We start from the raw sequence: 144,179 nt of genomic DNA on the forward strand, positions 1-144,179 counted from the left end.
ACCTTCTTCTTTGTTGTTCTCTTTTTGACTTGGGGACAATCACTCTTGTAGTGTCCCGGCTTTTTGCACTCATAGCAAATAACTTGGTCCTTCTTGGGTTCAAGTTTATTTTTAGTGTCATTCTTAAACTTGTTTCTTTTAATGAATTTTTTAAATTTTCTTGTTAGAAGTACCAAGTCATCGTCACAGTCCTCATCACTTGAGTTTTCTTTCAAGCGGTCTTCCAAAGTTCTAAGTGCCATATCCTTCCTGTTCTTTGGAAGGATGTCTTCTTGCTCTTCATGAGCTTTGCAAGTCATCTCGTAGGTCATTAATGACCCAATTAGTTCTTCAAGAGGGAAGTTGTTTAGATCTTTCGCCTCTTGAATAGCAGTGACTTTAGGATCCCAACTCTTAGGAAGGGATCTTAGAATCTTATTTACGAGCTCAAAATCCGAAATACTTTTTCCAAGTCCTTTTAGACCATTGACGGCATCCGTGAAACGGGTAAACATGTCGCCAATAGTCTCACTCGGTTTCATCCGGAAAAGTTCGAAAGAGTGTAACAAAAGATTGATTTTTGACTCTTTCACTCTACTTGTGCCTTCATGAGTCACTTCGAGTGTGTGCCAAATATCAAATGCAGTTTCACAAATCGAAACACGATTAAACTCGTTTTTATCAAGTGCACAAAATAAGGCATTCATAGCCTTTGCATTAAGAGCGAAAGCCTTCTTCTCCAAATCATTCCAATTGATCATTGGAAGAGAAGACTTCGAAAAACCATTCTCGACAAGATTCCAAAGTTTAAAATCCATAGAAAAAAGAAAGATCCTCATTCGGGTCTTCCAATAGGTGTAGTCCGTCCCATTGAACATGGGTGGACGTGTAATAGAATGGCCCTCTTGGTTTCTGACGTAAGCCATCTCTCTTGGGTTTTAATCCATTTGAGAGTTAACCGAGCTCTGATACTAATTCTTAGGATCTAGAGCACTAAGAGGGGGGGGTGAATTAGTGCAGCGGAAATTTTTCAACGATTAAAACGAAAGCTGCGTTCGTTCGATAAAAACGATTTCAATGTGAAAGCTGATTCTAAGATTACTTTAACTTGAGATTAAGCGAGAAGACGTTAAAGTAGATCTATGAAGGCAGTTTGCAGTTTATGATGGAAAACAGAATACAAGCGCAAACTGAAAAGCGACGTTCGTACGATAAAAGCCGATTTCCGTCTAAACGCGGATTTGGAAAGTTCTGAACTTAGAAACTTGTTCGTAAGATAGCAGAAGGCAGTAAACAGTTATGATTGAAATAAAAACGTAAACGTAAACTGAAATATGATGATCGTATAGAAAAACGATTTACGTCTAAACGCATATTCGGAAAGTTCTGAACTTAGAAACTTATTCGTAAAATCACAGAAGGCAGTAAGCTATTGAGAAGTTTGCAGTGAAGGTAAAATGCTCAAAGGAAATGCAAACCGAGATTTAGAGTGGTTCGGTCAATCTTGACCTACTCCACTTTTGGCTTCCTCCACCGACGAGGTCACCGACGTCAACTAGAGGCCTTCCTTCAATAGGCGAAGGCCAACCACCTTTTTACAGATTCACTCCTTTTGACGGGCTTAGGAGACAACCCTTACAGAAGTTTTCTCTCCTCTCTTTACAACTCAAACTTTGAAGAACATAAGGAGGAGAACTTTTGGTCTTTACAATAGTTTTGAGCTCTAAGAATCACAGAAAGATATCAAGATTTCGAGTGTAAGTTGCTACCTTTCAAATTTCGAGTGAATGGGTGGGGTATTTATAGGCCCCAACCCAGTTCAAATTTGGAGCTCAAAACTGTCAATTCCCGGAATTCCGGGATCAGGCGGTTGCACCTCCTGACTGGGGCGGTTGCACCGCCTGGCAGAGCTCGAAGACTGAGCCTTTGGGCAGTGCCACCTCTATCAGGGGCGGTTGCACCTCTCTGCCAGAGCTCGAAGACCGAGCTCAGGCGGTTGCACCTCCTAACTGGGGCGGTTGCACCGCCTGGCAGAGCTCGAAACTTGAGCTCAAGCGATGCCACCTCTTGTCAAGAGAGGTTGCACCGCCCAGTCTCGCTTGGAGATTGAGCCCAGGCGGTTGCACCTCCTGGCTGGGGTGGTTGCACCGTCCAGTCTCCCTGGGAGACTTAGCCCAAGCGGTTGCACCTCCTGGCTTGGGCAGTTGCACCTCCCATAGCAACTAGGGTCCGAATGGGTTGATCCATTCGGCCCAATTTGGGTTTTTCAGGGGCCCAATTGCCCGAAGATTAAGCTAATGGGATCACCTCCCATTTTCAACTTAATCATTAGTGCTAACTATGATAAATCCTAAGACAATTTCTGCAGCTTGCTCCGGTGCGTCAATCGCATCTTCCGGCGAGTTTCCGACGAACTTCCGTCGATCATCCGATGAACCATCGGTGATTCTCCTGCGGACTTCCGGCAAACTCCTGGACTTGCGACGATCCACTTGGCAAGTTCTGACGAGCTTCTTTGGCAAGCTTCTGGACTTCTCAGATTTGTTCCCGCAGAACCTCCGACGACTGTCCGAACTTCCGTTGAGCTCTCGAACTCCCAACGTGATCATTGTCATGACTCCGGCGCAACTCCTGCTGCATGTCTTACTTTCATCATAGTTAATCCTGCACACTTATCTCAACACATAGATTAGACAACAAATGACAATTGACTTCATCATCAAAATCTGAGATTCAACAAAAAGACCCCTCCATAACACCTCTCAATGGTGAGAAAGAGTGTCGTCCATATCTAAAAACTATAACAGAAAAATTACAATAACAACGCATAAAACTATTCTATGTGATATGTCAACACACACAGTTCAAAAATCAATCATTGCACAAGAACCTAGCCCTAATACCACTATTGGAAAACCTTGGGTAAAGCATCACATACAAAGTGGAAGAACAAAAATAAAATCCAGATTCTCAAAAAAGAATATCTTATCATTTTACAACATAAGAAATCGTAAAACTGGAAAACTATGCATATCATGTGAGATGTGTTACATAGGGAGATTTTATATCCTTGAAAAATCTCAAATCTCTAGGACAAGACGAAGGAGGTCAACTATCCTCCTCTCTAGTAGTGATCGACATGGCAGATGGGGCGACGACGCTCCTCAAATTGCAGCACGATCTTCCTCTCAATGCGCACCATAAGACTGCACCGTGATCAAGAAGGGGGCCGACCCTTCTTTTTATCCACAAGCCCCAAACAGGGGCTGTCAACTAAGGGTGAGAGGAGAGGGAGGAGAATAAGAGGGACAACCAAGAGGAGACTGGCCTATAACATCTTTTGGTCCCTCCTATTTATAGAGGTTCCTACCACTTAGCCCTAATGAATCTTGTCTTATTTGATATTAAATCTCTATCCAATTACCTAATTCCCTTATATTAGTGGATCTCTATTCAATAATCTCTCATTGACTCTTATTAGATCTCATCTACAGGATCCAACAATACAATGACTTATTAGATATCTAATAAGACAAGGGGTCGATAGATATCTCATTTATAAACATCTACTCATCGCAACACCTACCATATATGTGTGACCTTCTAGGCCCAATACTGAGCTGGCTGTGAGTTATACCTATTAAAACTCCTTTTAACTTAGTAAATTATTATCTCTATAATAATTCACTCAACTCATCGACTATAGACGTACTAAGCCACTACGATATAGTCCCTAGACGATATAGGAGGATCCAATCTATTAGACATGTCTACCCTCAATTACTGTGTATCTATAGCCCCTTATCTATCTAATATCCCAGTGACCATACACTAAGCATGGTGTTATTAAGTGCTGGTCATAGGTGCCCAACAAGCCAATCACGTGAGTGATTGCACGTGTGACTTGTTACAGAATCTTTTTGCTTATTATATTTTGGCATATATCACTTTATAACTATTACATATATATATATATATATATATATATATTACGATGTCCTTAGATTTGTGCAATGGGAATCGGATCGTGATGTGATCACGAAAATGAGATCGATTCACTTTTAAACACATATCCTAAATAATTCCAGTTATAGGTTACTCGAGAGGGACATCGTGATAACCGGACAAACTGGTGTATTGTGTTGAATCTCGTATTTTGATGATGAAACCACTTGATATATGTTTATGTTTTAATCTATATTTTGAGTGATGCATGATGCTTCGATCAAGATGAGACAATTAAAGCAGGAAAAATCATGTTGTGCCGGAGGAACATGTAAGAAGATTGGACGTCGGGTCGGTGGATCGGTCGACGTATCGACGTATCGACAGAAGGCTTCGGGCCATAGACTTGGGCATCGGGCCAAGAAGAGCAAGTATTGTGCCAAGGATATTGGAGTTGCAAAGTCAATTGGCCGATTGGGCAATAGGCCATAGGAGAGGACGATACGCCAAACAATCGGATGAAGCATCGAGGGACCAATGACATGCCGGACAACTTGGTTAATTGCTTGGGATTAATTGTCTCGATCAAAGTTATGTTTTACATGTGCAGGATTAACTATGATGGGAGTAAGACATACAGTAGGAGTTACGCCGAAGTCAAGACTATGATCACGTTGGGAGTTTGAGAGTTCGACGGAAGTCTGGACGGTCATCGGAGGTTCTACCGGAACAAATCCAAGAAGTCCAGGAGCTTGCCAAAAGAAGCTCGTTGGAACTCGCCAAGTGGATCGTCGCAAGTCTAGGAGTTTGCCGGAAGTCCGCAGGAGCATCACCGAGGGTTCATCGGATGATTGACGGAAGTTCGCCGGAAGCTCGCCGAAAGAAGCGATTGACACACCGGAGCAAGTTGTAGTAAATGTCTTAAGAAATATCGTAGTTAGCATGTAGATTAAGTTAGGAATGGGAGGTGATCCCGTTAACTTAATCTGTTGGCAATTGGGCCCTTGACAGACCCAAATTGGGCTGAATGGATCAACCCATTCGGACTAGAATTCCTACTAGGCGGTGGCACCGCTAGGGTCGACGGTGGCACCGCCCAGGAGATGGTCTCCCAGGAAAGCTGGGCGGTGCAACTGCCCCAGTCAGGCGGTGGCACCACCTGGGCTTAGTCTCCGAGCGAGACTGGGCGATGTAACCGCCCCTGACAGGCGGTGGAACCGCTTGAGCTCGGTCTCCGAGCTCTGCCAAGCGATGCAACCGCCCTAGTCAGGCGGTGGCACCACCAGGGCTTAGTCTTCGAGTGAGATTAGGCGGTGCAACCGCCCTTGTCAGGTGGTGGCACCGCCTAGAGGCTCAGTCTCCGAGCTGCTAGGCGGTTGTACCGCCCCAGTCAGGAGGTGGTACCGCCAGGACCCCGGAAATCTAGGAGATGACATTTTTGAGCTCCAAATTCAAACTAGTTTGGAGCCTATAAATACCCCTCCCATCCTTGGGTAAAACACACCAGCACAAATAGATTAAAAGAGAGAAAATGCTGCTGCAATCTCTAGAATTTCCCTCCTCTAGCTTAAGTGTTAGAATTCTGTTTAAGAGAGGAGAGTGAGTGCTTGTAAGGGTTGTCTCCTAAACCAAGTAAAAAGAGAAGAGGGGTGTAAGAAGGAGGTTGATCTTTGCCTAGTAAAGGAAGATCGTTAGTGGATGCCGATGGCCTCGACGGAAGAGGAATCAGAGGAGTGGATGTAGGCCACGATTAACCGAACCACTATAAACTCTCGTCTTCTCTGGTTTGCATTTATTCTTGCTGCTTACCTTTGTTAGGACTCTAGCTAGGAGAGTCCTAATTGAGAGGGACATTCATGTAAAACCTACCTAAGCTGACCCCTATTAAAGAGGCCGACTAGGGTTAGAAGGTTGTTTCTTAGAGAAGAATAAGGAGTTGTAAAGGAATAGGAGTCTTGAGTATGAGTCCTATTAGGAGTTGGTTAGAAGTAGGAGTCTTGAGTAGGAGTCCTATTAGGAGTTAGGGTTTAGAAGCCCTATAAATAGTCATGTATTCCTCCTCTTTTCACAAGCAATAGATGAATCTTTTCTGCAGCCTTTGAGTAGCAACTTGGAGGGAGGAACCCCTATAGAGTTCCAAGGAGGCCGATCCCCTAAAGAGATCAACCCAAAGTTTAGAATCTGCAAGGGTTCTAACAACCTTACTGCAAACCTCCATATGTGCTTTACTTCCTCAATACTTTTGCTGCACTCATTTACGAACTCGCTTTCAAGTTAAGTTTTCGAAAACGGTTTTACATCGGAAACGATTTCATCATATGAACGTAGTTTTAAACGTCAAAAGTTTTCCGCTGCACCAATTCACACACCACCCCCCTCCCCCCCCCCCCCCCCCCCCCCGCCCCGTAACATCCCTCATTTCTGAATTTTCGTATAAGTTTCTAGTTGTAATGTAAGTATCTATTTTAAATTTGATAAAAGAGCCAAAGTATGAATCTGAGAACTTATTCATAAGATTTGGAGGATTTGTTCAAAAAAAAAAAATATGAGGACCTATATGTAAACCCTAAGGACCTAATCAAAAATATAATAATACAAGGACTAAACTACAAAATGCACAAAATTACAAATCCCACCATTATAGCCTCTCTGCCTTCGTTCTTAAGGAACCAAAGAAGGTAGCTGTGTGGATGAACAGAGAAAGAAAGAAAGAAGAATGAGGAAAAAAAAGGGGAAGAAGAAGAAAAAAAAAATTGGGGCTTTAAGGTTTCTTGCTCAAATCTTCTCATTTAGGGTCATAATTCTCAGTAGTAAGTGTTCTAACCCTATCCTATAGAAGTATTAGTCTCTGTTCTTATATTGATTCTGAAAGATTTCTGCTTAGAACCTGATATTTCTCTCTTTGGACATAAAACCAAGGATCTGGAATTTTTTTGGTAAACTGACCCCTATACACTCTTTCAGCTATAATTTTTAGCACCAAATGTGGATTCTGGTAGAACCTAGCTCATTTGAAATTACACTCTTATATCTTTCTTTTGAAACTAATTTTGTAGATTTTGGACACCGAATACTTAACCAAACGTCTGTTTCAAATGAGCCTATAGATGCTGCAGAACAGGGATCAAAATTTCTGACCTTTCGATACTAAAATACCTATAAGTCCCTGTTGGAAATTCTGATTTGTACCAAACTGACTTCATTCGAAACTAGACTTGTATACCTTTCTTTTGACATATAGACTGAAAATTTTGGAATTCAAATGCCTATCCTGTTATCTGTTGAATCCAACCCTATGAATTCTGCAAAACAGTGATTTTGTTTTTGACCTTGTGTTACCAAATCAAAGGTAACTCCTTGTTGGAAACCATGATTCATACGAAGTTTATTTCATCAGAAAATAGATTGATATATCTTTCAACAATAGCCTTCTTGAGGGTATTGGAGCATAATTGATAATCTGAAGTATTTATCTAATGTGCCTCTCGAATTCTGTCAGAAATCGAGCTTTAATCGATTTTACATCTTCTGTTTTCATTCGTTTGGAAATGAATTTTATTCAGTTCCCTTCACTCAATTGTGGCTTATATTAATGCTTGAATTCTTGTTTGCTCTTGTCTATAAATTATTTACATTCCTGAACATATTGTGTAACGTTTATACTATATCACATTGACTTATATAGGCACATGTATATCCCATTGTTCCGCATTTGCTTTCGATATGTGTCTATTCTAGTTTCATTCCTTTGGATATCGAATTCATCTAACCATCTTATTTGAATTGAGTTGTATGTGATTGCTTGGATTCTGTGTGTGCCCTTGCTTTCATTTCCTTTCAAGTATGAATACAATGGTGAAAGATTATTGCTTACTTCGTATTGACTCGTAAAGGCACATGTACGTTTTGTTGTTCCGCGTGTGCTTCCGATATGTGCTATTCATTATTCATACTATCCTTTTGTACTCTGGTATTTGTGGGATATTGTGAACCTTTACCAGAAATGGTGAAGGGAGTTATGCATAGAGCCTGAGATGCTCTGCCGACCCTTATGACTTCACTCAAACGTGGGTGGATGGAGCTCCCAGACGTGGGAGACTTATGTTTGGTGGTCATTCAGAAATGGATGTACCATATTATGTTATGGTCCCACTTCACCTTCTGTATGTTTGATATGGTATCCAGAGCTTTGGTTATGTGTTTCTATACATGCTTTGGATATGAATGATATGAATGCAACATCAAATTCGACATTTGAGCTTTTATTTCGTATTCATCTTTGAAATGCTCCGAAATGGTCCATACGCCATTGATATATTCCGAAATATTTCATTTATCATTGATATGCTCCGAAACATTTCGTACGCCTTTGATATGCTCCAAAATGTTTCATTTGTTATTGTTATACTTCGAAATGTTCCATAGGTTGTTGATATGCTCCGGAACATTTCATATGCTATTGATATGCTCCAATTTCTCTATGCTCCATCTGTATGAACCAATTATGTTCGATTGAAATGATATTTGTGATTCTACACCTAATGAGATTATGTCTATGGATTCTTATATTCTGCCTTGCATTATGAAACCTTATTTGTTTCAAAATTTTCCTCTTTTACCATGGATATGTTAGTCACTTGCTGAGCTTTATATGCTCACCTCGTTGTTGTATAATTTTTTTAGGATAGCTTGTCGCTTGCTTAAATGTTAAGATTGGGCTAAGGCAGTAGAAAGCTAAAAGATTTTGGGCAGATCTTTATTAGTATATATGTTTTTGTTGTATAAGCACACTCTGCACCTAATGAAATATTGACGATAAATCTAAACTTGTGGGTTTTGTATAAGTTTAAAGGACCTCTCATGTTTAGGATTATGTAATGTTAAGTTTAATTCGTGTAATGACATGAACTTATGGTAAATATTGGTTTTGTGACTGTATAGACTCACACACTTGTGAATTTATGTTGTGGTTATTATTTTGGTGAGTTGGGTTCAAATTTTATAAATCATCGAGCGATGTGTTGTATGTTTATGAACTGCATAGGGTTTATAAATTTATAGATTATAGAGGTGAAATTCTGATCTGAATATTTTCTTAGTGACCTCAAATGTGTGATTGGATCCTGGATGGATTTGTGTTGAAAAATTTTTAATATTATCGATATTTTGAGGGGCGTGACAGAGGTGGTATCAAAGCATGATTTGAGGATCACTAAAATATTTGATATGTTGACGTGCAAAATATATTAAGGTCTAATAAACTATTGTGAATGGTGGAAATTTTCTTTGATGCATTTTAGGAATCTAGGATGATGAGGACATATGGTCCTCCTATTTCATTTGTTTCTGATTAATTAAGGGGAATGAAAGGATTGATCGGGGATATTGAATCAGAGTGGCGCAACAGAAGCATGATGAACCTAATTTCATTAGTGGTAGAAAAATGGATGATGCAAACAGAGAAGATATTTGGTGTACAAAATTGTTCTGATGATCAAAAGATTTCTTTTGCCACCTTATATTGGAAGTAGAGGCTGATCATTAATGGGAACAATGAAAAGAATTTTTGAAGATCAGTGGCAAGAATGATTAGGACAAGTTTACCAATAAAAATATGATTGGAAATGAATCAGAAAGTAATAACAAGAAGGTCAAGACATTTGGATTTAAAATGGGAAGTCACCACAAAAGACTCAATCACGTGTGAATTGCAAGTTAAATTATGAAATAAGTTTGTGTTTTCGGGTGATTAGAGTCTATTTTGCTTGTGGAAAGTTGGATCATAAAATAAAAGACTGCCCCTTGAACAAGAAAAAAGAGTCACTGCCTCATAAATCAAAAGCCTATGTCAGAGTGTATGCTATCACTGAATATGACTCTAAAACTTCTGAATTAGTGATCGAAGGTATTATGCATGTTTATGAAAGAATGCAAATACTTGTTTGACCATGGGTCCTATCTACGATTTGATTCGTAATATATTGCCTATCACTTGGGTATTCAATCTAGACCACTGTATTTTGTGATATATGTAAATACAATCATTGGAGATTCTTTGATAACGGACTTGAATCTGGTCCTCTTGTATGATTTTATTGGAGAACTTGAACTCCTTGCTGATTTGATTCTCCTAGAGATACAGGGGTTTGATATTATACTTGGCATGGATTGGTTATCTTCTCATCACGCTAGTATTGATTGTTATAAAAAAAAATAATTACTTACTGCATACCAGATTAGCCTATATTTTACTTTGAGGGCATTAGGCATGATTTGCCTCCTTGCTTGATATCAGCACTTCAAGCTTATCGTCTTATGTAGAAGGGTTGTTTTTGTTAGAAGGTGTGTGTAAAGGAGCATTCAAATCAGGAAACCCATCTAGATGAAATTTCAGTGGTCAAAGAGTTCCTTGACGTATTCCCAGATGACTTGCCTGGTTTACCTCTAGATAGAGAGGATGAATTTGTTATTGATCTGGTCCCTAGTACAACCTCAATATCTAAGCCTCCCTACAGAATGGCACCACTCGAGCTAGAGGAATTAAAGAAGCAACTACAAGAATTATTAGATAAGGGCTTCATACGACCCAGTGTTTCACCGTGGGGTGCTCCGGTATTATTAGTGAAGAAGAAGGATGGAACGTTAAGGCTTTGTATTGATTATAAATAGTTGAATCAGGTGACCATCAAAAACAAGTATCTCATACCTAGAATTGATGATTTGTTTGATCAACTACAGGGTGCATAAGTATTCTCTAAGATTGATCTGAGGTCAGGTTACTATCAGTTGAAGATCAAGGAGGAGGATATTCCAAAAACAGCTTTTAGAACTCGATATGGTCACTATGAATTCTTGGTGATGCCTTTTGGTTTAACTAATGCCCCTGCAGCTTTTATGGAACTAATGAATAGGATATTTCAACCGCTCTTGGATGATTGTGTAATTGTATTCATTGATGACATATTGGTGTATTCAAGGAGTAATCAGGAGCATGAGTAACACTTGAGAAATGTATTGTCCATACTAAGTGAAAAGAAGTTGTATGCAAAGTTCAGCAAATGTGAATTTTGGTTGAATGAAGTTGCTTTCTTAGGCCATGTGATTTCAGGGAAGGGTATATCTGTTGATCCAAAGAAAGTGGAAGCTGTAGTTGAATGGGATGTACCAACAAATATAACAGAAGTTAGAAGTTTCTTGGGCATGGCAGGTTATTACAGGAGATTTGTGGAGAAAATAGCAAGACTCGATGATATTGATGGCCTCCATTCAAGTGTAATATGATCTTATTAAATAAATTAAGGAAAGACAATTACGAGATCCACGTTTAATCTACTTGAGGAATGAAGCAGAAAAGGAATTGAAACCAAAATTTCAAGTTTCAAATGATGGCCTATTGAGATTTGGGGAGAGAGTATGTGTACCAAATGAACCAGATATCAAGAATCAAATCCTAAAGGAAAGTCATACTTCAAAGTACACCATGCATCCTAGGAGCACTAAGATGTATAGAGATCTCCAAAGTCATTATTGGTGGGACGGCATGAAGAAGGAAATTACAATGTATGTTTCAAAATGTTTGACTTGTCAGCAAATCAAAGTAGAATACCAAAGACCTGGAGGGTTGTTGCAACCTTTAGATATCCCTGAATGGAAATGGGAATGTATTACCATGGATTTTATTTCAGGATTACCCAGAACCTCTAGAAAGCATGATGCTATTTGGGTTATCATTGATAGGTTAACAAAATCTGCACATTTCCTACCGATTAATCTGACTTATTCGCTTGATAGACTTGCAGATTTATATGTCAATGAAATAGTAAGACTTCATGGTATTCCAAAAGAGATCATCTCTGATAAAGACTCCAGATTTCTCTCTAGATTCTGGAGCAGATTACAGGAATCTATGGGCACTAAAGTTAAGTTTAGTACTGCATATCATCCTTAGATTGATGGTCAATCAGAAAGAATAATTCAAACACTTGAGGATTTGCTTAGAGCCTATGTTATGGATTGGAAAGGTGAATGGGATAAAGATATTTCACTTATTGAGTTCACTTATAATAATAGTTATCATTCAAGTATTCAGATGGCTCATTATGAAGCTTTATATGGGCGAAAGTGCATAACACCTATATGTTGGGAGAAAGTTGGTGACAGAAAGTTGTTAGCACCAGACAAAGTACAAGAAACTACCGAGAAAATTCAAGTTATAAGGAAAAGGTTAAAAATTACTCAGAGTCGTCAAAAGAGTTATGCTGACAATAGAAGACGAGATATTGAGTTTGAAATTGGAGATTTTGTATTCTTAAAGGTCTCCCCTTCCAAAGGCATTATAAGGTTTAGGAAGAAAGGAAAGTTAAGCCCAAGATTTATTAGACCTTTTGAGGTTCTTGAGAGGGTTGGTTCTGTCGCTTACAAGATTGCCTTGCCACCATCATTGTGCCATATCCATAATATATTTCATGTTTCGATGATTAGGAAGTATATACCTGATCCTTCTCATATCATTGAGTATGAGCAGATGGAGATCGATAAAGATTTATCTTATGTGGAAGAGCCCACTAAAATTGTTGATAAGGAAAAGATCCTAAGGAATCAGGTTATCCCTCTGGTGTAAGTAATTTGGAGACATCATTTTGGAGAGGTAACAACCTGGGAGCTAGAGGAGGAAATGAAAAAGGTTTATCCCCATCTTTTCATCGATAGAGGTATGATAAATTTAGAGGACTAAATTTTTCTTTTAAGGGGTGGAGAGTGTAACATCCCTCATTTCTGAATTTTCGTATAAGTTTCTAGTTGTAATGTAAGTATCTATTTTAAATTTGATAAAAGAGCCAAAGTATGAATTTGAGAACTTATTCATAAGATTTGGAGGATTTGTTCAAAAAAAAAAAAATCTGAGGACCTATATGTAAACCCTAAGGACCTAATCGTAAATACAATAATACAAGGACTAAACTATAAAATGCATAAAATTACAAATCCCACCGTTTAAGCCTCTCTGACTTTGTTCTTAAGGAACCAGAGAAGGCAGCTGCGTGGATGAACAGAGAAAGAAAGAAAGAAGAATGAGGAAAAAAAGGGGGAAGAAGAAGAAGAAAAAATTTGGGGCTTTAAGGTTTCTTGCTCAAATCTTCACATTTAGGGTCATAATTCTCAGTAGTAAGTGTTCTAACCCTATCCTATAGAAGTATTAGTCTCTGTTCTTATATTGATTCTGAAAGATTTCTGCTTAGAACCTGATATTTCTCTCTTTGGACATAAAACCAAGGATCTGGAATTTTTTTGGTAAACTAACCCCTATACACTCTTTCAGCTATAATTTTTAGCACCAAATGTGGATTCAGGTAGAGCCTAGCTCATTTGAAATTACACTCTTAACCCTAAACCCTAAACCCTAAACCCTAAACCCTAAAACCCAAAACCCCTAAACCCTAAACCCTAAACCCTAAATATCTTTCTTTTGACACTAATTTTGTAGATTTTGGACACCGAATACTTACCCAAACGTCTGTTTCAAATGAGCCTATAGATGCTGCAGAACAGGGATCAAAATTTCTGACCTTTCGATACTAAAATACCTATAAGTCCCTGTTGGAAATTCTGATATATACCAAACTGACTTCATTCGAAACTAAACTTGTATACCTTTCTTTTGACACATAGATTGAAAATTTTGGAATTCAAATGCCTATCCTATTATCTGTTGAATCTGACCCTATGAATTCTGCAAAAAAGAAATTTTGTTTTTGACCTTGTGTTACCAAATCAATGGTAACTCCTTGTTGGAAACCATGATTCATACGAAGTTTGTTTCATCAGAAAATAGATTGATATATCTTTCAACAATAGCCTTCATGAGGGTATTGGAGCATAATTGATAATCTGAAGTATTTATCCAATGTGCCTCTCGAATTCTGTCAGAAATCGAGCTTTGGTCGATTTCGCATCTTCTATTTTCATTCGTTTGGAAATGGATTTTATTCAGTTCCCTTCACTCAATTGTGGCTTATATTAATGCTTGAATTATTATTTGCAAGAGTCTATAAATTATTTCCATTCCTGAACATATTTTGTAACGTTTATGCTATATCACATTGACTTATATAGGCACATGTATATCCCATTGTTCCGCATTTGCTTTCGTTATGTGCCTATTCTAGTTTCATTCCTTTGGATATCGAATTCATCTAATCTTCTTATTTGAATTGAGTTGTATGTGATTGCTTGGATTCCGTATGTGCCCTTGCTTTCATTTCCTTTCAAGTCTGAATACAATGGTGAAAGATTATTGCTTACTTCGTTTTGACTCATAAAGGCACATGTACGTTTTGTTGTTCCGCGTGTGCTTCTGATATGTGCTATTCATTTTTCATATTATCCTTTTGTACTCTGGTGTTTGTGGGATATTCTGAACCTTTACCAGAAATGGTGAAGGGAGTTATGCATAGAGCCTGAGATGCTCTGCCGGCCCTTATGACTTCACTCAGACGTGGGTGGATGGAGCTCCCAAACGTGGGAGACCTCCCAGACGTGAGAGACATATGTTTGGTGGTCATTCAGAAATGGATGTACCATATTATGTTATGGTCCCACTTCACCTTCTGTATGTTTGATATGGTATCCAGAGCTTTGGTTATGTGTTTCTATACATGCTTTGGATATGAATGATATAAATGCAACGTCAAATTCAACATTTGAGCTTCTGTTTCGTATTCATCTTTGAAATGCTCCGAAATGGTCCATACGCCATTGATATGTTCCGAAATGTTTCATTTATCATTGATATGCTCCGAAACATTTCGTACGCCTTTGATATGCTCCAAAATGTTTCATTTGTTATTATTATATTTCGAAATGTTCCATAGGTTGTTAATATGCTCCGGAACATTTCATATGCTATTTATATGCTCCAATTACTCTATGCTCCATCTGTATGAACCAATTATGTTTGATTGAAATGATATTTGTGATTCTACACCTAATGAGATTATGTCTATGGATTCTTATATTCTGCCTTGCATTATGAAACCTTATTTATTTAAAAATTTTCCTCTTTTACCATGGATATGTTAGTCAGTTGCTGAGCTTTATATGCTCACCTCGTTGTTGTATAAATTTTTCAGGATAGCTTGCCGCTCGCTTAAATGTTAAGATTGGGCTGAGGTAGTGGAAAGCTAAAATATTTTGGGCAGATCTTTATTAGTATATATGTTTTTGTTGTATAAGCACACTCTGCACCTAATGAAAGCAAGCGAGGATGAGATCGCTCGCTACGTGAAGTACATTGATGACTCCACTCTTGCTCAGTGCTATATGTTGGGCTCTATGGTTCCTGAGTTACAAAGACAATATGAAAAGATGGATGCCAGATTCATTCTCCTACATGTCCGCAAATTGTTTGAGGAACAGGGAAGGACTCAGCGATATGAGATATCCAAAAGCCTCTTCCGCGCTAGGATGATTGAGGGGACACCGGTTCAGAACCATGTCCTAAAGATTATTGAGTGGATAGAGAAACTCATAGGTCTAGGAATTGTCCTAGAGGATAACTTATGTATGGACATTGTGCTTCAGTCCCTACCAGATTCCTTTTCACAGTTCATAATGAATTTTAATATGAACAAGCTTAAGGTGACTCTCCCAAAGCTCCTCAATATGTTGAGGGAGGTAGAGAGTACTATTAAGAAAGAGAAGTCAGTCCTCTACACTAGTGAGACCAGGAAGAAAAGGAAAGCAGAAAGGTCCCTTAAGAAGAGAAAGGGCAAGGGCAGACCAAGTAAAGCAAAGGTTGCTAAGAAAGACCTAGCAAAGGACAAAGGCCAGTGCTTCTACTGTGGTAAAGATGGGCACTGGAAGAGGAACAGCAAAGAGTACCTTGTAGAAAGGGCGAAACAAAAGCTTGATGAAGCTTCAAGTACATATCATGAATGTAAATGTGTCCAAGAGGAAACGAGATGAGATGAATAGTGCATACCTGTGGCATTGTAGGCTAGGTCACATCCATGAAAGAAGGATTCAAAAGTTGCTAAATGATAGATATCTAGATTCATTCGACTATGTGTCATATACAACTTGCGAGCCTTGCCTTCGTGGAAAACTGACCAACTCTCCATTTAGTGGAACTGGAGAGAGAACCACTGAGCTGTTGGAACTCATACATAGTGATGTATGTGGACCCATGTCAACTCATGTCATTGGTGGTTACTCCTACTTCATTACCTTTACTGATGATTTCTCAAGGCATGGATATGTGTACTTAATGAAGTACAAGTCCAAGGCGTTTGAAAAATTTAGAGAGTATAAGAATGAGGTGGAGAACCAAACTGAAAAGAATATTAAAACTCTTCGATCAGATCGAGGAGGTAAGTACTTAAATACAGAGTTTACTTAGTTCCTCAAGGACCATGGGATATTATCCCAATGGACACCTCCTTATACACCTCAGCTCAATGGTGTCTCTGAAAGGAGAAATCGTATGCTATTAGACATGGTACGGTCCATGATGAGTTTCACTGACCTACCCATCTCATTCTGGGGATATGCCCTAGAAACCGCAGCTTACCTTCTGAACAGAGTTTCAATTAAGTCAGTAGTATCTATACTATATGAGATATAGAAAGGGAAGAAGCCTGATCTTAAGGTTGGTAAGATTTGGGGCTGCCCTGCCCACGTTAAAAGATACAACCCCGCTAAGTTAGAATCAAGAACAGAGCGATGCAAATTTGTGAGATACCTCAAGAAAACTTGTGGGTATTATTTCTATCATCTCGAGGACCAAAAGGTCTTTGTAGCTAAGAGAACAGTGCTCCTTGAGAATGAACACATTCTTGGCGAAGATAGTGGGAGAATGATAGAGTTGAGCAAGGTTGGAGAATCAAGCTCAAGCACCACTCTACAGCCCGAGTCTGTTTAGGTACCTACTACATAAGTTTCAACTTTATATAGGTCTGATAGAATATCACATCCTCCTAAGAGATATGTGGGACAAATTAGAGGAGAGGATATTGAGGATATTGATCATCAGACCTACGAGGAGGATATTATGAGTATAGACTCTAGGATGTGGCAAGAAGCCATGAATTCTGAGATGGATTCTATGTAATCCAACAAGGTTTGGAACCTAGTTGATGCACCTGGAGGTATTGTACCCATCGGTTGCAAGTGGATCTTTAAGAAAAAGTTTGAAGTATATCGAAAGGTAGAGACCTATAGCAAGGCTAGTGGCTAAGGGGTATCGTCAAAGGCAAGGTGTTGACTATGACGAAACCTTCTCACCTGTAGCAATGCTAAAATCCATCAGAATTCTATTGGCTATTGCAGCACACTATGATTATAAGATCTGCCAAATTGATGTGAAAATCGCATTCCTCAATGGGAACCTCGCTAAGGAGGTGTATATGATGCAACCTGAGGGATTTGTGTCCAATAACTGCCCAGATAAGGTATGTAGGTTGCTTAGATCCATTTATAGATTAAATCAAGCTTCCCGAAGTTGGAACATAAGATTTGATGAGGCAATCAGATCTTATGACTTCGTTAAGAACGAAGATGAGCCTTGTGTGTACAGGAAGGTAAGTGGGAGCGCTATCACATTTTTGGTGTTATATATGGATGACATCCTGATCATTGGGAATGACGTAGGAATGCTATCCATAGTAAAGTTTTGGTTATCTAGACACTTCTCCATGAAGGACTTAGGGGAAGCATCCTATATCTTGGGGATTAGAATCTATAGATATAGATCCAAGAGTATGCTTGGCTTGTCCCAGTCTAGGTACATAGAAACCATTATCAAAAGGTTTGGCATGAAAAATTCCAAGAGAGGTCTCATACCGATGAGACATGGGATATCGCTTTCTACGAGTATGTCCCCAAAGACTCCAGAAGAAAGGGCGAACATGGATATGATACTTTATGCCTCAGCAATAGGGTCTATCATGTATGTCATGCTATGTACTAGGCCTGATATAGCGCATGCTCTGAGTGTCACGAGCAGGTATCAGGCAGATCCAGGCTTGGAGCACTGGAAAGCAGTAAAGTGTATCCTTAAGTACTTGAGAAGGACTAAAGATCTTTGATTAGTATATGGAGGTAGTAGCCTTAAGGTTGAAGGCTACACAGACTCATGTTTTCAGTCTGATGTCGATGATAGCAAGTCGAATTCGGGGTACGTGTACACCTTGAATAGAGGAGCAGTGTGCTAGAAGAGTTCCAAGCAAGATACTACTGCTGACTCGACCATAGAGCCGGATTACATTGCTGCATCAGATGCAACAAAGGAGGGAGTCTGGGTGAAGAAGTTCATCACAGATTTGGGAGTCGTGCCGGGTAGCAAGGAGCCGATCTCCTTATATTGCGATAACAACGAGGCGATTGCTCAAGCGAAGGAACCTAGGTCTCATTAGAAATCTAAGCATGTTCTGAGGATGTTCCACCTTATCAGAGAGATCGTAACCCGAGGAGATGTAGTAGTGGAAAGAGTTCCATCCGAAGATAACATTGCAGATCCACTGACAAAGCTGTTGTCTCAGATTGTCTTTGAGCGTCACAAGGGTCTGATGGGGATCAGACACATAGGTGATTGGCTTTAGGTTAAGTGGGAGATTGCTAGTTATAGGTGCCTAGCAAGCCAATCACGTGAGTGATGGCACGTGTGACTTGATACAGAATCTTTTTGCTTATTATATTTTGGCATATATCACTTTATAACTATTGCATATATATATATATATATATATATATATATATATATATATATATATATATATATATATATATATATTGTGATGTCCTTGGATTTGTGCAATGGGAGTCGGATCGTGATAATATCACGAAAATGAGATCGATTCACCTTTAAACATATATCCTAAATAATTCCGGTCATAGGTTACATGAGAGGGATATCATGATAACCAGACAGACTGGTGTGTTGTATACCCGTCCATATAATGGATACAGTTGGTTTCAAAGCTGCTCGTGTAGGGAAACTAGGGATACCGTACAGGTGCTCATTGGAGAATGAGTTCACTAATTGATCCGCTTACGAAATACTTGATGGTTGATGATACCTTATTGTCAGACAGCTATTCCGTAGTCCTATTGTTATATCTGGTCCTTAGACTTGAGACACCAAGGATGTCCTGTATGAGTGTTCCACTCTTTAATACCAGACTTATAGGTTTGGCTGTCCTAGATCTAGTACAACTGGTCATTGGGAGTGGTAGTCGACCTTACGAGGGCTATTAAGTGTCAATAGAGTATCATCCACTCTCGGCGTTATGAGAGGAATATCCCATATGTTCTTGCTCAGACAAATCCCTAGCTAAGGTCATTCGGGTTGAGAGAGAGAGTTCTCCGGGAGAATCCGATTAGAGTGAGACTCGAGTAGAAACCGTATAGGTCTGATAGCACCATGCTCGATATACGGTCTCTGAGATATTAGATGGATGAGGGACTATAGGTACATGGTAACTGAGGACAGACAGATCCAATGGATTGGATTCCCCTATATCAGTTGGGGAATACAGCGTAGTGGCCTAGTACGTCCGTAGTCGATGAGTCAAGTGAATTATTACAGAGATAATAATTCACTGAGTTAGAAGGAGTTCTGACAAGTATAACTCACGACCAGCACGATATTGGGACTAGAGGGTCACACACATATGGCAGGTATTGCGATGAGGAGAGGTTCGGATATGAGATATCCGACGGAGCCCTTTTCTTATTGGATATCCAATAAGCCCCCGAATTATTGAATCCCATGGACGAGATCCAATAAGAGCCAATGAGAGATTATTGGATAGAGATCCACTAATCTAAAAGGCTTGGGTTATTGGATGCAGATCCAATACCCAGTAGGCGAGGATCCATTAGGGTTTGACAGGGGAACTCTATAAATAGGAAGGATTCAGAGCCTTATTGGCTAGAGCCTTTGCTTGCCTCTCATATTCTCCTTCCCCTCTCCACCTCAGAGCAGGCCTGGAGTTTTGAGGAGCGTTGTCGCAGCCCTACTGTGTGGATCACCACTAGAGAGGAGGACGCTTGACTTCCTTCACCCTCTCCTAAGGATCTGCAAGGAAATAGGGATATACGATCTCCCTAGGTAACACAATCTATTCTATACGTAGTTTTTCAGCTTCGTAGATTTTGTGCACTAATCTTCGCATGACGACGAACATCTCTTTGGGAATCGGGAATTTTATTTTCTTGTTCTTCTGCTGTGCATGTGATGTCGCCCCCAAAGATTTTTCCAACATTAAGCACATACAAAATTTACTCAAGACTCGTTTTAATCGGATTCTCTTAGAAAAATTCTTTCTCTTTCAATCCGAATGACCCTAGCTAGGGATTTGCTTGTGCGAGAACAGATAGGATATTCATCTCATGATACCGAGAGTGGATGATCCTCTATTGACACTCAATTGCCCTCATATGGTTGGCTACCACTCCCGAAAATCGGCTATGCTAGATCTGAAACTTTCAAACCTATAAGTATAGTATCAAAGAGTATAGTACTCATACAGAACATCTTTGGTTTCTCAAGTCTAAGGACTAAACACACAACTAGGACCATATAATCATTGTTTAACAATGAGGTATCATCAACTATCCAACATTCTATGTGTGGATCATTCAATGAACTCATTTTTCAATGAGCACCTGTACTATATCCTTAATGTCTCCCCACAACAACTGTGAGACCAACCGCTTCTATTATATGGACGGATACATAGTACATTAGTCTGTGCAGTTAACTCAATATCATTCTCAAGTAACCTACGACCGAAAATATTTAGGGTCTATGTTTATAGGCGAATTAGTCTCATTATCATAATCTCATCATGATCTAATTCTTATTGCATAGATCCAAGAATATCACAATATATGCAACAAGAAATATAAAGTAAAAAAATATTATTATAATAATAAGTAAAAAGATCATGTAGCGTGTCACGCGTGTTATCACTCACATGATTGACTTGTAGTGCACCTTTGACTATGACCTAAGGATATACTTTATTATTTTCTAATGTTCCAAACTTGGATCCACTTGATACCTACTCGTAACACTTAGAGCATGTACTATATCAGGCCTAGTATATAGCATAATATATATGATAAACCCTATTGCTAAAGTATAAGATATTCTATCCATGTTTGCCCTTTCTTCAAGAGTCTTTGGAGATATACTTCTAGAAAGTGATATTTCATGTCTCATCAGTATGAAACCACTCTTAGAATTTTCTATGCCAAACTTTTTGATAATGCTATCTATATATCTAGACTAGGACAAGCTAAGCATCCTCTTGGATCTATTTTTATAGATCCGAATTCATAAGCGGATCATTTAGTAAACTCATTCTCCAATCAACACCTGCATTATATCTCTAGTGTCCCCACACAAGAAATTATAAGGTTAGTTGTTTTCATCATTTGTAGGATATTAAGCACATTAGTCTATTTAGTTGTCTTGATGTCCCCTTCGAATAACCTATAACTGAGAATATTTAAGGTATATGTTTATAGGCAAATTGATATCATTATCATGATCCAATTCACATTGCATAAATTTAAGGACATTATAATATATTTATCATCAATATAAAGTAAATAAATATTATAATAATAATAACCAAAAAGATTGTGCAGCGCATCACACATGTCATCACTCACATGATTAGTTTATGGGGCACTCGTAACTAAAAATTTAGAGCCTTAAAAGAATAATGCCTTAAACGATTGTATCATTCTTAAAATGGAGCTTTGATGGTGGCCAAAGAAAAGATAGATTTAGATTATGCAATGATTGATCACTCATAAACTTCATCTCTATTTAGCCCCTCCATGAGATATACCCCTATGTTGAGATTCTTCACAATAAATGAAGAGAGTAAGAATTCAATTGAAACATTATTAAAAGAACATAATTTAGAGATAGATATTAGGTTCTTCATATTAGGAACACAAAGAACATTATAGAGTAAAATGGATTTTGAGAAAGATGGAAGGTTTATAGAACCAATGAGTTATTTGGAGACCTTTATCATCACCTATCATGATATTATCTGAACCATCATAATTTGAATAAAGAGATAGATTATTCAAGTCAAACATGACATGATGAGAAGCTCCAGAATCAACTAATTTGATGAAGGTTGAAAGGATTAAGCAACAAAGTGAGCACATGATAGTAGTAATAAGAATCAAGCAAGAGTGAAACATCCGTGGAATAGCAACTTACAAGCGATAACATTCTTACTAGCATGGCCTTCTATGTCATATATTTGATAGGTGATTTTGTTATTGAATTGTTGCTTGAATTTATTGACTCTTTTTTTATGGCATTGTTGCATGTTGCTTCTAGAATGATTGTTTGGATTATTATGGATCTTGCCTTTATTGTTAGAATTAGCCTTGTTAGCAAAATTGGTAGTGAAAGAAACAGTATCACAAGATTGTGACTCTCGCTTAAGATAAACTTTATAGTCATAAAGCCTATCATGAAGTTCTTCAAAAGATATAGAACTATCACGAGCATATATCGTAGCCGAGATCTCCTTATAATCTGAACCAAGACCATTTAATATATAAAAAATAATCTCTTCATCATTAAGATATGTATCAACTATAATAAGTGCATATGCTTGAGTTTTGATAGCCTACGTATAGTCAAAAATAGATTTTGTGCCCATAGAAAGCTTAAAGAAAGTTTCTAGAAGTTGCATGAGGTAATCACGAGATTGGTCCGCAAATATTATTGCAAGCGTAGACCACATCTCATGAGAGGATTTTGTAGAGGGTATGTAGGGAATGATTTCAAAAGAGAGAGAAGTAATTATAGCACTTTTAAGAAGAAGATCTTGACAGATCCAAACAAGTGTATTTATGATTAACAACTTCGAGATTATTTTCTCTAATCATTTATGAAGGACAAACGATGGCTCCATCTATATAACTTATGAGATCATAACCGATTAAACGATAATAAAATTGAGTATACCAAGAGATATACTTTGTGGGCATGAGTTTTTTAAAGGAACTTTAACTATAACGTTAATGGAGATAAGAGTATTTTGAAGAGTAAAGGAGTTAGAATAAAATCAGATAACTAGCTTGTTGAAGATGTTTTATTGGTCATATCAAAAAGTAAAGAAAAAAAAAAAAAGGAAGCAACTTATAAGAAAGATAAGCATGTTTGAGCATAAAACCAAATAGAAATTATAATGCTAGTTTGAACGATAATCGAAAAGAAGATACAAAACAATAATAGCAAGAGAGAGGATCAAAGGAAAAAAAAAAAAAAAAAGTTCATTGGAGCAAATATTCCTGTGATATCATGAAAGAAATGACTAGCTTGAATTTTTATTGATAATATATATGAGTTTATATATACAAAGAGAGATTACAAAATATGATAATTATATAATTTTCTCAATCAATAGTAAATATAAAATATTTATCTAAATTATTTCATAATATAGGAGATTATGTTGATAGAATTATGATAATATGTTTCATAATTTTTATAATTTAAAATTATTATAATATATTATCAAAATATTTAAAATATTAATAATTTATTTTCCTCAATAACATTCATGCTAATAATAGTTTTCGTGTTCTAAAGCTACCTGAGTCAGGTAGCAGACGAACTCCACCGATGGACATGCACTGTTCGAGCCTACTTCGCTTGTAAAAAGACCACGATACTGTTGCAGGTTTCAGACTTCTCCCAAGACGAGTGCAGAAAAGCGACATAAAAGCAATAGTAGATGGAAGGACGGGGCAAAAGGGTAGCGATGGCGCTGCCGCTGTGGAATCCCAACCATGTCCTCCATTTAAACTCACTCGAGATACCTAGAAGAAAATGACAGAAGGAAGCAGGTAGAGATAACAGTGGTAGAGGAAGCGTCTCCCTCGTCTCCTCTTCCTCCTCGTTCTATTAGAGTGACGAAGAAAAGGAGAACAAAGATGGCTCTTTTGCCTCTCTTTGACCCTCTGTGTTGCCAAGAAGAGAGCTTGGAGCTGGAAGAAGAACGGACAGGACCATTGTCGCCCGACCACCTCCTAGAGGACTGGGCGGCGGTGGCCGAGGAGGAGTGGGTGGAGGCGCTTTGCTCCTTGGCGACCAGAGAAGGGGAGACCCGGCTGCCTGACGGCCGCGGGGAACACACGTACCTGCTGTCGGCAAGGATGGAGGCGGTGGAGTGGGTGGCTCGCGCCTCGGAGCGCCACTTGTTCTCCGCCCTCACGGCGCTGCTTGCCGTCGACTACCTGGACCGGTGCTTCCTCACCTCTTCCGTAGCCGGCGGGCTCCGGCTTCAGCAGGACAAGCCGTGGATGGGGCGGCTGGCGGCTGTGGCCTGCCTGTCTCTGGCGGCGAAGGTGGAGGAGACCCGCGTTCCCCTGCTCCTTAACCTGCAGCTGTCGTTAGCCGCGGCGACGGCGACGGAGCCGGAGGACAACAAGTTCGTGTTCGAGGCCAAGACCATCCGGCTGATGGAGCGACTCGTGCTCTCTTCCCTTGGGTGGCGGATGAACCCCGTCACGCCGCTCTCGTTCATCCACCACCTCCTTCCTCGACTCTGTCCCTGTTCCAAAGACAAGAACGCGATCTCCACCACAACCGCCGCCGCCCGTGTCCGAGACCTGGTTAACGGGTGCGAAGCTATTCTCCTCTGCGTCATAGCCGGTGAGTGCTCGGTCAAACGTCTCCTACTCCTCAAACACTGTTCGTTTTCGTCAATCTCACATCATCATCGGATCTGTTCGTGGAAGATCGGAGATGGATCCGCTATCCTGCATCCGTTTGGGCCGCGGCGGCGCTGTCCGCCGCTTCGCTGGAGTCCCACGAGACCCACCACCTCATCTCTTTCCTCAACGTTCCAAAGGTTGGATTCTTCTCCCATGTCTGGTTCCCCATTAACTGCTCCGTTGTCATCATCTGCTCACCGATGGAAGTAATCCATCTGCAGGACAAAGTGGACGAATGCTATCAGCTCATCATGGAACGAGGAATCCATGGCGGTAAGCGAAAGCATTCCTCTGCCTCCTCGTACTACGCCTACAGTTCACCAGCAAGTCCAAGCGAGAGTTCGTCGAGCGGCGGCGATTGCTGGTCAAGGTGGCCAACCTCGGGCTCACCTTCGCCGGAGATTCGCCCTCTCAAAATGCCAAACTGCAGCAGCGGCAGCAAGACCTTCGGAGACAATGAACTCTGCTCCTGTTCCAATGTAAATAGATTATGATCCGGCACTCGTACTAACTAGTGCACTCCATCTCTGTTCTCCTTATAATCGGCACTGTTCTTTCCTCGTTGTTGTGAGGAACGATCCGAAGGATGTGCGCAAATCCTCTCTCCATGTTATGCTTGCCTCTGGCTTTTCTTCTTATTGCTTGTTCCGAGGCATTTAACCCCTCTCTCTCTCTCTCTCTCTCTCTCTCTCTCTCTTTCTCTCTCTCCTCCCATCGTAAGACTTGAAGAGGAAAAGACGGGTGAAACAAAAGCTTTTTTTGTTTTACTACAAGTCTTTCGCACATCACACAGCAGACAGTCGAAGAAAAAGAAGTAAAAGGGCCAACAACTGTCTTGTCCTTATCGAGTACTCTCTCAGCTCAGCTCAGCTCAGCTCTGCTCTGCTCGTCATCTTTTACTTTAAACAAGGATGTCATGGCTGAGTGTGTGGAGTGTGGTAGGACACACAAGATCGGATTGCTGCCGCAGCACTGGCCACTCCGAGTTCTATCTACCGGAGGCCTACGAGCCATCATGCCACAGGAGCTATCAATCATGAACATTTGTACCAAAATCTTTCTTGGAGTTAATGTCACACTTGGTAAGGAGAAACAACGAGGCCTGTGATTAAAGATTAAAGAGAAGAACAGAGGAGGGTGGCTAAAGCAATTTGCTTCACTTTCTGAGCTGGTTGACCAATGACCTTGACATTGCCTGCATAACCTTGTGGTGCGTGTGTGTGTGTGTGTGTCTTCCTTGATGTGGGGAGATGGATAGGACTCGTCCGATTTAACTCATCATTAGGTCTCTGTGATTTGCCTGCTACCCAACTGCTGGCGTTTCGGTTGGGCACAGCTCGAGGGCTGGGCGGATTAACCTTGCAAGATCACATCACGTGTACTAATCTAAGAGCTGAGTATTTAGTAAATAAAGATTGTAATTGAAGTATCAGTTATCCCACAAGTTTAATTTTAAATGAGTATTATACAAGATATTTTTAATTAAATATTTTTTTAAAAAAAAATATGAGTAGATACAAATATTTTTTTATTCTTTTATTAAATAATCTAAAAAAAATGAGCTATTAGAATATGACTCAATATATCCGTTGTTACGAGCATGATTCACTTGTCTTTTTTTTTTTCAAGTACTTTGTAAATTCATTGAACTTGTGATGTAGGAGCTCCTCAAGCTTGAGCATATGATCGATCATATTTTGAGAAAAATATTTTAACTTTTAATTAAAAAATAGGTGGATTTTTAAATCACAATGAAAATTCACCTAATAAATTAGATTACAATTCCATCAGCTCAATCTTCATGTTATCATCATATCAAAATGAAAAAAGAAAATTCCTCTTAATGATCCATGTATGCAAAATCTGTTCTCTAAACCCATCCGTTAAATTCTGATTATTTTTTTTCATGGGATAACAAGATAAATATTTGATTTTTCTTTTTTCTTTTTTTTTAGCTTTTCGTTTGCTTTTCTCCGCTTTGTCCTCACTCCATTACTAAAATGTTGACCTCTCAATTCCACTTGCCATGTCGGTCGATGTGCTTTCAAACATGAAAAGTAGATCAGATCAGCTCTAATCATTCATCTCGGACGACTTTACTTTGACTTTTGTCACTCAAATAAAGATTGATCCAAACCCATCTTCTCCCTACATCGAATGGAGGAGAGTACTGCTGTTCCCAGCTTTTCTTTTCTTTTATTACTTTCGTTTTTGCCGTGGTTTACTGATCACTGTTGGTTCGTCTTTTCTCTCTATTTTCACCTGCTCGTACGGTCCACGCTGCTTCGAGGACACTTTTTGGGTAGATTTCTTTTCTGATAACAAGTCATAATGCAACGCTCACTTTCGTATTTCCAGTACAACAAACGTACCTGAAACAGCGGGAGTGGTTCTTTAATATGCATTGTTCCAATGAGGACACGCTACCTGTCGGTCTTTGATGTGATGAACTTTGGTTTCCCGATGCATGCTTGTAAGGGCATGGCGTTTATAGGTTGCGGAGGGATTATTCTTAATGGATTGGTGAATTGCATGAAAAAGGCATGAGGTGGATAGCTTTGGGGAAGGGAAGAAGAAGAAGAAGAAGAAGAAGAAATGTTACAGATGTCAGGCCTGGTCATAAGAAACTAAAATTAGAAAAAGTTTTCATTCTTCGTCAGTCTGTTCCTCTCTCTCTCTCTCTCTCTCTCTCCAACAAGCAAGAGCGCCAGACTATAGCTTAGGTGAGTTCGAATAAAAGGCTGTTTGTTTACTTTTAATCTATCTATATGAAGTGGATAGCTCAATTCAATTCTTTAGAGAACAAGCAGCAATGGCTAACGCTCAATGATGGATAGAACAGCAAATCTACTGAAAGTACACCGCGCAACCGTTTCCTTTCTACTTTAGCCGTCCTTGGCATTCTTGATTCTACGGGAGGAAATAGGAATGATGCCCAATTCCCTCACTTACGTTAAGAGGGCAAGGAATTGAAGCGGTGAGGAAGGGACTGATTTATAAGCCAACCGACTATCCATCCAACAATGCTCGGAGGAAGTTGGATAGAATCTTATGCATTGTAATAGGAACCGACATGACATATCTATCCTGCATTCCCACCTTTCAGAAAGTTTGATTGTCTTATAATATTAGATTTGGACAGCTACTGAAATTTTTTTTTTTTTTTGTTTTTTAAAGCTATGCTTAAATCCCTTTGAAGAATCTCTCTCTCTCTCTCTCTCTCTCTCTCTCTCTCTCTCTCTCTCTCTCTCTCTCCGCCTCTTCTTTAATTGTGAACGGATAGGAAGCCTAATTAGCATGCACGACAGACGGAACCCTTTGACGTAAAAGTGGTTTTGCTTGCCTTCAACTCCGCATGGCATGAATTCACAAAAGAAAAAACCCCTTTTAAAGGTGAATCAGAAAGATTTTTAAGTAGGTATATTTTGCTTTTTTTTTCTCTGACATTTATAATATGTTTTTTCCATTAAAAAAATTGATTGAGAAACTTAAATTGAACCGTCATCTTAATTGTTATTCACACATGTGCTCAACTAAAGTATGACTTGGTTTTGTGACCCAATCATCATCATCATGGTGATCATTTTAGGTCAAGTCTGATGCTTCCGAATCCTGATCCATTTTCTAGAACAAAAACCCGAGTTACGATCTGGCTCATCGGTGTGCAACACTGTTGAATCCTGATCCATTTTCTAGAACAAAAACCCAAGTTATGATCTGGCTCTTCAGTACGCAAAACTGTTTCGTGGTGCAAATCGTAGACCGAGCTCATATCTCACACTTTTGATTTGTGGATTGTGCAAACAAGGGCTTGTCAACGAGGCACGGAAGGAGTAGGACGAAATGGAGAAGACATTCTAAAATATAAGATGGAGATGGGCATGAAACCCTTACCTATTCCTTCGACTCGTCTCGTAGGATTCGCGGCGTCGCACCTGATACCGTCAGATGCAACATACTGATCACTGTTTGTGCAATCAGGCAGTGCAAAACGATGGAGCAAATGGGACTTCACCTCGAGGGCCAATCTCTTGAGAGGAGGAAGCTTCAGCCAGTCTTGTCCAATAGAAACTACTCTCGAAAGAACTTTATGCAGGCAGCACATCTCCCGGGTGGTTTCTGCAAGCCACATCCAGATCTTTAACATCAGTGAGCATATGCTCATTTTAATGCATTTGAAACAAGCTAAAACGTGCAAATCATTACATTCTATCAGTACACTTTTGTGATTCATAGCAGCAAAAGTTCTGGGAATTGCTCTGCTGACAAATAAGATGGATCAGTTAAATTAGTATGTCCAAACAAAAAACAAAGAAAAACAATAAATGAAATGCAGTTGGTTGCAGAGTGACATACGCTGATAGGCAACTGCACATTTAACACCAGAGTAGATATGGCTCGATGGGGCAATGCAGAGACAAAATGATGCACATTTGAATGAATGTTCGACTATAAGTAAAGAAGAAATGGTTGCTGTATGAAGAGTTTCACATGTGTTTATGATCATAAATTGCTCATGACAGGTATTTCGAGCAAAGCTCACATGATCATGGTAGTGTGGAGGTTCTCAATGGAATTTTCATCACGGATTCACATTCTCTACATTGTGTTATACTCCAGATGTGCCACCATTTCTTATTCCATGCTCGGATGCGCCATAATCTTGTATTCATACACCACATGTCCTCTCGCGATTATTCTGTTTGGCCAAAACTACAAGAAGATCTTTCGCCATTGCTAATAGTAATTTAGAAAACTAAAGTTCAGATTGAAAATTGGAGCTGAATACAAACTAAAAGTAGGGGCCTGAACTATCCTGCATGTCCAAAATCAACTTCTCCGTGTCCAAGAGCTAAGGTCCCGAAAGAAATGGAAGCTCAGCCAAAGAAGTTGGTAGAGAGAACGGCAAGTTACGGACCACCACGTATGCAACAATTCCAGCAGTATAACCAGCAAAAGCAAATCCACTAACCTGTAAAAAAGATTTGAAGGAATAGTGAGGATGGTCTCAAACATACTGAATAATGTAGAAAAGTAAGTCTTGAATATTTTTCTAAATATCTTCAATGCTACAATATCAAAAGAGATTTCTGTTCTTACTCGTCAAGAGATCAAAGGATGAAATCGCAGCACAAAGATTTCGGTATGGAAATGTTAACACAAAAACACAATACAACATTCATCAACAAACATTGCTTTACGGGCATTGTGTATGATTACTTCTACTCCTGTATAACATTGAAAAAGCTGCAGCAGGCACTGAAAACAATAATTTGTGCTACATTATGAATGACACTGTATTACCTTGCGAAGATACCAAAAGAAATCCACTTTCTCCATTCCCATAAATGCAACCCCAGAAGCAGACCCTATGATAAGCATGGAGCCTCCAGTTCCAGCACAAAAAGCAACCAGCTGCCAGAACTCAGAGTCTTGCGGAAAAGAGGTAAGGTTATACATTCCCATTGTTGCTGCTACAAGTGGCACATTGTCTATGATTGCTGAGACTACACCGATTGCACTTGCAATCAATTCAACACTTGGGATATGCGCATCAAGGTAATTAGCCAACTCCCTTAGGACTCCAGCAGCCTCCAGGCTACAAAGCACAAACACCAAAAAGAAAATCAAGTGATGAAATAAGATTTATTATCATTGCTCTTGGGCCTTATTGCCCACTTGTCTTCTGCTAGAAGCTAAAGATCTGAGATGCTTCTTTCCAACATGCATAAAACTACCATGCATTTGCCAAAGTTTTGGGGATGCAGGAAGTAACTGAAGATGGTTATTTCCAACATGCATAAAAATACCATGCATTTGCCAAAGTTCTGGGGATGCAGGAAGTAACTGAACTGCCCAAGTTCACAGAACAAGAATACTACAAGCGGAAATACTTTGTTCATTTTACTAGTGGATGCAGATATCAAAATTAATGATGTTGATCTTTAACCTTTGTGAAAAATATTCAGTAGTAACACAACACCATAGAACAATTCGAACGACTCATACAAGTGAAATGTGTGTTGATTATTATGGAGGGAGATACAAGTAAGGTGGCTCAGGGCACATTTAGCTATGTTCTTTGAACAACTATACTGATTTAACAAGAGAAAAAAGTGTTTGGCAAATGGTTTTTCTCATTTCAGAAATCATCCGTTTGCTTTTCTGCTTTCGGATACCACTTATCCAAGTGGCAGTGTACTGCTGGCAGTGAGTAACCAACAAAGGAAACAACGTAGACTTATTCCTTACTTTCAGATTAAAAACTGGATTTTGAGAATATATTTTTTGTGAAACAACCAAATAAGGCCTTGATTTCTTGACATGTCATACATAACTCCTAATATTTCTTTTGTTAGGTAAGAATCCCTCTTCTTGCTAGGAGGGTTCTGCAAAGATTTTACATATCTAAACGAATGCTTCAAATAGATCACTTAAAAGGATTAATGCATCAACAAAATCATAATGTTTATATGCCAATATGATTGAGAAATCTTGATACTAGTGTGATGCAGAATGAGGGGTAAAGTAGAATGGATTTCGAAAAAAAAACCGACAGTACAATTGTATTTGCTGGAATAAGTTTTTTCGGATAGAAAAGGAACGAACTCGTGACAAAACTTTAATAAAATCGAAAAGAAAGCTTACCACCAAGTTTAAAATCACAAAGGGATACAGAAAGATTACCACCCCAAGGATAATAAACAAGGATACAGAACTAAAAACAAAAAACTCACAACTCAAGGACGCATCCAAGAGATACAGAGTTTAAGAAAGAACACCAAGAGAGCTTATATGCCAATATCATCAATTTTCTAAAGTTCTTTCTAAACCCTTAATAACCAAATAAATACTAGTGCATGAAACAACCCTTCATACATGGGAAATTTTGAAATTAAGTATTTCACAACCGGTAACCAACTTCTTTAATGCATTCCTTGGTCATGAAGAAAAGCACCTTAAAACAGTTGTAACTTCATCTAAGGAATGTGCTAACGAGCTGTCATATTTGAGTGGGCTGAGTTAAAAACTATGAGTCAACATTGTGGGCGCTAAAAACAATACCATAGCATCAGCAAGGTCCATATGAGCAGATTGTAAGAAATTAGGCACTCTCGTATCAATCTCCCCTGGTTGAAAAAGACTTATCCTCAAGTCCTTGTTTGTTTCGTCAACATGATTATGAAAATGACTTAAATCAGCCACATTAAATGTTGGGGACACTCCGTAATCTTCAGGTAGCTTGACCTCATAAGCATTTTTACCAATTCTCTTAAGTACCTTGAATGGACCATCTGCCTTTGGTTTCAATTTTCTAAATTTTTCCGGTGGAAACCACTCCTTAGATGAATCCAGACCAAATCACCTGCATTAAACTCCACATGTTTTCTGTGTTTGTTGGCAGCTTGCATGTATCTCTCATTTTGCTTCTCAATGGTTGCTTTAACACCCTCATGCAGCTTCTTTATCTACTTAGCTCTTTTATCAACATCTCCACTAAATTACTTAGTTGTAGAGTGAGGGATTAAGTCCAAAGGATCAACAGGATTAGCACCATAAACACCTCAAAAGGACTTTTACCAATGCTATGATCCATGGAACGATTGTAGGTAAACTCAATTTGTGGAAGAATGAAATCTCATTGCTTAATGTTCTTGCCAACATAGCTTCTAAGCAAGGTTCGCAATACCGTACCGTACCGGTATTTCGACCTGGGCTCGGTACCGGTACGGTACGGTATATCGAGCGATACACCTGGGTATACCGAGTACTGTAGTACTGCTACAGTGCTGCAGTACACTCGGACCGGTAACAGTCGATCCGCGTACCGACAACCTGTCGGACCGGTACATACCGCCCGTACCGGGCGATACGGCTCGGTACGGCAGAACCTGCTTCTAAGTTTCCTAAGCTTCTGTTCATTACCTCAGTTTGCTCATTGGTTTGTGGATGATGAGAGCTACTAAAATTCAAAGAAGTACCCAACTTCCTTCAAAGATCTCTCAAAAAATGATTAAGAAATTTTGAATCTCGATCAAACACCATAGCTCTTGGAATACCATGCAATCTAACAATCTCCTTAAAATATAAATTAGCAATATGAGATACATCATTCGATTTATTGCAGGGAACAAAGTGAGACATTTTTGAAAATCTGTCAACAACAACCATGATAGAATCCTTGTTCCTTTGAGTTCTTGGCAGTCCCAAAATGAAATAAAAACTCACATCCTCCCATGGAGCATTTGGCACTAGGAATGGAGTGTACCAACCAAAATTTTGATTTCTTGTTTTTGCCAAATGACACACTCGGCATTGCTTTACATGTCGCTCGACATCTTTGAACATCTTAGGCCAATATCAATAGAAATTTGATTGAACAAGAGCTAGAGTCTTATCCCTACCGAAATGTCCTCCCAAAATACCACCATGAGCTTCAGTTATAATTACTTGTCTCAAAGAACAAGATGAAACACACAAGGCATTAGCTCGAAAAAAAAAACTATCAAAGATAGAAAATTATTGAAAAGAACCTGATTTGCAATTCTACCATATTGAGCCAAAATCTACATCATTCTCATATAGATCTTTGAATGTCTCAAATCCAACTACTTTAACTTCCATTGCTGATAATAAATAATGCTTTCTATTCAATACATCAGCAACTACATTTTGAACACCAGATTTGTGCTAGATTGTAAAGTTATAAGATTGCAAGAACTCCACCCAAGCTGCATGCCTCTTGTTTAGCTTATGTTGTTGATTAATGAACTTTAATGCTTCATGATCATAATATAGGACAAATGGCTTGGCAAAAAGATACCGACTCAAATGAGATAAAGCTCGATAAATGACATAGATCTCCTTATCATAAGTAGAATATTTTTTTCTTGTATCATTTAGCTTCTCACTAAAAAAAGACAATGGGCTTTCTGTCTTGACTCAAAACTACACCAATTCTCACATTAGATACATCACATTCAACTTCAAACACATTATCAAAATTAGGTAGTACTAAGATAGGAGTTTCAATCACCTTTATTTTCAATAGTTCAAAGGCATCATTAGCCTCACTAGTCCACTTGAATTTGTCACCTTTCCAGCATTCAGTGATTGGAGCAACAATAGAGCTGAACCCCTTGATGAATCTTCTATAAAAGGAAGTTAAGCAATGAAAACTCCTCACCTCAAGCAATGAAGCAGATGCTGGCCAATTAAGAATAGCCTCTACCTTACTTTGATCCATAATTATTCCATCTTTGAAACAACATACCCCAAAAACACAAGACAAGGAGTAAAGAAACCACACTTCTTTAAATTAGCATAAAGCTTCTACTGCCTCAAAATAAGAAAAATCTCTTTAAGATGATTCATATGCTCCTCTTCACTCTTGTTGTTTACCAATATGTCATCAAAATAAACCACAACAAAAATTCCAATGCATGGTTTAAGTATGTGATTCATAAATTTCTTAAAAGTGCTAGGAGCATTAGATAGTCCAAATGGCATAACCAACCATTCATATAAGTCTTCTCTAGTTTTAAAGGTTGTTTTCCACTCATCTCCAGGCCTCATTCTTATTTGATGATAGCCACTTCTCAAATCAACTTTAGAGAAAATAGAAGCACCACACAATTGATCAAGTAAATCATCTAACCTTGGAATACGAAAACGATAGTCTATTGTGATTTTGTTGATGGTGTGACTGTCCACAGACATTCTCCAAGAACCATCCTTCTTAGGCACCAATAAGGCTGGAATCGCACAAGGACTCATACTCTCCTGAATTAATCTAATTTTCACCAATTCGTCCACTTGCCTTTGAAGTTCTTCATACTCCTTAGGACTCATTCTGTATGTTACCTTATTAGGTAGAATAGCCCCCGGAATAAGATCAATATGATGCTAGATGTCTCTCAAAGGTGGAAAGCCATGTAGAATCTCTTCCAATATAACATCTTGAAACTCCTCCAAGATTGGTTTCATGATTGTTGGTGTCTCCTTGTGTTGTTCATTCTCCTCTACTACCACTAGAGCCAAAACATGACCACCCTTGTCTAATGCACCCTTGCATTCACCATAGGCCATGAAAGCACTAACTTTCTTCTTTGGTGCATTGATTTCAAAAGGTTGTAATGGAGCTATAATAATCTTCTTTTCATTCACCTTAAAAGAATAAGTGTGTTTGTAGCCATCATGCAACACCCTTCTATCATAATGTCAAGGTCTTCCCAATAGCAAATGACAAGCGTCCATAGGAGCAACATCACACCATGCTTCATATTTATAATACTTTCCAATAGAAAACGAAACTAAATATCTTTTAGTTACCTTGATGTCATTTCCTTTTTGCAACCAACATAATTGGTACGGATGTGGATGAAGGATTGTGTCCAACTTTAGCTTCTGCACCATCTCCAAAGACACCACATTCTCAAAACTGCCACTATCGATGATCACCAAGCACACTTTGCCATAAGAAGTGCATTTAGTATGAAACACGTTCTTTCTCACCCAACTTTCATCCTCGGCCACGTAGGATACTTGTAAGCTACGTTGCAATACAATAGACAAACCATGATCAGCATAGTAACCTTTTCCTCATCATCATCGTATTTTCGTTCTTCGTCAGCTTCATCTTATCCTCCATCACTATGATTTTCAACCAAAGTAACAATCTTTCTATTTGGACAATCTGAAACAATATGCCCAAAACCATAATATTTGAAATATTTTCGACCACTTGGGATAGAAGAATTAGGTGTTTGTTTGTTGCCAGCATATCCCTCACCCTTGTCTTGCACCTTTGATACCTTGCTCTGGATAGTAGGCTTAGAATTTCCTCCTTTCGTATAGCCTTCTTTTGACCCATACTGAGAACTCTTTTCAAACTTCTATTGCTTTTCAACTTTTAAAGCCAACTTGCTCACATCATTTAAAGACCAAAATGGCTGCAGTTGAACCACCTTAGCAATCTCATATTTCAAACCTCCTAAGTATCTTGCAATGATTTACTCTTCCGGTTCTACAAACTCTCCTTTTAACATGAGATTATTGAATTCTGTAGTGTACTCCTCCACACTAAGATCTTTTTGCTTGAAATCATGGATTTTGATAAAGATCTCTTGCCTATAATTGTGAAGTAAATATTTTCTCTTCAGCTCCCTTTTCATTTTCTCTCATGTCATGATCTTACTCTTCCCTTCACATTCTCTTTGTTTCTTCATATTTTTACATCAAAAAGATGCATTCCGTCTAAGTTTAAGTGCCACAAGTTTTACCTTCTTTTGTTCTTGTGGTTCATGAAAATCGAAAATTCTTTCCACTGTATTAAGCCAATCAATAAAGTCATCAATATTAATTTTACCTTCAAACTCCGGAATATCCAATCTTGGGTTGTATTTATTCTGCCACTCATCGTGGACTACATGTCTTGCCCGAAATCTTCTCGACTCCCTTGGATGAGGAGGTGTATCATCATCAAAAGTAAATTCTTGGATACCATTTTCATACTGGTTTGTCTACTTCAAAGTTCTTCAATTATTTCATTTTTTTCTTATAGACTACGCAACAATTTTCGTAGCTGCAGCCCCAACAACTCAGCATCTTCTTCATGGTCGCTACCTTCATCAACTATATCTTTTCCATTCCGTCTTACCATGATTTCTAGCCTTTAGCTCTGATACCAAACTGATAACGGTGTGATGCAGAATGGGGGTAAAGTAGAATGGATTTCAAAAGAAAAACCGACAGTACAATTGTATTTGTTGGAATAAGTTTTTACGAATAGAAAAGGAACGAACTCGCGATAAAACTTTAATAAGATCGAAAAGAAAGCTCACCATCAAGTTTAAAATCACAAAGGGATACAGAAAGATCACCACCTCAAGGATAATAAACAAGGATACAGAACTTAAAACAAAAGACTCACCACTCAAGGACGCATCTAAGAGATACAGAGTTTAAGAGAGCACTCCAAGAGAGCTTCTACCAATATCATCAGTTTTCTAAAGTTCTTTCTAAGTCGTAAATAACCAAATAAGTACTAGTGCATGAAACAACCCTTCATACATAAGGAATTTTGAAATTAAGTGTTTTACAGCAAGTAACCAGCTTCTTTAATGCATTCCTTGGTCATGAAGAAAAGCACCTTGAAACAGTTGTAACTTCATCTAAGGAATGTGCTAATGAGTTGTCATATTTGAGTGGGCTGAGTTGAAAACTATGAGTCAACATTGTGGGCTGAAAACAATACCATAGCATCAGCAAGGTCCATATGAGCAGATTGTAACAAATTAGGCACTCCTGTGTCAAATCTCTCTCTAAAAGGTGAAGGATTTAACAATACTTAAGAGAGCAAAACAAAAGTGCATGCATTTAGGTTTGAATAATGTGGCAAAAACTATCATAGATAAAATGTTCATATTAGCACATTATTGATCATATATTGCAAAGATGACCACCCCAAGGATAATAAACAAGGATACAAAACTTAAAACAAAAGACTCACCACTCAAGGATGCATCCAAGAGATACAGAGTTTAAAAGAGCACTCTAAGAGAGCTTCTGTCAATATCATCAGTTTTCTAAAGTTCTTTCTAAGCCCTAAATAACCAAATAAGTACTAGTGCATGAAACAACCCTTCATACATAGGGAAGTTTGAAATTAAGTGTTTTACAACAAGTAACCAACTTTTTTAATGCATTCTTTGGTCATGAAGAAAAGCACCTTGAAATAGTTGTAACTTCATCTAAGGAATGTGCTAATGAGCTATCATATTTGAGTGGGCTGAGTTGAAAACTATGAGTCAACATTGTGGGCTGAAAACAATACCATAGCATCAGCAAGGTTCATATGAATAGATTGTAGCAAATTGGCACTCTTGTGTCAAATCTCTCTCTAAAAGGTGAAGGATTTCACAATGCTTAAGAGAGCAAAACAAAAGTGCATGCATTCAGGTTTGAATAATGTGACAAAAACTATCATGGATAAAATATTCATATTAGCACATTATTGATCATGTATTGCAAAGATGAGGTGGATGTTCTTGGTTGTACCTGCTCACTGACAGAAGAATCCCTAAAAAGAAAATAACTCCTTGTGTATCTATACGAGATAAGGCTTGTGGCACTTTCAATTTTTGCCTTCCAGAATCCCCAAAATGTATTGCATCTGTCAAAATCCATAGAACTCCTAGTCCAAGCAGCATACCCATGTAAGGCGGCAGGCCTGTTATGGCTTTGAATACAGGAACAAACAATAAAGCCCCTATACCAACAGCAAAAACTAGCTGCCCTCTAGGAGCCATCTGCTCTGATGCTAAAACATTGGACTGTTTCTCAGATGTCCCATTAACTTCACTACAATGAAAAACATGAAAAACTGATGACTGCTTATGCTAGTCATAATTAATAATTTATAATCTGCTAATTATTCATTAAATACCTTGTGAGGGACATCAAAGCCAGTGGGACAGCTAAGGAAAGAGCTGAAGGGATAAACAAGTCCTGCGATTGAAAAATGACACAGAATCTATCTTAGCTATCAGATATTTTGCACCTCTCATGGTATCTATCTAAAAGTAACATCCGGGTATAATTTCTAGCAACAAATGTTAGCAAACAACTAAGGGAGCAAAAAAGAACAACAAAATTGTGACCACTTAAAGAAACTGGCTGTTGCACTGAACATAAACCTTCAAAATGGGCTAGCAAGCAGCAAAATTGATCAAGTCAAGAGGCATATTGAACATAAAAAATGGGTCCAAAGACAATCTCTCCTGCAAATACCTCGATGATGATCAATTCTTGTCTGCATATTTTGACAAAATACAAACATATACAATTGTCTCTGAGAATATGTCCTAGTGTTTAAGATGCAATTTCTACAGTTACGAGATCAGGAATTCGAGTCCTGTAGTGTCTAAAATATACATGGTTATGTGATACTTGAATGGAAGGAGTAAATAGAAAAAAATTGCAAATAACAATTTGACAAAGCAGAACCTTTTTCAATTGAAATTCTCTCATACATAATGGGATGCTAAACCACTAACATTATGCAAATATTTTCATTAAATTTCAGATATTCCAAAGTCAAAGCTTTCCAACAACCATAATATAGATGTTACACAAACAAGCACAGTTTTCTAAACAACATTTATGAATTCACTCTTGTTGGCAACGAAAAGGAATCCCATTTCAAAATCAGTTTTTACATAGAAGAATTATGCTTTATGTAACACTATATCTAATGTATATACTTGCATTACATTAACAATATGTTAATCAAGTCAACATTTGAATAATGAGAATAGACACAGTAAAAGACTACTCACTTGAATATTGAAAAGTAAATTATCATAACTTTTGCTAATTCAAGTTAATAGCAGAAATCAAACAACATTGTCTCTGGCAATCTTGGATAGCCTCTCCTAACTTGCATGAGATTACATGCATGATTAAGAAAAAAGGTTCTTGTGAACTTTCCATAAAATGCCAGCAGATTACACCAAGAAAGAATGTTGCAACTTGCAAGTGCATCTCCATTACACAGTTAAACTGTCATTCATTCATATCAAGGTATGCAATTTCGAATAATATCATCCGGTACGAGCAGTATATACCGGTCCGTCTGATCGGTACACGGACTGCCCGTTACCGGATGGAACGATATATATATATATATATATATATATGCCAGCAGATTACAGCAAGAAAGAATGTTGCAACTTGCAAGTGCATCTCCATTACACAATTAAACTGTCATTCATTCAGATCAAGGTATGCAATTTCGAATAATACCACCCGGTACGGACAGTATGTATCGATCCGTCAGCTGACCGATATACGAACCGCCCGTTACCGGACGGAATGATATATATATATATATATATATATATATATATATAAACGAGACGACGTCGTCCCGCCTGGGAGAAGAGAGAGGCGACGTCGTGTCGCCGATTATATATATATATATATATATATATATATATATATATATATATATATATATATATATACTGAGCAGTAGACAGTATCGTACCGTACCGAGCTAACGTCGAAACTCTAGTACGGTACGAAATTACGAACCTTATTCAGATACTTAAGAAGTATTATCATCAAAAACAATTTTATCATAGATCTATGAGGCAGACTGAATTGGATAATAGATCAAGAGCTAAAGGACCACTCCGGAAGAAGATTGGAGATAATTGGAGATCTTGAGGTCTGCTCATTCCATCATATGCTTTTTTGTCATCCCATACATATTTAGGTAGCTAATAAACTCTATAACAGGATATTGACCAATAAATATCAGTTTTGAGAACTCTTTTTCATTTATTTAGGATAATTTCAGCCCATGAGAAAAGAAACAAGAAGCATACAACCTAAATTTACCTGCATTGTTTGTAAAGTGGAAATCTGACCATTAATCCACAACATAGTAGTTGTGACATCACCTATAGGCGTCCATGCACCACCAGCATTGGCTGCTATTACAACAACAGCACCTAAAAATCTGTCACATCATGTGCTAACCATAAAATATCAATGTTGAGAAGTTGGCCTAAAAATGTTGGAGCAAAATTCAGCAGATAAATATTGCTGACAATGACTAGCACCGTGATCATAATCAAATTAAAGTACAAAAATGCTACAATGAATTGAAATAATAACGGAAACAACAAAAAGGAAACTACTTTTAACATAGGAACAACTTAATATATCATGCCCATTACTTATTACAAATGACTTAACATAAGAAACTTAATTACAAATGGTAAGTTTAAATATGAAAGTTAAGAGCAATGACTAATAATCATTATGCTATTCTGAATTAAGACCTGACAAACCACACATTAAAAATCACAAAATTTTGAATAGGATATCATAATAAAATAACAAATATAGATATCCATAATATTTTTAATATTTTATTACATACATTGGGGTAGTTGCAGGTTGTAACTGGATATCAATTTCCAACATGGCCAGCTCATGCACAGGGGACAAAAAGAGAGCATGGCTATGACAAAGGTGCAAGCAATGACCATTGTACAGCCTGAAATGTATGAAACAGGCGGTACATAGCAGTTGGGGTGTGGCCCAATACATGACCACCCCCGTTTCGAGCAGTCTGGTCAAACTCATATAAAAAAAATAAAAGAAATCCTAAAATAGTGATTAGGGCTTGCGACATCGTCCCCGGTTAGGGCTTGCAACCCCGTTTCCCCCTGTTTCCCGTGACCAGCTGCCACTTGACGTCACTGCCATTTGTCTCTCCGGTACATTCCCTCCACTTCTCCTCTTCTTCCTTCTTCTTCCTCCTCCACCACTTCCTTCTTCTTCCTTCTTCCGCTTCCTCTTCTTCCTTCTTCTTCCTCTTCCTCTTCCTCTTCCTCCGTCAAAGTTAGATCATACACTTTGATTAGGAAAATAACATCATCTTAAGAACCTCCCTTACGGTAACTATTCCTGCAACAAATCAACATAAGACTTCTGCATGACTTCTTGTTGATCTGTGCTTCATCACTTGGTTCTTCCAGGTTATAAAATTTATAGATAGGCTAAGTGTTTACTTGTCCTTCAATCCCTATAAAGCAATTGTCTGTTTTCTTAATACATATGCAAGAAATACCAGAACAAAATAATCATTGAATCTATGTAAGATGTCTGATATGATTTGACTCTTCAGTGAGAATTTAGTGCCCGTACAAATCACAAAAATAAGATTAATGTAAAAAGTAGAAGGTACATAGATCATTATGTGGAAGAAAATGAAACAGCCAAACTGCAAATATATAATACTAGGTTTAGTGTGTCCATAGAGCTTGGCCATCTACATAAACAAGAATATTGTAGGATAATATTATTGAACTAGAGGTCATACAACTCGGTCAACTTTGGAGATACTAAATTAGAGAAAACTAATTGAATCATACTTCCTGTATTCTGATGGCGGAACTAGCTTCCTTAATAAGGAAACCATAACAATTGTTGATGTCAGGTTATCAAGAACTGAACTCAGGAAGAAAGTCACAAGACCAACCTGTAATTACAACCATAATATTATCAGTATCCAGATAAATTGAATGTGTCAAAAATATATTGCATTAATTATGTCTAATATACAAATTAATGACAAATAGTTTGATTATTCTATAGGTATCCAACATTTCCTACACAAATAACAAAAGAAAAAAATAATTTGATATATTTTTGCTAGTAAAATTTCTGTGACACAGAACAAAACAATTTGACCAACGCATGTTGAGATTTGATTCATAATTATCGAGGTAGTTATCATGATCTAGTAGTTATAGGGTGGTTTCAATAACTAACTCAATCATAATCTAGTAGTTATAGGGTAGTTTCAAATTTCAATAACTACCTCAATAATGGGTAACATGGGGAGTGACTAGGTCCTATAAATAGGACCATAGTTCATGAAGCAAGGGATATAGAGAGTGTGTGTACTTGAGAATATCTTGTAAGTGTTCTTGTCAATCCTCTTGTTTTTAAATACAATACCGCTTTTCTTGAATCGAAAGGATTCTTTTATTTGCATCGTAGTATTCTGTTTTTTCCTTGCTCCTCCATCCCCAACAACACAGTCAAGACCATAAAAAACCTTTCTAACTATTCAAACCAAGGACCATTGGTATGTTTCAGTTTGAGCGTGGACTAGTACGTGGATAGATCCCATTTCAAGCAATCCAGTTCAAATTACACACACACACACATATATATACATCGAACACAATCAAGACCATGAAACACCTTTCCAACTATTCAAACTTAGGACCGTTGGATGTGTCAGTCCACATGTGGACCGATAAGTGGATGGCTCCCATTTCAAGCAGTCTAGTCCAAATCATACATACATACGTACATGCATACATACATCAAACACACATGCCACCCCCAATTAAGGCTTGCGACCCATTCCCCCATTTCTCACAACATTGCCGCTACTGCTTCCATTGGACATTGCCTGCCAATTCGCTGTTATTTATCTCTTTGATACACGCTTTCCTCTTCTTCCTTCTCCTCCTCCATCGCTATGGCTTCTTCCTTTTTCTTCCTCCTCCTTCACTCTCATCCTCTGCTGCCTCCCTTTCTTCCTTTCTCTTCCTCCTCCTTCCTTCTCTGGTTCCTCCCCCGCCCCTTTCTCTCATGTCTTTTTCTTCCTCTTTGAAACACAGTACACCGGTATTGACTAGTATGTACTGGTCTTATCATATGACTAAAATGGGTTCCGTACCCAAAACTACAATCCTTGATTCAAACAATAAATTGAATACTTCCAAACACATTTTGGCCAAGTGCATAGTTGTCTTACTAAAGATGCCTTGAAAATTAATACACATTTACCCTCAGATAGTGCTTGTATTTGTTGCAACAGTGAAGTATCACTTTAATGCTTTTTTTCTCAATCAAAGAAGACTAGAGTGGAAGATTAAATAGTTAACTATATCATTATTTCTTCTCAGGAAATACTTCTACTAGGATGATAAGGATGGCAACAAGTATTGCAAGCTCAATCGCTTTTGTCAAATTCAACATAGTTGATGCAACACCAGATCTGATTTTGTTACTATTTACAGTTACAATATGCACCAAATGACATGAAGTTCATCTGGAATATATCCAAACTTCATATATTGCAACAATGACTGCTCTGGATACAAATTTAACCATCAACTTTGCATCTATTAGGTCACTCTGAGAATGAAATCTACACAATTGGATTCCATGACCAATGTAAACTTCTTACGATCAATTTTCACCAATATAAACTCGTGTGCCCATAATTAGTATGTGCATACAACTTCGGTTGTCATCATCCACTATGCAGGTTCCCTACAAGTCTCTGGTAGTAAAGATTTGATGACATTTTTTCTTTGATCAAATTATACCAAAAACTTGGACTTAGCAAAAAAACAAATGGACCTAGGAGTAACCCATGACCATTTTCAGCATGGTAGACATCATATTTACTACAAACAGCGGGTGACTCCAGTTGCGTATATCCTGATAGAAAACTACAAAGGGAATGTAACAGCAAACATGTTTAATGGCTATTCCAGATTGTAAGATAATAATATAATATGTGGCAATGACCAAAAAAATAACACTCACCACCCAAAGGAGAATGCGAGGTTTCCGAGTAGTAATATTGTCAGTAACTAGTTTAAAGCCTTGATGTGCATCAATAATCTCCACTATTGTCATTGCACCAAGTAGGAAGAACACAATTTCACTGACTTCAGCAGATGCATGGGTTAATTCTGAAACAGCTATTTCCGTAGATGGAGCCTATGAAAGAGAAATGTAACATGTAACTTCCAAGTGCAAATTAATCATGCCAACATATATATACTAATGCTCAATGACTTTAATAGGAGTTGGTATGATATCTACAAGCTCCTCAAGTAAGAAATCAAACCATTATGCACTATTCAACACTGAAACAAAAAATGAGAGACTTTCAAAGACTAATAACTTTGAGTACATGCACAAATCATTCATAATAAAATCCAGAGGAGCATGCCATGGACAGTGCAGTACAATTGTAATTCCAAACTAAGCGAGGAAGATTTATATGCATATCTATTTTGTTTTACTCATGAATCATCGAGTATACTGCTCAATTTGGCCTTTTATACAACATTATCAACTGACCACCTGATTGTAGAAGGTCAATATATTTTGGAATTACAGTGATTGTCTAACACGTTCAACCATTGTACTATCTAAAATTGCCAAGAAAAAAAGAAGATGCAGAGTCATAATGTTCCTACAGAAGCAACTTATAATCGCTCCTACTAGGAAAAATGCCTGAGACGCCCTTGGTGTTTTCTAGGTGGAACATGATCAAATCAAGGATAGCTTGATCATAGCCATCCCAGCATTACTAGTGCAATATAGATGACCTATCTGCTCATGCTACATCTCATTCTACCTTTAGATTACCAAGGGCATCTTTGTTAGGACTCTAGCTAGGAGAGTCTAAATTAAGAGGGACATTCATATAAAACCTACCTAAGCCGACCCCTATTAAAGAAGTGAAAAGGCCGGCTAGGGTTAGGAGATTGTTTCTTAGAGAAGAATTAGGAGTTGTAAAGGAATAGAAGTCTTGAGTAGGAGTCCTATTAGGAGTTGGTTAGAAGTAAGAGTCTTGAGTAGGAGTCCTATTAGGAGTTAGGGTTTAGAAGCCCTATAAATAGCCATATATTCCTTCTCTTTTCATAAGCAATAGATGAATCTTTACTGCAGCCTTTGAGCAGCAACTTGGAGGGAGGAACCCCTATAGAGTTCCAAGGAGACCGATCCCCTAAAGAGATCAACCCCAAGTTTAGAATCTGCAAGGGTTCTAACATCTGGTATCAGAGCAGCGCTCTTGGCATCTCGCTGCCCTTCCACAACCATCCATTAACCCTCCACAGCCGCCCAAAGCAATTCCCACAATTGCTTAAAAGATCATCGCCAAATTCCGCCGTCATCTCCACCACCGCGGATCATCCTTTGATCTCCCCGTGAATTGCAACATGTTTCGGTTTCCTACCTTACTGCTACTGCAATTTAGTTATCCTTATTCGAAAATATAAAAAAAAAAATTGTTCCAAAATTACCGCATAAACTTTTCGTCGTAAAGTTTTCATCTCTACGACGAAAGATACATTGCAAAATTCCAGCCGCATAGCACAGATTGTTTGATCTTGCAACTACGTTTTTTCTATCCAAATCTCTACGAAATTTTTATGACAGCTTTGACACTTCCTAACAGCAAATTTCCCTTTAGTTTGGTCAAAAAATTCTCAATATAAACTGTTGATCTTTTACGTCTAATCTGCTATACTTGAAAATCTGTACTATAAAATTTCAGTCGCATAGCACAGCTTGTTTGATCTAGATACTACGTTTTTTCTATCCAAATTTCTACGAAATTTTTATGATAGCTTTGACACTTCCTAACAGTGGATTTTTCTTTAGTTTTGTCAAAAAATTCTTAATATAAACTACTGATCTTTTATGTCCAATCTGCTATACTTGAAAATCTGTGATGTAGAAAATTTCAACCGCATATTGTTGCCTTAACTCATCTATTTGCAATCTTTTTTTAATGAAATTTCTTATACACTTCATAGATCATCTTGGCTTCCATCTAAGATTGATCAAAGGTCTGCCATACCGAATCGTACCGCCTGGTATGGGCGGTACGTACCGGTCCGACAGGCCAACGGTACGCGGACCGCCTACAACCGGTCCGACTGTAGCAGCGCACTGTAGCACTATAGCAGTGCACAGTTTACTGTTGCAGTGCACTATTATAGTAGTAGTACAGTGCACCAGTACACTATAGCAATGCACTATAGCAGTGCTACAATGCTCGATGCACCTGGGTGTACCGCTCGGTACACCGTACCGTACCGGTACCGAGCTCAAGTCGAAATACTGGTACGATACGGTATTGCAAACCTTGGATTGATCTATTGAGGAATTCATCTCTAAAAACGATTTTGTGTTGCTGCAAATTTTTATCGTAAAATGCTGAAATTTTTTTTATAAGAATTATGCTATCGCAACTTGCACCAATTTTCTTACTGTTACTGTCGAAATTTTCTTGATTAAATTGGACATCCTTGCTATCATATAAACTGAGATATTGCTGTCAATTCCCTCCTCAAATCTCTCGAGTTTTTGGTGAAAATTTCGTCGAGAAACTACTGTTTCTTTGACGACAATTCTGCTCTTACAAGACAGCACATATTGTTGGGAAATCATGGGGGGCGACATCATATGCGCAGCGGAAGAACAAGAAAACAAAAATCCCCGATTCCCAAAAAGATGTTCGTCGTCGTGCGAAGATTGGTGCGCAAAAATCCGCAAAACACAAAACTGCGTATAGAGATTGTGTTACCTAGGGAGATCGTATATCCCTGTTTCCTTGCAGATCCTTAGGAGAGGGTGAAGGAGGTCAAGCGTCCTCCTCTCTAGCGGTGATCCACACAGCAGGGTTGCGACGACCCTCCTCAAAACTCCAGGCCTACTCTGAGGTGGAGAGGGAGAGGAGAATAGGAAAGGCAAGCAAAGACTCTAGCCTATGAGGCTGTGAATCCCTCCTATTTATAGAGATCCCGTGTCAAACCCTAATGGGTCCTTCCCTAGTGGGTATTGGATCTGCATCCAATAAGACAAGGGCTCCGTCGGATATCTCATATCAGAACCTCTACTCATCGCAATGCCTACCATATGTGTGTGACCCTCTAGGCCCAATATCGAGCTGGCCGTGAGTCATACCTGTCAGAACTCCCTCTAACTCAGTGAATTATTATCTCTGTAATAATTCACTCGACTCATCGACTACGGACGTACTAGGCCACTACGCCGTAGTCCCCAGACGATACAGGGGAATCCAATCCATTGGACCTGTCTGTCCTCAGTTACCATGTACCTATAGTCCCTCATCCATCTAATATCCCAGAGACCGTATATCGAGCATGGTGCTGTCAGACCCATACGGTTTCTACTTGAGTCTCGCTCTAATCGGATTCTCCCGGAGAACTCTTTCTCTCTCAACCCGAATGACCCTAGCCAGGGATTTGTCTGAGCAAGAACACATGGGATATTCCTCTCATGACGCCGAGAGTGGATGATCCTCTGTCGACACTCAATAGCCCTCGTAAGGTCGACTACCACTCCCAATGACCAGCTGTACTAGATCTGGGACAGCCAAACCTATAAGTCTGGTATCAAAGAGTGGAGCACTCATACAGGACATCCTTGGTGTCTCAAGTCTAAGGACCAAATACACCACTAGGACTACGGAATCGCTGTCTGACAATAAGGCATCATCAACCATCCAGCATTCCGTAAGCGGATCAATCAGTGAACTCATTCTCCAATGAGCACCTGTACTGTATCCCTAGTGTCCCTACACGAGCAGCTATGAGACCAGCTGCATCCATCATATGGACGGGTATACAGCACACCAGTCTATCCGGTTATCACGATGTCCCTCTCGAGTAACCTATGACCGGGATTATTTAGGATATGTGTTTAAAGGTGAATCGATCTCATTATCCTGATCTCATCACGATCCGATTCCCATTGCACAAATCCAAGGACATCACAATATATATATGCATTTATGCAATAGTTATAAAGTGATATACGCCAAAATATAATAAGCAAAAAGATTCTGTATCAAGTCACACGTGCCATCACTCACGTGATTGGCTTGCTGGGCACCTATGACTAGCACATATTTGCAGCAACTTCCATTGATTTCTATCAAACCTTTGCTGCCATCTATCACAGATCTAAAACTTTCATCCATAGCCCTAAAACTCCATCAAACCATACCCACAAACTGCACCCAAAACAGCCATAAAACAAGCCTAAACCGTAGCCTACATTCACCGATCCACTAACCAAGGTTCGCCGTACCGTACCGTACCGACGTTTCGACCCGAGCTCGGTACGGTACGGTACCAGTGTACCGGATGGTACATCAGGGCGTACCGAGCGGTACACCTTGGTGTACCTAACAATTTTATACAGTATATTACTGTAGCACTGTAGCAGTGCTATAGTATAATACTGTAGCACTGTAGCGGTACCGGACGGTTCGCGTATCGACAACCTGGCGGACCAGTACGTACCGCCCGGTACGGGCGGTACGCTTCGGTATGACAGACCTTGCCACCAACCCTTTCGACCATCACTTCTCTCAACCTATACATGCCTTTAACCTGACAACAAAAGAGAGATCTTAACATCACATATTTGGAGGCATATACTATGGCATCTGAGAAGGCAATCAATACTAAATTCGAAGCCTTCGAGGCGCAAATGGAGGATAAGATTCGGACGCTCTTTACCGAACTCAGATTGGGCCGACCACTAAGCCCGAAGAAATCACATCAAGGAGAGAGCTTTGCCCAATCACACCAAACCTGAAGATATGACTTCCAAGGGAGGGGAGGCTCTATGATCGACCCCAACTATCCATGCATGAGGGTGGACTTCCTTATATGGGAAGAAGGAGACCCGATTGGTTGGATCTCGCGCGTGGAGCGATATTTTCGGTACCACAAAATCACAGATGAATCTATGGTGAAAATTACGGCTATACATCTTAAAGGGGGATGCCATATAATGGTTTGACTGGTTTGAACATACTCATGGAATCCTCTCATGGCGACAATTCAAAGAAGGACTATTGATCCACTTCGGACCAACCGATTACGAGAACATTGACGGACAACTAACAAAGATCCGACAAACCTCCAACTAACTCGTGATTGGTCTCAAAAACAGCTATTGGGGACCTTCATTGAGGGCTTGAAGCCGGAGATCCAGGGAGAAGTTAAAACGCGACAACCGTACACGCTTATGGCATTCATCTCTTTCGCACGACATCAAGAGGAGCAATTGAACCATGAAGCTCGGAGGACTAGGGTCACTTCTCGACCAGCAATACTGAAGCCCTCAGCACCCCCTACTATCGACCGAGTCCTTGCACAAAAGAGGTTAACAAGAGAAGAGCTTCGGGAGCGATATGCGAAGGGGTTATGTTGGCATTGCGACGAGCCATGAAGCCGTGAGCATCACTGTAGTAAAGGGAGACTTCTTATGATTGAACCAATAGAATTTGAAGATCCAAACCTACTTCCTTTGCTTGCTGAATTTTCAGATATATTTGACGAACCGCACAACCTACATCTTACCCATCGGCATGATCATTATATAACGATTCTTCTAGGCAAACCTCCAGCAAATATCGGCTATATCAGTATCTACATCTCCAGAAGGATGAAATAGAATGGATTGTAAAAGAGATGCTCGAAACAGGAGTTATTCGATCAAGTTGCAGCCTCTACTCTTAACTGGTGCTACTTGTACGTAAGAAGGACAGAACATGACGAATATGGGTTGATTACTGAGCACTCAATGGCATAACCATCAAGGATAAATATCCTATTCCAGTAGTAGATGAATTGCTAGATGAAAGGGAGCACAAATCTTCACAAAGCTGAACCTTCGATCCCGGTATCATCAAATACGAGTGTACGAAAACTGCCTTTCGAACACACAACGGGCACTATAAATTTTTGCTTTCTTCAACAAAAGGTGAAATATCATGGGCATATCATATCAGAGGAAGGTGTGACGGTGGACCTCTCCAAAATAGAAGTAATGCAGAACTGGCCAACCCCAAAGAACATAAAATTGCTACGTGGCTTTCTCGGTTTAATAGGCTACAACCGTAAGTTTATGAAAAACTATGGAAAGATCAGTGCACCACTCACTTCTCTACTGAAAAATGATACCTTCCAATGGTCGGACAAAGCCTCCGCTGCCTTCGACATACTTAAGGCAGCCATGACGACGACGCCGGTGCCAGCACTACCAGATTTCAACCGACCCTTCATTATTGAGGCCGACGCATCTGGAGTCGGAATTGGAGCCATTCTCATGCAAGATGGTCGACCACTCGTATACACTAGCAAGGCATTGTCTCCCTCTTATCAAAATATATCAACATATGATAAGGAGATGCTCGCCATTGTGCACGCAGCAACGAGGTGGAGACCTTACTTTATTGGTCGACGATTTCAAATTAAAATCGACCATAAAAGCCTCAAGTACTTTTTGGAGCAAAAGATATCATCCCCTGAGCAACAAAAATGGGTAACAAAACTTCTTGGATTTGATTATGAAAAAACTTACAAAAAGGGGAAAGAAAATGTTGTTGCAGATGCGCTTTCGCAGCTTCCCGAGCAAACTGAATTTTCGGTCGTTTCACTTCTGACCAGCGACTTCCTTGAGGATATTAAGATGGAATGGCAAGAAGATTCGGAGACCAGTAAGATCATAAAAAAATTAGAGGAAGCACCAAGCTCCGTGGCTCATTACAATTGAGACTCAAAAAAATTACACTATAAGGGACGCATTGTGCTTATGACAAATTATACTTGCATCTTCACGAGCAGATTTTAGACAAAGTTATTCCATATACAGGATACTAAATTGAAAAGGAGTATGACATATCACCCACAAACCGACGGCCAGACGGAAGTTGTAAATAGGTGTTTAGAGATAGCCGAAAGCCACCCACCAAATATGACTACCCAAGCAGAACTCCAGACCCAGCCAAGTGCCATTATTGATCGACGGATCGTGACTCGACGACGACGACCCACTACTGAAGTGCTAATACAGTGGGCAAACCTACCAATAGAATATGTCACTTGGGAGAACTATGACGACTTGAAGATCAAATTCCTAGAATTCATGAATCGTCAACCTCGAGGACAAGGTTGATTTGAAGAGGGCGGGTCTGTTAGGACTCTAGTTAGGAGAGTCCTAATTAAGAGGGGCATTCATGTAAAACCTACCTAAGCTGACCCCTATTAAAGAAGTGAAGAGGTCGGCTAGGGTTAGGAGATTATTTCTTAGAGAAGAATTAGGAGTTATAAAGGAATAGGAGTCTTGAGTAGGAGTCCTATTAGGAGTTGGTTAGAAGTAGGAGTCTTAAGTAGAAGTCCTATTAGGAGTTAGGGTTTAGAAGCCCTATAAATAGCCATATATTCCTTCTCTTTTCCTAAGCAATAGATGAATCTTTACTGCAGCCTTTGAGCAGCAAGTTGGAGGGAGAAACCCCTATAGAGTTCCAAGGAGGTCGATCCCCTAAAGAGATCAACCCCAAGTTTAGAATCTGCAAGAGTTCTAACAATCTTGTTGCTTTTCCTAGTAGGAGAAACTTAAACACTGCTCCACTAGAAGTAAAACATCTTTAACCAGAAGAAAAAAGTATGGATGTATCAAACAAAGATAAGAGTGAACACTTGATAGACAATACTCTAGCTATGCAGAGTTTACCTGAGAGCATGTCAAAATCCTTTAATGAACTGAAAGGGGATGAGTTGATGCATGTTACTTGTTGATGTATTACTAATGTGATAAGAACTGCAATGGGTGCCAAAGTGAAAGAGTAATATTCTCAGGCACAACAAAAACAACCATAGATTAACCATGACTTGATATAGAGCGAGTTAAATAAAATTGCATCATGAACCATTGATATCTTTTTATTTATTTAATGAACTTATAACATAGAAAACATACATGAGAATCAATGACAATTCAATGAATGTATAATTAAGAAGCATGCTACATATATAACTCATCACCTCAAGTCAGTCTATTTGCACAGGCATGGGCATGAGAATCTAATGTGAACAAGTATCCAAGCGTCCAGTTCAACCAAGAGACAATAAAGAGATCCAACATATAGGAGAACAATAACTTAAGGGAAAAACAAGGTAATACTTGCATTGTATTGTAGTGACAATGTGAGATATAGAAGCCTCAAAATTGAAAGAAGATTCACTTATTATAACCGTTATATCATTTTATGTATCAGAATAGTATAATTAAGAATTATAATAATTGTTGAAATCAAAGTTCTTAATTTCGTACCGTACTGACGTTTTGAGCTTTGCTCGATACGGTACAATACGAGCGTACTGAGCGATACGCTAGGGCATATCACTCGATGTGTGTGTATATATATATATATATATATATATATATAAGAAAATGGAGGCATACGCTGCCTCGGCTGCAGGGAAATCCAGGGGCGACATCACATGCGCAGCGGAAGAACAAAAAACAAAAACCCCAAATTTTCCAAAAAGGTATTCATCATCGTACGAAGATTGGTGTGCAAAAACCCGCGAAACTTAAAACCACGCATGAGATAGTTGTGTTACCTAAGGAGATCGTATATCCCTGAATCCCTATAGATCTGTAGGTGAGGATGAAGGAGATCAAGCATCCTCCTCTCTATCGGTGATCCACATAGTAGGGTTGCGACAACGCTCCTCAAATCGTTGCCAAAAACTCCACAACTACTATCTGAGGAGAAGGGGAGAGGAGAATAGGAGGTGGAAACCAAGAAGCCTCTAGCCTATGGGTGTTTGGTTCCCTCCTATTTTTAAAGGCCCCCTCAACTTAACCCTAATGGATCCTGCCCTATTGGGTATTGGATCTCCATCCAATTACCCAAGCCTCTTAGATTAGTGGATCTTTATCCAATAATCTCTCATTGACTCTTATTAGATCTCATTCATAGGATCCAATAATTCATGAACTTATTGGATATCTAATAAGATAAGGGCTCCGGCGGATATCTCATATTCGAAAATCTACTCGTCGCAATGCCTACCATATGTGTGTGACCCTCTGGGCCCAATATCGAGTTGGCTGTGAGTCTTACCTATCAGAACTCCTTCTAGCTCAGTGAATTATTATCTTCATAATAATTCACTCAACTCATCGACTATGGACGTAATAGGCCACTACGCCGTAGCCCTCAAACGATACAGGGGAATCCAATTCATTGGACCTGTCTGTCCTCAATTACCGTGTATCTATAGTCCCTCATCCATCTAATATCCCAGAGACCGTATACCGGGCATGGTGCTATCAGACCCATACGGTTTCTACTCGAGTCTCGCTCTAATCGAATTCTCCCGGAGAACTCTTTCTCTATCAATCCGAATGATGCTGGCTAGGGATTTATCTGAGCAAAAACACATGAGATATTCCTCTCAAGACACAAAGAGTGGATAATCCTCTATCGACAATCAATAGTCCTCGTAAGGTTGGCGAGCACTCCCGATGACCGGCTATGCTAGATCTGGAACTTTCAGACCTATAAGTCTGGTATCAAAGAATGGAATACTCATACAAGACATCTTTGGTGTCTCAAGTCTAAAGACCAGGTACACCACTGGGATAACAAAACCGTTGTCTAACAATGAGGTATCATTAACCATCCAGCATTCCGTGAGCAAATCAATCAGTGAACTCATTCTCCAATAAGCACCTGCACTGTAACCTTAGTGTATCCATACGAGCAGCTATGAGACCAGTTGCCTCCATCATATAGATGGGTATACAGCACACTAGTATGTCCGGTTATCTCGATGTCCCTTTCGAGTAACCTATGACCAAGATTATTTAGGGTTTGTGTTTAAAGGTGAATCGATCTCATTATCGTGATCTCATCACGATCTGATTCTCATAGCACAAATAAATGGACATCACAATATATATATATGCAAATATGTAATAAACAATATAAAGTGATAAAATACCAAAATGTAATAAGCAAAAAGAATGTGTATCATGTCACACGTGTCATCACTCACGTGATTGGCTTGCAGGGCACCTATGACTAACAATCTCCCACTTAACCTAAAGTCAATCACCTACGTGTCTGATCCTCATCAGACCCCTATGATGCTCAAAGGCAATCTAAGATAATGGATCTACGATGTTATCTTCGGATGGAACTCTTTTGTTAGAACCCTTGCAGATTCTAAACTTGGGGTCGATCTTTTGAGGGGATCGGCCTCCTTGGAACTCTATAGGGGTTCCTCCCTCCAAGTTGCTGCTCAAAGGCTGCAGAAAAGATTCATCTATTGCTTATGAAAAGAGGAGGAATACATGCCTATTTATAGGGCTTCTAAACCCTAACTCCTAATAGGACTCCTACTTCTAACCAACTCCTAATAGGACTCCTACTCAAGACTCCTATTCCTTTACAACTCTTAATTCTTCTCTAAGAAACAACCTCCTAACCCTAGCCGGCCTCTTCACCTCTTTAATAGGGGTCGGCTTATGTAGGTTTTACATTAATGTCCCTCTCAATTAGGACTCTCCTAGTTAGAGTCCTAACAGACCCGCCCTCTTCAAATTAGCCTTGTCCTTGAGGCTGACGATTCATGAATTCTGAGAATTTGATCTTCAAGTCGTCATAGTTCTCCCAAGTGACATCTTCTGTTGGTAGGTTCGCCCACTGTATTAGCACTTCAGTAGTGAGTCGTCGTCGTCGAGTCACGATCCGTCGATCAATAATGGCACTTAGCTGGGTCTGAAGTTCTCCTTGGGTAGTCATATTTGGTGGATGGCTTTGGGCTATCTCCAAGCACCTATTTACAACTTCTGTTTGGCCATCGGTTTGTGAGTGATATGTCATACTCCTTTTCAATTTAGTGACCTGCATATGGAATAACTTTGTCCAAAATCTGCTCATGAAGATGCAAGTAGAATTTGTTACAAGCACAATGCGTCTCTTATAGTGTAATTCTTTTGAGTCCCAATTGTAATGAGCCACGGAGCTTGGTGCTTCCTCCAATTTTTTTATGATCTTACTAGTCTCCGAATCTTCCTGTCATTCCATCTTAATATCTTCTAGGAAGTTACTGGTCGGAAGTGAAATAGCCGAAAATTCAGCTTGCTCGGGTAGCTACGAAAACGCATCTGCAACAACATTCTCTTTCCGCTTTTTGTAAGTTATTTCATAATCAAATCCAAGAAGTTTTGTTACCCATTTTTGCTGCTCAAGGGATGATATCTTTTGCTCCAAAAAGTACTTGAGGCTTTTATGGTCGGTTTTAATTTGAAATCGTTGACCGATCAAGTAGGGTCTCCACCTCGTTGCTGCGTGCACAATGGCGAGCATCTCCTTATCATATGTTGACATATTTTGATGGGAGGGAGACAATGCCTTGCTAGTGTATGCGAGTGGTCGACCATCTTGCATGAGAATGGCTCCAATTCCGACTCCAGATGCGTCGACCTCGATAATGAAGGGTCGGCTGAAATCTGGTAGTGCTAGCATCGGCGTCGTCGTCATGGCTGCCTTAAGTTTGTCGAAGGCAACAAAGGCTTTGTTCGACCATTGGAAGACATCTTTTTTTAGTAAGTAAGTGGTGCACTGATCTTTCCATAGTTTTTCACGAACTTGCGATAATAGTCTATTAAACCCAGAAATCCATATAGCAATTTTATGTTCCTCGGGGTCGGCCAGTTCTACATTGCTTCTATTTTAGAGGGGTCCACCATCACACCTTCCTCTGATATGATATGCCCAAAATATTCCATCTTTTGTTGAAGAAAGCAAAAGTTCATAGTGGTCGTTGTGTGTTCGAAATGTGGTTTTCTGTATGCCTTTTCACACACTTGTATTTGATGATACCCGGATCGAATGTCTAGCTTTGTGAAGATTTATGCTCCCTTTCATCTAGCAATTCATCTACTACTGGAATAGGGTATTTATCCTTGTGGTTATGCCATTGAGAGCTCGGTAATCAATGCATATTCGCCATGTTGCGTCCTTCTTGCATACAAGTAGCACCGGTGAATAGTAGAGGTTGCAACTTGGCCAAATAACTCCGGTTTCAAGCATCTCTTTTACAATCCTTTCTATTTCATCCTTCTGGAGATGTAGATACTGATATGGCCGAATATTTGCTGGAGGTTTGCCTGGAAGAATCGTTATATAATAATCATGCCGACGGGTAAAACGTAGGTTGTGCGGTTCGTCAAATATATCTGAAAATTCAGCAAGCAAAGGAAGTTGGTTTGGATCTTCAAATTCTATTGGCTCTCCCTTAGTTTGTTATTCAAGTTGTACCAAAAAGCCGCTGCATGCTTTATGCAAAACCTTCTCCATTTGTTGTGTGCAAATCGTCGTTACGTTGCCCCTACGTTTCCCGTGCAGTATCACCTGTTTCTCCTTACTGTAAAATTTCATAATTAGTTTCATAAAATTCCAAGAAACATCACCTAATGGCGTCAACCATTTAATTCTGAGCATGGCCTCATGATCATCAAGAGGGAGGAGGAAGGAATATGCAATTATCTCTTAGTTCTGCAACAACAATTTCACTCGCGGGCACCTACGATCATACTTCAAAATCCATCTGTCGACGACCTTAACGTCAAACCTGCTACAATTCTTGATAGGTAAGGCCATTTGAACAGCAACCTTACTGTTTAGGAAGTTATTAGTGTTGCCCGTGTCGATGAGAACAGTGATCGATTGTTGTTTGAGAAGGCCTCCAACTTTCAATGTTTATGGGTTTGAGTAGCCGGCTAGTGCATGTACCGTAACTTCGGTCGGTTGTGGCTCTTCTTCTGCATATTTTTCATGTTCAAGGCTCTCTTCTGGATGTTCAATGACCTCTTCTTCTACTGGTTCAATCATAAGAAGTCTCCCTTTACTACAGCGATGCTCACGGCTCTACGGCTCATTGCAATGCCAATATAACTGTTATGACTCTAGCTAGGAGAGTCCTAATTGAGAGGGACATTCATGTAAAACTGTTAGGACTTTAGCTAGGAGAGTCCTAATTGAGAGGGACATTCTGTTAAGACTCTAGCTAGGCGAGTCCTAATTGAGAGGAACATTCTGTTAGGACTCTAGTTAGGAGAGTCCTAATTGAGAGGGACATTCATGTAGGAGGTTTTTTCTTAGAAAAGAATTAGGAGTTGTAAGGGAATAGGAGTCTTGAGTAGGAGTCCTATTAGGAGTTGGTTAGAAGTATGAGTCTTAAGTAAGAGTCCTATTAGGAGTTAGGGTTTAGAAGCCCTATAAATAGTCATGTATTCCTCCTCTTTTCTCAAGCAATAGATGAATCTTTTCTGCAGCCTTTGAGCAGCAACTTGGAGGGAGGAACCCCTATAGAGTTCCAAGGAGGCCGATCTCCTAAAGAGACCAACCCCAAGTTTAGAATCTACAAGGGTTCTAACACCTGGTATCAGAGTAGCGTTCTTGGCGTCTCGCTGCCTTTCCAAAGCCATCCATCAACCCTCCACAACCATCCAAAGCAATTCCCACAATTGCTTAAGAGATCGTCACCGAATTCCGCCATCATCTCCACCACCGCGGATCATCCTTTGATCTCCCCGTGAATTGCAACAGGTTCTGGTTTCCTACCTTACTGCTGCTGCAATTTAGTTATCCTTATTCGAAAATCAAAAAAAAAAAAAAATTTGTTCCTATATTGCTGCATAAACTTTTCGTCACAAAGTTTTCATCTCTACGACGAAAAATACATTGCAGAATTCCAGCCGCATAGCACCATCTGTTTGATCTTGCTACTGTGCTTTTTCTATCCAAATTTCTACGAAATTTTTATGACATCTTTGACACTTCCTAACAGTGGATTTCCCTTTGGTTTCATCAAAAAATTCTCAATATAAACTACTGATCTTTTATGTCCAATCTGCTGCACTTGAATTGCAGAATTCAAGCCGCATAGCACCATCTGTTTGATCTTGCTACTGTGCTTTTTCTATCCAAATTTCTACGAAATTTTTATGACATCTTTGACACTTACTAACAGTGGATTTCCCTTTGGTTTCATCGAAAAATTCTCAATATAAACTACTGATCTTTTATGTCCAATCTGCTGCACTTGAAAATCTATGCTGCAGAAAATTTCAACTGCATATCGTTGCCTTAACCCATCTATTTGCAATCTTTTTTGAATGAAATTTCTTATACACTTCATAGATAATCTTGGCTTCCATCTAAGATTGATCTATTAAGAAATTCATCTCTAAAAATGATTTTATATTGCTGCAAATTTTCATCGTAACCCGCTGAAATTTTTCGACGACAATTCTGCAATTGCAACTTGCACCAATTTCCTTACTGTTATACTGCCGAAATTTTCTTGATTAAATTAGATATCCTTGCTGTCATATAAACTGTGATTTTTCTATCAATTCCCTCCTCAATTCTCTCAAGTTTTTGGTGGAAATTACGTCGAGAAACCGTTGTTTCTTCGACGACAATTCTACTCTTACAAGACAGCACATACTTGCTGCAACTTCCACGGATTTCTGTGAAACCTTTGCTACCATCTACCACAGATCCAAAACTTTCATCCATAGCCCTAAAACTCTACCAAACCACACTCTCAAACTGCACCCAAAATAGCCACAAAACAAGCCTAAATCGTAGCCTACATCCACCGATCCATCAACCCTTTCGACCATCACTTCTCTCAACCTATACATGCCTTTAACCTGACAACAAAAGAGAGATCTTAACATCATAGATTTGGAGGCATATACTATGGCATCTAAGGAGGCAATCGATGCTAAATTCGAAGCCTTGGAGGCGCGAATGGAGGATAAGATTCGGACGCTCTTTACCAAACTCAGATTGGGCCGACTACTAAGCCCGAAAAAATCATATCATGGAGAGAGCTTTGCCCAATCGCACCAGGCCCAAAGAGATGAGTTCCAAGGGAGGGGAGGCTCTATGATCGATCCCAACTATCCACGCATAAGGGTGGACTTCCCTAGATGGGAAGAAGGAGACCCGATTGGTTGGATCTTGCACGCGGAGCGATATTTTCGGTACCACAAAACCGCGGATGCATCTATGGTGAAAATTGCAGCTATACATCTTGAAGGGGATGCTATACAGTGGTTTGACTGGTTTGAACATACTTATGGAGTCCTTTCATGGCAACAATTCCAAGAAGGACTGCTGATCCGCTTCAGACCAACCGATTACGAGAATATTGACGGACAACTAGTAAAGATCCGACAAACCTCCACCATTCAGGAGTACCAAACCAGGTTTGAAAGGTTATCTAATCAAACTCTTGATTGGTCTCAAAAACAGCTATTGAGGACCTTTATTGAGGGCTTGAAGCCGGAGATCCGAGGAGAAGTTAAAGCGCGACAACCGTACACGCTTATGGCAGCAATCTCTTTCGCACGACATCAAGAGGAGCAATTGAACCATGAAGCTCGAAGGACTAGGGTCACTCCTCAACCAGTACTATTGAAGCCCTTAGCCCCCCCTACTGTTGACCAAGTCCCTGCACCAAAAAGGTTGACAAGAGAAGAGCTTCAGGAGCGATCTGCGAAGGGGTTATGTTGGCATTGCGACGAGCCGTGGAGCCATGAGCATCGCTGTAGTAAAGGGAGACTTTTTATCATTGAACCAGTAGAAGAAGAGGTCATTGAACATCTAGAAGAGAGCATTGAACATAAAGAAGAAGATGCAGAAGAAGAGCCACAACCGACCGAAGTTACGGTACATGCACTAGCCGGCTACTCAAACCCGCAAATGATGAAAGTTGGAGGCCTTCTCAAACAACAACTGATCACTGTTTTCATCGACATGGGCAGCACTAATAATATCCAAATGGCATTACCTATCGAGAATCGTTGCAGGTTTGATGTTAAGGTCACCGACAGACGGATTTTGAAGTGTGATCATAGGTGCCCGCAGGAGAAACTATTGCTGCAGGACAAAGAGATAATTGCAGATTTCTTCCTTCTCCCTCTTGATGATGATGAGGCCATGCTCAGAATTAAATGGTTGACAACATTAGGTGATTTTTCTTGGAATTTTATGAAACTAATTATGAAATTTTACAGTAAGGAGAAACAGGTGATACTGCACAGGAAACGTGGGGGCGACGTAACGATGATTTGCACACAACAAATGAAGAAGGTTTTGCATAAAGCATGCAGTGGCTTTTTGGTACAACTTGAGCAGCAAACTAAGGGAGAGCCAACAAAATTGGAAGATCCAAATCTACTTCCTTTGCTTGCTAAATTTTCAGATATATTTGACGAACTACGCAACCTACCTCTTACCCGTCGGTATGATCATTGTATAACGATTCTTCCAAGCCAATCACCAGCAAATGCTCCGCCATATCAGTATCCACATCTCCAGAAGGATGAAATAGAAAGGATTGTAAAAGAGATGCTCAAAACAGGAGTTATTCGGCCATGTTGTAGCCCCTACTCTTCACTGGTGCTCCTCATACGAAAGAAGGATGGAATATGGCGATTATGTGTTGATTACCGAACTCTCAATGGCATAACCATCAAGGATAAATACCCTATTCCAGTAGTAGATGAGTTGCAAGATGAAAGGGAGCACAAATCTTAACAAAGCTGGACCTTCGATCCGGGTATCATCAAATACGAGTATGCGAAGAAGACATATCGAAAACCACCTTTTGAATACACAATAACCACTATGAATTTTTGCTTTCTTCAAAAGAAGGTGGAATATCTTGGGCATATCATATCAGAGGAAGGTGTGGCAGTAGACCCCTTCAAAATTGGAGCACTGCAAAATTGGCTGGCCCCGAGGAACATAAAATTGCTACATGGCTTTCTGGGTTTAACAGGCTACTACTGCAAGTTCGTGAAAAACTATGGAGAGATCAGTGCACCACTTACTTCCTTTCTGAAAAAAGATGTCTTCCAATGGTCGGACAGAGCCTCTGTTGCCTTCGACAAACTTAAGGCAGCCATGACGACGACGCCGGTGCTAACACTACCAGATTTCAACCGACCCTTCATTATTGAGGCTGGCGCATCTGGAGTCAGAATTAGAGCAATTCTCATGCAAGATGGTCGACCACTCACATACACTAGCAAGGCATTATCTCCCTCCCATCAAAATAAGTCAACATATGATAAGGAGATGCTCGTCATTGTGCGCGCAGCAACGAGGTGGAGACCCTACTTGATTGGTCGACGATTTCAAATTAAAACCGACCATAAAAGCCTCAAGTACTTTTTGGAGCGAAAGATATCATCCCCTGAGCAGCAAAACTGGGTAACAAAACTTCTTGGATTTGATTATGAAATAACTTACAAAAAGGGGAAAGAGAATATTCTTGCAGATGCGCTTTCGCAGCTACCCAAGCAAGCTGAAGTTTTGGCCATTTCACTTCCGACCAGTGACTTCCTTGAGGATATTAAGATGGAATGGCAGGAAGATTCAGAGACTAGTAAGATTATAAAAAAATTGGAGGAAGCACCAAACTCCGTAGCTCATTACAATTGGGACTCAAAAGAATTACACTATAAGAGTACTAAATTGAAAAGGAGTATGGCATATCACTCACAAACCGACGGCCAGACAGAAGTTGTAAATAGGTGCTTGGACATAGCCCAAAGCCACCCACCAAATATGACTACCCAAGGAGGACTTCAGACTCAGCCAAGTGCCATTATTGATTGACGGATTATGACTCGACGACGACGATCCACTACTGAATTGCTAATACAGTGGGCAAACCTACTAACAGAAGATGTCACTTTGGAGAACTATGATGACTTGAAGATCAAATTCCCAAAATTCATGAATCGTCAGTCTCGAGGACAAGGCTGATTTGAAGAGGGCGGGTTTGTTAGGACTCTAGCTAGGAGAGTCCTAATTGAGAGGGACATTCATGTAAAACTGTTATGACTTTAGCTAGGAGAGTCCTAATTGAGAGGGACATTCTGTTAAGACTCTAGCTAGGAGAGTCCTAATTGAGAGGGACATTCATGTAGGAGGTTTTTTCTTAGAGAAGAATTAGGAGTTGTAAGGGAATAGGAGTCTTGAGTATGAGTCCTATTAGGAGTTGGTTAGAAGTAAGAGTCTTAAGTAGGAGTCCTATTAGGAGTTAGGGTTTAGAAGCCCTATAAATAGCCATGTATTCCTCCTCTTTTCTCAAGCAATAGATGAATCTTTTCTGCAGCCTTTGAGCAGCAACTTGGAGGGAGAAACCCCTATAGAGTTCCAAGGAGGCCGATCTCCTAAAGAGATCAACCCCAAGTTTAGAATCTACAAGGGTTCTAACAATAACCACTTCGCATATCGCTCCCGAAGCTCTTCTCTTGTCAACCTTTTTAGTGTAGGGACTCGGTCGATAGTAGGGGGGGCTGAATGCTTCAGTATTGCTGGTTGAGGAGTGACCCTAGTCCTCCGAGCTTCATGGTTCAATTGCTCCTCTTGATGTCGTGCGAAAGAGATGGCTGCCATAAGCGTGTACGGTTGTCGCACTTTAACTTCTCCTCGGATCTCCGGCTTCAAGCCCTCAATGAAGATGCCCCAATAGCTGTTTTTGAGACCAACATGAGTCTGATTAGATAATCTTTCAAACCTGGTTTGGTACTCCTGAATGGTAGAGGTTTGTCGGATCTTTGCTAGTTGTCCGTCAATGTTCTCGTAATGGGTTGGTCTGAAGTGGATCAACAGTCCTTCTTTGAATTGTCGCCATAAAAGGACTCCATAAGTGTGTTCAAACCAGTCAAACCACTGTATGGCATCCCCTTCAAGATGTATAGTTGCAATTTTCATCATAAATGCGTCCGCGGTTTTGTGGTATCGAAAATATCGCTCCGTGCGCGAGATCCAACCAATCGGGTCTCCTTCTTCCCATCTAGGGAAGTTTACCCTCATGCATGGATAGTTGGGGTCAGTCATAGAGCCTCCCCTCCCTTGGAAGTCATCTCTTCGGGCATGGTGTGATTGGGTAAAGCTCTCTCCTTCATATGATTTATTCGGGCTTAGTGGTCGGCCTAATCTGAGTTCGGTAAAGAGCATCCGAATCTTATCCTCCATTCGCGCCTCCAAGGCTTCGAATTTAGCATTGATTGCCTCCTTAGATGCCATAGTATATGCCTCCAAATCTATGATGTTAAAATCTCTCTTTTGTTGTTGGGTTAAAGGCATGTATAGGTTGAGAGAAGTGATAGTCGAAAGGGTTGTGGATGTAGGCTGCGGTTTAGGCTCGTTTTGTGGCTGTTTTGGGTGCAGTTTGAGGGTGTGGTTTGATGGAGTTTTAGAGCTGTGGATGAAAGTTTTGGATTGTGGTAGATGGCAGCAAAGGTTTGATAGAAATCAGTGGAAGTTGCAACAAGTATGTGCTGTCTTGTAAGAGTAGAATTGTCGTCGAAGAAACAACGGTTTCTCAATGAAATTTCCAGCAAAAACTTAAGAGAATTGAGGAAGGAATTAACAACAAAATCACAGTTTATATGACAACAAGGATGTCTAATTTAATCAAGAAAATTTCGGCAATATAACAGCAGGGAAATTGGTGCAAGTTGCGATAGCAGAATTCTTGTCGAAAAATTTCAGCGGTTTACGACGAAAATTTGCAGCAACATAAAATCGTTTTTAGAGATGAATTCCTCGATAGATCAATCTTATATGGAAGCCAAGATGATCTATGAAGTGTAAAAGAAATTTCATTCAAAAAAGATTACAAATAGATGGGTTAAGACAATAATATGCGACTGAAATTTTCTGCAGCACAGATTTTTAAGTATAGCAGATTGGACGTAAAAGATCAGTGGTTTATATTGAGAATTTTTTGACGAAACTAAAGGGAAATCTACTGTTATGAAGTGTCAAAGCTATCATAAAAATTTCGTAGAGATTTAGATAGAAAAAACGTTATATCAAGATCAAACAAACAGTGCTACGCGGCTGAAATTTTACAATGCAGATTTTCAAGTATAGCAAATTAGACGTAAAAGATCAATGGTTTATATTGAGAATTTTTTGATAAAACTAAAGGGAAATTTGCTATTAGGAAGTGTCAAAGATGTCATAAAAATTTCGTAGAAATTTGGATAGAAAAAACATAGTAGCAAGATCAAACAGACAGTGCTATGCGGCTAGAATTCTGCAATGTATCTTTCGTCGTAGAATGAAAACTTTGTGACGAAAAGTTTATGCAGCAATATAGGAACAATTTTTTTTTTTTTTTCAAATAAGGATAACTAAATTGCAGCAGCAATAAGGTAGGAAACCAGAACCTGTTGCAATTCATGAGGAGATCAAAGGATGATCTGCGGTGGTGGAGATGACGACGGAATTTGGCGACAATCTTTTAAGCAATTGTGGGAATTGTTTTGGGCGACTATGGAAGGCTAATGGATGGCTGTGGAAGGGCAGCGAGATGCCAAGAACGCCGCTCTGATACCAGGTGTTAAAACCCTTGCAGATTCTAAACTTGGGGTTGATCTCTTGAGGGGATCGGCCTCCTTGAAACTCTATAGGGGTTCCTCCCTCCAAGTTGCTGTTCAAAGGCTGCAGAAAAGATTCATCTATTGCTTATGAAAAGAGGAGGAATACATAGCTATTTATAGGGCTTCTAAACCCTAACTCCTAATAGGACTCCTTGTAACACCTCTGATTAGTCTCACATCGAAAGTGGGCAGGATTAAGAATGACTTATAAGGGTCTGATGAGTGTACTACTATCAACTTCAGCTTAAGCATTTTGGTCAGTGGTTTAGACCAAACGAAGTTGATAGACCAGTTAGCCCATCAGGCTCGGGTCATGATATTTGGTATCAGAGCCGACCTAGCATTTGGGCATGGTGAGTGGGCTCGAGTAGGAAAGGGCTACCCGTAGACGGAGTCAGAGGACTCGTCACGGCGTGGAGCCACCACTGGGCTACGCCTCACATGCACTATGCTAGGGTCTGATCTGGGTTATGTTGGGGCTTGACGAGGACGTCAAGCCTTTGAGTGGGGGTGATTGTAACACCTCTGATTAGTCTCACATCGAAAGTGGGCAGGATTAAGAATGACTTATAAGGGTCTGATGAGTGTACTACTATCAACTTTAGCTTAAGCATTTTGGTCAGTGGTTTAGACCAAACGAAGTTGATAGGCCAGTTAGCCCATCAAGCTCGGGTCATGATACTCCTACTCAAGACTCCTACTTCTAACCAACTCCTAATAGGACTCCTCCTCAAGACTCCTATTCCTTTACAACTCATAATTCTTCTCTAAGAAACAACCTCCTAACCCTAGCCGGCCTCTTCACCTCTTTAATAGGGGTCGGCTTAGGTAGGTTTTACATGAATGTCCCTCTCAATTAGGACTCTCCTAGCTAGAGTCCTAACATCTTTTCACTGCCACATCTCCTTGGGCCACGATCTCTCTGACAAGTTGGAACCTCCTCAGAACACTTCTAATGAGACCCGGGTTTCTTTGCTTGAGCAATTGCTTCGTTATTGTCGCAATATAAGGGAATTGGCTCCTCACTGCCCGACACGACTCCCAAATCTGCGATAAACTTTTTCATCTATACTACCTCTTTTGCTGCCTCTACTGCAGCAATTTACTCCGCCTCTGTGAACGAGTCAGCAATAGTATCTTGCTTGAAACTCTTCCAGCATACCGCTCCTCCATTCAGGGTGAACACATATCCCGAATTAGTCTTGCTATCATCGACATCGGACTGGAAACTCGAGTCTGTGTAGCCTTCAACCCTAAGCTACTACCTCCATATACCAGTAAAAGATCCTTAGTCCTTCAAGTACTTAAGGATACACTTTACTACTTTCCAGTGCTCCAAGCCTAGATTCGCCTAATACCTACTCTTGACACTCAGAGCATACGCTATATCAGGCCTGGTACATAGTATGGCATACATGATAGACCCTATCGTTGAGGCATAGGGTATCCTATCCATGTTCGTCATTTCTTTAGGAGTCTTTGAGGGCATACTCCTAGAATGCGATATCCCATGTCTCATCGGTATGAGTCCTCTCTTGGAATTTTCCATGCCAAACCTTTTGATAATGGTGTATATATACTTAGATTGGGACAAGCCAAGCATCCTCTTGGATCTATCTCTATAGATCTGAATCCCCAAGATATAGGATGCTTCCCCTAAGTCCTTAATGGAGAAGTGTCTAGATAACCAAGTCTTTATCGTGGATAGCATTCCTACATCATTCTCAATAATCAGGATGTCATCCACATAAAACACCAAGAAGGTGATAGCGCTCTCACTTACCTCCCTATACATACAAAGCTCATCATCGTTCTTAACGAAGTCATAAGATCTGATTGTCTCATCAAATCTTATGTTCCAACTTCGGGAAGCTTGCTGTAGTCCATAAATGGACCTAAGCAACCTATACACCTTATCTGGGCAGTCCTTGGACACGAATCCCTTAGGATGTATCATATACACCTCTTCCTCGAGGTTATCGTTGAGGAACGTTGTTTTCACATCCATCTATCAGATCTCATAATCATAGTGTGCTGCAATAGCCAACAGAATTCAAATGAATTTTAGCATGGTTACGGGTGAGAAGGTTTCGTCATAGTCAACACCTAACCTTTGACGATACCCCTTAGCCATTAGTCTTGTTTTATAGGTCCTCTACCTTTCCATCTACTCCGATCTTCTTCTTGAAGATCCACTTGCAATCAATGGGTACAATACCCTCGGGTGCTTCAACTATGTTTCAAACCTTGTTGGAGTATATGGAATCCATCTTAGAATTCATGGTTTCTTGCCACTTCTCGGAGTCTATACTCGTAACAACCTCCTCGTAGGTCTGAGGATCAATATCCTCAACATCCTCTCCTATAATATGTCACACATATCTCTCAGGAGGATGGGATACTCTGTCGAACCTACGTAAAGTCGGAACTTATGTGCTAGGTACCTGAACAAACTCGGGCTGTGGAGTGGTGCTTGAGCTAGGTTCTCCAACCTCGCTCAACTCTATCACGCTCCCACTGTCTCCGCCAAGAATGTGTTCCTTCTCAAGGAACACTACTCTCTTGGCTATAAGGACCTTTTGGTCCTCGACGTGATAGAAATAATACCCACAAGTTTCCTTAGGGTATCCCACGAACTTGCACCACTCCGTCTTGGATTCCAACTTATCGGGGTTGTGTCTTTTAACGTGGGCAGGGCAAGACAGCCCCAAATCTTAACAACCTTAAGATCAAGATCGGGCTTCTTCCTTTTCTATATCTCATATGGTGTAGATACTACCGACTTAGTTGGAACTCTGTTCAAAAGGTAAGCTGCGGTCTCTAGGGCATATCCCCAAAATGAGATGGGTAGGTTGGCGAAGCTCATCATGGACCACACCATGTCTAATAATGTATGATTCCTCCTTTCAGATATACTATTGAGCTGAGGTGTATAAGGAGGTATATATTGGGATAGAATTTCATGATCCTTGAGGAACTAGATGAACTCTACACTCAAGTACTCACCTCCTCGATCTAATTAAAGAGTCTTGATACTCTTTCCAGTCTGGCTTTCTACTTCATTTTTATACTCTCTGAATTTCTCAAATGCCTCGGACTTGTACTTCATCAAGTACACATGTCCATACCTTGAGAAATCGTCAATAAAAGTAATAAAGTAGGAATAACTACCTATGGCATGAGTTGACATATGGGTCCACATATATCACTATGTATGAATTCCAACAGCTCAATGGCTCTCTCTCCAATTCCACAAAAAGGAGAGTTAGTCAGTTTTCCACAAAGGCAAGACTCGCAAGTTACATATGACTCATGGTCGAATGGATCTAGATATTCATCCTTTAGTAACTTTTGAATCATTCCTTCATGGATATGACCTAGTCTACAATATCACAAGTATGTACTGTTCACCTCATCTCATTTCCTTTTGGACACATTTACATTCATAATATGTGGAGCAGTGTCTAGCATAAACAAATCATTATGCAATGTTCCTCTCATGATGATCTCATCATCTAATAATATTGAACAACCATTGTTCTAAAAAACTAATTTATATCTACTAATGTCAAACATGAAATGGAAATAATGTTTCTGATAATAGAAGGAACAAAATAGCATGTATCCAAGCTTGATAGTGCCTTCCTTATCTTTCTGGTCTCACTAGTATAGAGAACCAACTTCTCTTTCTTGTTAGTGCTCTCTGCCTCCCTCAACATATTGAGGAGCTCAAGGAGAGTCACCTCAAGCTTGTTCATATTAAAATTCATTATGAACTGTGAAAAAAAATCTGGTAGCGACTGAAGCACAAGATTCACACACAGGTTATCCTCTAGGACTATTCCATTCCTAGACCTGTGAATTTGTCTACCCACTCAATCATCTTTAGGACATGGTTCTGTACTGATGTCCCCTCAGTCATCCTAGTGTGGAAGAGGCTCTTAGATATCTTATATCACTGAGTCCTTCCTTATTCCTTAAGCAGTTTGCGGACTTGTATGAGAATAGATCTAACATCCATCTTTTCATGTTGTCTCTGTAACTCAGGAGTCATGGAGCTCAACATGTAACACTGAACAAGAGTGGAGTTATCTATGTACTTCACGTAGCGAGCGATCTCATCCTCGCTTGCTCATTCCTCGGGAGTAAGCATCATTGTATCAAGGACGTACGCGATTTTCTCCACCGTGAGAATAATTCTCAAGATGCGGAGTCAATCCGTATAATTTGGACCAATGAGGCGGTTGACATCAAGTATGCGACATAAGGGACTTAAAAGCGACATTTTCTGAAAATAAATATATAGCAGAAATAAATAACATGTAGATTTTGTAAAAAAATAAACAATCAAGATATGGACTTTTATCTTAATCTGCTCTTACTATTTTCTCGCGAAACACATAACTCCCTCTGGTATATGAATCGGAGACCCCCCGACGGATCTCTAGTGGGGATCAGGATCCAATCGGCGTTTTAAAGTAATCTCAAGGGACTCGACCAATCATGCTAAGCCCGTAAAGGTAGGCAACTCTTGCCGATTACAACTCCTTGTGATTCCTGTCCTGTTCGACCTTCGAACCACCATGATCTCGAAGGACTCGACCAACCATGATGTTCGGTTAAGTCAACATTATCGTTACAAGATGAGTATGATTCGATGATATAGCCTCGAGGGGCTCAACCAAGCATATCTTATCCTCAGGTCACCAATGACATCTCTATATTGTAGGCAAGATAGCGAATCGCGATATATATGAGCCTTGAGGGACTCGACCAACTCAACCTATATCGAGAATCGGTCCCTACCTATAATGATGGAAGGCCACGTGGGTCAATCAAATTGTCTCACGTTTACCGACTTAATATTAATATTATCGAGAAAGGATTTTGATTTGGTCTCCTAATATGACATGTCACACACATACATATTTAATATATATCTACTTCGTATGCAAATATATATACATATCTAGTAGGTGTATAAACAATCACACATCACATGAGCAATCACACCAGATGATCATAGACCCCAGCCTAATGTGATCAGGCCCGAGCCAGTGGACCTAATCACTCACATCAAAATCTATATGTAGCGGTGCATCTCCATGCCCTATGATCATCCATTCCGTCCTCGTCGGTTCCGTCGACATCTCGACGCATCTCCATGCGTCGCGATCGTCCGTCTCGGCCTCGTAGGTCTCGCTATCGCTTTCATTCTCCCGCTGCGCCTCCTCGTGTGATTATAACTTAATCATAGGCACGTAGGCCCAACAATAAACAAGAATAAAATTGGAGGCTCGCAAGCCCCAATAATAATAATAATCACATGTACACACACCACACAGTCTATGATCATCCGTTCACATCATACATCATATGTAAATATCATTATGTAGGACTACTAGATAATAATAATAGCTAATTAAACCTTTTAATTAACTAATATTTTTCTGAAATTAGGGACATGTAGAGAATTTTCTCAATTGTGAAGGGTATTTTGATAATTTGGATAAAATTTCTTAAATTTCGAGGGGTAAAATTATTGTTTTACCCCAAAATGCCCTAACTTCATCCTAGCTGCGTTGCGACCGCAACCACCCTGTTGGCTGCAGCCACTGTGGCCGAGCACGCCCTTGTTGGGGGGTGATGCCGCCGTTGCCCACGGGAGGCTCGCCCGCGAGCAGTGTGCCTGCGAGCGGTTCTGCAACACCCGTAGGCGGCGTTGCCGCACCTATGGGCGCCTCTGCCCATGAGTGCAGCGCCCGCAAGCAACACTATTGCCCTCGCGGGCACCTTTTCCCGTAGTCGCCGTCACTACGGGTGCCGCCCATCCTTGTGGGCAGGTTGCCTGCAGGCGCCGCCCGTGCAGCTGCCTGCCTGTGGTTTGTAGGCTCCCAGCCGTAGGTGGCCAAGCCTCGACCAAGGCTGCAAGCAACCATTGGTCAACCTATGAGGGCAGCAATTAGCTTTGACGTCAAAAGTCTTTCTAAAACACAACACACGTAGTTCAAAACCAATCTTTCGTAAGAAGAACATGACTCTAACACTACTGTAGGGAAATCTAGGGACGACATCACATGCGCAGCGGAAGAACAGAAAACAAAAACCCTAAATTTCCTAAAAAGGTGTTCATCATCGTGCGAAGATTGGTGCGCAAAAACCCGCGAAACTTAAAACCACGCATAAGATAATTATGTTACCTAGGAAGATCATATATCCCTGAATCCCTACAGATCTATAAAAGAGGATGAAGGAGATCAAGTATCATCCTCTCTAGCGGTGATCCACACAGCAGGGCTACAACGACGCTCCTCAAATCGTTGCCCAAAAACTTCATACCTGCTATCTAAGGAGGAGAAGGGGAGAGGAGAATAGGAGGGGACGACCAAGAAGCATCTAGCCTATGGGTGTTTGGTTCCCTCCTATTTATAGAGGCCCCCTGTCAACTTAACCCTAATGGATCCTGCCCTATTGGGTATTGGATCTTCATCCAACTACACAAGCCTCTTAGATTAGTGGATCTCTATCCAATAATCTCTCATTGGCTCTTATTAGATCACATCCATAGGATCTAATAATTCAGGGGCTTATTGTATATCCAATAAGATAGGAGCTCCGATAGGTATCTCATATCCGAACCTCTACTCGTCGCAATGCATATCATATGTGTGTGACCCTATAGGCCTAATATCGAGCTGGTCATGAGTCTTACCTGTCAGAACTCCTTATGGCTGAGTGAATTATTATTTTCATAATAATTCACTCGACTCATCGACTGCAGACGTACTAGGCCACTACGCCATAGCCCCAGATGATATAGGAGAATCCAATCCATTAGACATGTCTGTCCTTAGTTACCGTGTATTTATAGTCCTTCATCCATCTAATATCCCAAAGATCGTATACCGGGCATAGTACTATCAGACCCTTACGGTTTCTAGTCGAGTCCCGCTCTAATCGAATTCTCCCAGAGAACTCTCTCTCTCAATCCGAATGACCCTGGCCAGGGATTTATCTGAGCAAGAACAAATGGGATATTCCTCTCATAACACCGAGAGTATATAATCCTCTATCGACACTCAATAGTCCTCGTAAGGTTGGTTGCCACTCCCGATGACCTGCTGTGCTAGATCTAGAACATTCAGGCCATCCTTAGTGTCTCAACTCTAAAGACCAGGTACACCACTGGGACAACGAAATCGTTGTCTGACAATGAGGTATCATTAACCATTTAGCATTCCGTGAGCGGATCAATCGATGAACTCATTCTTCAATAAGCACCTACACTGTAGCCCTAGTGTCTCCACACGAGCAGCTATAAGATCGGTTGTCTCCATCATATGGACGGGCATACAGCACACCAATCTGTCCAATTATCTCAATGTCCCTCTCGAGTAACCTATGATCAGGATTATTTAGGGTTTGTGTTTAAAGCTGAATCGGTCTCATTATCATGATCTCATCACAATCCGATTCCTATTGCACAGATCCACGGACATCACAATATATATATGCATCAGTGATTTAAAAAGCGCTAGGCGCCAAGGTCCAAAAACGCCCGAGGCGCTAGGCGCTCGCCCGAGCGAAGCGAGACGCTAAAATATAAAAATATATAATATAATTAATAAATATAATTATTTAAAATTTTAAATAAAAATATGCTATTAAATTAAGAAAATCTAAGATACAAAATCACAATGTCACATTAACAAAAAGTTTCAAAATTCAAAACATTAAAATTTTACATCAAAGTCATTCATCATAATTAATATTATCGTCATTTTCACACAAATCATCTTCATTGAATTCGTCTTCTTCCTCTTGTTCTTCGATTCCTTCCTCTTCATTAAGATATGTTTCATTCTCTATGTCTTAAACAATAGCAGGAGCCGAGCTTGATGCTTTTGCACTCATTTTTCTCTTTGACATCTGTCTTGTATATGTTTGTAATTCTCCAACACCTGAAGCTCTTGCCATATCTCCCCACGTCAATCTATCATCTTCAAATACAAGCTCGTCTTCAGCATCTTGCAAGTTAGCACCCATTTCTCCTACTAACCACTCATTTGAATCATCAATATCTTGCAATGAGATTGAATCAAATTTATTTTTCAAATCATGACGAGTCTTCAAAGCTTGATTATACTTTATGTAAACAAGATCGTGCAATCGTTGATGTTCTAACCGATTTCTTCTCTTCGAGTGAATCTGTTATGTCATATAATTTAAAAATATATTAATACATATATCTAAATAAATAAATTAATTAAAATAACATATTTAGTAATACTTACATGCTCAAAGATACTCCAGTTTCGCTCACAACCCGAAGCACTACATGTCAAACTAAGTACTTTGACAACAAATTTCTGTAAATTCGGGGTGGAATTTCCAAATAGACTCCACCATTCAGTTGCAAAATTTATATTATTATTAGCAATAACATAGTAACATAATATATATGAAATTAATTATATCAAATTATTAATACCTAGAGAGGTAGTTATCCTGGATCGAACGGCAATTGGAATTCCAAAAAGACCTTCAGCATTTTTATATCAAATTAATCCACCCAAAACTTCTGCATCAAATCCAACAGATTTAATCTTATAAAAGAATTCAGGGTTCAAATAATATCCTGCTGCATGTAAGGGACGATGAAGTTGACAATTTCATCTTTCGTCAATGATTGTAAAAATTTTCTTATATTTTTCTTCATTTTCATTAAAAGATCTTTTAATCGTCTCCTTTGCTCTATCCATAGTCTGATAAATATATCTCATTGCAGGCTTATTTTCATTATCCACCAACCGAAGGACTCGAACAAGAAGGCCCATTACCTTTAATATATAAACTACATGATTCCAAAAGGATGGCATTAAGATGATATCAGCAGCCCTCTTGTCTTTTGCTTCTTTTGTCCATTTGCTTGTCACCCATTTCTCAGAGGTAAACATATTTCTCAGAGTATATTTTTGACGATGCACGCTCTGTAATGTCAAGAATGAAGTAGCAAATCGGGTAACACCATGTCTCACTAATTCTTTATTCCCTGTAAATTCTCTCATCATATTCAAAGCCCCAATGTGATTATAAAGAAATCCAACAACAAAAATTGTCCTTTCTAAGGTTTTCTTGATTTCTAAGATCTTTCCAATATCTTCCAACATTAAATCAACACAATGTGCTGCACATGGAGTCCAATACAAGTGTTGTCTTTTTGATTCAAGCAATTTACCTGAGACAAAGGATAACAAAAATGATAAGACTTAAGAGTTTAACACACTTAATTGAAGATAAAATTATTAACAAAATCAAAAGATGAATATTACCAGCTAAAACATAGTTGCTTCCATTGTCGGTTATGATTTGAACGATATTTTGTTCTCCAATTTCTTCCACGAAGTTATCAAGTAAATCATATATCTTGTCTCCAGATTTTACAAAAGATGAAGCATCTATTGACTTCACAAACATAGTCCCTAAAGAACAATTAACCATAAAATTAATTATACTCCTACGCCTCCTGTCAATCCAAACATTTGACATAATAGAGCAACCATGTATTGCCCATGATTCTTTATGACCCTTTAGTAAGTCATTTGTATAATTCAACTCTTTTTGCAGCAATGGAACTCGCATCTCATAATAACTTGGAGATTTTAATCCTGCACCATATCTTCCAATAGCTTCAATCATATCCTTAAAGCTGTCTAAACGAGTTGTACTAAGGGGAAGACCAGCCTGATAGAAGAAGCGAGCAATGTGCTGAATTGTTCTTCCTCTTATTTCTTTATCACAAGCATCACTTATATTTGTTTGTCTCAATTTTGAGCCTCCTGCTTGCCCTTGTTGTTTCTGGGATCCTTGAAGCATATATAGATCCATCGGTCCTTTTCTACCTTTCTTAGTACTCATAACTTCTTTTCCCTTTTTGTCGTATACTCTTTTTTCACTTGGGTTAATACTCGTAGAATAATCTTCTTCTTCATCTCTGATATGTTCAACATTGTCTTCTGGTAAATTCTCATAATATTCATTCTTTTGTGTCTTCTTTTCATTCATATAATTCAGCAACTCTTCTTTTACCTCAGGTGGACATTTTTTGCAAGCTACTGTATTCTTGAAATTTCCTACTAGATGTTGTTTTGCACGAAAAATACCACCTCTGGTAGTCTTATCGCAGAATATACAAGTCACTGCATTAGGATCTTTCGGATCCTTCAAATAATTATACTTCCATGCAGGATCTTTTTTTGATACCATTGGAGACTCTATTGAGTTGCTTTCTGCACTTGCCATTTATGTTGAAACCTAACAATAATTTCAAATAAATAAAAATTAATAACATTAAAATCAAAATAATATATTATTAATCTATTAACAGAAAATTAATCATTTCAAAATTCAAATAAACTTAATCTTAAGAGTATAATGAGCCTGATGGAGAAACGAGGAAGCAGCGGCGACGGCAGCGGCGGCAGCAGCGGCGAGCGGCGGCGGCAGCAGCAGCGGCGAGCAGCGACAGCGACGAGCAGCGACAGCGGCGAGCAGCGACAGCGGCGAGCAGCGACAGCGGCGAGCAGCGACAGCGGCAGCAGCGGTGAGCGGCGGCAGCAGCAGCGGGAAAGGGAAAGGGAGCGGGAGGCCTCGAGGGAGGCGCGAGCAGCGGGAAGGCTCGCGGGAGGGCTCGCAGGAGGCAAGAGGGCTCGCGGGAGGGCTCACAGGAGGCGCGAGCAGCGAGAGGGCTCACGGGAGGCGCGAGCAGCGGGAAGGCTCGCGGGAGGCGCGAGCAGCGACAGCGGCGAGCAGCGGCAGCGGGAGCAGCGGCAGCGAGCGACGAGATCGCGATCGGGATCGAGAGCGGCAGCGGCAGCAGGTTAGTGTTGGGTTAGGGTTAGGGTTAGGGTTAGGGTTGGGGTTATATCGGTTTAGTTGGTTCGATTGAACCAACTAACAACCGAACCAGACCTAAAATTCTGGTTCGATCGCCTTGGTTTACCCAGGCGCTCGCCCGAAGCGCCCAACGCATGGGCTCGGGCGAGCGCCCAGGCGGCGCCTATTTGAAGCGCGCCGCCTGGGACATTAGCGAGGCGCTCGGGCCTCGCCTCGCCTCGCCCGAGCGCCTTTTGCAATCACTGATATGCATATATGCAACAAGCAATATAAAGTGATAAAATGTCAAAATGTAATAAGCAAAAAGAATGTGTATTATGTCACACATGTCATAACTTACGTGATTGACTTGTAGGGCACCTATGACTAGCATCGGCGACGTCACTTCCTTTTCTTCTCCTCATATGTAGCGTTCGACGAAGACATCGAAGGCGGCAAACGTCTCCGAAGAACGCGGTAATGGCCGCAGGCGTCTCCGACCTTCGGCGAAGAACGCGACGAAGAAGAAGTCGAGCCGTCACCTCTCCGTTACCCCCTAGATCGAGATCTTCGAGGGAGGGCAATGTCGGATCGGGAAGCGTCGAGGTTCTCCCTATTCTCCCTCTTCTTCGAGTGTCTTCTCCCTCTTCTCTCTCGACGCTTCTTCTTCCCTCGCTGTAACCAAGCTGATATCGCCCGATAGCAGGCGACGATGGTCGACAACGACCATTACTGACCTGTGGGCTACTAGTATGTACCACCCGGTGTGGGCGGTATCATTCGAAATTAAAATCCTTGGTTGAAATCGTACACGTGGATGTGTATCCAACCTATTATGTAGATGTGGATACAAATCCATATAATAAAACAACAGGAAAAAAAATAAAAAGAATTGATTTGTTATTCAATAGTGATACATACACCAAAGTAGCCCATCTTATATGCTTGTTAGCCGAAACATACTAAAATGTTAATTTTGAATACATGTTGCATTAAATTTAGCTTCAGAAGTGCTTTATATGTGCTGCCACAAACCAGATAACTAATATTGCTTGATATCCTATATAGCAGTGATACATATTCCATCCTAAAAGACAAGATAAAAAATTCATAAAATCAAATTAGTTCTAAAAAAATATCACGGTCATGTTTAACACGAGCTGTGATATCCATAAGAGAACCATAATGTAATGATCTTAACTGATTCCAATTGATGGATAGGAACCAGGTTGTTTAGGTTGATCCAGATTGTATGGCTCCAACAAAAAGAAACATATGTGACTTTCAATTATTTTACAGTATGGCAAAAGCTTTCACTTCTGCTCAAGCTCCAGTATGACACTATTTTCAGAAAGATAGCTATCGAGTGTCTTGTAAACAGAACAAGCATATTACAAGGGCAATAAAATGCAAGCAAGCTCCTCATGAACACCATACAACATAAAAGCCCAAAAGTGTTATGCAACTTTTGGATATGCTAGGGAAGATCTGCCATCCAGTGTCTGGACTACAGTATATATCACTAACTTCACACTCTGATCAGCAAATGCGATTAAGGGTAACAAAAGGAAGATAGTGCTTGGAGTAGAATGCAACACAAATCATACATGCTAATCTGATTTCACAGGGTAACTAGAACATAATCATAACATGGAACATTAATGAGTCTCACCCCAATGCTTCGAATGACCCATAAGCAGACAGCCATTAGTAACCCAACTCCACTTTTGTTGAATGCTAGTGATTCCTCAAAAACAATGCCTGCATAACCAATTGCAAATACCAACACCAGAGCAAGATCCTGCATCATGTTTGATGAAGTGCATGATGAGCATTAAATACTCCCAAGTTCCAAGACAATAAATTTCAAGCTAAATCCCATCAAATTTCAAGAAAATGGTTCATATCTTGAGACAATTATGAAAATTCAAAACCACCAAAGTACAATGAATTTAATATGTATTGTAATTTGTGCTCGACTTTTAGTAAATTGTGACTCATTTAATTAGGTGGTTGAAGGATCCAATGCACAAGGGATCGATAAAAAGCAAAGGAAGGAAGATTGGTAGGGCATCCTAGTTTTTTTTTCTAAAACCTTATCAAACTTTTGTATTTCGAGCTATTAGCTCCTAGTATCTCTTGAAATAGAGAGAGTTCTCTTTGTCCTCCCATATCTCACTTCTTTTCTCACCCTCTCCTCTCTTCCTTTTTTGTGTCACATCATTTGGTATCAGAGCCTTGCTACGCTCTTGGAGTACTTTCTTATTATGGCAACTAGAAGGGGCAAAGGGCAACGCGGTGAAAGAATAATGCAGCCAGATAGAGATGAAAGGGATGAAAAAATTGAAGCACTAAGGAGACAAATTGAAGAGCTTACCATGAACCTCGAATGTCAAGAAACCCATGGCTCTAGAGGCTCAAGCTATGGCTATGCAAGTGATGGATTTAAAGACATAAATTCCCTTGCATCCAAAGAAATTGTAGGAGACTCATCCATGGAGAGGTATTTTCATGCAAATGGCAACATCAAGAGTGACTTGTTGGAGTTCCATGGTCGACTTCAACCTGAAGAGTTTCTTGATTGACTTAGTGTCGTTGAGAAACTCTTTGAGTACAAGGAGATAACCCGAAGACCGAAAAGTAAAATTAATTACTACAAGGCTTCGAAATTATGCTTCAATCTAGTGGGACAAGTCCAAGAGATGCATTTTCGGAAAGGGAAGATGAAGATTTCATCTTGGGAGAAGATGAAATCTCGACTCCATGAGAATTTTCTTCTATTTGATTATATTCAAACTCTCTTTTCACAATTTAATAATCTTCAACAGGATAACAAAACCATCATCGACTACACTAAAGAATTCTATAAGTTGATGGTCTAAAATAACACTCAAGTGACGAAAGAATAACTTATTGCAAGATATGTTGACGGCCTACGAGTTATGATTCAAGATGAAGTGAAGATGCAACGACTATGGAGGTTATATGATGCTTATCAATTAGTGTTAAAAGCTAAAGCAAAACTTGCTAGAAGTGGAGGAAAGAAGTATTCTAATGTTCCTTTACATTTCTCTTCTAAAGCTGACTCTGGTCATTAAAATGCTAGTGGATCACAAGCCAGCGGAATCATGAAAAATGAATCCAAACTAACTCCTACCAATCGTGTAGGACAATCTTATTGCACCAGTCACCTTCCTACTTGCTTTAAATGTAAACAAGTATGACACTATATAAACGATTACCCAAATAGATAAGCTGATGCACAAGTCAACTTTGCCGAAGAAAAAGATGCCAATGAACAACTTGAAGATATTGGAAAACCAATATATGGTGAATACCCCCGAGGAGGCTTTTGAAGAAGCGAATGCTTGGCAATCCATAAAGCGCTTGCTACTCTAAAAGATGATTCTTATGAAGAATGGTTACAAAATAAAATTTTTAAGACACTACAAGTCTCAAGGTAAAGTTTGTTCAATTGTTATTAATAATGGTAGTTTGTTCAATTGTGTCTCAAGATATGATAGACAAGCTCAAGCTCAAGACAGAACCATATCATAAATCATATCGGATTATATGATTCAAGAAAGGCAATGAGGTACGAGTTACTAATTGATGCCTAGTTTCTTTTTCGACGGGTAAAAATTATAAAGATGATGTGTGGTGTGATGTAGTACCAATGGATGTTAGCCATATACTCTTGGGGAGACCATAGCAATATGATAAGTGTGTTATTCATGATAGTAGAAAGAACACCTATACTTTTAAATTTAATGGAGTTAGAATTATATTTTTTCCATGCAAAGAAGAGTTTACAAAAGAAGGCGAAGAAAGTGGAGTTGTATTTATGTTAGTTGCTAAAGAATGCATGCAGCCTATAGAAATTCCTCGTGAAGTAGAAGCTATTTTGGAGGAAGTCAAAGACATATGCTCTAAAGAACTTCCTAATTGCCTACCTCCTCTTCGAGACATTCAACATCAAATTGATCTAATTCCAGAAGCAATCTTGCCAAACAAATCTCACTATTAGATGAGTCCAAAAGAACATGAAGAGTTGAAGAGACAAGTACTAGATCGACTGCACAAGGATTATATTAGGGAAAGTTTAAGCATGTGCACCATTCCAACTCTATTGAATCTAAAGAAGGATGAAACTTGGCAGATGTGCATTGACAATCAAGAGATTAATCGGATTACCATCAAGTATAGATTTCCTATTCCATGTGTGAAGGATATGTTTACTGGTGCTCAAATTTTCTCTAAAATTGATCTGCAAAGCAGTTATCACCAAATCCATATTAGACTATGAGACGAATGTAAAACCGCTTTCAAGACTCAAGAAGGTTTATATGATTGGCTAGTTATGCCATTTGGACTTTCAAATATTTAGAGCACCTTCATGTGGGTAATGAATCAAATTCTATGTCCTTATATTGGGAAGTTTGTTGTTGTTTACTTTGATGATATTCTTATTTATAGCAGCAACAAACTTGATCATATTGAACATTTAAGAACTATCCTATCGAACTTGAAGGTAGAAAAGTTATAAGTAAATCTTAAGAAGTGCTCCTTCATGACCTTTAGCCTAGCTTTTCTAGGCTTTCATTTTAACCCTGTAGGTATCCAAGTGGATTCTGAGAAGACTAAAGCTATCCAGACTTGGCCAACACCCACATCCCTAAGATGTTTAGAGTTTTCATGGGTTGGCATCTGTTTAACGTCGATTTATTTGGAATTTCAGCACTATTGTAGCTCCTCTAACTGATTGCATAAAGAAACGAGTGTTTCAATGCACACCTATGGCAAACGACAGTTTTGAACTGCTAAAAGTGAAATTATCTACTGCTCTTGTTCTTGTATTACCACATTTTTCTAAAATATTTGAAGTTGACTGTGATGCCTCTCATGTGGCTGTTGGTGGAGTACTTAGCCAAGAAGAACATCCACTTGCATTCTTTAGTGAAAAGTTTAATAATACAAGAAATAACTATTCAAGCACTACGACATTAGAGACCATTTAATCCAAAGAGAATTTATCTTAAATTCTAATCATGAAGCTCTTAAATATATAAATTCTCAAGCAAATCTTAATAGACGACATGCAAAATGAGTGACATTTTTACAATAGTATACTTTTTGTCTTGAAGCATAAGAATAGAATATGTAATAAGGTTGCATATGCACTCAGTCGACGATTGGCACTTCTTAATACTACGTGTGCCAACTAAAAGGATTTGATGCGATAAGAAATACTTACTCTAATGATGAAAATTTTGGAGAAACATGAGAGTTATGCACGAAGAGTCATCATAAAGATTATATTATCAAAGAGGGTTTTCTCTTTCGTGGAACTCAACTTTGTATTCCTAAATGTTCTCTACGAGAGCATATTATCAAAGAATTGCACTCCAGTGGATTAGAAGGTCATTTTGGAAGAGACAAAATAGTACTTCTCGTCAAAGCAAAATATTTTTGGCCTATAATCTACCGAGATGTTGCAAATTATGTGAAAAGATACAGAATATGCCAAATTTCAAAAGGGCATACTCAGATTTTTTATGCATATACTCCTTTACCAATTCCTAATGCCCCCTGGGAAGACATTACTATAGATTTCATAATTGGTCTACCGAAAACTCAAAGAGGTACAGAATCTATCTTTGTTGTTATTAATCGATTTTCCAAAATGGTGCATTTTATTCCTTGCAAAAAGACCATGGATGCTTCTTATATTGCTAACCTTTATTTTAATGAAGTGGTCAAACTTCATGAAATTCCTAAATCTATCACATCAAATAGAGATACTAAATTTCTTAATCATTTTTTAAGAAGTTTATAGAAGAAATTTGGCACCAACCTATTATATAGTAGTGCTTATCATCCTCATACAGATGGACAAATTGAGGTTGTTAATAGAACCTCGGGTAATCTGCTACGATGCTTTGCTGCAAAAAGACCAAAACAATGGGATCTCATGCTACTTCGTAATGAATTTACTTATAACCCTGTAGTTAATCATTCTACTAGCAAGAGTCCATTTGAGATTGTTTATGGTCATATTTTACCTTATTATCTAGATCTTGCTAAAGTTTTTAAATCACCTTTATCAAGTTCAAAAAGAGAGAATTTTGCTGTTACCATAACAAAAGCTTGAAGCTAGTAGTCAAGTTTACAAAGAAAAGGCCAACAAGCATCGTCGTGTGATAATCTTTGAAGAAGGAGATCTTGTTTGGGCCTTTCTTTAAGAACAAATTTTCCAATAGAAACTTGCAATAAACTCAAAGAGAAGAAAATTGATCCTTGCCAAGTTCTCAAGAGAATTAATAATCATGCTTACAAGATTGAACTTCCTCTTTACGTTTGCACTCACTCCATATTTAACATTCTGGATTTATCAGTTTACCATGGCAATAATGATGACAACTCGTGGACGAGTTCTTTCTCACCTAGGGAGAATGATGCAATGCATGGTGAGCATTGAATGCTCCCATGTTCCAAGACAACAAATTTCAAGCTCGAACCTATCAAATTTTAAGAAAATGATTCATATCTTGAAATAATTATAAAAATTCAAAACCACCAAAGTACAATGAATTTAATATGCATTGTAATTTATGCTTCACCTTAGTAAATTGTGACTCATTAATTAGGTAGTTGAGGGATTCAATGTACAAGGGATCAATAAAAAGGGAAGGAAAGAAGATGATTGGTGAGGCATTCTTTTTTTTTTTTTTTTAAACCTTATCAATTTTTTGTATTTCGAGCTATTAGCTGTTAGTATCTCTTGAAATAGAGAGAGTTCTCTTTGTCCTCCCATATCTCCTTTTCTCACCCTCTCCTCTCTTGTTTTTTTGTTTCACGTCAACGTTCCACAATTTAAACTAACGACTGTCAACAGTCAACGAAAATTATTTGGATCAGGACAAAGGTAAGCAACATTTACATTAAAAGATTTTAGATCTTTACATATTATCGATCATGTTTGAGTGTCAATTTCTAAAAGCACAAGCAATCAAACGGAAAGGCAAACCTGATTGGCAGCAACCCAGGAATGATTGATAGCAGCTGCCCCTGCTAAAGCAGTTGCAAGAATAGTCAGAGCTTTCAGCAAATCAGTCTTTGGGTGGTAACTCGCTTCAAAATCCTGTGAGCTTACTTCATCAACAGAACATAATGGGTCACAATTTCCAGATCCATCTATCAACTCCTAACATGATACAAAGTTCGTCAATGATGAGTATATCCAGTAAAGTGCTTAACTAAACGAGACCACACACACAAAACAATGGAAAAGTATGCTTCGATAATAGCGATTGTCATTGTTTGCCAAGTAGGTGGAAACCAAATTAGTTTATGAACCATAGGATGACCAATTGCACCATCATAAGCTATCCATTTGATTTTGTTATTTTAAAAAAAACAGTTTTCTTTGAATGAGAATGGCTTAAAAATACCTCTTCAATCAAATACTTATTAAGAGTAGTGCCACATGTGCATTTAGGTCACTGTAGAGTCCATGTAAGTTAAAGAAAACCTAACCCAGTAATTTGAATATCATGCCTTTAAAGCATGTAAATGAAATTGCTTAAATCCAAATTACTCATAATAAAAACACAAAAGCTTTATGTAGTAAATAACCCACCATTAACTTCGGATGTGATACTAATAAAGTCAACACAACTTTTCACAAACAAGGTGGCAGTCATCCTCGTGATTCCTCCCTCAAATACACTTCAGCCAAATAGCTAAGAGTGTCCATTGGAAATTTTCTAGATAAGTAGCATCAAAGGCAAAACAACATTTGCATCAAATTAAGTTCTACCACTTTTCGTAGCTCAAGCTGCCTATCATTTTCAAACAAGCCTCAAGTAGGCTATAATATCAATTTTATTTTTCATGTAAAAAGTGACAATTACAATTCCATATTCACAATTTAACACAGTAGAGAGAAAGAGACAGATTTCCAGTGATAAGAAGGTAAATCGACCACACATATAGATAGCTCTACTAGAGAAAATAGTGTTGAAGCCAAAAACGCAGGGGCAACAAGAAACATAAAACAAATCATGTTTTTAGAAAGATCTCACTAATCAATCTTAAGATTCTCTAGCAACCAATACAATCCAGGAATGATGTTCGAGAAAATGGACTAAGTCTTTCAAATCTATTTGCTCTTTTTAAAAGCAGTCTGATGAAGCAATAGTATGACTTTTTTTTTTATCCATAGATTGTCAAATTGATCCAAAAACTGTCCGTAAAATGTTATCTTTTGTAAAATTTAACTACACACGAAGAACCTCTGAATAAAGAATGGATTTATTGAGTCTGTATTTGGATGAAAGCAAATTATAACCTCTTCTTCTGAAAATATTGAATGGCTTTTTGCTCCCCTTAAAGGATTGCTGAAGCGATCAACAGAATCATATCAAACAAAAAGCATGGAAATAGAAATTCTGAATCAGAAAAATATACCAAGTATGAAGAACTATATATGGCTCAGGTTACAATGTTTACTTTATTGTTACAATCAAATTAACACCAGCAAAACTTAAATTCCAAACAGATTGATTCAAAGCTAAAGAAGATTCTGATCCAAAGCAAAAGGATTTCAAGATATTTTCTGGTTTAAGAGAGGAAATCCCAGTGCACAAAGAACCAGGTTAATTTCAAGCTAAAAGGGCCAACTCTTTTCTCCCATATGCTGCCATCCGACCAGATTTAGAAAATAACATCACCTATCGTTCAACAGAAATATATATCACTTAAGATCTGGATTGCCTATCAAACACAAAGCAAAGGTTTCATATCTGTCATCACACCCTAAATTATTGCAGTTGCAAATTAAGCATCTAACCTGCAGTTATTATGAAGACGAAGCTTAAGATTAATAAACAAGGGGAAACAACGCAAAAAATTCAAAGTTGAAACATTTGTCTATGAATAACCGTTCTATGGAAGCAACCTAATTCTACTGTAAGTGTAGGATGACAAGAAGAAATTTACAGAATACCAGTAAAGAAAGAGAGAGAAACAGCTCACCATCACAAACAAGGATAATGGGCGGAGAAAAAAGACAAGAAACCAAAGCACCGTACTTTCACCAGCATGTGGACCTTCAGAAGCTAACCTACCCTGTAATCTCCGCGGTCTTTTCCTGGCAGAAGAGGGGAACACGGGGAAGAGGAGGAGGAGGAGGAGGAGCCCTTGGCCTTATCCTCCGCCCTGGCAATGCCGCTGGCCCTGCGCCATCTCTGGGAGCCGAGCGACGAGCCGAGGAGCAACGGACGGCGTGGCAGGGCGGCGAAGACAGCCGCGGAAGAGGAGACGGCGGCGGCGGTGGAGTCGGAGGAGTTGAGGTTGCGGAGCTTGACGAGGGATTGGGTGAGGAGGCTCCCGTTCCCTATCAAGAAGGAAGAGGAGGCCATTTCTTGCAACCTGTGGAGTGCGATAGCAGAGTCGAACGGAGGATTACGACCGAGACGATTCCGCCGCTTATTTTATATGCACCTGCTTGGCTAGTTGCATAATAATAATAATAATTATTATTATTATTATTATTATTATTATTAATGATGATGATGATGAAAAATTATTATTATCATTTAGTACATATAAAGATGAAATATGTCAAATTTGAACCTCCATCTAATAATTGTATTATAGAAATTAAATCGACCGTTGATTCTCCTACATGATTCGCCTTTCTTCTGGCACAATTTATAAAGTGAATCCAATCATTCGTGTTAATTATTGAAAATTACACCTCCTTATCATGTTAATCCGTATGAGACCAATTAACAATAAAAATAATAATAATAATAATAATAATATCATAGCATCTCAAGTATTAAGTCAAAATTAGATTGTCAGAAAATAAAATGATTCGACTACGAAAGAAACTATATTAATGGAGCGACGATATCCTTTTTGCTTAAGTTAGTAAAGATTTGAAGAAATCGAAATTAATAAAGGGATATTATTTTAAGCCTAGTCAAAGATGCACAGACACAGCCCTTACAGAGAGTGAGTGGGGGCCACTATTGAATTAAAGTAGGAGTTTTTGTAAAATCATTGGTCATTATTAGAAAGTAGTGAGGCCGTGGAGTTGATATCACTATAGGAGTCTTGTTCATCTCATGCATCAAGTTAACCATATACACACACACAATGAGATGTGAACTTACATGTCTAAACTCCCTTATCATTAAGTATTTAAAATCAAGTACGTGAGTGAATCTTTTGTTCAATTATCTCATCCTTAATTAAATTAAAAATATTTAAATTTAATTATAGTTTTTAGTAAAATATTTGTTACTCTTTATTTGGGAGGGGGGTAGTGTGAACCACTAGTCTGGTTTGAAATTATCATCCCAACCAAACAAAAATAAGCTAAATATTATATATATATATATATATATATATATATATATATATATATATATATATATATATATATGGATGTTGTATGATCCCATTTTTACAAACTACCGGTGGGGAAAAAGATTCTTCAAATATTTGTTTTGCGTAAAATCTCAGATTTTGATGATGAAACCAATCAATATGTGTTTATATTTTAATCTATGTTTGAGTGACGCAGGGATGCTTCAATCAGAATGAGACAATTAAAGTAGGAAGAATCATGTTGTGTAGGGGGAAAATATGTCAGAAGATTGGACGTCGAGCCGGTGGATCGGTCGACGTATCGACAGAAGGCTTCGGGCCATGGATTCGGGCATCGACCCAAGAAGAGCAAATATTGCACCAAGGATATCAAAGTTGCGGAGTCAACTGGCCGATTGGGTAATATGTCGCAAGAGAAAACAATGCGCTAAAGAATCGGACAAAGCGTCGAAAGACCAATGACATACTGGACAACATGATTATTGCTCAGTATTAATTGTCTAGATCGAAGTATGTTTTACATGTGTAGGATTAACTACGATAGCAAGGTATGAAGCAAAATGAAGTCCCGGAGTCAAGGACGCGACTTCGTCCTTGGGAGTTCGAGAGTTCGTCGGAAGTTCGAATGTTCGTCGGAAGTTCTAACGGAACCAGTCGAGAATTCTTGGAGCTTGCCAGAGAAGCTCGTCGGAACTCAACAAGAAGCTCGTCGAAACTCGCCAAGAAGCTTGTCGTGAAGTCCAAGAGCTTGTTGGGAGTCCGACGAAACATCGTCGGAAGCTCACCAGAAGAATAGACTTACGGACTTATTTAGCTTAGATTATGTCTTAGATTTGGATTTGGGCCAACCCAATTAGGGGTCAGGTAGGCCCATATAAGAACTGTTTTGGGCCCAATAAGAGACCCAAACAGTGCCCCAAGAAGTCTCACCGTCGTAGCACAATCTTTGAGATTATATCAGGCGATGGTACTGCTAGTCTAGGCGGTTATACCACCCTTGGCATGGTGCCAAGCAATGGTACCACTAATCTGGGCGATGGTACCACCCAGCACTGCCCCCCAGACGGTGGTACCGCCCAGGGCAGTGTCAGTGTCAAACATTGACACTACCCGGTGGTACCGCCCGTGCTCGGGGAACCCGGGATGGGAAAGTTTTAGGCAAGTTTGAATCAACTTGAAGCCTATAAATATCCCTTTCATCCCTGATTAAAGCACACAAGCACAAAGAGTTTAAAAGTAAAAAATCGTTGTAGAAATCTCTTGTGAGAATCCTCCCCTAGTCTAAGTGTTAGAATTCTATTTAGAGAGGAGAGTGAGTGCTTATAAGGGTTATCTCCTAAATCCGTAAAAAAGAGAAGAGGGGTGTAAAAGGTTATTGGCCTTCGCCTATTGAAGAAATGCCTCTAATGGACGTCGGTGACCTCATCGGAGAAGGAAGTCGAAAGTGGATATAAGTCATATTGACCGAACCACTCTAAAACTGCCGTATTCTCTGGTTTACATTTTATTCTTGCTATTACCTTACTACAAACCTCTTTTAAGTGCTTACTGCTTTCAATTCATTTACGAACGTGCTTCAAGTAAAAATATTTCCGAGATCGGTTTTCAACGTAAATTGTTTTTATCGTAACGAAGTTTTTGAAGATGATTTTACTGCACTAATTCACTTAAAAGAACTTGGACTCTTAGTGCCGACCTCGATTCTAACATAAGTAATAGAACTTGGACTCTCAGCCTCCTCCATGTCTATCTACTAACAAAGCTATGCAAACATTATCCACCAGCTCATGAGATCTCAATCACCATTGATAACATCTTCATGTCACAGAAAACAGGAGAACAAATGCTGTTCTTATTAGTAATCCAATCGATTCGAGAACACACAGCCAACATTCACAAGTTGAATCAGATGAAGGCACCATATCAGAGAAACCTCAGCTGAACGAAGCTGAGCATCACTATCAAAAGAGAAAGAGCTGCGTTCACGGCGATCGCTGACTGTCCACTCCGTGGTGGCGAAGTCTGGGGTGCAGCGGTGACTGATGCCTTGTCAGAAAGATCTGCAACCGGCGGCAGTGGTGGATCTTGGATGTCGGCGACCGCAAGAACAGGCGCAGGGGCTTCGGCTGGAGGCAATGCTTCAGGCGAAACCAGTGAGAGGAGACTACCAGGCTCAACCGGTAAGATGGAGTAGGGCAATTTGGCATTCATGTTAGAGCATGGGCTCCCTACAAAAGATTCAATTTTAATCTCACATTGTTACACCTCAGGTACCAAGAGTTAATTGCTAAGACAATGATGAAATTTCAAGATCGAGTATACTTTGACAACAGTGTCTTTAAAGACACAAACAAACATAATTTATCAACATAGTAATAGTAGATCATATGCACTGAAAAACCTTAGTCAAACCAAGGCTTTAAATGTTGATCTCATACCAGCTCTGAAAAATTATTAGATTGATAAAATACTGGCACGCTAAGCAGTATTCTGACCAGCACCAATTGGCATTGAAATTTAAATACTAACTGGTGAGGTCCAGTTTTGATCTTTGGTCGGACCCATAAATATTGATTAATATGTATCACTCTGACCGGTATTAAAAACTAAGCAACAAACACAAAAGAATCACAGCAAAATTAGATGTTCTTATGGAGATCAATCCAATTTAGCGAAATCAGATTTTTAAAATAAGCTAAAACATGTATAAGTTTGATACTCACTCAAGTATGCGGCCAGAGTTGCTGGAAACTCGGTCGCAACACCATCAACTTGAACACCTGCAACATAGGTAGCGAGCTCAACCATGGGGTCCGAGAAGTAATCAAATGCTATTGCCAAGAACTCGTTCCTCAGGACCGAAACATAAACAGATATGTTTGCCGCATGCATCTTATCAACCACGCCAGTGAAGGCAGAGACGAAGAAGCCTGAGTCAGCAACAATAGATGATCTAGGAAGGTTAACTGCATCTGCAGAGTGTTTGATCTCATCAACGGTTGGCTTTGGAGCATCACTTATTGTCTCCTTAACATAGAGTACTCGTTTGTAGCCAGAATTTTTCTTGAATGCAGAGAGGACTGCCGTATCATCAGACTGGATTAACACTTGCTTTTTTGGTAGTTTGTCGTAACTGGCATTTGTCAATGCGGTGGAGACTGCTTCTACAATCCCAAGACCTTTCTTTGAAGCGAGGTAACCAGCATTCTGCATAATAAGTGGCATTGATTGCATAGGTGCCTTGAAAGGTGTAAATTTGTACACTGGATAATCAACTAACAGTGGTTTCACTTGATCCCTTGACATATGCAGGCATGTAAATATGTATATATGTGTGTCATGCACAAAGCTCCATCCCTGTTTAAATCTAGCAGATAAAAGTTTGATATTGATTGTATCTTTAGGACAATGAACCATCCGATGCAAATGTTGAAGGAAAGTTATGCAATAGAAAACAAAAAGACAAGTACTAGTCGTGTTCATCATCAGAACAGTTTGGGTTCATTTATTTACTTAGGATCTTGTGATAAACTGTTAAAAGTTTTTACCAACTAGGCTAAGCTAGCACCCTACATAAACACTTGACTTTTTATGGTCTTGAACTTATTCACCAGATTCAGGCTTAAACATGAGCACATGCTAATGAAAATCCAAAAGAAAACAAATCTCAAGAAAATCTTGATGACAAATTAAATTCCAAGTTCAAGTATAAATGGAGCAAATTGGTGTCCTTTTCCAACTGAAAAAATGCTAATATCATGTTCAACAGACATGCTGCTGAGAAATTATTTATAGCTGATTCATGTATACCTCTATGTTGATCAAAACTCCAGCGACTGTGCTCTTTTTTGCAAACTCCAAGAAGTCAGTCAGTGTCATGAACTTGCCCTGATTTTTGGCTGCTGGATTTCTTGCCAAGCCAGACTGAGATAATGGGGTTGTCAACTCCGCTGGAAGACATAACAAAAACATGAGATCGATAAGCTATGTTATTACTACTCCATAGCAACAAAATCAGTCCACAGAGAACATAAGCAAATAACAAGTTTCAAAGGTTATACAGGTCTAGAGAATTAGTAAACTAGCAAGGTATTAGAACATTACTGAAAAGAAAAAAGTTCGAGACACTTCCCAGATGAAAAAGAAATCGACACTACTAAGATCACTATTTTGGAAAGTTAAGCATGTTAGCATTTAGGATACTAAGAAAGATCTTCAACATAAGGGATGAATTAGTAGCTACTTCATCAAAGATTAGGTCACTGGTAAGTGCAAAAATAGTGCCAACTAACGACTTGATTATATACATAAATCCTTTACACTTCAATGTCATCGGCAAACATAAAGTCAACAATGTAAATTCCTTACGCTTCAAGCTCTGAATCTCACTCCATGTGAGGTCAAATGAAAAGATTCCATTTTCTTTTTGTATCTCAGGCACTACTGTTGCTCGGGGCATAAACGTTTTTATTGCTGTTGTGTGACCCATAAGATCAGCTGAATCCAAACAGAAGACTACTCCATCCTTTGACATCTGCACAGAACAGTCAAGTATGTCAGCACCATCTTCTGCTGCTTGTTGATAGGCAAGATCAGTGCACCCCGCAAAGACCCCACTGGCACCATTGTGTGTTATAATTAGCGGTCTTCCTGCATCAAAATATGAAGAAGTATAAAGCAAGCATCCAAGCATCACTAGCAACGAAAAGCATTTAGAATTCTACAACAATGGACTAACATCAAAATAATTAAATTTACCTTCAGTGGGCAGTGTGTTGTTCTTGTTGTGTGCCAAACAAGCTGCATCAAACAAAAGGCATAAATAAATATAGATAGTAAACTTCAGAACAAAATAATTTAAAAGGTTTCATGATGTAAATATCATTATTCTGTTTAGTTGAAGAATTTTAGATATTCACATAATAACACTTCAGAAAAACAAAGTTATTTGTCATTGCAGTAAAGTAAGTTATCAACTAGTCAAGGTTCTATTAGTTGAAAAAATAAAATTGATTTTAAAAAACTTAGTAGTAATTCTTTCTAAGTCTGTACTTATATTAAGACATTTAATTTGTTATTTCAGGTTCATTCCAGTATTATAACATAAATTTGACAGTGCTTTTCCTTTTTGCCTCCAATTATTTAAAATAAGCATTATTTATAAACAATAGAAACTGGATCTTAAACATACATAATGACCATATATAAGGAAAAAAATTGTTTGTTAACTTTGTTTATACATAAACATTTAAATAATAAGTTCTATAGCTATAGTTTTGGATAATGACATTAAAGATTTAAAATATATTGGCAGATAAGAAATATATGCCTACCCACAGCTTCTGATGCTGTCGAAGGAAAATCCGTAAGCACACCATCAACAGAGAAATTTGAGTTGTCAATAAACTGCAGGTACTCTGCAGTCGGATCAAAGCTATAGTTGTAACTTGCAGGCATGTCATTTGCAAAATTGGATGCATAAACTTCTAGGCCCAGGTTGTGAGCATCTGTGACCAAAGAAGTATGGGGCTCTAGATATTGATCTTTGTTAACGGGCCAGATGTAGCTTTTGGGAACAAGAATCCCAGAAGCAAATGACTTGATAGTGGAAAGATCATTTAGGAGAGCTTTATATGTTTGTTTAGCGGAAGGTTCCACATCATCCACTTCTAAGAATCGGAATATGAGCTTTGTCTTGCCACTTCTAAGCTTCCCACTCAGACTCTTCAGGAATGCTATTTCTGGAGAAGAGATATAGTCAATAACCATCTGTTCTGATGCTGTTGTAATGTAGGTTGCTACATCCTGTTTGTGTTCTTTAAAAAAGATGCTGTACTGCAAAAAATTTAAAAGAAAGTATTAAGTCAATAGCAGTATCAAATTTTTGGATAATTATCAAATATCATCTTGCTAGAAACAGACATGGGACACTTTAATGTGAACTTCTAAGAAGGAAACAGGTTTACAAGCCTCATGGACTTATCAAATTAGCAGCTACTTTCTTATGCCATATAGTCTAAGCTTGAAGGTTTCAGACAGAGAACCATCAAGGTTATTAATTGAGGGCAAGGTAGGTGTTAACTTATATCCACATTAACTAGGAGTTTGATCCTTACCTGCACATTTATCCAAAACTGATAAGGGTGAAGCCCAGTGACATCTTCCACCATGGATATTGGTAAACTCCCATCAAAGACACTTGGTCGAGTAAAAATATTTTGAATCACTTCAAAACAAAAAAGTGAAGAAAGAAGAAATTAGATAATTCAGATATCCTAAGAAAAGGTCAAGGAACTAGTCATTACATGAATGAATGATCACAAATCAGTTCACACAGTATGAAGCAAAACCATGAGTCCTATGTAATTCTATACATACATGTCTTGTTTATAAGAATCCACATGAATGAAGAAATTCATTGTAATCCACAAGAATAGAGCTAACTCCCGTAAATCAATAAGTTTGCACCAGAGATACAGTGAACAATGGAGGTAGTAATGTAATTGAGTGCCCTTGTATGTTACATATAATATAATATCAGATGCATGAAGTATGAATTTCCTACATGGATTGGGGCACAACTCACCTTGGCTCTTAAGGAACACTTTCATAGCCTAGTTTTTGGTATACTATGCAAACTTAATATATGATGATTGATTCAAAAATATTCTCACAAAAGGGACAACAAGTTTCCTTCGATGTAAGAATTATGTCTGCCTCAAGCTTCTAAAGCCACTTTGTTGATATCTAAATTTGCTCCTTGAGATTAAGACACTTCACCTCAAGAGGTCACAACCACATGAAAATCAACCAAAAATTGTTGTATATTTCTTCCTTGTCACTACTGCCAGTTAAATAGACACTATAAAAACCACTGAAACTACAGAAACTGGTATACTCACATGAGACATTGTTATATATTTGGTCTGAAGTGAAATCAACTGAAAACCATCCAGTAAGAGGCTGTCCGTTTACAGAATAAGTTTTCTGCCCTTTAGGGAAGACAGATGAAATAGTTGTCGAATTATCAAGTCTCAAATCTGACTGGCAGATACCACCTCCATCTTTTGTTAATTGAAGATCACAAAGCAGAACCACATTTTTCAAACTTGTAGACTCTGCAATCTGGTATGCATATTGGCTAGACTCGGGGAAGATCCCAGAAAAGCCACCTCGCGCTACAACCACAGGAGCCTCACCTATAAAAAAAGATGTCTAAAATCATTATTTAATTTAATATAAGAGATAATTTACCATAAAATGAAATAACACAAGATGATATTAGTAAATTAGGACATGAATAAAAAATCAAATCTTTATGTGTTGTGGGGAAAAAACACTTCAAATGTTAAGAGCAAAAATGTTATCATCACAATATCTCATCATACACAACAAACTGAGATACAAATGAATAATAGCCAGTCTGGACGTTTTGTTTCAGTAGTCAGAAGAAAGTTACTGTAATTTTTATAAACAAATTTTAAAGCTTCCACAGGCATGTCATAATATCATTTTATTGAAAAGCTAATTTGTTTCGCCAAATGGTGTGTGTATGCTCTTGGAAATGCAATTTAAGGTCATTACGGGTTCAAACTGTATAAATTCTAAATTGTTTGTATAATAAAGCTGTATATTTTTCTTCTTTTTCAATTTTGTTCTTGGACAAGCAACAAAAGCAGTACCTACCTATCACGTCTTGGAAGCTTAGATTGTCGCCTATCAAAACCCTACATCGAAGAAGATGACAGAACAGAGAGCAATCATACACACAGGGTTGAAATCATACCGCTCAAGGTCTGCCACTTTGCAGGAGGCTTCACAGCTGCGGCCCCATGAAGAAGCAAGATCAGCAGAAACACATTTAGCCTCATTCCCCCCGATTCCTAGAACGAATCCTGGAACCAGAAACAGAACAAATTTATTCCAGAACCAATGCTCAGATGATTTCTTCGTTGATAGAGATGGCAATCAAATTGGTCACGAAAACCAACCTCGCAGATTAGCAACTATGTTTTATGCGGTCCCCCAAATCAAAGGAAGGTTTCCTGGCGCTCAGGAAACCTGCAAACTATAAGAACGGAGAAGAAAGAGAATGCATGGAAGACCGATCCTACTTGCAAAAGAAGGCATGTTCATGAATTTATTCGTTGCTTTTTTGTTGTGGGGGAGGAAGAAAAAGTAATGGACGAGCTTAAATCTCTCTCTCTCTCTCTCTCTCTTACACATATCTTGGCGAAGCACTTGTCCTCGAACCTGAAACCGCCATCCTACAAACGCGCTCCCTCCCTTCGCGAAAGCAAGAGAGAAGAACCAAGTTTGACCGTCCACGTCGTACGACATCCCCTCGCCCGTCGCAGACGATGAAGCTGGCGGCGGAATAAACCGGCCTTTTTCGGGCAACGTCTCCTCTGTACCCGCACCCTGAGGGAAACAACCGGTGATCTCATTCCCGGCATGCAATTGTAATCAGTATCATCTCTTCTCTTCTTTGTCTTCCACCACGCGTTGTTGATTCGCCGCTGCCAAGTATGGATCGCGTTTCTCTCTCTCTCTCTCTGCTGTGTATCTGGACAACTGAATCTCCGAGGACCATCAATTTTCTACCTCTTTGCTTGACATTTAACGAGAGGTCTACCAAGCTATTCGTTCGAATGGACACGGAGCACATTCATCGATTGCGACTCTCAGTCACAGAGTTCTAGCTGAACTATACGCTCATAATAAATATATCCAGTAGGAAGGATTTAAGCCAGTGAGAATCATCACTTCATACAGATTCAATGGCCATGAAAAAGACGGAAAAGGAATGACTTACAAAGATGACGAACTAAAAGAAGAGACATCATAAGAACTTACTATGATCCCCGAGTCCAATTGGATACAAAAAGAAGGTTGTTTTGACCGACAACGGAAGAACTGCATCAAATATTTCAAGAGACAACAACTCAAAAGTTAAATAGTCATGCCTAAATCCTGATAAAAATGAAAAAAAAAAAAAATTGAGTAATTGACATCATAAGACGGCGCCGCAATACATACCATCACAGCCCAGAAAAATTCAGATAGTAATACCGACACTGGGAAGAAATCATGCGTTACGACTGTCCCTCCTTCCTCAAGTAACTTTAAATTTTTTTTATCTGCATAATTTAACTGTTTAGCCTTTTTTTTTTTAATAAAAAGTAACAGTCTAGTCGATAATTCATTAGGCTCCCATCAATATTTTTAAAAGTAGTAGATGATGTCAAGATTCCGAAAGACGAGCGAAACAAGATGCTCTCTCGAATATTACGATTGATAATATAAATCATAAAAATAAAAAAAATAGATATATTAAATTGAAATCATATAAACTATTAAATTAAGCAATGTTTTCAAAAGGAGTGAAATTTGAGATTCAGTCCTAACTGCTAAGCAGTGTTTTTTAACGATTGTTATGTTCTAAGCATGTTTTCGTATCGATGCGATGTTGGCCCCAACTTTCAACTCTTGAATTCTAACTCCACCTCAATAGGGTACAACAAGAAGTTGAAAGTATTACTACTTATAAAATGTGAAAGAGAGATCTAAGAAGAAGATAAAGAAGTAACCGACGATCATGGAGGAAAATAGAAACTAGAGAGAGAGGGTGGCGGATGAAGCTGTGTGTAGTGGCAGACGAAGGTAGGTGATGGACGAAGCAAACAGAGGTATAGTAACAGACAATGGACGAGTGATATAGTTTCACTTGTAGTATCTTTCACCGAATCGGACGCGAGCAGCGAGTGGGGTTGGGGCGTTAGGGTAAGTCATATTATCTGGTTCGATCGAACCAATTTACTCGTGCAATCAAACCCAAGCTTAAAGTCGACTCGATTTGGCTCAAGCGTTTGCCCGAGCAGTAATACTTGATTGAAATGTTGCAAAGGTCTCACCAACCCCTGACTGCCCTTTGAAAACACGGGGTCTGATCTATTGGTTTTGAGTTTGAGAATGAAAGAGCTCGAGTTGTAGGCTGAACAAACTCCTCCTCCTCCTCCTACTGTTGTTGTACATCCAGCAACTAATTTGGTAGGTAGGTCACAGAGAGAGTTAAACTGTGGCCAGATATTTATTTAACAAGAGAGAGGAGACTGTCAGCTTTAAGTTTCTATACATGTTATTTGGGAGTCAGTGGGCTCCACGGGGTGATTGATGTCTGGCTGCAAAATCCTAATCCTCTTGCTGACCCTTCCTTGATAACTGTCCTCTCTCTTTTATTTATTGATTTATTTATTTTTGTCAACTATCCAAAAAAAGGCTGGATTGACTCAATGATCACAGAGTAAATTAACCCACAAATGATTTAAGTCTATCCAATTCATCAAGCCTTACAACAAACAGTGAGCACGCTTCGACAAATGAACTCCCAACATATTAATTTGCTATGCTTTCATTTGGGAAACCATTTTAGAAAGCAATCTCTCAGTGATCATAATAATTTCAGATATTCTTAGTGTCTTCGGATATTCTTCTGGACATTTTTCAAAAAGGAAGCTCACCAAACAACTAAATAGATTGAACATTGAGCAGTTAGCTACTAGAAAGCTAAAACAGTTTGACTATTAATTATCAAAGGAAATGCTATTGATAATGTGTTGATATCACAAGTTCAAGCTCTATGACTAACTGCTGACCCCAAAGTTAGGACAACATTACAGTTTCTGTTGTTGTTGTTGATAGTAGAGTCAGACCAAGGACAATTTGTAAGGGGATCTTTCCCCTTGGTATGTTTGGCAATACAAAATTAATCAGCGACAGAATCTTGGAGGAAAGAAAATGTTGCAGCCCTGTGCACAACACCACCTTCTGTGTGCTCAGATTTAATTGGCATAGCATCATGCCCTCAATCAACACCACAAGACTACATTGGCTAAAAATGCACAAGTTGGCCTATTTGGAGGGCAATCCTTTTTTTCTACAACCAAGACACATTTACACACATGATTTCAAGCCCATCCTATGTATGATTTCACATAAAAGTACCATACGAGATTAACAAAATACCTAATTCCTGAACAGGCTTTCAGTAAAACCAACAATTTTAAGAGCATGGACATTCTCGCTAAACAATAAATGAAGACTCTAAACATAATCAAGGGAGAATCCTGTTTAACTCAATTGTGCTTATAGAACTTGTCAAATTATATAGCTCTCTCTCTCTCTCTCTCTCTCTCTCTCTCTCTCTCTACCTATGACAAAAGTATAACCATGCTGGGCATTACAATTTGTGTATAGGGAACAACAACATGGCCCACATGCTCATCATATGCAGTGCACATAAGAAGTTAAACCATTTTACATCAGTAATGCCCTTCACTAATTATTTTATTCTTCAACAATTTTCTCCATATGTTGAACTTAAACATCAGTATTTGGTTGTCACACATGGATGGATCCTGAAATATGGGTGAAACTATGAATTGCAGAGACATGAGCACCGAAAATAAATGGTCATTTTCCACCACCAAGAGAATAACAAAAAATAGGTGCCTTCAGTCTGGATGTGGAGTGTGGCTATGCTTAGTCAAGCAAGCAAAAATAGCCAACCCGAATGATGTCCAAAAACAGCCGACTTATGAGAACACTGTGAACTCTCACAGAAACTTCATTTTCTCTCCTATACTGGAATCTTTCAGCCCAGGCACAAACCATCTATGATCTGACAAATTGACCATTTCATCACCAACAACTGGTCTCATCACCATTTGAAGTCAATGACAAAACATAAATAACATATTATATAATTTATGCTTCCAATTAGGACTACACTCGTTTGGAAGCCTCATGCAATGGTGCAATGGATCATTCTCTAGTATTTAGAACTGCATAGCTCAAACATCATATGATGCTTCAAATTCTCTCTCTGTTCATCATAGAGTTTCACAGGTTTCCTTTTCCTAGATGTAGGACTTCACAGAAGGTGTTAGTGACATGCTTTTATAGGAAAAAACTGTAAATCTGACTATGAACTAAGTATTTCCTTGATATCATGTAGAGAAATAACGTGTAAAAATTAAATAGACGACTGCTAGATTATGAAAATCAATTTTCATCACCGAAACAAAGATAGAAACTTTGATTACTGAATCAATCAGGTGGGCGAAGACATCTTGATTCGGGCTCAACCACGTAGCTCGAGGTTAGGCGCCATCGAAACGATATTGACTCGGGTTCAACCCACATAGTTTGCTTATCTATAATGGCAATCAACCCAAAGAACAAGGAAGTCTACGACGGGTGGGGTTGATGGAACGGACCATATGTCGAACATGTAATCGGCAAGCTCGTGATAGGTTCCAATATAGGTATTCTTCTTTCGAAGGCTGCTCGCTGGCCGAGTGCAGGCAATAGGGGGAGGCCTCGTACCTCCCCATGCAACAACGATGTGGTAACGAATCATGCAATTCGAATGTAATCGATGGCGTTGATTTCTCTGACGGTATCCCACACAGTGCGGGAGTCGAAGTCTCTAATCGGGCAAACAAAAGAGAATGTAATCGATGGCGTTTGGAATTTGACCTTAGGTCTCCTTACTCATTCTTTAAAAAAGAAAAATTATCTTTTTGTGCACCCTTATCATATGAAAAAAAAATAATTTATCCCTATCTTCATACAATTTGTTATTACCTCTGTAGAGTCAAACGAGACTCTCATCACCCTCACATGAGGAAGAATGAAGCACGACGTTGACATCCCTCGCATTTTGAGACGGTCTAATAAAATTATTGTATCGTTTATTGCACAAGAGCAGAGACAATGGATCAAATGAGAGCTAAAAGTGAAGACAAAGGAAAAAAAAGGGGAGACTATGATAGAGATGGATTCGAGCCGGGCAAAATGATTATTTATAAAAAAAATTTATATTTTTTTAAAGTTATAATACTTTGTGAAGATTTCTCAAAAGATATAAATTTTTTTCAAATTTTTTTAAAAAATAATTAATAATTTATCATCTTTCATATACTGTTAAATTAAAAATTATTTATTTATTTATTTATTTATTATTATTATTATTATGAAGATGATGATGATAATGATGATGATGATGATGATGATGATGATGATATAGGTGACAATGTAACAACTACTGGGGTGGCGAAGAGGCACTATGAGGTTGCACGTATGATTCTTGTGTGACGGTTGACTTCGTAGCCTTCGGTTTGTTTGCATAAGAAGAAGAATGTGTATGCCGACGTCCATGTGCTCCCATCACCGTTTCGTCTGCCACTCAAGGCTGAAGCGAGTCTCGCGAGCGAAAGCAAATTTTGGCATCTCCTCTCGCACGGGCCAAGTGATCAGGCTGGCTGGTGGCGCCTGTGACGGGAGACATGCTCGATCTACACGTGTGCGACGCCAACCGAAGCTGAACGGGCACGTGCTGCTCCAGCCTCTCCCTTCGTGCTCGGTCTTGCTTCGTAACGCGCGAGATAGTTAAGACCAGCGAGGAGAGCAAGGGGTCCCTGGGTGAAGGACAGCTGGCGACGCGTAACCAATGCATGCCGAAGACACACGATTCCCCCAAATTTCGAATAATCCCTCTTTTGTTCTTTTCTTCCCCAGCCTAGCAACACTTGACTGGGGGTAGTTATGACTGTTACCTAAACGACTGAAGGACGGAAAAAAGAAAGAAAATTGAAGTCCTTTCACAAGGAGAAAAAAGAAATCCCGCCTCCCCACTCGCATAAGACTGACTCATTTAGACGGTTACAAGCTCACGGAAACGTGTAGGAAAAGTAATCGAGCGCGGGCCGTGGGATGGGAGTCAGAGACAGGGAGGCCCCCTCTTCCAATCACAGCGGCTGCGACGAAGTACACGCAGAAAAAGCCAATACTAATACGACAGACTACTATTTAATTAATTGATAGTGAACTAATGCGACCGACCCAAAACCATCCTTTCTTTATACATAACAAAATTGCTTTAGCTCGAAGACGGCGGGACGCACCAAACGCGAAGCAAGACCTTCATACCACTTCCCGCACGCCCCATCTTTTCTCCTTACAAATACCCATGACGTTATTGGAGGCAGCCGTCACACTCCTCCGAATGCCGTGGGGTGTGGGCGTCGGCCCACCTCGTCGATCAGGAAAAGAGAGGAAAATAACGGGAGCGGCGAGCGGACGACGCGTGTTAACCGCCAGCTGTATCCCAGCCAAGCCGCCTGAACTGGAAGGAAGCGGACGGGCGCGCACAACTAAACGCGCTGCTAGCCCAGTCACGCCGACCGACGGCAGCCAGTCACCAACCCCTGTGCCTCTGCCCTCTATAAACCCCGCTACACCGCGAAGCCCTCTCCTTCGTCCTCTCTCTCTCTCTCTCTCTCTCTCTCTCTCTCTGACCGATCGGTCGAATTATGCGGGGGAAGGTTGTCGATTCCATGATGGCGGCAACCGGGAGCAGCAGCAGCAAAGACGTCGATAGGATAAAGGGGCCGTGGAGCCCGGATGAGGATGCGGCGCTGCAGCGGCTGGTGCAGCGGCATGGGCCCCGGAATTGGTCGCTTATAAGCAAGTCCATCCCGGGGCGGTCCGGCAAGTCGTGCCGGCTGCGGTGGTGCAATCAGCTGTCCCCGCAAGTGGAGCACCGGCCTTTCACAGCGGAAGAGGACGAAATCATCATCCGAGCCCACCGCTGCTTCGGCAACAAGTGGGCGACCATCGCCCGCCTCCTCTCCGGCCGCACCGACAACGCCATCAAGAACCACTGGAACTCCACCCTCAAGCGCAAGTACACGCCGCTGTTCGGTGACGGCGGGTTCCAGCACTACTACAACACCATCATGGCGGTCAAGGCGGGGGCGGAGATCGATCATGAGGAGGCTGCGAGGCCGCTCAAAAGGGCCAGCAGCGACGGGTCTGTGCTCTTGTCGGGCAGAACAGGGATGTGCTTGAACCCTGGAAGCCCCTCGGGCTCTGATCTCAGCGATTCTGGCCATCACAGCCACCCGGTTACTGTAACCGGCGCCGTCATGCCTCCATCCTCTTCCCCTCACCAATCCCATCAGATGGAACAAATCACAGCTGCTATCACCGACACCACCACTCCCCTCATCATCTACGAGGATCCAGCAACCTCCCTCACCCTCTCCCTCCCCCTCCCCCTCCCCCTCCCCGGAACAGCTCACATGGACACCTCCTCCGAGCCACATCACCAGAGAAGCACCGACAACAACAACCACCAGAACCCGCTCCAACTGCTGCCGATCTCTGATCACACCCCGTGGCCGAAGCCGCAGCGGTGCTCCACCACGGCCTCCGCAGCTTCCGCCGAGGAGGAGCGGCGGCCGGAGCCTTTCCCTTTAAGCGCGGAGGTCCTGGCGGTCATGCAAGAGATGATCTGCGAGGAGGTGAAGTGCTACATGGCGGGTCTGGAGCACCATGAGGTGCGGCATGCAGAGAGGGTCCGCGACACCGATATCAATCGCATCGGACTGACAAAGATCGAATAACGTATCATTTATCCCAAGGAATCAATGGACGAAGGGAAGAACACTTGTCCAACAAAGAAAAAAGAAGGTCGACTTGTTGATCTCGAGGTCTTCATAATATAATAATATCTTTTTCACTTTTCCTTTGTTAAGGAAAAACAAGAAAAATATGTAGAGTGAAAGAAGCAGACGGAGGATGAGGTAGAGGAAAGAGTTTCGATGTCTGTTAGATGTAGACCTGCAAAATTACAAGAAAAAAAGAAAATGCAAAAAGGTTCACTCCTTGTTTCGTTCTGGACTCTCGTATCTACAGTTACACCGTTGAAATGTGTGTGGACTTGGAAGCAGGTGACAGTAACCGATAGTCTTTGCCACCCGATACTTTGATCATTCATTAACAACTACTGGCGGGATAAGGGTGTGCCACAGTTGTATGTTTCTGAGGAGCATCAGAAGAATCAAATTTTGAGGTGGTCTCCAAAAAGAGAACAGCAATAGGTCAGGTCAGACTGACTCGAGTGCCGTGTGATGCAACACTGTGCACCCCTTCCTACCTGGGTTCTTCTTATCCGCAGGAATTTAAAAATAAAAAAAAAAGAATAATAAGACGTTCACGGCACGGATCGGAAGGTAAAAAAAAAGGTAGGCTTGTTTGATTAGTAGATGGTTTTGGGACTAAATAATGGGGGCATGCACTGGTTTTGATAGAGATTATCTATCACCTTGGTTGGATGCCAGTTGGATAGCAGTTTCTAGTTAATTTATTTGGCTTTCAGGTTTGACCATCGCACCCTAAGGCTTCCGAAATCGAAGAGACCATCTCCGTCTGTCTCTCTACTGGTTCGATGAGTCAACTTGGGATTCAAACATCATCGATTGCATAGAGTATCAAAAATGTCCATGATTTTTTTATATTGCTCCAAATCAATAAATCAAAGACATCATTGTTGTTTTTTAGTGTCGTCACTTAACCATGTTAAATTCCACAAGTAGACTTTTACCATCTCCGTCAACATCTTCTTTGAAGATTCTTTAGCCATTCTCCATCAACATCTCTCGGTAGGTCTTCTGGCGGAGGAGAGCCAGCGACACTTGAAAAGCCAAAACGCATAATCAGCAAAATGCCAAGACTGATTAATTCACAAATTTGGGCTCAATAAGAAGGTCGAATGTTTGTGGACAAGAATGAAAACAGGTTGAGGTAAGACCAGTTTGGCCAAAACAACAAAGCCAACAGATCCCATCAAAACAATGACAGAGAGCCGATAGTTACCTCACATTATGTTTGACAGCATTTGATTCAAGAACAAGCTTAAGGGATAAAAGGGAAGACAGGGAATGCAAAATTAATCAGACAAGACATTTTCATTATAAAAAGAACATACCAAGGGAAGCTTCATTTAGGCAAAGGTAAGAATATACAAGTGGAACTGCCTGTAGATGATCACGTTCCAGCGGCAAGGTCACCTGAGTTTGTGTCCTAAACATAACTCTCCCTATTCCCCAAGGTATTGGATACATGTAGGCAGCACCCATTTCTTCCAATTTATCACTTACGAAAACCTTCTCAACATCTCGCTTTAAATGCGGGAAGGTTGGCCATTGCACATCCAACAACGAGCTTTCGTCTCATCCTCAACCTCTTGAGCCTTCACTAGAGCACTCTTAAGATTTCCCAACAACCCCCTCTAGAAGATAACAACCTGCTATACATGTAATCAAATCAAATAGTTAAGTTAGAAATTAATTTTTATTTTTTTATTTATCACTGTAATTTAGAAAATATTAATCTTATTTTCTTGTTTACTATTACGAATTAAAAAATGACTATCAAGCATTCCAAATAGAGTGATATCATATTTATTAGTATATTAAATAAAAATAATTCATATTAAATAAATATAAAAATTAAAATAAATTTCCTTCAATGGAAGGTCACCTCCTCCTATTTAAGGAAAGAGATTTCTCTTTTTCGAGGAGTTACACCTTATTGACGAGACGTAAGTTTCCATATCTTTCTTGAAATTTAAAGTTTTTATTTTGATTACTTAAATATTAAAATTTTTATAGTTTGAAAATATTTATTATTCTTTTTAATGCCAAAATATTTATTGTTGGATTAAGATATGTTATCTGAAGTTTTTAAAGGATTCTTCAATCCTCTTAAATGTTTCTTTGGATTTAAATACACTAAAATTATACATGTTTTATGTATTGAATACATGATATTTAATTCTTCATATTTGGATTAGGTATGTTATTTCCTCGTATTGCAATTTACCTTTTAATTTTATCTGGATTAAAATATTACTATTAGTAGTTCAAAATATATATATATATATATTTCTTAATCCTTTAATGGTTAAAATTTTTATTGCTAGATTATAATATATTATCTTAAAATTTTTTATCCTTGTTAAGATTTAGAATTTTATTATTTGATTAGATTATGTTGAAATTATTCATGTTCATATATATTGAAAATATGATTTTTATTAAAAAAATAATTTCTAATTCTTATTAAATTTAAAATATCATTTCCTTGTATTGAAGTTTATCTTTCAATCTTATTCTTTAATCTGTTATGTTTTAATATATTATTATTAATAAATATATATTGTTATAATTAAATATTAATGAAATTGGATAGGCATAGGGTTAGAATAGCCCGCAAACTAGGCTCAACCCATAAGTCAAGCCACAGCCCGCCCATTAGCTAGGCCCAATCAGCAGACTAGGCCTAACCCATAGGCTAGGCTTAACCCGTGGGTCAAGCTCTAGCCCGTAGGCTAACCGAGTCTAACCCAACATGGGCAATCATGTGTGACACATATGATCAATCCATGGGCCAAAGTTGGCCCAACCTACTATGGTGCATGTACAGTTATGTGCAGTGCACATGACCGTCGGTCTAACCTACTCTAATATTATGTAATTGTTTGAATTGAGCTCAAACATTAATTGAACTAAACCAAACTTGATTAGTCTAGATCAATTCAAGGTGATTTTGAATTGGTTTGACTTATTCAAGTCAGTTTAACACAGTGATTTAAAAAGGAGCTCAAGCGCTCGCCTAGGTGCTGGGGCGAGGTGAGGCCCGAGCGCCTCGCTAATCTCCCAGGCGGCGCGCTTCAAACAGGCGCCGCCTAAGCGCTCGCCCGAGCCCAAGCGCTAGGCGCTTCGGGCGAGCGCCTGGGTTAACCAAGGCGACCGAACCAGGATTTTAGGTTTGGTTCGGTCCTGGTTCGATCTCTGATGGTTAGTTGGTTCAATCGAACCAACTAAAATTGATATAAGTGAGAACCCAACCCTAACCCTCGCCGTCGCTACTATCGCTCCTGATCCCGATCTCGTTGCTCGCCGCTGTCGTTGCTCGCAAACGCTGCTGTTGTCGTTGCTCACAAACGCTGCCTCTATCGCCGCTCGCGCCTCCCACTGCTCGCCGCTCCTGCTCTCGCTCGCCGCTATCGCTGCTCGCAAACGCTGCCTCTGTCGTCGCTCGCGCCTCCCGCTGCTCGCCGCTCCTGCTCTCGCTACCGCTGCTCGCGGCTGTCGCTGCTCGCAAACGCTGTCGCTATCGTCGCTCGCGCCTACAGCTGCTCGCAAATGCTGTCGCTGCTCGCCGCTCCCGCTCCCGCTACCGCTATCGTTGCTCGCCGCTGCCACTACTGTTGTCGCCGCTCGTCGCTGCCGCTACTGCCTCCTCTTTTCTCAGTCAGCAGGCTTATACTGTTAATATTAAGTTTATTTGAAATGATTAATTTTCAATACCGTTAACAGATTAATAATATATTATTTTGATTTTAATGTTGTTAATTTTCATTTATTTGAAATTATTGCTATGTTTCAACATAAATGACAAGTGTAGAGAGCAACTCAATAGAGTCTCCAATGGTATAAAAAAAAATCCTGCATGGAAGTATAATTATTTGAAGGATCCGAAAGATCCTAATGCAATGACTTACAAATTCTACGATAAGACTACTAGAGGTGGTCTTTTTCGTGCAAAACAATAGGAAATTTCAAGAATGTAACAGCTTGCAAAAAGTGTCCACTTGAGGTAAAAGAAGAGTTGTTGAGTAATATGAATGAAAAGAAGACACAAAAGAATAAATCTTATGGGAATTTACCAGAAGACAATGTTGAATATCTCAGGGATGAAGAAGAAGATTATTCTATTTTTATTAACCCAAGTAAAAAAAGAGTATACGACAAAAAAGGAAAAGAAGTTATGAGTACTAAGAAAGGTAAAAAAGGACCGATGGATCTATATATGTTTCAAGGATCCCAGAAACAATAAGGGCAAGTAGGAGGCTCAAAATTTAGACAAACAAATATAAGTGATGCTTGTGATAAAGAAATAAGAGGAAGAACAATTTAGCACATTGCTCGCTTCTTCTATCAGGCTGGTCTTCCCCTTAGTACAACTCGTTTAGACAGTTTTAAGGATATGATTGAAGCTATTGAAAGATATGGTGCAGGATTAAAACCTCCAAGTTATTATGAGATGCGAGTTCCATTGCTGCAAAAAGAGTTGAATTATACAAATGACTTACTAAAGGGTCATAAAGAATCATGGGCAACACATGGTTGCTCTATTATGTCAGATGTTTGGACTGACAGGAGGCGCAGGAGTATAATTAATTTTATGGTTAATTGTTCTTTAGGGACTATGTTTGTGAAGTTAATAGATGCTTCATCTTTTGTAAAATCTGGAGACAAGATATATGATTTACTTGACAACTTCGTGGAAGAAATTGGAGAACAAAATATCATTCAAATCATAACCGACAATGGAAGCAACTATGTTTTAGCTGGTAATATTCATCTTTTGAATTTGTTAAATATTTTATCTTCAATTAAGTGTGTTAAACTCTTAAGTCTTATCATTTTTGTTATCCTTTGTCGCAGGTAAATTGCTTGAATAAAAAAGACAACACTTGTATTGGACTCTATGTGCAGCACATTGTATTGATTTAATGTTGGAGGATATTAGAAAGATCTTAGAAATCAAGAAAACCTTAGAAATGATAATTTTTATTGTTGGATTTCTTTATAATCACATTGGGGCTTTGAATATGATGAGAGAATTTACAGGAAATAAAGAATTAGTGAGACATGGTGTCACTCAATTTGCTACTTCATTCTTGATATTATAGAGCATGCATCGTCAAAAACATACTCTGAGAAATATGTTTACCTCTGAGAAATGAGTGACAAGCAACCGTGCAAAAGAAGCAAAAGGCAAGAGGGCTGCTGATATCATCTTAATGCCATCATTTTGGAATCATATAGTTTATATATTAAAGGTAATGGACCATCTTGTTCGAGTCCTTCGATTGGTGGATAATGAAAATAAGCCTGCAATGTGATATATTTATGAGGCTATGGATAGAGCAAGGGAGACGATTAAAAGATCTTTTAATGAAAATGAAGAAAAATATGAGAAAATTTTTACAATCATTGACGAAAGATGGAGTTGTCAACTTCATCGTCCCTTACATGCAGTAGGATATTATTTGAACCCTGAATTTTTTTATAAGATTAAATCTGTTGAATTTGATGTAGAAGTTTTGAGTGGGTTATATCAGTGCATTGCAAGATTAGTTCCCAGCCTTGAGGTTCAAGATAAGATTATTCATGAATTATCTTTATATAAAAATACCGAAGGTCTTTTTGGAATTCCAATTGTCGTTCGATCCAGGACAACTACGTCTCCATGTATTAATAATTTGATATAATTAATTTCATATATGTTATGTTACTATGTTATTGCTAATAATAACATAAATTTTACAGCTGAATGGTGGAGTCTATTTGGAAATTCCACCCCGAACTTACAGCAATTTGCTATCAAAGTACTTAGTTTGACATGTAGTACTTCGGGTTATGAGCGAAATTGGAGTATCTTTGAGCATGTAAGGATCACTAAATATTTTTGTTTTAATTAATTTATTTATTTAGATATATGTATTAATATATTTTTAAATTATATGACATGACAGATTCACTCGAAGAGAAGAAATCGGTTAGAATATCAACGATTGCACGATCTTGTTTACATAAAGTATAATCAAGCTTTGAAGGCTCGTCATGATTTACAAAATAGATTTGATTTAATCTCATTGCAAGATATTGATGATTCAAATGAGTGGTTAGTAGGAGAAATGTGTGCTAACTTGCAAGATGCTGAAGACGAGCTTGTATTTGAAGATGATAGATTGACATGGGGAGATGTGGCAAGAGCTTTAGGTGCTGGAGAATTACAAACATATACAAGACAGATGTCAAAGAGAAAAATGAGTGCAAAAGCATCAAACTCGGCTCGTGCTATTGTTGAAGACATAGAGAATGAAACATATCTTGATGAAGAGGAAGGAATCGAAGGACAAGAGGAAGAAGACGAATTCATTGAAGATGATTTGTGTGAAAATGACGATAATATTGATTATGATGAATGACTTTAATGTAAAATTTTATTGTTTTGAATTTTGAAACTTTTTGTTAATGTGACATTGTGATTTTGTATCTTAGATTTTCTTAATTTAATAGCATATTTTTATTTAAAATTTTAAATAATTATATTTATTAATTATATTATATATTTTTATATTTTAGCGCAGGCGCTTCGCTCGGGCGAGCGCCTAGTGCCTCGAGCGTTTTTGGACCTTGGCGCCTAGCGCTTTTTAAATCACTGGTTTAACCTAAATTGAACATAATCTAATCCAAATTATACTAGTCTAGGATGGTTTCAGACCAGTTAAATGAAGATTAAAGATCGGTTCAGTTAGGTTCTAATAAATCAAGTTCAATCGGATCGATTGAACTAGGGTTCAAGTCAATTGAGGGCTAATTTGTATTATTTGATATTGATGATATTTGAAAGATATGTTTTAAATGTGTTATTTCATCTCGATATAGACATAACCAGTGTGAGATTATATTATTTTCCTACCAAGGGCTGGTAGGGCGATTCCGTTCGGGAATTAACAAGCCATTAGACGTGATGGCTGGACGGTTCCTCCATCCGCTATTAGGAGGAACGTGTCACTTTGGCGGGTGAGAGACACCACTCCATCCGCTGTTGGGAAGCGATTCCCTTCGGGAATTAGCAGGCCGTTAGACGTGATGGTTGGACAGTTCCTCCATCCGCTGTTGGGAGGAGCATGTCCTTACTTTGGCGGGTGAGAGACACCACTCCACCCGCTATTGGGAGTGCAATATGAGTTTGCCTCCATCTACTGTTGGAAAAACACAAACTTATCCCCTAGGATAAAGCCACTCCATCCGCTGTTGGGGGAGTGCTCCTTCGGGTATTTGATATATGCCAATGGGATGATTGATTTTTGATTATGTATTTATTTTGAGTTGACTTTTGGGGTTCCTACTCAGCGTTGCTGAATTTTTCTTAATTTTGATTTTCAGAGTAGCCTCCCACTAGCACTAAATAGGATTCCAATAGAGAGCGGATCTTCCTCTACTGCTCGGTAGAGCCATTTGAATGATTCTTGGAGTTAACATCGTTATGTTTACTTTTCTACTTATGATTTGACGAATAAATAAATTATAATAAATATTTATAAATAATGAATAAAGTGATGCTTATTTACTTGGCTCTGAATGTGTGAAAAGATGTGATCCAAAAAAAAAAATCTAGGATGTGATACCTTTTTATGGTATCAGAGCATTATCTAGAAACCGTAGGTGTTTAAGTCCCTTGATTGACTTTAATCAATTTTTGTATTTAACCTATTGTAGGAATAATGGAGCCAATTCAAGAGAATAACGATCCTGTCACTCGGGGTGCTCATGGTCACAATGCTACTAGTCTACGCACTCGGAGAGATGTTCGAGCAAACAATAACTTTGAAGTTTTACACATCGTAGAGCAAATCCAGTCCTCACGTACACCTGTCACTGATTATGTGCCAGCTTCTCCAACTTCGCAGAATGCACCTCATGCCCCAGCACCCGTCAATGCTCCAGATGACGTACACGGAGTCCTCAATGCTATTAAAGGATACTTTGAGCATCGGAAATAGCGAGATGGAATTCCGTAGGGTATAAATAATACCTTGGATCACTTTAAGAGATTGGGACCACCAATTTTTTAGGGCAAATCAGATCCAATCTTTGTTGAACGTTGGATTTGTCAAGTGGAGAAGACATTCGAAACTATCGAATGTAAGAAAAATCAGAAAGTGCCTTTCACTTCTTTCATTTTGGAAGGGAAGGCAAAAACTTGGTAGACCTAAAAAAGGAGGATGCTAGAGGCCAGAGGTAATGTGATGACTTGGGAGGAGTTTAAAGATGCATTTTATGAGCAGTTCTTTTCCGATTCAGTTCGCTTTGAGAAGCAACAAGAGTTCCTTAGCATCCACCAAGGAGGTAGAATCGTAAAGGAATATAATCATTATTTCATTGAACTGGCTCAATTCTCTCCACATATTGCTTTTAATGAAAATCAAAGAGCTTGTCATTTTGAGAGAGGACTTCGATCATCATTTAGAAAGTCCATTGCAGTATTGATTTTACTAACATATGTTGAAGTGTTAAATCGAGCTTTGGTGGTGGAGAAATTGGATAATGAACAATAACGAGCAAATGATCGAAAGCGATCTTTTAGTACCACACCATCGACATATGGGGGATCACACTCTGGACCTTCAAAGAAAGGCAAGGGCAAACAGTTTAGGCATCAACAGGCAAGAGCTCCTAGTAATCAAGTCGTCATAAGATGCTACTTATGTGGGAAGACGGATCATGTTTCCGCCTCATGCCCCATGGGACAACGTGTATACTTTATTGTCAACAACTAGGGCACACGTCAAAGGATTGCCCTTAGAAGCAATATCAACGCCAAGCTCCACCCCAAATAGTTGGATAGCAACAACTAAGACTCAAAGAGGGAGGTCAAGCGAGAATCTATGTATTGACCCACTAAGATGTTGAAGCCTCGGGATCTATTATTAAAGGTATCATCACACTCTGTGGTATGCCTACATATGTGCTTATAGATTCTAGTTCTACGTATTCTTTTATATCACCCTATTTTACTATGAAACTGCATAGGAATCGTGAAACAATGAGAAATGCATTAATAGTAGTAACACCAGTTGGAAACTCTTTGATAGTTGATCATATATATAAAAACTATATTATTACTATTGAAAGTCACAAATTGTTAGTAGATCTTATTCTACTAGAATTTCAAGATTTCGATGCTATCTTGGGTATGGACTGACTTTCAGCATATCATGCAAGTGTCGATTGTTTCCAGAAGACCGTTACTCACCCCTAGATCAACCACCTTTTAAGTTCATTGGGATTCAAGAAAAACTCCCTTCTATTATTTCAACTTTGAGTGCTACCCAACTATTACTGAAAGGATGTAAAAGATACTTAGCCTTCATTTCTGGAGAAGAATCTAAGAAGCCAGTATTAAAGGACATCCTCATTGTACGGGATTTTCCATATGTTTTTCCTGAAGATCTACTTGCATTGCCACCGAACAAGCAGATTGAATTTACGATTGATCTTCTACCTTACACTGCACTTATTTTTAAACCCATGTATATAATGACATTAATTGAGTTGGCAAAGTTAAAGAAACAAATCCAGGAGCTTTTGGAAAAGGGTTTTATTCGACCTAGTGAAACACCTTGGGGTGCCCCTATCCTATTTGTGAAGAAGAAAGATAAATTTATGCGACTATGCATCGATTATAAACAACTCAACCAAGTGACCATGAAGAATAAATATCCCCTTCCCTGAATAGATGACCTATTTGAACTACTTCAAGGTACTCAAGTATACTCGAAGATTGATTTGAGATCCTGATATCATCAACTGAAGATAAGGAAATGAGACATACAGAAAACTACTTTTAGAATAAGATATAGTCATTATGAATTCTTAGTAATACCTTTTGAACTCACAAATGCACCGGCTACCTTCATGGGTCTTATGAATAAGGTGTTTCATCTTTATCTTGATAAATTTATAATTATGTTCATTAATGATATCTTAATCTACTCCAAAAGCAGAGTAGAGCATGAACACTATCTTAAGATGGTTTTGGAAGTCCTAAGGTAAGAGAAACTATATACCAAATTAAACAAGTACAATTTCTAGCTCAATAAAATTATGTTTCTTGGTCATGTAATTTCAAGTACTAGTATATCTGTTGACCCTCACAAATTGAAGTCGTGTTAAAATGGAAGCAATCTTCTAATGTTTCAGATATTAGAAGCTTCTTGGGTTTGGTTGGATATTATTGAAGATTCGTAGAAAGTTTTTCAAAAATAACAGCACCATTGACCAGGTTGACACAAAAGAATATAAAATTCGTGTGGGATGATAAATGTCAACGAAGTTTTCAAGAATTGAAGAAGAAATTCATTTTATAGTGTAAAATGAATCATTGTAAGAAGAACTATCCTACTCATATAATTGCTTATGCATCTAATGTAAAACGAGAAGGTAAAACGAGAAGGTAATTGCTTATGCATCTAGGCAATTAAATCATTGTAAGAAGAACTATCCTACTCATATAAGATTCGGTCCAATAAAAATCATCTCTAAGATTCGATCGCCAATTTTTTTTTCCTAGAAGCAAGAAAAAGATAGAACAATTGCGATCAGATCCCAGGATCAGAACCCTCACCTTGTATAGATTTCCTGATCTCTAGCGTGAGGGCCGTGAGGTAAGCCGATCTCCGATTCCTCGAGGGCTGTTGCATCCTCCCCATCCCCGAGGCACGGAAGCATTAAAGGGGGCAAATGCGAAACCCCACCCTCAGGAACTCTCCCCTCCCTCACCCTAAGCCCACCATCGCCTTGGGCTGCTTAAGGATGGAAGGGCTTTCTTTATTAATGTCCCGCCTTTATATAAGCGTCGGACGATGACATGTCGGCTCCAATTGCTCCGTCGCCCAAAACGTAGGTTTTCATCCTATATAAAACCATATGATATGATGATGACGTGTCAGTAATAATCACTCTTTTATCCCAAACGGACGTTCAAGAGAATAGTTATTATCGAGTGAACGGAAATGCGTAAGTATGAGTTGAATTACCATTTTGTCCAAAAGCAAGTAATTCGAATCTGCTATATATAATACCCTTCTCCAGGTTATGGAAGTCTGCACAATCCATCATTCTCAAAGACTTCGACTTGATGTCTGTGAATTCATGACACTTGGATTGTATCATCAGGTGAATTGGTCAAAGTAGAAAGGACTGCGAAAGTGTTTTCCAAATACCACAATAGCTGCATCACTCGTATAGTCCTCAAACTGAGATGGATGTTGTGATACCCGAATATTAACTAACGATAAATAAGTAATTTTACAATATAGGTAAATTTAGGATTAGGATTTAACTCTTCTCTTTTATTTATAGCAGTCGTCCCCTCTCTTAGAAAAGATAGTCCGAGCCATTAGGATAATCATTAATAAAAAAAATAAGATAGTGATATTTCTTTTTTTCATTCTATTCATATTTTATTGGTTCTCTTCTTATATCATGATTCATATTTATTTATTTTTTATACTAATTTTAAGATCAATATGAAATATGAAAGTCAAATTTTTATAGACATAAAATAAATTTTGTGTAAAATTGAAGTCCTAAATATTTGTGTAAAATAAATCATTATAGACAAAGAGAGAGTTTACTGATTTCAATTGTAAAGGAGGAAAAATGATACAACAACCAATCTAACATCAATCTATAAGGTGCCTTTAACCAATCCAACATAATTCTATTCCTAGAGGTAGTTTGGATACAGTAAATTTTATTTATATATAAACACACAAACACACACACACACACACACACACACACACACACATATATATATATATTCTTTTAGGAAAACTATAAATATTTATCTTTCTTAATTTAATTGTCAATTTATCAAATTTGTCATAATTAGGTTGACGCATAAAGTAATTATTTTAATTTTTAAATTTACATAACTTGATGTTTATCATTTAATTCTTTTAGGAAAATTATAAGTTTTTATATTTACTAATTGAACTATCATATATCAAATTTATCATAATTGGGCCAACATATAGTTATACTTTTTTTACATGTATTGACGCTTCGTGGTTTAAAGGTTGAAGATTGAATCAACAGGTGGGCCAATTCTTCATCCTAGTATTATTACAAGGCTGATACTCGTGTAAATGAACTAAGTATGATGGAGTATTATTTACTGATAGTGTTGCGGATAATTTAAACATTATAACATATTAGATATCCACAACTCTCTCACGATCCAATTACTTTTAAATTTATATAATATAAAATTATTCTTTAATTTACATACTTTTAATATCAATTAATTATTTTAGGGAAGTTATAAATTTTTATTTTTACTAATTCAACTATCATTTGTCAAATTTATCATAATTGGGCTAATGCATAGGTCAGAATTTAAATCAATAGGTGGACTCTTTCCTTATCCCATCATAAGGTCGATAGCTGAGAAAGCGAATTCGACATGACAACGTATTATTTACTTATTGGTATGACGATCAAATTAAATATTATAACGTATTAGAAACCCTCAACTCTCTCACTTTAAATTTATATGATTTGACATTTATCATTTAATTATTTTTAAAAATATAAATTTTTATTTTTACTAACTTAGCTATCTATAATATACCAAATTTATCATAGTTAATTTTCTACCAGTATATATGCGTCGTAGTTGAAAGATTGAAGATTAAATCTACAAGTGGACCCTTTCTTCATCCCATCATAAGGTAAATAGCCAGGTAAGTAAACCGAGTGTGACGAAGTATTATTACTTACTAGTATTACAGTCAAACTAAACATGATAAAAGTGTTGGAAAGATAAGAATATTTTTATACCCTCAATCTTGAGTCGGAGAAGGGGCTCTCGCCGATCATCGTCGCTGCACTCGTCCACGGAGCTCCCCATCTTTCCCTCGATTAATCTGAAGCGAAGGAAGCGGGAAAAATAAATTGAACCGGTCCACGAGCCATCTCATTGAGACTCGAAGTCGGACGGACTGTATTGGGACCGAACCGATTTCGAGTTGCATGGATTGAAATTGGGGTCCGATCTTGATCCGGACTATGGTAGGTTGGGTTCGATTTGACAAATTATTCCAATTGGATGGCTTGATCTAAGAGTAGATATGTTCATCTTTTGTGTGTTCCCATTCAGACATATCACTCGTGATTTCTTCACGTCGCCTCTTCATGCATACCATCATCTTCTAAGTCATGCAAACGATGAGCACAGTTACCAGCATATATTATATTTCCATAGTTCTTTCAGTCTTAGTAGATGCCTGCAAGCCACATCTTATCGTGATGGACGGATGCAATGCTCTCTCTCTCTCTCTCTCTCTCTCTCTCTCTCAAGCGCTCACGTACTCATGTACAAAAACGAAATATGACAAAAGAATAACTAAATTCATTGCTGCAACTTTATCAGATGAACCTGCAGCAATCAGCCACAATAGTAGAGAATGGATGATGGTGGCAAGCTATCGGCAGTCATGGAACGAGAGCTGTTCCTCTAATGCCCAATCCCAGGACTCGGCCCCGAGTCCTTAACCTCCTCGGTGTTGAAGTCAGTGGTCATCTTATGACCTCTTCCCCCATAGCTCGGCCTTCCAATCTTGAGCTCTCCGAGGAGGAAGTCGCCGACGAATCCGATGATCTCATCGCCGCCACGTTGTTCGAGAATTCTCCGCGATGCAGCTTGCCCCGACATGGCCAAGCCGACCACCAGCACGAGGAGAGCTACCTGCAGAACCCTGCTCGACCGTGCAGCAGCCATGGCTGTGTATGTACAAATAAATCCACTATCAAAGGATTTATAAGCTCCAAAGCAACAACCGTGGTAGCCGGATGCTACATAAGACGTGGCAGATGGCTGTTGTTCTTTATATAAGTCCTCTACTACAGTTCCACTAGTTTGACCGATGGAGGCCATGGTTTTTCAGCACGTGCATGGTTCGCTGCGTCGGCAAAGGAAGCATCGCGGTGGGGTCCAGCGGGGAATTCGTGCTGTGGAAATTAGGGTTGACGACGGTGCCATGAGAGCCACGAATTCTGGGCGATGGAATCGTAAGAGAGGAGGCTACTTGCAAGAGTTCAATCTCTCTGACCAGTTGCTTGACGGCTTCTACTTTTGACCCTGATAACGTGGAAATAATGTAAGAATTGACATACATACATACATATTCTTGGAGTTATTTTTCAAACTCATAATTTTAATTAATTAATTAAGATAGGTATAATAATAATAATAATCACTCTAATTAAAAGCACTTTTTGGGATATTTTTAAGCTATATAAATGGAATTCTAAATAGGCGGCTATATTTTAAATTTAAGAGATGAATATAAATTCTTCATTTTATTCCTCTTCTTTTGTTTTTATTATTCAACTATATTTAATTTAATTTAATTTAATTATTTAATTTATTAAAAAATTTAAATCAAATCACTCTATGATTGTGCTTATTGTGTTTATGGAAGAGATAACATCGCTTATATTAGATATTTCTCCATATTAGGGATGCGATTTTGATTTAAAATAGTATTTATGTGCCTCTTGATTACTTCTTAAACTTGATCTTAACTTTATTATTTTAATATATTTTTTTATTTTAATTCTAATATATATACATATATATTGTTTTACCATATGAAAAAAATTGTAAGAATTGGCGCATATATATATATATATATATATATATATATATATATATATATATATATATATATATATATCTCGGCAGGGAGGTATGGGAGAAACGAGGCCCACATGCACATATGTGAGAAATAGTTTCATATGGGTGGTGGCGATGCGTACATCAAAGTGAGCAATGATTTCTGCGTGTTTGAAATATTAGATTTGGGAGGACGCGGAGGCATCGGGGAGACGTCAAAAAGTGTGCAAGCGGTTGTCATGACAATCACGCTTCGGGATACACTAGTCATAGATTCGTAAGGGGTTCATAAAAGTTGGGAGGGTGGGATCTACTAGGGTTATCAAATATTTTTTTATTTATTCATGGAAATCAAATGAATTTGAGAATTAGATTATTTATACGATATAAAAATTAGAATTTGATTATTCTACAGATATCTCACGTAACTTAATAATTTAGGATGAGTTGTTGGAGAAAAAAACTTAATGTTGAGAGAGATTTCTTGAATTTTTGTAAGAGAATTTTGAGTTTGAGTTTGATTCGACTAAAGAGATAATTACATTTTCATATCTTATAATTTTTATATTATAAAAATATATATTTGTAATAAATATAAATTGAGAACTTTGTTGGTGTAATAATTGATCATCGATACAATTGATCAACTTAATTTTTTTTAAATAACATATTTTGAAGATAGAGTTTTCAATATATATTCGAGAATGCATGTTCCTTCATGGCAGCTTCTTAAAATCAATTTCATATCACCTACAAAGCTAGTATCAAGGGTAAATATTTAATAAGATTTTTTTAATAGTCAAAATCATAAAATTTTAAAATTGTTGGGATCAATATTTTCGGAAAATATTCTCTCATATGGACGTGACAAGCCTGATTAGGGCTGCATATATTTCGAGTCTCATGTCAATTATTTTTTGTTGGATTTATATTTTATCATGCACGAAAACAAGCAGGTTTCCACGAGTCAGATACACTGATAGGCGGTAAACGAAACGTTGGAGAGTTGGATCAACTACGTGGAGATGCAAAGGGCTTGCGAGTCCAATAAGGTAGGCAAGTTGTACCATCGGCAAATGTGGTACTGGTGGTGTCTCGTCTCACGTTTCCATCTGTTTAATGGTGAATTTAGAGAGAGAGAGAGAGAGACAGAGAGAAAGAGACTGGTGATAGAGTGAGTGGGTTATGAATGTCGGTGGCTACACCCCCTTCGCTGCTCATGTCGGCACATGCAATCATGCGATAGGGTGAGTATCATGCATGCTGTACCTGTTTATACTACTGGTACGAGCAGCTACTTCTCACAATTAAGCGTGCTTTATTCCAGAGAAAATTTAAATATTATTTCTAATATATTTTAGACAATAATTTCATGTATTTTGTGTTCTAGTTCACTTGTGTAATTCTAATATTCATATTTGAAATAACGATGATGTATTCTACTCATGCGTTTGTATGTTACGGATCTAATGGATAGAACGATGGTTACAAGAAGGTTAACTCTATGAGATAGCTAGGTTGCAAAGATGTCACATTCCGTGACATCTGTGCCAAACTTTCAACGCAATACATTCGTTGTGCGAGTAGTTTATATTTTTGCTCATCATCATCATGTTTATGTTTGATTCTAATTAACAAGGTTTGTGATAGTCCAACAGCATAACTTTACATATATTTTGTTTGGTTAATGTTGTCCGTGCAATCGGCGGGTTGTTTAGACGATCGTCAACAACCTCGTGTAGAACCCGAATAACAATCAATATCGTAATCTGTGTTGTTGAGCGTTTTCCTGTTTATTTATTTATTTTTATTTATGTGAAGTAGTGACATGAAATGTAGCCATCTCACAACTTTACAACCAACCAAGTGATATATATTATAACTAGGCGCACCTTTTGTTGGGCTGACAGTCGTCAGTCAGTTCATCTCCTTTCATCTAACTTAGATCAAAAGTTAGGGGATACAAGGGTTATATTTTTTAAGATAGAAAAAAGATAGTAACGAAACAGAAAACTACACTAACGAGGGGAGATCTTTGTAGCAGAGAAAAAGATAGAAAATAACAAGAGAAAAAAAGAGAAGAAAACAAAGATAACACGGAGAGACCGTTGACAATCATCTAGGCAGTGTTCTCATTTTAAGTTAGATCAAATCTACAGTAGATTCTTGTTGTGATTACTTGGGGAGAATTTAGATATTATGTATAGTGACGTGATCCTTGCATTCCAGTTATTCTTTTGTGATTGTTGCTAGGGTTTTGGGCGAGAGATTGAGATTTGTATATTCATTATTTTTATAGTGGATTATCTCTAGTTTGCCCCATGGTTTTGACCTTTCACTTTGAAGGAGTTTTCCACGTAAATCTTGGTGTCATATTTGATTGTGATTTTCATTTAATTCCACTGCATGTTATGGCCTGCTAGTATTTGTTCATATACAAAAGTTTAGTTTCATTTTATATCTCATTAACTAGTTTCAGAGCCAGGTTTTGGTGATTTAATTTTGTATTTGAACATGGAGGCCAGTAGTGTTTCTCGCATGATTAGTTTAAATAAAAACAATTGGATGATATGAAAATCAAGAATGAAAGATATCTTGTATTGCAAAAATTTGTTTGGACTTTTGTATAGAGATAGCGCAAAACCCACAACTATAACAGATGATGAGTTGAAGAAGTTAGATAGAAAAACAGTTAGATTTATTTGATAGTGGCTTGATGATAGTATCTTTCACAATGTTTTTACTAAAAGTTCTACATATTTTCTTTGGAAAAAGTTGGAAGGTATCTATAAAAGAAAAATAGCTGACAACAAAGCTTTTTTGATCAGAAAACTTGTGAAACTAAAATATAGAGAGAGTGCTTATATTGTTGAGCATTTGAATAAAATGTAGAGTATTACTAACCAGTTATCCTCTATGAAAATGTCTCTTGATGATGAGTTGCAGGCATTGTTACTTCTCAGTTCATTACCAGAAAGTTGGGATACACTGGTGGTTTTCCTAAGTAATTCTGTGCCAGATGGTGTTGTCACCATAAGTCAAGTAACAAGTAGTTTGTTGAATGAGGAGTTGAGAAGAAAGAATTCAGCAACATCTCAGAATGATTCACAAGCACTTATCTTAGAGAACAGAAGAAGGTCAAAGTCTAGAAGCAATTATGGGTCGAAACAACTAAAGATCAAGAAAAGATATTGTTTGCTATAATTATGGTGAGAAAGAACATTACAAGAAACAATGTAAGCAACCTAAGAAGAACAAGAAAAAGGGAAAAGAAATGGAGGCTACATAGTCAAAAGATAATATCCCAACTATCGTGCAGGGTGGTGATTATTTGATTTTATTTCCTTCTGATGATATTTTTTATTGTGTGTGTTAGGATCTTGAGTGGATGATTGACACAGGTGCTTCTTATCATGCTATATCACGAAGAGAGTTTTTTTGCTACATATAGGTCTGAAAATTTTGGTGTTGTCAAGATGGGTAACTTTGGCACGGCAAACATCATTGACATGAGTGATATCCACATAAAGATCAACCTTGGCTGCAAGTTGGTGCTTAAGGATGTGGTTGACTTAAGACTAAATTTAATTTTAGTTGGAAGGCTAGATGATGAAGACTATAATAGCATATTTCACAAAGGGCAATGGAAGCTCAGAAAAGGTTCTCTTATTGTGGCTAGTGGAAAGAAATTTCATACTTTATACAGGTTGTAGGCTAAAGCTTATGGTGAGCAGTTAAATGCTATAGAAAAAGATTTCAGCATAGAGTTATGGCATAGGCGACTAGGACACATGAGCGAGAAGAGGCTGCAAGCTCTTTCCAAGAGAGAGGTATTGCCAAACCTTAGATGTATACATCTAAACTTTTATATTGATTGTTTGGCTGGTAAATAACATAGAGTTTCATTTGCTAGTCCTGCTATATCTAGAAAAATGCATGCCTTAGACCATGTTTATACAGATGTATGTAGTCATTTGAGGACAAAAACCCCTGGTGGATCTGTTGATGTTTCTGGTATAAGTGGTACACTTTATTTTGTCACTTTTATATATGATTTTTCTAAGAAAGTTTGAGCCTATGCTTTGAAGACCAAAGATCAGGTTATTAATGTCTTCAAAGAGTTTCATCCTAGGGTTGAAAGGGAGACAGAAAAATAATTGAAATGCATAAGATCAGATAATGGTGGTCAGTATATAGAATTATTTAATGATTATTGCAGGTCACATGGGATCCAACATGAGATGACAGTTCCTAGTACACCTCAGCATAATGCAATTGCAGAGAGGATGAACTGCACCATTATGAAAAAGATCAGATGTATGCTTTCATAGGCCAAGCTACCCAAAAGGTTTTGGGATGAGGTTTTGAGGACTACAGTTGATGTGATCAGCTTGTCACCATGTACAACCCTAGATGGTGATATTGCAGAGCATGTATGGTCAGGGAAAGATGTTTCCTACAAACATTTGAGTGTTTGGTTATCGTGCATTTGCATATGTTCTAGACAATGAGAGGTCTAAGCTGGATGATAAGACTAAAGAATGTATTTTTCTTGGCTACTACATGATCAGTTTGATTACAGGCTTTAGGATCCAGAAAAGAAGAAGGTGTTCAAAAGCAGAGATGTGATCTTATTTGAGGATCAAACCTTTGAGGATTTAAAGAAGAAGACACAAGCCAATACTTCTACAGAAGGATTAGTAGATTATGACCCAGTTACTTCTCCAGTATATCAAAGTGATGGAGGAGAAGTGGAGGAAGATGGTGTAGAGCCTGATATTGATCTACTTATAGGACATGTTGAGCAAGAAGAAGTTGGAGAGCAACTTCCTATAGAACCTCAATTAAGAAGATATTCTAGATAACGTCAACCTTCTAGAAAGATACTTTATAGATGAGTATGTGATGCTAACTGATGCAGGTGAACTAGAGAATTACTAGGAAGCAGTTGAAAGTGAGCAGAAAAAGAAGTGGTTAGTTGCTATGCAAGAAGAGATGAATGCTCTTTAGAAGAACCACACCTATGATTTGGTGCTACTACCAAATAGAATGAAGGCCTTGAAGAACAAATGAGTTTTTAGATTGAAGACTTAAGAATATTGTTCTCAACCAAAGTACAAAACTAGATTGGTTGTGAAAGGCTTTAGTCAAAAAAAGGTATTGACTTTGAAGATATTTTTTCTCTTGTTGTTAAAATGTCTTCTATTTGTGTTGCTCTTGGTATTGCTGCTAGCCAGGACTTGAAGGTTGAGCAGTTAGATGTGAAGACAACTTTCCTTCATGATGATTTGGAGGAGAAAATTTATATGGAGCAACCAGAAGACTTCAAAGTCAAAGGTAAAGAGAATTTTATCTGCAAGTTGAAGAAGAGCTTGTATGGGCTAAAGCAAGCTCCAAGACAATGGTACAGAAAGTTCGATTCATTTATGATAGAAAATGAATACAAAAGATCGGCTTTAGATCATTGTGTGTACATCAAATAGTTTGGTGAGAATTTTATTATTCTCTTACTTTATGTTGATGACATGCTTATTCTTGGGAAAGATATGTCTAAAATTGATAAGTTGAAGAAAGAATTGAGTGAATCTTTTATAATAAAGGATATGGGGCAAATAAAGCAAATATTGGGCATGCAGATTTCTCGTGATAGAAAAACCAAGATGATTTAGTTGTCACAGGAGAAATATATCGAAAAGGTATTGAAAAGGTTCAGTATGAGTAATGCAAAGCCAGTTTGTTCTCCTCTTGCAGGTTGCTTCAAGTTATGCTAAGAACAGAGTCCATCAAGTGATGAAAAGAAGGAGAAAATGTTAGGATCAAGAGCACTAAGAGGGGGGGGGGGTGAATTAGTGCAGCGGAAAACTTTCACTATTAAAATCGAAAGCTGCGTTCGTTTGATAAAAATTCGATGTAAAAGCCGATTCTAAGATTACTTTAACTTAAGATTAAGCAAGATGACGTTAAAGTAAATCTATGAAGGCAGTTTGCAGTTTATGATGAAAATCAGAATGCAAGCGCAAACTGAAATGCGACGTTCGTACGATAAAACCGATTTACGTCTAAATGCCAATTTTGAGGATACTGAACTTTGAGATACGTTTTATAAATGTGCAGAAGACAATTTGCAGTTATGATTGAAATCAAAACGTAAACGTAAACTGAAATGTAATGATCGTACGAAAAAGCCGATTTACGTCTAAACGCAGATTCGGAAAGCTCTGAACTTAGAAACTCGTTTGTAAAAGCGCAGAAGGCAGTAGCTATTTAGGAGGTTTACAGTAAAGATAAAATGCTCAAAGTAAATGCAAACCGAGATTTAGAGTGGTTCGGTCAATCTTGACCTACTCCACTTTTGGCTTCCTCCACCGACGAGATCACCGACGTCAACTAGAGGCCTTCCTTCAATAGGCGAAGGCCAACCACCCTTTTACAGTTTCACTCCTTTTGACGGGCTTAGGAGACAACCCTTACAGAATTTTCTCTCCTCTCTTTACAACTCAGAACTTGGAAGAGAAGAGGGAGAAAAACTTTTGGCCTTTACAACAATTTTGAGCTCTAAGAATCACAGAAAAAGATCAAGATTTCGGTGTATGTTTGTGCCAATTAACCAAGTTGTCCGGCATGTCATTGGTCCCTCGACGCTTCGTCCGATTCTTCGGCGCATCGTCCTCTCCTGCAGCCTATTGCCCAATCGGCCAGTTGACTCCGTAACTCCGATATCCTTGGCACAATACCCGCTCTTCTTGGCCCGATGCCCGAGTCCACGGCCCGAAGCTTTCTGTCGATACGTCGACCGATCCACCGGCCCGATGTCCAATCTTCTGACATGTTCCTCCGGCACAACATGATTTTCCTGCTTTAATTGTCTCATCCTGATCGAAGCATCCTGCGTCACTCAAAATATAGATTAAATTATAAACATATATCAAGTAGTTTCATCATCAAAATACGAGATTCAACAATCTCCCCCTTTTTGATGATGACAACCACTTGATGACAGAGTTAAACTTAACTCCCAGAGTTTAAACAAACTCCCCCTATCAATATGCCATATTGATAGAACCTTGAATTCAAACTGAATTCAAGTCATTGCAATATTCATCATGAATACTTGCAACACGTCATCATGAACTTATGTATAAACTTATGCATAACATGTCATGTCATCAACATACTTCTCCCCCTTTGTCATCAATAAAAGGAGAAGTACCACAATCAAGTGTTTGTGATATTGGTTCAACTCATTGCATGAAAAACATAATATCAAGTTTTATCATCATGCAAGTTTGCTATTATCAAATATCAACATGTAAAATTGCGATGTAAGCTTGTGATATCATAACGCAAACATTTCAAGTGTTTATCAATTGTAGCATTTCATCACATGGTAAGATATCAACGCGTAAAATTACGATACAAGTTCTTGACATCTTAACACATGGTGCAGACATGGCATAATACAAATTTGGCAATCATAGCATCAGTGTTCATAGCATCAATTCATATATTTCTCCCCTTTTGTCGTCAACAAAAAGGAGAACGATATGAGCAAATTTTAAATATAAGTGCGATACCATAAGCAGGTTCATGTCATTTTTCAACAAAAAGTGATAAGATACCAAATATTCAAACATTTCAAGGAAAACATGACATGGAGATAGCTTTGAAAACTTCTTCCATTTTATTTGTTATTTTCTTTTTGCATGACGGAGGAAAGTTATTTCTGAGCTTACTCGAATGAAGTTAAAATCGATAAGATATTAAAAGCATGCTTCATTTTTACAAGTATCAAGATATGTATCAAATCCTTGTACGTAAAAATGACTTTCTTTTTCAAGAAGGAATTTATAAGCAGGAATCATTTCATCAAATCCATTTCTCAAAACAAAATATTGTTCACATGATATGTGTATAAGAGATGTATTTGCTGATTGATTCTATATGTCAAAAATTAATGATATGAATTAAACTTGATATGATATATGCTTGTTAAGTTCGGAAGAGAGTAAACTTGATATGTTAGGATCACGAGAATTCAAAAATGAAATTTGACTCTTTCTTGCATTCGGACAAGATTTTGTTATAGATATTCAATTACAATCATGAAGATAAAGCATGCTTGTTATCATGGAAGTTTTGTATTCAAGCACATAATTTCCAACATGTAATTGTGTAAAATCATTATGCCAATCAAGTGATTTGACCATTCAATCAAGAAAGTCCGAAAATTAATTTTAACAAGTTCAATCATTCGGACATATTTTTGCCATAGTTTTTCAAATACAATTATGAAGATAATGTTGAATCTCGGATTTTGATGATGAAACTAATTGATTGTGTTTAGATGTTTAACTGCATTTTGAGTGATGCAGGTCTACTCGATCAGGATTAGACAGTTAACGCAAGAGGAATTGACGTTGCGCCGGAGGAGATCACGTTAGGATATTGGATGGCAGAAGGCTTCGGACGTCGGGCATCGGGCCAAGAGCGGAATTGCACTAAGGATATCGGGGTTGCGGAGGTCAACCGCCGATTGGGCAACAAGCCGCAAGAGAGGACGATGCGTTGAAGAATCGGACGAAGCGCCAACCAATGACATGCCGGGCAACGTAATGTCGATTCGCGTTGTAATAACTGTCTAGATCGGAGTAGAGTTTTGGCTTGCTGTGCAGGATTAACTACGATAACGATGAAGACATAAAGCGAAACAAAGTGCGGAGTCAAGCATGAAGGATTCGTTGGGAGTTCAAGAGTTCGACGGAAGTCCGAAGGTTCATCGGGAATGTTGCCGGAACTAGTCGAGAATGAGTAGGGAGCTTGCCGAAGGGATTTTCGGAAGCTCGCCGGAAGGTTCGTTGGAAGTTCGCGGAGCTCGCCGAGAAAGATCGGAGCTTACCGAAGAAGCTCGTTGGAACTCGCCAAGATCAAATCGTGAAGTCTAGGAGCTTGCCGGGAGTCCGCAGAATGGTTTCCGAGAGTTTATCGGAAGACCGTCGGAAGTTCGTCGGAAGCTCGCCGGAAGAAGTCTTGACTTACGAACTTTGTAATAGCTTAGAAAATGTCTTTAAATTCGTAGTTAGTATGTTAATTAGGGTTAGGATTAGGTATTAATCCTATAACCTAAGTAGGGGCCAATTGGGCCCGAGTTCGGATTAGTTTGGGCCAAGATTGAAGCCAAACTAAGTAGGCTGAAAACACTGTAGACGGGCTGAAAACACTATAGGCGGTGGCACCGCCTGGGCTGGGCGGTGGCACCGCCCAGTGCCCGAGAGCTGGGCGGTAGCACCGCTTGGGCTGGGCTGTGGCACCGCCCAGCACTGTCAACGTTTGACAGTTGCAGGCGGTGGCACCGCCACTGACAGGCGGTGGCACCGCCAGCATCGGGAAACCAAAGAGAATTCAAATTTGGAGCCCAAATTTTGGAGCCCAAATTTGAATCCTCTTGAGGCCTATAAATACCCCTCAAAACTCAGCTGAGAATACAACTTTTTGAGCAGCAAGTGTTTGAGAGAAAGGCCCTAGAAAAGTCTTAGATAGTCTTGTTTTCAATTTGCTAGTGTTCACCTCCTTCTTTCTTGCTAAAAATTTGTAAGAGAGTGAACCGCTTGTAAAGAGTTGTAAGAGGGGTATTTACCCTTCCATTTCAAGAGACTTGCTAGTGGAAGGTGGGAGCCTCATCGAAGAGGGGCCTCGCAAGTGGAGTAGGTCATTTGACCGAACCACTCTAAAATCAGCGTGATCCTTGGTTTGCATTTCATTATTGCTATTTACATTATTGCAAACCTTCTTATATGCTTTAGTTCTTTATTACTTTTTCTGCGTATATTTAAGAATACGCTTTCAAGATTAAGCTTTTCAAGTTCCGTTCTTATCGTACGAAAGATTTTCTAAAACCGAAGTTTTAATCCGCTGCACTAATTCACCCCCCCCTCTTAGTGCTGCTCCGATCATAACAGATAAGACATGCTCATCATCATGATAGTACGATAGCAAGTTTATAATATACAAGCTAGCAAAAAATTTTCAACATTTTAAGACATGAAAGCTAGCAATTTTCTCTTTGAGATATGCACATTAGCAACTCTTTCTCCCCCTATGTCATTGGGAAAGAGAAGGGAAGACCCTTTACATTAATTTCTAAATCATGACAAGGGAAGGTTTCAATCTTATTTGTGCATCATTATATTTTCAAATTCGAACATGCACAATTTCAAAAGTCTTATATTTCATTCATGCATGATACTGAATAAATCAATCAATATTATGAGCATATCATACATGATACTTAAATTTTTAATTATTTATCAATATTTTGATCATGATACCAAACATTCATCATTTAGAGTATTCATGACATTAAATCAACATACATCATTTTAGTAACAACTCATAGCATTTTAAATCATGATTTACATCATATGCAATACATCACATCATAATTAAAAAGCTCAAGTATTGCATGCATCATTGCAAATCATAAATGCTTCATATCATGATGGTATCAATTTTGTCAAATTATATCTTACCATGCATGATCATAACTTTTCATTTGTATACATCAAAATAAATTAATGAATATTTCATGTATTCATATCACATAAGGAATATCAAGAAGAGTTGGTAATGAGATTTACGAATCATGTAGACAAATTATGAATATTAAGAGACATATTATGATTCTTTTTAGATAACTCAAATAGCAAAAAGAAAGAATCACAGTAAGTTATTTTGATTTATAAAAAGAATTCTTAAGTTATAATTCCAAGAAATCACGATTCATTTAAATAAATTTCAATAAGAACACATCATCAAAATCTCAACATTACTTTCAAGAGATTCAAAATGGCTTAGATAATTTTATTGATCTCTTAGTGAAAAAGTCAATATGGTAGAGAAAAATAAATTTTCAAGAAAAATACTTTTCGCTTTTTAGTTGTTTTAGTTCATATGATTTTATTTCATCTATGGCAAACATGTAGCATGTTTTAAAATCGAAAGTGCAATTTTTATTACGACAAATATCAATAAGGCACTTTCATAACCGTGAAAATAAAAAATCGCAAGATTCATCGTCCATAATTATAAAACCAATAAACATGATTTTTAAAATCTCATGCATAGAATAAAATCATGGTATCAAAACATCATTACATCATCAAGCATGATTTCATATTTTCAATTAAAATCATTTTATTTGTTTATCATAAAATATGTATTTTTCATGATTATTTTCAAAACTACTAGCATAATCATAAATTTTGCATTTTCATCATGTAATTTTCAAGAAAATTAATTCTATATTAAAAAGAAAATGTATTATGAAGAGCATCATGTAATTTCGAAATAATTCAAGAGAGTTGAGTTACTTACCTTGTAGTCGAAGCCCGTCAAAGCCCAATTCGCCGTTTCACCTTTGGAAGTTCTTGATTCATCCTTGGTTGCCTTCCTCTTCTTTGGCCTCTTCCTTCGTTTAAGTTCATTGTCTATTTTAGATTTTTGTTTAATAAACTTATTAAGATTTAGTGTTCGAAGTTCAAGTTCATCATTGTCCTCATCACTTGAGTCATCGCTCAAGTGGCATTCATTTGTCCGGAGTTTCAAATCCTTCCTGTTCTTTGGAAGGTGATTGTGTTCAACATGTTCATCATGTGCATTGTGCACCATTTCATATGTTATCAACGAACCAATTAGTTCTTCAAGTGGTAAGTTGTTTAGGTTTTTTGCTTCTTGTATTGCAGTTACTTTTGAATCCCACTTCTTAGAAAGAGAACGCAAAATCTTGTTTATGAGTTCAAAATCCGAAAAACATTTTCCAAGAGCTCTTAAACTATTGACGACATCCGTGAAATGGGTGTACATGTCGCTTATAGTCTCGTTTGGTTGCATTCGAAAAAGCTCAAAATCATGCAATAAAATGTTAACTTTCGAGTCTTTGATTCTACTAGTTCCCTCATGCGTGATTTCAAGTGTTCGCCAAATGTCAAAAGCCGTTTCGCACGTAGAAATCCGATTGAACTCATTTTTGTCTAAGCGCAAAATAAGGCATTCATAGCCTTTGCGTTTAAAGAAAAATACTTCTTCTCCAAATCCGACCATTCGTTCATTGGTTTAGAGGGAAGTTGAAAATCATTTTTAATGATATTCCATAAATCCAAATTCATAGAAATCAAGAAAACTCTCATTCGAATTTTCCAATAAGTGTAGTCCAATCCGTTAAACAACGGTGGACGAAAAACCAATAAGCCCTCTTGAAAGCTATGAAGAGCCATTTCTCTCGGGTGTAAATCCGAAATGAGAATATCGGGCTCTGATACCAAATTAACCAAGTTGTCCGGCATGTCATTGGTCCCTCGACGCTTCGTCCGATTCTTCGGCGCATCGTCCTCTCCTGCAGCCTATTGCCCAATCGGCCAGTTGACTCCGCAACTCCGATATCCTTGGCACAATACCCGCTCTTCTTGGCCTGATGCCCAAGTCCACGGCCCGAAGCTTTCTGTCGATACGTCGACCGATCCACCGGCCCGACGTCCAATCTTCTAACATGTTCCTCCGACACAACATGATTTTCCTGCTTTAATTGTCTCATCATGATCGAAGCATCCTGCGTCACTCAAAATATAGATTAAATTATAAACATATATCAAGTAGTTTCATCATCAAAATACGAGATTCAACAATCTCCCCCTTTTTGATGATGACAACCACTTGATGACAGAGTTAAACTTAACTCCCAGAGTTTAAACAAACTCCCCCTATCAATATGCCATATTGATAGAACCTTGAATTCAAACTGAATTCAAGTCATTGCAATATTCATCATGAATACTTGCAACACGTCATCATGAACTTATGGATAAACTTATGCATAACATGTCATGTCATCAACATACTTCTCCCCCTTTGTCATCAACAAAAAGGAGAAGTACCACAATCAAGTGTTTGTGATATTGGTTCAACTCATTGCATGAAAAACATAATATCAAGTTTTATCATCATGCAAGTTTGCTATTATCAAATATCAACATGTAAAATTGCGATGTAAGCTTGTGATATCATAACGTAAACATTTCAAGTGTTTATCAATTGTAGCATTTCATCACATGGTAAGATATCAACGCGTAAAATTACGATACAAGTTCTTGACATCTTAACACATGGTGCAGACATGGCATAATACAAATTTGGCAATCATAGCATCAGTGTTCATAATACAGGTTCTTGACTTCTTCCGGCGAGCTTCCGGCGAACTTCCGTCGATCATCCGATGAACCCTCGGTGGTGCTCCTGTGGACTTCCGGCAAACTCTTGGACTTGCGACGATCCACTTGGCGAGTTCCGACGAGCTTCTTTGGCAAGCTTATGGACTTCTCGGATTTGTTCCCGCAAAACCTTCGACGACTGTCCGAACTTCCGTCGAACTCTCGAACTCCCAACGTGATCATTTTCTTGACTCCGGCGCAAATCCTACTGCATGTCTTACTTTCATCGTAGTTAATCCTGCACATGTAAACAAAAATTTAATCGAGACAATTAATCATAAGCAATTAACCAAGTTGTTGTTGAATCTCAGATTTTGATGATAAAATCAATTGATGGGTTAATTGATCTAATCCATATTATTGAGTTAAGTGTGCAGGATTAACTATGATAACCAGAAAACACAAAGCAAGAATACCGGAGTCAAGATCGATGGACGTTTAAGAGTCCGAAGAATCGTCGGAGATGCTGCCGGAACCAACCGAGAAGAAATCGGGAACCTATCAGAATTTTCGAAAGTTCGCCGAAGAGATCGTCGGAGGTTCACGGAGATCACCGAGAAGGCTCGGCTACTCATTAAAGTCATCACAAGATCGGGAGCTTGCAGGGAGTCCGTCGGAAGAAGTTCGTCGGAAAGCTCGCTGGAACAAGACTCGATGTTCGCAGTTGAAAACTTGCTTAGGATGTTTTTTTTGTTATGTAGTTCACTTGTAATTAGGATTAGGATTAAGAGATAATCCTATATCCTAGTTAGGGGCCAACTGGGCCCAAAGTCAGATTTGGTTTGGGCTAAAATTAAGCCAAACCAGTGAATCGGAGAGCCAGGCGGTGGCACCGCCTGGCTGGGCGGTAGCACCGCCCAGCACCCGAGAGCTAGGCGGTGACACCTCCTGGGCTGGGCGGTTGCACCGTCCAGCACCCGAGCGCTAGGCGGTGGCACCGCCAGCATCGGGAACATAAGAGAATTCAAATTTTTTGGAGCCCAAATTTGAATCCTCTTGAGGCCTATAAATACCCCTCAAGTCTCAGCTGAGAACACAACTTTTTGAGCAGCAAGTGATTGAGAGAAAAGTCTTAGAAGAGTCTTTGCCTTTCTTGTTTTCAATTTTCTAGTGTTCACCTCCTTCTTTCTTGCTGAAAATCTGTAAGAGAGTGAACCGCTTGTAAAAGTTGTAAGAGGGGTATTTACTCTTCCCTTTCAAGAGATTTGCTAGTGGAAGGTGGGAGCCTTATCGAAGAGGGGCCTCGCAAGTGGATGTAGGTCACTTGACCGAACCACTTTAAAAACGGCGTAATCTCTGGTTTGCATTTCATTACTGCTATTTACATTACTGCAAACCCTCTTACTTGCTTTATTTCCTCATTACATTTACTACACAACTTTGCGAATACGCTTTCAAGTTAAGCACTTCCGATTCCGATTTTTATCGTACGAAAGATTTGTCAAAACTAACGTTTTAAGCCGCTGCACTAATTCACCCCCCCTCTTAGTGCTGCTCCGATCCTAACAATTGGTATCAGAGCAAGGCTCACTCTCATATTTGGTTTAATACCCAAGAGAGATGGCTTACTCCGGCATGCATGAGGAACACTCTATCACACGTCCACCTATGTTTAATGGGTCGGATTACACGTATTGGAAGACCTGTATGAGGATCTTCCTCATTTCCATGGATTTCGAGCTTTGGACTATTGTTGAAAACGGATTTCAAAAATATTCTCTTCCGATGAGCGAATGGAATGAATCGGAGAAGAAGGTTTTTGCTTTAAACGCAAAGGCTATGAATGCCTTGTTTTGTGCACTAGATAAAAATGAGTTTAATCGTGTTTCAATTTGTGATTCGACTTTTGATATTTGGAGAACTCTTGAGGTTACTCATGAAGGCACTAGCCGAGTGAAAGAGTCCAAAATCAACATCCTTGTGCACTCTTATGAACTTTTCCGAATGAAATCAGTGAGTCCATCGGAGACATGTACACCCGTTTCACGGATGTCATCAATGGACTCAAAGCTCTTGGTAAAGATTTTTCTAACTTTGAACTAGTAAACAAAATCTTAATATCTCTTCCTAAAAGTTGAGATCCAAAAGTTACGGCCATTCAAGAGGCCAAGGACCTCAAAATATTCCCTCTTGAAGAACTTATTGAGTCTCTAATAACATACGAAATGACATGTCAAGCTCATGACGAGCTCGAGAACCCCCTTCCAAAGAACAGGAAGGATATGACACTTACATCACAAGAAGACCACTTGAAAGGAACATCAAGTGATGAGGACAGTGACAATGACATTGCACTTTTGACTCAAAAATTTAAAAAATATTTAAGAAAGAAAAAATTTAAAAATAATACAAAAAATAAAGTTGAACAAAAGAAGGACCAAGTGATTTGTTATGAGTGTAAAAAACCGAGACACTACAAGAACGATTGTCCTCAAGCCAAAAAGAGAACATCAAAGAAGAAGGCGCTCAAGGCAACGTGGGATGATTCAAGCGCGTCCGAAGAAGAGGAGTCCAACACCGAGCAAGTTGCTCATTACGTGCTAATGGCTTTAAGAGAAGAGGTATGTGATTTATTTAATGAAGATTTATCTTTTGAAGAACTCTCTATTGCTTTTAATGAATTATTTGATGAATGTAGAACTATTAGCAAGAAGTTAAGTATCTTAAAGAAAGAGCATACTTTGCTATAAGATAAGTTTGATAGTCTTCAAACTCCTCCATGCTCTAAGTGTGAGCATTTAGAAGCAATAAAAAATGAAAATTTGCTTCTTAAAGAAACCTTAAACAAGTTTAAGGTTGGTAGCAAAGGATTAGATATGATCCTTGCACACAAGGGTCACGTCACAAATAGAAATGGAATTGGATTTGTAAAAGGATTACATAAAAAATCCTACCACTTTCGTAAAAGGACCTACATTACATGTTTCCTCTTATATGAAATGCAACTTCTGTTGCAAATCCGGACATATTGCCTATAAATGTCCATTTAGGAAAATTAGTTCACAAAAATTAATATGGGTTCCTAAAGGAACTATAAAGGATTCAATAATAAATAACAAAGTTAGTGGATCAATTTTTGAGACACCCAAAATCAATTGGGTACCTAAAAGTCATCCTCTTTTGTAGACAAAACTCACAAGCTAGGAGCAAGAGATGGTATCTCGATAGTGGATGCTCAAGACATATGACTGGAGATCCATCTCATTTCTCTATGCTCACTAGCAAAGAAGAAGGGTACGTCACCTTCGGAGACAACAACAAAGGCTAAATCATTGGCAAGGGAACTATTGGTAACAAATTTAGTTTTTCCATTGATGATGTTTTACTAGTTGATGGATTGAAACATAATCTCTTGAGTATTAGTCAACTATGCAATAAAGGTTATATTATTAGATTCGAATCAAATATGTGTATTATCGAAAAACCAAACAATAACTTAACTATGATTGCATTAAAACAAAATAATGTCTACACCATCAACCTTGATGAACTAAGTAATGAAATGTGCTTCTCCGCTCTAAATGATGATGCTTGGCTTTGACATAGGAGATTAGGGCATGCAAGCATGAAACTAATATCTAAGATCTCATATAGAGAATTAGTACGAGGGATTCCAAATATGAAGTTTACTAAGGACAAAGTATGTGATGCATGTCAACTAGGTAAATAAATAAAAACTAGTTTCAAACCAAAAAATCAAATTAGCACCACTAGACCACTACAATTGATCCATTTGGACTTATTCGGACCAATTGACACAACAAGTCTAGGAGGAAGCAAATATGCGTTTGTAATTGTGGATGACTATACTAGGTACACTTGGACCTATTTCTTAGTCCACAAAAGTGATTGCTTCAAGTGCTTCTCTAAATTTTGTAAACTCACTTAAAACGAAAAAGGTTTCATGATTTCATCAATTCAGAGTGATCACGGTGGCGAATTTCAAAACCGTGACTTTCAAAATTTTTGTGAAGTTAATGGATACAATCACAACTTCTCCACTCTGAGGAATCCCCAATAAAATGGAGTAGTTGAAAGAAAAAATAGAAACCTACAAGAAATGGTAAGAACTATGTTAAATGAACATAGTTTATCTAAGTATTTTTGGGCCGAAGCCGTAAATATGGCTTGCTACATCATGAATAGAGTCCTAATAAGACCATCCTTATCAAAAACTCCCTATGAATTGTGGAATAACAAAAAACCAAATATTTCCTATTTTAAAGTTTTCAATTGTAAATGCTTTATTTTGAATGAAAGGGATATCTTAGGAAAATTTGATGCTAAATCCGATGAAGGCATCTTTCTTGGTTACTCTTCCGTTTCTAAGGCTTTTCGGGTTTTTAACAAAAGAACGTTAGTAATAGAAGAGTCTATTCATGTAGTTTTTAATGAAATTTCTAATTTAAAGAAAAATAATTTTGATGATGATCTTGGTTTTGATAATTTGAATTTAAATGAACCTCCTCCTCAAAATAGCAACTTGGATGCACCTTCTTCCGAAATTTCCTTACCCAAGGAATGGAAGTATATAGATGCTCATCCAAAGGAGCTAATTATAGGAGATACATCAAAAGGGGTTCAAACTCGTTCCTCTTTCAAGAATTTTTGTGCTAATGCCGCCTTCCTTTCTCAAATTGAACCTAAATGCATTGACGAACCATAAAAGATGATTTTTGGGTTATTGCAATGCAAGAGGAATTGAATCAATTTGAGAGGAATAAGGTATGGAAGCTTGTTCCTAGACCTAGTGACCATTTAGTCATTGGTACTAAATGGGTCTTTAGAAACAAGCAAGATGAAAATGGTATCGTGGTTAGAAACAAGGCTAGATTAGTGGCCAAAGGTTTCAACCAAGAAGAAGGTATCGATTACGAAGAAACCTTTGCTCCCGTGGCTCGATTAGAAGTCATAAGGATGCTCCTTGCCTATGCTAGTAGTAATAATTTTAAACTATTTCAAATGGATGTCAAAAGTGCTTTCTTGAATGGTTTTATTTCCGAAGAAGTATATGTCGAACAACCTCCTGGATTTGAAAATTCTCTTCTTCCTAATCATATATTCAAATTGACTAAAGCTCTCTATGGCTTGAAACAAGCTCCTAGAGCTTGGTATGAAAGGCTTAGTTCCTTTCTTATTTTAAATAATTTTACCAAAGGCAAGGTTGATACTACATTGTTTATTAAACATTTTGAAAATAATTTTCTTATTATGCAAATTTATGTTGACGATATTATTTTTGGCTCTTCGAATGAATCACTATGTGAATCATTTGCCAAATGTATGAGTCATATATTATGTTTAGTGTAGGACTTTGCGCTAGGTTTCAATCTAATCCTAAATTATCTCATCTTAAGAGTGTTAAAAGAATATTTAGGTATCTTAAAGGAACTCCAAATTTAGGATTGTGGTATCCAAAATCTGAAAAATTCGATCTAATAGCTTATGCAGATGCCGATTTTGGTGGATGCAGGATAGATAGAAAAAGTACATCCAGAACATGCCAATTTTTAGGACATGCACTTGTTTCTTGGACTTCAAGAAACAAACTTTAGTTGCACTATCTACGGCGGAAGCCGAATACATTGCTGCAAGTGCATGTTGTGCACAAGTTATTTGGATGAAAAATACATTAGAAGACTATGAAATTCACTTTGAAAACATTCCCATAAAATGTGATAATACTAGTGCCATATGTCTTACTAAAAATCCAATTCAGCACTCTAGAACTAAGCACATCGACGTTAGGCATCATTTCATACGCGATCATGTCCTTAACAATGATGTTGTTCTAGAATTCATTGACACAAAGCATCAATTAGCAGATATATTTACAAAAGCTTTGAACGAAGACCAATTTGAATTCATTAGAAGGGAATTAGGTATGTTAAATTGTCCCTAAAAATAAACTTGTTTTAATGGATTTTCCGTAAAGTTTTTCATCCTCTCTCTGTTCCTCGATGAATCTGATCCTTCTCTTTCGATTCTAAATGACATGTTAAATTATCTTATCCTATCTTGAGTCAAACACCGCTCCCATCTGATCAAGATTAATGATTTTATGATATTTTATGAATCTCGAAATTGATTTTGATGGCTTGATTATGAGTTTCAAGTTGACGATGTAAATTTAAATGAGTTTGTATTATGATCTTGACTTATTGGAGTTACTACTTGATATTTTTTAATCACAATCTCTTCCTTGCACACCTATAATTTTTGTTATTTATAGAAAGAAGAGATTTGATAAAATGGATGAATGCTGAATTTTCCTTTAGATGAACTCTGCGTAAATATTTTAGCATACTTAAGTTTGGATGATGGATTTTCGTATGATCAATGCTGAATTCTTGATATTATAATCACAAGTTATATTCTTCAAGTCTCATTCCCTTTTTGTTGATGACAAAGGGGGAGAAAAGTGATGACTTGTACCATTTTGATAGCATGACTTATATGAATTTCAAAAGCATGTGTGATATGAATGTCTTATATGCCTTGCAAAATACCTTGCAAAATCCTTGAGAATATCGTAAGATTGATTGATCATATTGAAAGCTTGCCTTACATTTATATCATGAAATTCTTGTTGAAAATCTTTATCTCCTATCGTAGTAAAAATTGTCTCTTATCATTCTACTTAAAAATGATTTTCATCGAAGTTTTGTATTTACTATTGCTTAATGAGAATAATGATAAGTTCTACGGTTAGAACTTATCGGTTTATGCTTGAATTCTATGGATGGAATTCAAGTGTTTTCATCTTCTCATAATATGGCATATAGATAGGGGGAGTTATGTTTAACACCGTCATCAATTGATTGTCATCATAAAAAAGGAGGAGATTGTTGAATCTCGGATTTTGATGATAAAATCAATTGATGGGTTAATTGATCTAATCCATATTATTGAGTTAAGTGTGCAGGATTAACTACGATAACCAGAAAACACAAAGCAAGAATACCGGAGTCAAGATCGATGGACGTTTAAGAGTCCGAAGAATCGTCGGAGATGCTGCCGGAACCAACCGAGAAGAAATCGGGAACCTATCGGAATTTTCGAAAGTTCGCCGAAGAGATCGTCGGAGGTTCACGGAGATCACCGAGAAGGCTCGGCTACTCGTTAAAGTCATCACAAGATCGGGAGCTTGTAGGGAGTCCGTCGGAAGAAGTTCGTTGGAAAGCTCGTCGGAACAAGACTAGACGTTCGCGGTTGAAAACTTGTATAGGATGTTTTTTTTGTTATGTAGTTCACTTGTAATTAGGATTAAGATTAAGAGATAATCCTATATCCTGGTTAGGGGCCAACTGGGCCCAAAGTCAGATTTGGTTTGGGCTAAAATTAAGCTAAACCAGTGAATCGGAGAGCCAGGCGGTGGCACCGCCTGGCTGGGCGGTAGCACCGCCCAACACCCGAGAGCTGGGTGGTGACACCTCCTGGGCTGGGCGGTTGCACCGTCCAGCACCTGAGCGCTGGGCGGTGGCACCGCCAGCATCGGGAACATAAGAGAATTCAAATTTTTTGGAGCCCAAATTTGAATCCTCTTGAGGCCTATTAATACCCCTCAAGTCTCAGCTGAGAACACAACTTTTTGAGCAGCAAGTGATTGAGAGAAAAGTCTTAGAAGAGTCTTTGCCTTTCTTGTTTTCAATTTGCTAGTGTTCACCTCCTTCTTTCTTGCTGAAAATCTGTAAGAGAGTGAACCGCTTGTAAAAGTTGTAAGAGGGGTATTTACCATTCCCTTTCAAGAGATTTGCTAGTGGAAGGTGGGAGCCTCGTCGAAGAGGGGCCTCGCAAGTGGATGTAGGTCACTTGACCGAACCACTTTAAAAACGATGTAATCTCTGGTTTGCATTTCATTACTGCTATTTACATTACTGCAAACCCTCTTACTTGCTTTATTTCCTCATTATATTTACTGCACAACTTTGCGAATACGCTTTCAAGTTAAGCACTTCCGATTCCGATTTTTATCGTACGAAAGATTTGTCGAAACCAACGTTTTAAGCCGCTGCACTAATTCACCCCCCCCCTCTTAGTGCCGCTCCGATCCTAACAGTTGTCCGGCATGTCATTGGTCCCTCGACGCTTCGTCCGATTCTTCGGCGCATCGTCCTCTCCTGCAGCTTATTGCCCAATCGGGCAGTTGACTCCGTAACTCCGATATCCTTGGCACAATACCTGGTCTTCTTGGCCCGATGCCCAAGTCCACGGCCCGAAGCTTTCTGTCGATACGTCGACCGATCCACCGGCCCGACGTCCAATCTTCTGACATGTTCCTCCGGCACAACATGATTTTCCTGCTTTAATTGTCTCATCCTGATCGAAGCATCCTGCGTCACTCAAGTAGTTTCATCATCAAAATACGAGATTCAATAGAAAATGCAAAAGGTTCCTTATGCTTTAGTAGTTGGAAGTTTAATGTATGCAATGATATGTACGAGGTCGGACATCGCATATACAGTTGGTGTTACTAGCAAATTGCTTGCAAATCTAAGCAAAGAGCACTGAACAGCAATGAAGTGGATTTTTAGATATCTCAAAGAGAGCTCTAAGGTTTGTTTAAGCTTTGGAGGTGGACCACCTGTATTGACAGGTTACACAAATACAGATATGACAAGAGATATAGATACGAGGAAGTCCACATCAGGTTATGTACTTACTTTTGTAGGAGGAGCTGTGTTATGACAATCCAGATTGCAAAGGTGTATTGCTCTCTCCACCATAGAGGCAGAATATTTTGCTGCTATAGAGGTTTACAAAGAAATGTTATGGATGAAAGAATTCTTACAAGAATTAGAGCTGAAATAAAAAAATTATATGGTGCATTGTGATAGCCAGAGTGCCATCCATTTGTGTAAGAACTCAATGTTTCATTCCAAGTCAAAGCATATAGATGTCAGATATCATTGGATTCGAAATGTATTTGAAGAGAAGCAGTTGCAGCTTCAGAAAATTCACACAGACGACAACGGAGCAGATATGTTGACAAAGACTTTATTAAAAGAAAGATAAGAGATACGTCGACAACTGATCGGCATAACTTCACTTTGATGACTCATGAGACAACCTCTCTTATGAGCTGAAGGGGGAGGTTGTTAGGTTGACAACCCATATGTTCAGCCTAAGGTGGGCTTTATCAGTCTACAACCCATCCCTTTTGACCTAACCATAGATCAAAAGTTAAGGGGTACAGGGGCTGTGTTTTTTAAGGCAGAAAAAGGATATCAATAAGGTAGAAAACTACAACAATGAGGGGAGATCTTTGCAGTAGCATCTTGATTCAAAAATAATAAGAAAAAGTCAGAAAATAAGAGAAAGAAAGGGAAGGAAACAATGACAACACAGAGAGACTGTTCACAATAATCTAAGTAGTGTTCTCATCTCAGGTTAGATCAAATCCATAGTAGATTCTTACTGTGATTACTTGGGAAGAATTTAGATATTATGCACAATGACGTGATCTTTGTATCACAGTTAATTTTTTATGATTATTACTAGTTTTGGACAAGAGATTAAGATTTATATATTCATTATTTTTATAGTGGATTATCTCTAATTTGCCTCATGATTTTTACCCTTCACTTTGAAGGGATTTTCTACGTAAATCTTGGTATCATATTTGATTGTGATTTCTATTTAATTCTGCTGCGTGTTATGATCTATTACTATTTATTCATATATAAAAGTTTAGTTTCACTTTATATCCTATCAAGTGTATCTTACTATTATTAATATAATTTTGGATAAATCGATATCTATAGATAGATTTAAAAAAAAATACAACCAAATACATCCTTCATTTTAGGAAAGAAATAGCTTAATTGATTTTCCATGCCAACACGGTCAGCAAAAGCTTGTTTCCCTCGAACCCAAAGCTGGAATAAAATCCAATAATGATTTAAGCCACAAGTCGTTGGTTTCACCCACCAAACAGCCGCGTTCATCCGAGCTAATGCTACTTACATCCGCGAAGGACTTGTTAAGCCACGCTAATCTCATAGGCCCACATAAACTATTTGATAAAGAGGTCAAAATCCATCATACTAAACATGACATAACATTAGTTAACCTACTTACACTTGATTACTAATGGGATCTAATTGGATTTGTTGGGTCGATTCCTCCAATCCCAACTAAACCGAATTAATAATTGGGTCCATCAATTTATGACTCAATTGTCATCTTTGTTACCTTTTGACGAACGACCAACGATTTGGCTAAACGAGACGATGCATGTTCTTCTGGCCAATCACACCGTGTCTCTTAAAATGGAAAATGCTAAATAATAAAAAAAAATTATTATTTTTTATTTTTAAATCTATTGTTATTTTTTCATTATTATGCTGGATAACCCATATGGCCCTTCTTTTTTATTTTTAATTTATTATTTTTAATAATATAAATTGATATATATATATATATATATATATATATATATATATATATATATATATATATATATATATATATATATATATATATGACTCAATTATTTAGTATTATTTAGTTCTGATATCAAGATGATATATATATATTTTTATATTTCTAGATAAATTTAACTATTTAAGGGTCATAATTAGTAAATAAACTATTTTTAAAAACCTAAAAATAAAAAAATAATGATCATATATATATTTTAAAATTATTTTAAGTTTTTAAGTATTTTAAAATAATACATACTACGAGTCAACATACCACGTAAGCAAACTCTAATGTCTATCTACTCAAATTTGTTAGGAAAAGCTTATATACTATTTTTTAAAAATATATTGATTATTTTAGGCACAAACAAAATAATAAAGGCTTAAGTGGTCTATGACCAAAATCACATGGACTAAAATAGATTTTTTTTAATTTAAATTATACGTATCATTATATTAATAATTTCTTATGAGTCAACATACCACGTAAGCATAATCTAACGTTTATTAACTCTAACTTGACGGGAGGGATTTATATATAATATTTTTAAAAATATGTGAATTATTTTTTTTATACGAATAAATCATAATGACTTAGGTGATCTATGACCAAAATCATAGAGGCTAAAATGAACATTAACCTTTTATCATTTTTTATTATTATTTTTAGATCGCATGATTATCACCTGCGCACTTTATCGTTATTGATGTTTCTCGTTGATTATTGTCCCCTAGTCCATACCCCCCCCCCCCCCCCCCCCATCGATAGATGCCCCCTAACTCACACTCTCTAACATTGCTAAGCAACCCTTCAACATTGTCCTCTAAGGAGGAAGAATAATATGAGGAATAAGAGGAGGTGGAAGAAAAAGAAAGAAGGTCCGATAAAGAAGATGAGGAAGAGAAAGAAAAAGAGAAAAAAAAATTATGTTCATCTCTGAAAGAATAATTTTAATTTTAAAATATTTAATTTTTAAAATAAATTATAAATAGTAAAGAGAAGATTATAAATAGTAATCTTCCAGAGAAATCTGATACAAGGGAAGGAGAGGGGGTAGAGGGGCGAGAGTGGGGTGGGAGGGGGGGGTGTCGAGGCCTTAGGGCAAAAGTGGATGAGGCAGGGGAAGAAGGAGTGAAGGGGTAGGAAAGGGAAGTAAGAAGAGGCGGAGGGAGAGGAGAGGAGAGCAGGAAAAAAAAAAAAAAAAAGAGGATGTGAAGGAAAAAGGGGGAGGGGAGGGATGGTTACCCTTCCTCTTGCCCTTCTCCCTCCAATGAAAAGTATTTATTGGGATATTTTTAAGTTATACAAATAAAATTTTAAGCAGGCTATATTTAAAATTTAAGAGATGAATATACAATTTTCCTTTTATCCCTCTGATTTTATTTTTATTATCCAATAATGTTTAATTTTATTTATTACTTAATTTATTAAATAATTCTAAATCCAATCACTAGATGATTGTGTTTATTATGCTTATAGCAGAGATAATATCAGTTGAATCATATAATGAAAATATTAAGTATTTCTCATAGATTTAAAATAGTGTTTATGGGTTTCTCGATAATTTCTTAAACTTTATATTAAATCTTTTTATTTTAATATTTATTATTATTTTCAAATATTAATTCTAATATATATATATATATATATATATATATATATATATAATATGAAAAAATTGTTATGTGTTTGAAGTATTATGTTTAGGAGGATGCATAAAAAAAGCTAATGGAGGTAAGGACGCTTGGGGATACATTAGTTATGGATATATAGAGATGGGTGAGTGGAATTTGTAAGGATTATTAAATAATTTATGCAAGAAACAAATTTTCTTTTTTTTTTGGGACTTGAGCTTGATTTGACTAAAGAGATAGTTATTTTTCACCACAGATTAGAAGGATATATTGCATTTGAGTATTTTTTTATTTTTTTATATTATATAAATTGGAAGTTTTTTCACCGTAGGTATAAATTTGGAGTGTTGCTGGGGTTAAAGAAATAGTTGTCGATGCACATCACAGAATCAATCCACCTAATAAATAGTGTTTTTTTGGAAACATAGGATGATTAAGTTTTTCGAGATGAATTTCAAAATGCATGTTCCTTCGTATCAGTTTCTTGAAGTCGAACGTCATCTACAAAATTAGTATCATAATTAAGCTATTAAATTAATATTATATATATATATATATATATGATTTAAAGAGAAATTAAACTTTTATATATGAACAAATACTATCGGGTCATAACATGCAGCGAAATTAAATGAAATCACGATTAAATAGAACATCAAGATTTACGTAGAAAACCCCTTCAATGTGAAGGATAAAAATCACAGGGCAAATTAGAGATAATCCACTATAAGAATAATGAATATACAAATATCAATTTCTTGCCCAAAATCCTAGTAACAATCACAAGAGAATAACTGTGATACAAGGATCATGTCACTATGTATAATATCCAAATTCTCCCCCAAGTAATCACAGCTAGAATCTATTATAGATTTGATCTAACCTGATATAAAAATACTACCAGAAGATTGAGAACAATCTCACTACATTGTCCTTGTCTTCTTTCTTTTCTTTTACTTGTTTTCTGTATTTTTCTCCTTCTTTTCTTTGGAATCACGTGGATGTAGTATTCTCCTCGTTACTATAGTTTTTCCTCATCTTTTCGTAGCCCCATATACCCCCATAATATGAATCTAGGGTTTAGAGAAAGGGGGTGGATTGTGGGCTTTTAAAGCCCACTATGGGCTGAATCTGTTGGGCTGTCAGCCCAATAACCTCCCCCTTCAGCCTATAAGGATGATTGTCCTAAGACTCCTTAATGTGAAGTCATACTGACCAGCTATCGGCATGTATCCTATTTTTCTTTTGGTAAGGTCTTTGTCAATATGTTTGCTCCATTGTCATTTGTATGAATTTTTTGAAGCTGCAACTGCTTCTCTTCAAGTACATTTCGAATCTAGTGGTATATGACATCTGTATAATTTGACTTAGAATGAAAAGTTGGGTTCTTACACAAATGGATGACACTCAGGTTGTCATAATACACTACATAGTTTTCCTATTTCGGCCCCAATTCTTTTAAGAATTCTTTTATCCATAACATTTTTTTAAACCTCTATAGCAGCAATATATTCTGCGTATGTGGTGGAGAGAGCAATACACATTTGCAATCTGGATTACCATGACACAGCTCCCCCTACAAAAATAAGTACATAACCTGATGTGGACTTTCTCGTATTTATATCTTTTGTCATATCTGCATCTATGTAACCTATCAACACAGGTGGTCTATCTCTAAAGCTTAAACAAACCTTAGAGCTCCCTCTGAGATATCTAAAAATCTATTTCACTACTGCCTAGTGCTCTTTGCTTGGATTTGCTAGAAATCTACTAGTAACACCAACTACATATGCGATGTCTGGCCTCGTACATACCATTTCATACATTAAACTTCCAACTATTGAAGTATAAGGAATCTTTTGTATTTTCTCCTTCTCCTCATCACTTGATGGACTCTATTCTGAGCACAACTTGAAGTGACCTGCAAGAGGAGAATCAACTGGTTTTGCATTGCTCATATTGAACCTTTTCAATACCTTCTCGATATATTTCTCCTGTGATAACCAAATCGTATTAGTTTTTCTGTCACGGGAAATCTGCATACATAATATTTGTTTTGCTTGCTTCATGTCCTTCATTGTAATAGATGCACTCAATTCTTTCTTCAACCTATCAATTTTAGACATATCTTTCCCAAGAATAAACATGTCATCAACATAAAGTAAGAGAATAATAAAATTCTCACCAAACCATTTGATGTACACACAATGATCTAAAGTCGTTCTTTTGTATCCATTTTCCGTCGTAAATGAATTAAACTTTTTGAATCACTGTCTTGGAGCTTGCTTTAACCCATACAAGCTCTTCTTCAACTTGTAGATAAAATTCTCTTTACCTTTGACTTTGAAGCCTTTTGGTTGCTCCATATAAATTTTCTCCTCCAAATCATCATGAAGGAAAGCTGTCTTCACATCTAACTGCTCAACCTCCAAGTCTTGGCTAGAAGCAATACCAAGATCAACACGAATGGAAGATATTTAAACAACAAGAGAAAAAATCTCTTCAAAGTCAATATCTTTCTTTTGACCAAAGCCTTTCCCAACCAATCTAGCTTTGTACTTTGGTTGAGAATAATATTCTTGAGTCTTCAAAAAACCCACTTGTTCTTCAAGATCTTCATTCATTCCCTTTGATAGTAACACTAAATCATAAGTGTGGTTCTTCTAAAGAGCATCCATCTCTTCCTACTTAGCAACTAGCCATTTCTTTTTCTGCTCACTTTCAACTGCTTCTTGGTAACTCTCTAGTTCACCTACATCAGTAAGCATCACATACTCATATGTAGAGTATCTTCTGGAAGGTTGACGTTATCTAGAAGATCTTCTCAACTGAAGTTCTGCGGGAAGTTGCTCTCCAACTTCTTCTTTCTCAACATGTCCTACCGATATATCAACATCAGGCTCTACACCATCTTCCTGCACATCTCCCCCATCACTCTGATATATTGGAGGAGTAATTGGGTCACAATATGCTAATTCTTCCGCAGAAGTCTTGACTGGTGCCTTCTTCTTCAAATCCTAAAAGGTTTGAACTTCAAAGAAGACTATATCTCTACTTCTAA

The 144,179-nt window shown here is 38.5% G+C and overlaps 4 protein-coding genes across 5 annotated transcripts; 2 read left to right on the forward strand and 2 right to left on the reverse strand.

The window, feature by feature from the left end:
* The first annotated feature begins 23,734 nt into the window (after positions 1-23,734).
* On the forward strand, positions 23,735-25,297 carry LOC135679960 (cyclin-D3-2-like). The gene is made up of 3 exons (XM_065193942.1): positions 23,735-24,622; positions 24,709-24,821; positions 24,906-25,297. Exons 1-3 carry the CDS (start codon positions 23,902-23,904, stop codon positions 25,176-25,178), a joined length of 1,107 nt encoding a protein of 368 aa, XP_065050014.1. The 5' UTR covers positions 23,735-23,901; the 3' UTR covers positions 25,179-25,297.
* Positions 25,298-29,110: 3,813 nt separating this feature from the next.
* Positions 29,111-84,698, reverse strand: LOC135581068 (sodium/proton antiporter 2-like). The gene is made up of 10 exons (XM_065192265.1): positions 84,357-84,698; positions 82,256-82,432; positions 76,901-77,029; positions 43,834-44,010; positions 41,634-41,740; positions 40,090-40,210; positions 38,132-38,193; positions 37,744-38,046; positions 29,989-30,283; positions 29,111-29,656 (listed from the first exon to the last, which is right to left on the reverse strand). The coding sequence occupies exons 1-10, from the start codon at positions 84,648-84,650 to the stop codon at positions 29,537-29,539; spliced, it is 1,785 nt and encodes a 594-aa protein (XP_065048337.1). The 5' UTR covers positions 84,651-84,698; the 3' UTR covers positions 29,111-29,536.
* Positions 84,699-87,465: 2,767 nt separating this feature from the next.
* Positions 87,466-111,917, reverse strand: LOC103972874 (glycerophosphodiester phosphodiesterase GDPDL6-like). 2 transcript variants are annotated; one of them, XM_065192267.1, is made up of 10 exons: positions 111,742-111,917; positions 93,413-93,521; positions 92,529-92,825; positions 91,743-91,852; positions 90,960-91,461; positions 90,385-90,426; positions 89,995-90,276; positions 89,437-89,576; positions 88,350-88,833; positions 87,466-87,854 (listed from the first exon to the last, which is right to left on the reverse strand). In XM_065192267.1, exons 2-10 carry the CDS (start codon positions 93,495-93,497, stop codon positions 87,550-87,552), a joined length of 2,247 nt encoding a protein of 748 aa, XP_065048339.1. In that variant the 5' UTR covers positions 93,498-93,521; positions 111,742-111,917; the 3' UTR covers positions 87,466-87,549. The 2 variants fall into 2 exon arrangements, with proteins under 2 accessions (XP_065048339.1, XP_065048338.1); XM_065192266.1 differs by lacking the exon at positions 111,742-111,917 and adding an exon at positions 93,618-94,697.
* LOC135678973 (transcription factor MYB44-like) lies at positions 99,700-101,369 on the forward strand. Its single transcript, XM_065192268.1, has one exon. The coding sequence runs from the start codon at positions 100,002-100,004 to the stop codon at positions 101,094-101,096; it is 1,095 nt and encodes a 364-aa protein (XP_065048340.1). The 5' UTR covers positions 99,700-100,001; the 3' UTR covers positions 101,097-101,369.
* Positions 111,918-144,179: the final 32,262 nt, after the last annotated feature.

Source organism: Musa acuminata, chromosome BXJ1-7, assembly GCF_036884655.1.
Source record: "Musa acuminata AAA Group cultivar baxijiao chromosome BXJ1-7, Cavendish_Baxijiao_AAA, whole genome shotgun sequence".
Lineage (NCBI taxonomy): Eukaryota > Viridiplantae > Streptophyta > Magnoliopsida > Zingiberales > Musaceae > Musa > Musa acuminata.

Coding starts and splice junctions, on each gene's coding strand:
- LOC103972874 (XM_065192267.1), bottom strand. CDS start 93,497: ATGAGGCTAAATGTGTTTCTGCTGATCTTGCTTCTTCATGGGGCCGCA. Junction 91,462..91,742: donor AGTTTTGGATAAATGTGCAG/GTAAGGATCAAA, acceptor AATTTTTTGCAG/TACAGCATCTTTTTTAAAGA. Junction 89,577..89,994: donor TGAGATTCAGAGCTTGAAGC/GTAAGGAATTTA, acceptor TATGTCTTCCAG/CGGAGTTGACAACCCCATTA.
- LOC135581068 (XM_065192265.1), bottom strand. CDS start 84,650: ATGGCCTCCTCTTCCTTCTTGATAGGGAACGGGAGCCTCCTCACCCAA. Junction 82,433..84,356: donor AAGACCGCGGAGATTACAGG/GTAGGTTAGCTT, acceptor GTATCATGTTAG/GAGTTGATAGATGGATCTGG. Junction 38,194..40,089: donor CCACTTTACAAACAATGCAG/GTAAATTTAGGT, acceptor TTTCAATCGCAG/GACTTGTTTATCCCTTCAGC.
- LOC135679960 (XM_065193942.1), top strand. CDS start 23,902: ATGGCTCTTTTGCCTCTCTTTGACCCTCTGTGTTGCCAAGAAGAGAGC. Junction 24,623..24,708: donor TCTCCTCTGCGTCATAGCCG/GTGAGTGCTCGG, acceptor TGTTCGTGGAAG/ATCGGAGATGGATCCGCTAT. Junction 24,822..24,905: donor CTTTCCTCAACGTTCCAAAG/GTTGGATTCTTC, acceptor ATCCATCTGCAG/GACAAAGTGGACGAATGCTA.
- LOC135678973 (XM_065192268.1), top strand. CDS start 100,002: ATGCGGGGGAAGGTTGTCGATTCCATGATGGCGGCAACCGGGAGCAGC.